Source organism: Pholis gunnellus (assembly GCF_910591455.1).
Source record: "Pholis gunnellus genome assembly, chromosome: 16".
NCBI lineage: Eukaryota > Metazoa > Chordata > Actinopteri > Perciformes > Pholidae > Pholis > Pholis gunnellus.
Genome location: NC_136543.1, coordinates 20,311,401 through 20,455,579, shown reverse-complemented (window position 1 = coordinate 20,455,579; position 144,179 = coordinate 20,311,401). Strand labels below are relative to the sequence as shown.

General features: G+C 42.7%; 5 protein-coding genes and 1 gene segment (V, D, J or C); 5 read left to right on the top strand and 1 right to left on the bottom strand.

Moving 5' to 3' along the window:
* LOC306708309 (Ig kappa-b4 chain C region-like) overlaps positions 1-38,163 on the bottom strand; it is a 142,683-nt gene extending 104,520 nt beyond the window's left edge. Inside the window, exon 1 of the C gene segment in view lies at positions 38,160-38,163.
* LOC306707968 (coiled-coil domain-containing protein 106-like) lies at positions 293-4,442 on the top strand (the record flags this gene model as incomplete). The annotated part of the gene is made up of 7 exons (XM_079175635.1): positions 293-332; positions 1,329-1,481; positions 1,712-1,903; positions 2,485-2,631; positions 2,738-2,947; positions 3,475-3,635; positions 4,287-4,442. The coding sequence occupies 7 exons, from the start codon at positions 293-295 to the stop codon at positions 4,440-4,442; spliced, it is 1,059 nt and encodes a 352-aa protein (XP_079031761.1).
* On the top strand, positions 7,605-27,042 carry LOC306708030 (CCR4-NOT transcription complex subunit 3-like). 2 transcript variants are annotated; one of them, XM_079175714.1, is made up of 20 exons: positions 7,605-7,739; positions 9,660-9,722; positions 13,702-13,769; positions 14,493-14,525; positions 14,905-14,979; positions 15,239-15,328; positions 16,327-16,455; positions 16,874-16,969; positions 18,838-18,960; positions 19,040-19,130; positions 19,455-19,588; positions 20,574-20,630; positions 21,130-22,159; positions 22,238-22,343; positions 22,475-22,622; positions 23,957-24,053; positions 24,387-24,612; positions 26,306-26,438; positions 26,558-26,683; positions 26,904-27,042. In XM_079175714.1, the coding sequence occupies exons 2-20, from the start codon at positions 9,698-9,700 to the stop codon at positions 27,000-27,002; spliced, it is 2,886 nt and encodes a 961-aa protein (XP_079031840.1). In that variant the 5' UTR covers positions 7,605-7,739; positions 9,660-9,697; the 3' UTR covers positions 27,003-27,042. The 2 variants fall into 2 exon arrangements, with proteins under 2 accessions (XP_079031840.1, XP_079031841.1); XM_079175715.1 differs by lacking the exon at positions 14,493-14,525.
* A 15,025-nt stretch (positions 38,164-53,188) lies between the features above and the next one.
* shisa7b (shisa family member 7) lies at positions 53,189-66,721 on the top strand (the record flags this gene model as incomplete). Its single annotated transcript, XM_079176092.1, has 8 exons — positions 53,189-53,556; positions 54,830-55,072; positions 55,212-55,328; positions 56,425-56,570; positions 58,460-58,528; positions 60,973-61,203; positions 65,405-65,780; positions 66,235-66,721. 8 exons carry the CDS (start codon positions 53,189-53,191, stop codon positions 66,719-66,721), a joined length of 2,037 nt encoding a protein of 678 aa, XP_079032218.1.
* Positions 66,722-72,871: 6,150 nt separating this feature from the next.
* Positions 72,872-83,155, top strand: LOC306708289 (uncharacterized protein). Its single transcript, XM_079176091.1, has 3 exons — positions 72,872-73,215; positions 73,611-73,697; positions 77,564-83,155. Exon 3 carries the CDS (start codon positions 77,984-77,986, stop codon positions 82,133-82,135), a length of 4,152 nt encoding a protein of 1,383 aa, XP_079032217.1. The 5' UTR covers positions 72,872-73,215; positions 73,611-73,697; positions 77,564-77,983; the 3' UTR covers positions 82,136-83,155.
* Positions 83,156-88,584: 5,429 nt separating this feature from the next.
* dbpa (D site albumin promoter binding protein a) lies at positions 88,585-115,095 on the top strand. The gene is made up of 6 exons (XM_079176093.1): positions 88,585-88,897; positions 89,331-89,618; positions 94,861-95,135; positions 95,641-95,860; positions 110,313-110,566; positions 112,775-115,095. The coding sequence occupies exons 2-6, from the start codon at positions 89,423-89,425 to the stop codon at positions 112,988-112,990; spliced, it is 1,161 nt and encodes a 386-aa protein (XP_079032219.1). The 5' UTR covers positions 88,585-88,897; positions 89,331-89,422; the 3' UTR covers positions 112,991-115,095.
* Positions 115,096-144,179: the final 29,084 nt, after the last annotated feature.

The following is a 144,179-nucleotide window of genomic DNA, read 5'->3' as shown; positions in this document are numbered from 1 at the left end:
GAGTCAGACAGACAGGTTTAGGAGCTGCTGAGGTGTTTGGACAGAAGTATTAAATGGTGCTTTTTTTTTTTAACACGCATCGTTGTGCGCATGTGCGTCCCTGAGCGTGGTACACCTGTTGAAGCCACTTAATAATCAGGTAATTGCCGCTGAGGGTGAGGTCGCGCGGGCAGCTGTGTGTCGTTTCAGGCTGTATTACAGAAGTATAACTGGAGACTAATAATAACAAGTGTATCACAGTATTTCAGTGTATTACTGATAAGTGCAGCTCATCTGAACGGAACCTTCAGTCATGAACCCTCCAACCAACAGAGACGATGCACACCCGCCGGGTAAGAGCACCTTTTAAATGGCGTATCCAGCTCGTGCTACTAACCCACTGACGGGTGCGTTTAAATGACTTTAAAGTGTTATAATGAGCTAAATACCACGTCTGTTCTTAGACCCGACTGTCTTTGTTTAATGTGTTATTTTTCTCGACATGTTACAAGATTTAAAAGAGTTGTGGAGCAAATCACGTACGGCCTCTAAACGGACTCCAAAAAGTCATTATTATTGATAAGCTAATATATCTTAGTCCACGTTTGTATGACCTAATACATCAATACGTTTTATACACTTTAAACGCTGTTTTTTATGTTATGACTATTTTACTGATGTTTTGTTGATTTAAGCTATTTTTATTTTTGCCATTGTGTATAACATTTTATTTATATTTTGCACTCCTTTTTTAAATATGTATGTATTTGTAAATGTGCATTCTTTCCTACTTTTGTACTGCTGCTGGACAACAGTTTCCCTCCAGATAAATGACATTATATCTTCTTATTTGATCATTTATCATCTAGTTTATGTAAATCACAAGTGAATATCCTAAAAATAGTGTATAACTTTATTAACTTTGTTTTTAGAGTTGAAACAATAAGTCAGTCATTCATCTACAACACATCAGATATTGATTTATTGTTTAACTCATTGATTTTTTTCAAGCTAAAATGCTAAAACATTTTCTGCTTTCAGCTTCTTAAAGATGAGGATTTTCTACTTTAATCTGTTTTACATCATTGCTCTTAGATTTTCATTGACAACATCTTGTCTTTTGATCAATTTAATAATTTCAGCCCAAACATAAGACGGACTCATTATGTGCTCTGTGATGATAGAGGAGGAGATCTTTTAATGCTCTAAAACACTGTGGGAAACCCTGTTTTATAAACTCAAATCAACTACTAAAAGAAGAATCAACAGATGAATTAATAATGAAAATAATCTTTGGTTGTGGTGGACTTAACTTGCTAATGTTCTGTTGTCTTGTGTGTGATTGTCAGAGCACTACATGCCCCAATCAGCATCCTCCTCATCGTCTGGAGGAGGAGGAGGAGGTCTGTATCTGGATGCCTATGAGGTCTCCTTCCCTCTGGAGGAGAGCATCGAGAGGCCACCTGCGTATCACCTGAACCAGGGTCAGCAGATGATGGACGGTACGTCACGTCTACGACACATGACCACCGCTTCATTTACAGCTTTTCACCAGTTTGATGACGTAGCAGCAACAAGCTGGGATAGTTAGTTGATCAGCAGTCAACGGTGTTCATGAGGAGGTCAATAGATGTTGGAAAGTCACCAGCCCCTTCATGTTAGTGGAAGTGAAGGGCCTGCTCTTGAGACTTGTCTCTGACGTTTAAACACTCTCTAATGTGTCGTCCTGCAGAGCCCGCGGTGCAGGAGCCTCCTCACTCTCCGTACAGCCCGTTCATCCTGGTCTCTAACCTGCGAGCTCACCTGTACGTCACTCTGGAGAAGAACGCCTGGCTGCAGAAGCGCATCGAGGAGCTGGAGGAGGAACGCAACTTCCTGCGCTGTCAGCTGGACCGATTCATCGTCAACATGAGGGGTCCCGAGGGTGAGGAGTCAGCGTTTAGTTTAACGAGAAGAAATTAATAAGTCAACAAGTTAACATGAGGGGAACATGCATACAAATTAATCCATGATAAAAAACAATATTCACATTCTGTAATATACTGGATTAATATCAACAACAGATATTTAGGCACAATATACGTATGAAATACCCTCTCGTGTCACTTCTGGTTGCAAAAAAACAAGATGGTGACGGCCAAAACGGCCGAACCTGAGGCTTCAAAACGTCAGTGAACAGACCGATGGGTGGAATGTATATAGTGGATACAAGTGCAATGATTCCTCTGTATTTATGTGGAGCAAAAGTGTAAATTATTTTCAAATAGAAACACTCAAGTAGAGTTCCAGAAGCAGCCTTCGCTGCATTACAGTATCGGTGTCGTTTTTACACCATTTAGTTTGTCTGTAGAAGACACACAATGAAACTTAAATAATATATATAATATAATATATAATGATGTTTTCTGGGTTTCAAGAGCAGTAAAATCCTCTGCCCATCGTGCTGTTCTTTCTTGTTTGGTGTATATTAGAGTTGATTACTGTTATACGTTCATACGGTGACAGAGTGGTGTGGAGACTCCCAGCGGGGTGTGAAGGTCCAGCCTGCCAGCTCTCCCTCCCCTCCCTCCCCCATGACCACGAGGTCTGGGATGACCCTGAAACGGCTGCAGGGATCAGGATCTCGGACCCGTCGCGGCACTGCCATCCCCGGTGAGCAAATCCATGCACCGTATTATGTTCGAAAAATATTTAAGTGTCAAATATTACACAGAAATAACTGTTGCGTTATTTACCGCCTCGCCTTTCACGCCTGCAGTGAAGCAGGAGTTTCATCTGGAGGAGGATAAATACTACACCGAGGACGAGTACGTGGAGGAAGAAGAGGAGGAGGAGGAAGAGGAGGAAGACGAGGACTCCTCGGTGGAGAAGGGGTCGAAGAAGAAGGGCCGAGGGCGAGCCAACGCAGAGCCGAGGATGAAGATGAGGAGGATCTTCAGGATCACCCACGGGAGGGAGAGACAGAGAGGTGGGGGCTAGAATATATACTACACTACATACTATATACAATACTGTATCGCACTAAACTATACTATACTGTACTTGTATACTGTGTACTGTTGTTTAATACACACAGTTCTTTGTCCTGCTGAAGTCCAACCAGCAGATTTAAAGGGCCAGTGTGTAGGATTTTAAAGAGATATATATATTAGCAGAAATGAAATACAATATTCATAACTATGTTGTCATGATCACCTGAAACTGAGAATTGTTGTGTTTTCGTTAAAATGAGCCCTTCATATCTACATTGGGAGCGGGAGGGGGGGTCCGCCATATTGCACCGCCATGTCTCTACAGTAGCCCAGAACGGCGGTGTGGTTGCAGGTTGCACCACCAGATGACACCAAATCCTACACACTGTCCCTTTAAGAAATAAAAACAAGCATAATTCTGTGTTTGAGTCCAAATTACTCCTCATCAACTAAAAGCAGTTTCTTATGTTCAGTATTTCCACCCTCCATTTCATCTCCCCTCTCTCTACCTCCTCCTCTCCAGTTAAAGACCCCGAGGGGGTCATGATCCGCTATAAGAAGATCCTGACGACCTACCAGCGGGTGAGGAGCATGTCCCGAGCCTTCCAGATCCACGGAGTCGACCGAAACACCATGGCCTCCACCTCCCCCATCGCAGAGCTGCTGCTGATGGCTCCAGAGAAGGTCTGACTTTTTATTTTGTTCCTGTTGACGATAGGCGGCATGTGTCTGGACTGTAGTCAGTCACCTTCTATAAGGCCAAAAGCCTACGCTAATAAAAGAAAAGGTATATTTGAATGTGTGTGTAATTCATGCACACTGAAAAATGTGTTAGTGACTTTTGTTTCTAATCGGTAATTTTATCTCTGATTGCTGCTAAACAAATGATCCTAAATACTCAACTGATCCCAATTTCCGTCCTTCAAATGAAATCGACTATAAACAGTCGTTATAACAGTTAGTCTAGTGTAGCATTGGTATGAATAAAAAAGATGTAAAATCATTGCAATACAATTATTTGTCAGCATCTTGTTTCGATACACGTCTGGACTCGGTCTCAACCCCTCAAAGTCTCGGTCCTGTCCAGGTCGCGTTACGCTCTGGTCTTGATCTTGACTCGGTCTCAACCCCTCAAAGTGTTGGTCTGGTCTCGGTCTTGACTTACTCTGGTCTTGGTCCTGTCTTGGTCTCGATGCACCCTGGTCTTGGTCCTGACTTGGTCTCGGTTTAGGTGGTCTTGACTACAACGCTGTTATGTTGTCTGGTTTAAAAAGGTCTGCATCTACCGGATTTAAATGTCCACCAAATCAAAGACCACCTCTGACGTTCCTGCAGGTGGCGGAGGTCGGGGAGTTCGAGGCGTCGAAGGAGAAGCTTTTGGATTACGCCCGGCGGTGCTACAAGACCATGGACGACCAGACCCACGCCAAGGTCCAGACCATGAAGAAGACTCACAAGCTGCTGCCGATCTCCTACAGGTTCAGAAACTGACCAACGGGAGAAAACCAGGCTGGAGGAGACGGGAGGTTCATCTTTATTCTGAACTGTTTCCACTTTACTTTTTCATTGCCTTGAAATAAGAAGAAGATACAATACATGTGAAAATGTTATTAGATGCCAAATAACAGGATTTATTTAGTTTGAAAACATTTAAGGTTTACTGCCAACAAGCTGCTTGATTTATATTTGTGATTTTCCTTTTTATTTATCGAGCAGCTGTTGAGGTGGGAGGGATTCTTTTTTCTGCAGCTCAGTCGTAGTGAAGATTTTTATTCGAGGTTAAAGTTACTTTTTGCTTTTCCTCAGGAATTAACTGGAGTTATACTTTAACGAGAAGACACCAAAGTAATCAGAGTAAATGTGTCATTCTGGACAAAGACTGTTGAATTTGCTCTGGGTGTATTTACAGACCCCAGATGAGTGCGTATTAAGATGCCTGGCCTTTTGTTTGGTATCACAAATAGAGATATTTATTTATTTATTTATTTTTGACAGCATTTTGTAGTGTTTGAATTATTATTTTCTAAAATATTTGCTATTGGTAAAAAACAAGCATTTGTTTTTTCATATATTTGGTGCCTTAGTTTTGCATTTTATTTATGTTGGCCAGATGTGCGCGCTGATGTTGCAGCTTTGTGAACCGTGTGGTATTAGAAGGTTTGAAATGTCTCGTCACCAAAGAAAGTAAATCCCTTTAAATGTCTGATTGTTTTGTTTGTTCTTTACAATCAGGACACGATTCATGAATGATGTAAGTGAAGGTATGAATTCAGTTAGAGTCCAGCATTCAGATGAGTGAATGAGAAATAATAAACCACTAGACTCTAAACTCCATTTATCTACATGCTCTGGTAAAGAAGTTGACTGCAGCGATATGACTTAATTCTACAACTGACAGAGATTCAACTGATTCATTTAAAGTGTCTGAACACAGATTTCACTTCTTGAATATTTAAGAAATGAGACTTGATGAAAAGATCTTATTTATAATAGTATGAAGGCTGCAGCGCCCTCCACTGGAAGGAAGGAGTAATGTCGATGTTCTGATAGTTTGTGATAACCTGTGCTAACGGATGGGTCCTGAGTAGATCAGGGACCTGAAACAGATCCGCCATCAACACCAAGTTCTATACACTGCAGTCAGTTTTAAATAAAGTGGTCATGGCATGTTCATAAATCACTGCAGGAGTCGAGATCCAGAACAGGGGTGGATAACGGTTATTTTTATTGTGATGCCATTTACAAAAGAATATATAGAGCCAACAAAAGTAAATGTGCCGTTTTAAAGCAGTTACACTGCAAGAAAATGACCAGAAAACCCTGTGTGCCATGAAAAAATGTATTTTCTATCAAAATACCACCAAACAGTTTACCGTTTGACATCACAAACATTTATTGAAGTGTCCACAACAAGACTTTCTGCAGCTGATGCTCTAATTTGTTTTGTCAGAGGGGTAAAGGGATGTGATGTCTTGATGTCCTCTGAGCTAGCACACACTCGGGGGGGGGGGGGGGGGGGGGGGGGGGGCACCTGCGAGAACAGATTTAGGGTTTATCTTTACATGTTGGACTCTGTAAGTTAGGAAAGAATATTACCATTTGATAATAAAATAATTTACTTTAATCTGTTTCATTTTATCCAGTAATAAAAAGGGCTGAAGAGTATTAAAAGCTGAACTAAAATCAATGGAAAAGTAAACGTGCATAAGCTTTGCTGTCCTTCAAGGACTAAGTGTACTCACTGCATCATCAGTGCTTCTTTGTTGTCTGTAAGCAAACAGCCGAGGGTCCCGCTCTGAGTTCACCTCAGTTTTCAGTAAAGTCACAATATATTTTTCAAAACATTTCACAACTATGCAACGGGCCTATAATCATTGTTCTAAACAGGGAAAGACTTCTTTGGAACTGGAGTGATTTCATTGAATCCCAAAGAGGGATCCGTAGAGTCCGTAGTGGTAAAAATATTCTTCAATATTGTCCTTTTGTCGTCTCCCGGCCTTTTTTAACAACTGATTAAGTTCCGTTTTTAGCTCCTTATTTCTAAATGCTGCTCTTTTTCCTATAATGCATTCCTCTAGTTCTTCAGTTATAAATGGTTTAATGTTTGGGTACACAATTATGTCCTTTTTTAGTACGTACATTGTCCACACAGAGATTAATGGAGCCTGTAGCCGCGTCCATGTCTGCATCATTAAAGGTTTCCCATTCTGTGCACAACAAACAGCCTTCAAGTTGTTCTGTATCATCTTCTGGCCACACTGTCACCGTTTTAACGTGTGGATTTATTCGTGGGAATCAAGTGGATGGTTCTGTGGTCAGAGTTAGTCAGGGGAGGTTTAGATGTGGCAACATCGGCAAAAGGTCACTCTTTGTTCATCCATTCATTACACATTCAGGAAAGTCTGTTTTCATAATGAAATACAAATACAGAGAAACACATTAGGATCTGATAATAAAATAACAAGGAGCAATAATAAATCAAACACTTTATTTATTGTATATAAATTCAAATTTGTACTTGATTTCATTGTGTTTTTAATTTATTACTTATTTTATTGAATTTAAATTTAAAAAGAAAATGTATTCTATTAAACAATTTTTAATCCCACATTTTTACATTTTATTGTCTCACATGCATGGTCTCACATTTTAAATTTGCTAAATTTCTTTTGTTTTTACTGTTGTTTTTTTGGTCTTTTAGGTAAGAAATAAACAAACTTGATAGGATTTAAAGAAATGAACTTGAAAAAGATAAACCCGTTGGTCTGTCACGATAAAAACACTCTAAACTAGAATACATGTTGACCCCTAAGCGATCAATTTCATGGTAAGAATTGATTTAGACAACGGATTAGTCACCGTTCCTCGATGTTGTTTGTATGTGTTATTATAAATAAAGTTGAGTTTATAAAAAATGTACACGGAGAGGCGTGACACAACTCAGTTTAACCTTTCACCTTTACAAACAGTCCAATCAGAGCAGGCTCTATCCCGGAAGTAGTAAAAAGCAAGCATCTCGTGACCGACAGCAAGCCTCGACGAATAAGAATACGGGAGTGGCCAGCCGTGGACCAATCACAGACGAGCGGGGCGGGACTTTTGTCCAACAGGGCATCGGAAGGAGGAGGTGTTCCTGGCAGCCATCTTGGATGTGCGGAGTGATTGTTTAAGCGAGAAGAATTGACATTATATTTTTTTTAAAGGAAAAAACAGCCTTTGTACTGAATCGTTGAAGATTTGCCGGAGTGTGGCGACCGAGGGAAGACATCGCAGCTCGGTAAAATCCAGGTAAATTAATCGCGGACTCAAAGGTGATGCATTTATGAGCCTTCCCCCCCCCCTTCTTTCCAAATTGTGTCTCCCACATCAGATAGAAGCTGCAGCTCTGCACACTGACAACATATCAACGCGTGTGTTTACCGTTAAAAAGACCAAACAGGTACACACATCTGCGTCCAGATGTGTGCGCCTTTTAGGTAAAGTAAAGCTAAAGCAAAGCTAGACTTTGGGTTTAGTCTGTTTAAAAAACAGTAACGTTAATCCAACCTATAAAAGAACCAGAACATGCACGTGAGCTCGGTGTCAGACTTTAAATTACTCAAATATGTCTTCGTTTCTAAAGCTACGTTTAATTTCTCCAACAAATATAGTTAATCTGACATAATAGATAATTCTGGGTCAGTGGATCAAGTCCCACACGTTTCAGAAATAATCCAAAATAATATTTAAAGTGTGTGAGTGCATTTAGAATGTAGTACAGGTTTTATCTGGGTCAAATATTTAAAAACAACACATTCCTTTATTGTATATTGTTATCAATATACGTTGATGGGGGGTATCACCCAGGGGTGGGTTTTATATGAACGTTTTCTTTATTTAAATATATGTATTTGGGCTTTATGTGAACAGTAGAGAGGTGAAGTACAAGAGAGGGGAGATAACAATGATAATAATACACTTTATTTTAACAAAGTGCTTTACAACAAAGAGAATACATATTAAAAGGCACAAGTACAAATACAACATAATATATATATACATATACATGCATGATAACTCTCATATCGGTCTTTACTAGTAGAACATTCAGTACAATGTTAAACATTTATATAAATATATATTATGTGGTAAACTGCAGTAGAACAATTCACACGGAAAAAAACACAAACGTCAAGATGGAGACCGTCGTCAGTGCTCCATTCTTATTTATTTTAGTATTATTTGAAATGAAGGTGTTTGTCAAGAAATCAAATTTTAAACTACGTCATCTTTCCTAAATGTTACTTCTTCATCCTCGTATTTTTATTTGCTTTATTGTTATTTGCAAAGGCAGCAATCTGTGACGGATGTCCCACGGTGCAAGTTAATTATACGAAACAAACGATAACATCAAATGACTCTTATTTATTACTCTTACGCTCTCTTCATGGACACCCAGACGTGCAGATAAGACACTGAAATTTGATTTAACAAAAAGTATTATCCCCCCCAAAAGTGGTGTTTTTGTCAGGAGATATGACCGTAGTAGTAGTAGTAGTAGTAGTAGTAGTAGTAGTACTACTAGTCTTCTGTCTTAATGCATATAATGAAACTCCTTTAAGGATAGTAGCCAGGCCACAGATACTTTACTCTCTTGTGAAGTTATTTAGACTACAATTGTTGAATTTTATACATCTTTAGTTTCACGCTTTGGTGCCTCATGCTTGAAGCCATGCATCTCAATCAGAAGAGTCCCAATGAAGGCATCTTTCCTGCCTCTTAATTCACATCTCGTGCTAACATAGTCAAACATGCATCATGTTCAAATTTCTCCAGCAGTTTGATTGCAGAATAGGATTCATCAACTGTAAATATCAAGAAATAATCCGTAGGTTTCAGTATCGAATCAGCCGTGGAAATACATACGATCACGACTTAAATGTAACGTGTTCAAACTTGTTCTCCGGTGATGTTGAAAAACATTTTAGTGAGATGTACACATGATCAGCTGATGTGCATTCCTAGAAATGACTCTTTAAACATCACCAGATTAAAGACACGAGTATAAATGTATCCAAGGGAGGATGTTTCTTTTACTCACAGTCAACTCCTGTCGGCACGTTTTGGAGGGTAAAGGTTCCTTCATCAGGTATTAATGTGCACTTTCCCTGTTTTATTTAAACCAACAAACGCACACGTAAACAGTCTTTTGTCTCTCGTTTCCTGCAGTGAAAGACGGCATGAAGACATCATCCTAGTCATCAGTCATGGCCGATAAAAGGAAACTTCAAGGTGAGATCGTGTGTGTGTGTGTGTGTGTGTGTGTGTGTGTGTGTGTGTGTGTGTGTGTGTGTGTGTGTGTGTGTGTGTGTGTGTGTGTGTGTGTGTGTGTGTGTGTGTGTGTGTGTGTGTGTGTGTGTGTGTGTGTGTGTGTGTGTGTCAGTCATCAAAACACCTGAACTCATGCAAAGCAGGACTCGTTGTGGTCTGATCAGGTTCCAGGTGGGTTGAGGTTTACCACAAAGTAAACAAGGTAACACAGGAAGAGCCACAGTTTACATTTCCGTGATCTGAAAGTCCCTCCGACGGCGTCCACACCCATCTGTCGCTGTAAGGAGGTTCAAACACCAGATTCAAACATGTGCAGGGCTTTAGTGAGATCACACCTACTGTTGCTTTGTATTGTTATGTGACCCGAAGTGGAGAAACAAAAATAACTTTTAGTTTTCGCGCCGCTCGGTTGACAAGAGAAGCAGGGACGTAAACAGAAGTCCCCAGCAGCTTGTTCGCCGGGTCGTCCTGCCGGCTTAGAGTCGGGTATTCAAACATGATGGACCTACCTGAGCTCTTTGTCACCTTTTACCTTCTCAAATAAGAACAGAAGAAGAACAAACACTAAACAGGAGCGTCGGTGCGCCGTTTATTTAGTTATTCTCAGATTTCCAGTGTGGGTGTCCGTCTCTCTCTTCTGATGACTGGATCCCAAATTGACTTCATCAAATGTCTCGTATTGTCCGACCAACGGTCCGAAATACTGTCCTGCTCCGTTCACTGTTACGTTAGACACAAGGAAAGAAGATTTAAGAACCTGGAACCATCAAACTTTTTGAGTTTTTGCTTAAAAATAAAGATTAAAAAGCGATTTATTGGCTAATTCACGCAGCTCTGGTTTCAAGATAACTGTAGTAAACGTGCACACCTCACACACACGCGTGTATTTACGTGTGTCCATCGAGTTTTTCAGCAAAGAACCACCTGCAACAGATGTTCTGGTCGACTTTATTTCATGGCGGTAGATTGTGTTTAGTTCTTGAATCTGTGTCACGGTGTCTTTGATATCTCCAGAGTGAGTTCAGACCTCGTGATGCCGACGTTGGTTTGTCTTTGTTGTACATTTAGTGTTTTTATTCCCCCGTTTGAATCTAATTAATCTTCATTATAAATGAAAGAAATAACAGTTTTAAAGTCATTCAGCATTCCATTACACCGTGAGCACAAATTCAATTATACAGAGTTATGAAAAAAACATAATATATTTAATATAACCGTCTTTTTAATTAAAAAGATAATTTTTCTGAACGGCCGACATAGTCTCGACATTCTGTTACAGGTGATTAAAACCCGATGTGGCTACTTTGCATTTCTCTAAACTGATCACAATCGTCTCGGGCGAGTCAGACTAGCATTTACAAAGAACATTAATTAAATACATAAACAATTAGAAACATAAAAAGTGTTTCCATACAGACGACAGCGTTCTTTTTGTTGCTCATCGTCGAGGCGTCGTGTTGCTCCTCTACCGCTTTTTATTCACTTTAACCACAATAGGCTGTAGATTCTCTTACGTCTCGACAAAGTCGTGTCCAGCTGGTGGCTTCTCCTCCTCCTCCTCCTCCTTCTTCTTCTTCTTCTTCTTCTTCTTCTTCTTCTTCAAACCGGCAGCAGACGTCAGCCAAACCGTAAATATCCACTACGACAAATGCGACAAACGCATAACCATCAGCCGTCATTAAGACAAATATCTGTCCGATGAATCGGTGCACACCTAATGCCGAATGTCAGCATTGCTATTTTGAATTTTTACAATTGTGGTATTGACGTAATATGTACATTTATTTTGTCAGATGGAACGGTCAAAGATCCATGAACTGATGCATATATCCAGGAGCTTTGTGTATGAAGACAGTGAACGGAGCTCCGTGTCCACCAGGCGGCTTCCTCTTCTTTAATCTTACTGTCAGCTGACCGTCTGAAACACACTTTTCTGACGGGATTGATTCTTCTCGTCCCTTCGCGTGACGTCTCCCGACTCGACCTCAACAAATATCTCCCTTAAAATCTCCCCTTCATAAAGAAGAAAGGATTAAGCGCCAACTAGTCTCTGTCAAGTCTTAATGTATTATTACCGAGGAGGTGGACTTTCATCTAAAAATAACTCCCCCGCAGCACAATCCTCACATCGAGGCAGTTTAAGTTTGTTCACGCCACTCGTTCTGTTCTCCATCGCACAATCGATTAATTAATAACCAGAGCGACATTAATATAAGAGTAGCCGTGTGAAGAGGCGACAGCTACAGATTGTAATGAGTTAGAAAGCTTTTTTTCTGTGTCTTCAAACAGGAAGTGATTTAGTCTTTAATGGCACGTCTTTTTTAAATAAAACTCTTTAACATTTTAACCTCTGATCCGGTTCTTTGGGCGTTCCTGAACGCAGCACACGGTTTATGCGATCTAGATAGAAAATAGCCATTTCCAGGCCTTCTAAATAAACCCAGAACGTTTAGTAGAAGTCATGGAAAGTCTTGGAAATATATTAGTAAAAATCTTTCATTTTAATCTCCATGTTTCCTAAAAGCCTCTCTGTGTCACAGCTCCCAGTTTCTACCAAACCCTCCTTCAATGTTCCCTCTTCATACCTTAATATTTTAATACCTTAATACCTTAATATCGTCATATTTTTATATCTTAATATTTTGGTATCTTAATTGTCTTTCTCTCCTGTGCTGATTGGAGTTTAGTTAAATAATGAAATCTTCTCACATTGTTGCCAAAGATTCCTGAGAAACCAACACTCGCATCAAAGGCAGCAACAATAAATACAGTAAATGTTTAAAAGTCGATGTAACTTGTAATGAAACCTTTCAAAAGATTACTACTAATACTGTAACATATATTGAGCTTAAATTAGGATAAATATATGAGTTAACCATCATCTAAATATCTCCTGATAGTCAGTATTCTACCGTTTTAATACACGGTTGTTGAGACCAGCTGACAATAGTCTACGTAACAAATTATTCTTTCTTCATGGTAAATATCAGAGTTATGACCTCAGAGAACATGTTGCGTGTTTATTCTTTGCTGTTGTTTTTTTCTCTTTTTTTTTTCATCAAATCTGCACAAATTAATGACGACAGATATTTTCCCCCCAATTTGTTTCATGTTTCCTGCTCAGACTGCAGTCACGTGACCGCGAGTGTCCACTTAGGATCCGATGCAAGAGAACAAATCATTCCAATTAAGAGATAACGTCTCACGTGTGTTTTAGTTTTCCTGAGTGACACACGGAGCAGAGAGGGAGTAAGCCCCCCCCCCCCCCGGGCCTTAAGCCTAGTTCTAGTCTTTCCCGGCGCTGATGCTGGAAGTACCTTAAGTGCTGATCCGTCGCGCTTCCTCCTCGTTACCGTTGAGAGTCGCACGCGCACGCCACCCAACGTGCAATCATGAGGAAAATGGCGGCGGGTAAATTTGCAACAGGCAAGTGGAAAAAAAAAACCCAACAAAACATTAACGTTGAACCCTGAAGCTTAATGTTCCTCTTTTAAGATATGCATATTTCATAAGGACGTCAAACGCAATCTGTAAACGCTCTGCTGGGTGTGTGTGTGTGTGTGTGTGTGTGTGTGTGTGTGGGGTTACCTGCGTTACTTTGCCGCGTAGAACCTCTCAAAGCTGGAACCTGGAATGACTTTTAAAAAATGTGTTTTCTGGTTCTTGCTCCAGATAATCAGTTGAATGTGCTTCTTTGAACTGGCCCAATGTTCTGGTATAAATAAACTGGTCCAATGATGCCTATACTCTCTTTTAACGTGATCAGTTTTGCTTTTGTAATTGTTAATCCTGCTCGTCTCGTCTCCTCTCGTCTTGTCTCCTCTCGTCTTGTCTCCTCTCGTCTTGTCTCCTCTCGTCTCCTCTTGTCTCCTCTCGTCTTCTCTCCTCTCCTCTTGTCTCCTCTCCTCTCTTGTCTCCTCTCCTCTCTCGTCTCTTCCAGGTGAAATAGATCGATGTCTGAAAAAAGTAGCGGAAGGAGTCGAACAGTTTGAAGACATTTGGCAAAAGGTGAGGAAGGATATAAACTATAGTTTGTTTAGATAGCAAGAAAATAGTCCCATCACTATTTCCCAGAGACTTCTTTAAGTCTGATCCACAGTCCAAAATGTAATAATATTACAAATTCTAATTGTTTGAAACTGGAATCTGTAAAATGTCAGAACATTGTGACAAACTACAGAATAACAGAGTAAGAAACCAGCAAAGAGAAGCTGCAACCAGAGAACTGTGGTGTTAGAAATAACTCGTTATTGTTGATTATTGTTCCAGCCTCTTAATTGTCATTATTTGTGTTTTTATTATTAATAAATTCTGACAGAATCCTGTTGAATTCCATCTTTTGGATGTTTTATTTATTGAGATTCAGATTTAGAGAAGTGAAAACATGTCAGTGCTTTTTAAATTGTACCGTTTAATTTTCTGCATTTTTTAAATTGATTTCCATTTTCTGCCTCTTGAGTTTCTGTTGTTAGCTGAGACGAAGGCCTCCGCAGCCACAGCAGTCCTTTAAAGAAGCGAGCGTCCCAGTTCCTTCACTAGACCCCTGATTATTGTGATTATCGTGCTGCTGTGGTTGTCATTGTGGCTTTATGCTGATCGTTCACTGGTCTTGTTCTATCATCATTTTGTATCATGTTTTTTAATAATCCCATCTTGTCTCATGTTTGTCTTTTTTTCCGTGATTAATTGTGACTTTTTGCTTCTGCAACGAACATGAAATTTCCACCACAGAGATCAGTAGAGTTGCACAAAGCTAAAACAAATGTAAGTGTGCATTTAAAAAAAATGATATAACTAATAAACTGTACATTTTATAAAGTGTGTATTTATTTGCATATAGTGTGTATCTTTTTTAACTGCCTTTTGATTTAATATATATATATAAATATATATAAAGCTGATTCTGAGAGTATGTACCTGTACAAATGACAATAAATCTAATGTAATCCACAATACTTTGTTTTCAGGCCGGCAAAACTTGTCACAGATATTGACAAGTATATTAATACGTATACTTATTAATACATATATTCTGTGAAGTATTTTCAGAATATACTTTTAAAAACAAAGTCATGTGTTGTTGTATTATTTTGTGTTTTGACCGGAACTTGTTTGATGCTGTCGTTTTGTTTCTCCTCCTCAGCTTCACAATGCAGCCAACGCCAACCAGAAGGAGAAATATGAAGCAGACCTCAAGAAAGAGATTAAAAAGCTTCAGGTAAACACGGAGAGATCCAGATCAGCTGCTCACACCAGCTGTACACTGTGTGTGTGTGTGTGTGAGTGTGTTGGTGTGTGTGTGTGTGTGTGTGTGTGTGTGTGTGTGTGTTACCATGAGGACCAAACTCCAAGCCAAGCCTGTTTGCTGCGTGTACAACACCAAGTTCACCATCCATGACTGTTGAGGACGAGTCTCTGCATGCTTTCACTGATGTTTCTGAATCTCTCTCTCCCCCCCTGTTGTTCTTCTTCTTCAGCGTCTTCGAGACCAGATCAAGACGTGGGTTGCATCCAACGAGATCAAAGACAAAAGGCAGCTAGTGGAGAACCGCAAACTCATAGAAACGGTGAGTAGGACCCGTCACGGTGGTTTACAGCAGAGACTCTGGAGCATCGCGTTTGTTCTGAACTCTTGGAAAGTCTTGAAACGTCTTTTAAACAAAGTCCGGGTCTTTATAGATGATGATGAATGAATTATGACTCGTGTAGGGAGATTACAAAGCTCTTTAAGTGACACATCAGGTCATGAGTTACCAGTTTACCTTCATTTATCTTCAAACATTGGACTTTCCCTTAAGGTCCCTTTGACAGCTACAGCAGCTACAGTTCAGTCACATGGGACACTGGCTTTGATGAATTTACTTATTATTTAATTATCGGACCACAAATGAGACAAGAAGCAAAATGCTCGCTCGCTAGTTCTTGTCTTTTTATATTTGAATCTCTCTCACGAGATCTCCTTCCGGAGCTGCGTACAGACCAGATTAAACTAAAAACAATGCCCCGAATAGTTTCTCAGATTACCCCTTTAAATGAAGAACTGCACCCAGGAGATCCTGACGGAAGCATCACAAGCTCCCGAGTGTTTACGGCGAGATCCAGATGTAGGACATCACTGTGACAGTTCAGGGCCCGACTACAGGCTGTAACGTCCTAGTCCTGCTCTGCTGAGTGGGCTTTTAATGGCTCCTGTGGTGCCAGACTTCCATTCATTGTTGCCAAGTTCTCTATTTTACAGCTCCGTCATTGTTAAGATTATTTAAGAACAGACGAACTAACAAACTGTGATTTCCTCTGTTTTCTGCGTATATTTGTAGTTTAAAACGATCTGTGGTGTGTTTCCTGCTTATAGAATATAAAAGATTATTTGTAGTATATTGATCAACAATCGAGCTATATTTTAAACATGCTGTGTTTGTCTCTTTGTGTGTGTGTGTGTGTGTGTGTGTGTGTGTGTGTGTGTGTGTGTGTGTGTGTGTGTGTGTGTGTGTGTGTGTGTGTGTGTGTGTGTGTGTGTGTGTGTGTGTGTGTGTGTGTGTGTGTGTGTGTGTGTGTCTGCCTGCAGCAAATGGAGCGGTTCAAAATAGTGGAGAGAGAAACCAAGACGAAGGCGTACTCTAAAGAAGGGCTGGGTCTGGCCCAGAAGGTGGACCCGGCCCAGAAGGAGAAGGAGGAGGTCGGCACGTGGCTGACGGTGAGTAACGTTGTCTCAAAATGTAACTAAATATACAAGTCGACTCTGGTCCACGCTCGGTGTTAATTTGTCCTTTTATATCCTCAAAAAAAAGAAGAAAGCGGTCACTCTGCTGCTGGGAATGTTTGTTATATTTAGTTTTGAACTGAAAGTGGGAATAAAAGTGGAACCAAACGTCTCAACTTTCAGAAAAACCCTCATTAACCAGCAGCCGCTTGCATTAATACATCAGAGAGTGAGAGAGTACTTGTGTTTAGATGATGAAATGTTGGAATATAATGAAAAGTCTTCAAATCACGAACTCTCCAAAACTCTGAGATTTTCGGTTCACATGAGATAAAGAAAAACGATTTTTTTAATGAGAAATCAAACGACTCGTCGTCACACGGTTAACCGCTTGTTCCTCTCTCTCCTCCAGAACACGATCGACACGCTGAACATGCAGGTGGACCAGTTCGAGAGCGAAGTGGAGTCTCTCTCAGTCCAGACGAGGAAAAAGAAAGGAGACAAAGAGGTCGGTCTGTCCTCACCCTCTCATCCAGTCACTCTTTAATCCTCCTTCCTGGGTATTTGCTCTCTTGTTGGTCCTCAGATAGTGATAACCTTCTTTCACTATTCTCTCCTTTAAAGTCCTCTACGGGGCCTTTTTTAGAGAAAAACCTTTGTCTTTGTCCTCCATGAGCGGACGTTTATAAAGAGAGTCTTCATACTTTACTGCCACAAAGAGTTCTGTTTTAGTTTGTTCGGTTCTGGAAGACAAACGCGCTAGAAAATCAATCTACCAAATGTTAAACACACTTTGTGCGTCGCTGAAGCGAAAGGAAGGCACTATATTTACACTCCACCGTCTTCTTTGAGTGTTTCAATGTTTCCATTATCTTGAAAAATACATGAGTATATAAGATTCCATTATTATGTAATGCAGGGAATAATGAAAAGCGTGAATGAGGAAGGGTTTCCTGCTGTTTCCCTCTCAGAATGACGCACGTAACACAAGAATGAGTATATCTGCTGTACGTATATTAGGAGCACAGTTCAGAGAGGAAGTTTATATAATTATAAACTTTTCTTTCTGTTTTCTCCTCCTGGATGTAAAACTTTTTATAATTAATATTATTTTTGATTATGAATGTACAGCTTGAAGACACGAAAGAGACAGAGAGAGAGAGAGAGAGAGAGAGAGAGAGACGGACAGACAGACAGACAGACAGACAGCGGGTTGGTTGGTTGGTTGGTTGGTTGGTTGGTTGGTTGGTTGGTTGGCTGGTTGGTTAGTTGTCCAACTTAATAAAAAATGGCCCAATTGGACAGAAAGCAGCCAAATCAGACGTACTTTGTGGAAATATCGATCGACGAGAACGATGAAGCAAAGTTTGAAATTTCTTCTCCAACTGCTCCCTTAAAAATATTAAAATAAATCGTTCTTTCTGTCTTCCAGAGGAGTTACTGGACTCCTGCTGACGGGGCGTTTTAGTTGGTCAGTTAGAGTCGGTGGATGAAAAATCTTGCAGCTAAAAAACTAAAATAAAAAGTCCGAAAGCAGCGAGAACTAAATCTTTAAAGCTGGAGTTTGTTTTTTGGCTTTAAGTTCTCTCCTCATTCCTCAGCACTTAGAGTTTAAATGTACCCTCATAGATCCTTTATGCACTCAGCATCCCGGACATTAAAATGTATTGTGATGAAACGCATTAGTATGTTCCACTCCGCTGCCTCCACTAGCAGCAGCAGCAGCCTCTAAAGTGGTCCTTCCTGCGTTATAATCACATCACTTCAGCCGGTGACCCACAGTGTTGCTCTGGTTTGTTCTCTTTGTCCAAATATCTCTGAGAAGAACACAGTTGGACCCTCAAATACAGGAAATGCACAGCAGAACACGACACAACATACATGACATATGAAGTGCTTCAGAACATGAATGAAGTATTGAAATACAGAAGTGGTGCTGTGCCTGTTGTATGATGCATAACGCCATGAAGTGCTCGTGTAGCTGCTGCGCCTTTCGCTCCTGCACTGTATGTTTAACTTTAAAACTTTAATACGTTTCTCGTAAACCGGCTTTTTCAATGAATTATTGATTTAAATTAGTTTGTGCTTTGCGTTGGAACAAGGCGGCGTATATATCCCCTCCAGCATGTTAAATATGAACATTTTTATACCAAATAGTACAATAAAAAACGTGTTTGTGCCACAAATATAATAACATCTGAACTCCCATTTAGACCAAAGAGAAACATCACAGCTGTGGTTCTCTTGTAGCTGTTCAGGAGGAACCACGAGGTTGTTTCATCATTTCATCTGCTAAATAATAATAATAATAATAATAATAATAACTCCCACCTCCCCCCTCCCCTCCCACCTTGCCCACTCTTGTGACAAAAACAGGACCGGATTGAGGAGCTGAAGAAGTTCATTGAGAAGCATCGGCACCACATCCGGATGCTGGAGACCATACTGAGGATGCTGGACAACGACTCCATCCAGGTGGACTCCATCAGGAAGATCAAGGTAGGCTCGTGTCTTTAGGAGACTTCTTCCTCGTAGACACAGCTCGTCTTCTATAACATCTGTTCTGTCTGTTCTAAAGGATGACGTGGAGTATTATCTAGACTCGTCGCAGGATCCGGACTTTGAGGAGAACGAGTTTCTGTACGACGACCTGGACCTGGATGACATCCGTAAGTTTAGTTTAGCTTCGTTTGTTTGCACACAGTAGAAATAGAAATTGTGTCAATTTAGGAGCAAGGTTCAGGTTCAGCCACAAGAGAAAGAAACGGTATTAACGACAGATGTGCAGGTAGAGCGAAGAAGATTCAGCTTGAAAACACATTTCAAGAGTTAAATAACTGCAGACGCTGTCATCCACACCGTGGGATCATCTCTGAAACAGATTCAGAAGCACAAGTTGAAGTGCTTGTTGTTGTTTTGAGTGTTTAAAAACAGCGACCGTGTTGATGTGCTGACCCTCACTGAACGCTTCCGTGTCTCTGATGAACCTCCAGCTCAGACGCTGGTCGCCACCTCCCCGCCGGGGAACTCTCAACTGGAGGACGAGATCTTCCAGAACTCGAGCAGCACACCAAACTCCACCACCTCGTCTTCACCCATCCCGCCGTCGCCGGCCACTTGCACTACGGTACGAAAACGATACAATAAAATGAACCCCAGACTATTGTCTATCAGCATGTCCAGTTGACATCCTTGCACAAAGTGTTGGGTTTGCAGTTTTCATGAGATTACATTAAAATAAAATAGTAGTAAACTGATCATCAGGCTGAAACCTTTCCACATATTGACAACTTCTCTTCTCTCTCTTCACTGAAAAGGAGAAATCCTTTAAAGAATTACAAGTTAAGGAAGAAACGACTCTTCACCAAAAACAAACAGCCTGTCAGGATGTTCTTTAGGGCTGTTAACTAGCAATAGTTAACTAGCAATAGCTAACTGTTAATAGTTAGCTTCAAAGCTGCGTTTATAACGTTGACATTGAAATGAAACGACATATTCTGCATCGATCCGTCTTTGTTGGCGTTTAGCGTTTTAAAATAACTTTTATTTCCACCGTGGTCTCCAGCTTGCCGCACACAAAGAGAAGCCCGCTCTGTTTTATTTATTAAGGAAAGTTGAGGTTTTGATGTCATTTGTATCTTCGTTAATAAACCTCCGTACAGCCTTCTTATGCTCTCTGTTCATTGGCCTCTTACAGTCTCACTAACAGTGGTGATATTGGTGGTATCGGAAAACTTAAACCAATTGTTGCGTTCAATATCTGAAATGTAAGCGTGAGATAATTGTAGAGCCCCGTCATCTGCCCTCATTGTCTGCTCTGCTGCCATTATATCCTCCTGCAGTGAGAGCAGCTATTATTATTAAATGCTGCCGGCAGAAGGTTGGCATTAAAAGGGAACATAAAGGATGGGATGTAGAGTTCCTTTCACTTTTTTAAATTAACCACAGAGAGTTTTACTCCGGGGATTTGAACCCACAACCTGCTGGTCACGAGCGCTTTAGAAAAAAAATGGAAATCTGCGTGAATTTGGCTTCTTTAAGTTTTCTTTATTTCTTGTTTTTACACCCACTGACCTTTAACTTTAACGAAATGTTCATTTGTGTTTTTTCAGGAGAACTCAGAAGATGACAAGAAGAGAGGAAGGTCAACGGACAGTGAAGTCGGTCAGGTGAGTCGTGTCAACGTCACAGAAGGCTTCATGAAAACCATGAAACCTAATCATGACGAGGAGTTATGTACTTAACTCTGATAATCCTTTCACTATGAAAACAGGCAATCATTAGCTGGTTCAAGCTTCTAAATTGAGATTTTGTTGCTTTTTCTCAGTTTCAAATTCATATAAATTCAATATTTTTGGGGTTTAGACGGTCGTTGGGACCAAATAAGTGATTTAAAGTCGTCACCTCGGCGCCAGGGAGACGTTTGATTCACATTTATACTATTTTATAACATTTCATAGAGCAATTAATCAATTAATAAAAATGTATTGATCGATACATAATTAAAGGCTCCTAATATACTAATAATGTGCTCTAATATACTCACATTCTTCTTATTGTTATTAGTTATTTTTGAGTAAAACTTTAAGCCCGAGTCGAACATACTGTACATTTGTATGATTACATAATATCACGGCCAGCACTTATACCTTCTTACTTCTTTTCCAGTCACCTGTGAAGAACGGGAACCCCTCTTCCTCGTTATCCTCATCCTCCTCCTCCTCCTCTTCCTCCTCCTCCTCCTCGTCCTCTTCCTCCTCCGTCTCGGGACTGACCGCATCCTCGCTCGTCTCCGTTGCGACCATCGCCGGAGGAGGAGGAGGAGGAGGAGGAGGAGGAGGGGGGCTCGGCGGCTCTGGGTGCAGCAGTCACCTGGGCAGCCTGGGGGGTCTCCTCTCCAACACGTCCGCCGGCAGCTACAGCAACGCCACCCAGCAGCCGCCACACCTGTCGGCTCAGCAGCAGCAGCAGCAGCAGGCCAAGAACTTAGTCGGCGCCTCCTCCTCGGCTCCCATCTCCATCCCCATGGCCTCCACCAACAGCCACCTGGCCTCCTCTTCTCCCCCCAACGCCATCACACAGGGGCTCTTCACCTCCATGTCCCAGACTCAGGCTCTGTCCGGGTCCACGCCGACCTCCAACAGCCTGGGCCTCAGCCTGGGGCTCTCGCTGGGGAAAAGCGGTATCATGTCCGGCTCCATGACCACCAGCCCGATGTCCGGGAGCCTCGGCCTGTCGGGGATGCCGGCGTCCCTGAGCAACATGGCGAGCCTCCTGTCCGGCTCCACCCCGGCGCCTTACGCTCAGGCGGCCGCCTCGGGAGCGATCGGCTCCGGCCTGCCGGGCTCTCTGGGCGGCGTCGGCATCAACCCCACGACGACCAACAGCTCGGCGGGCTCCATTGGCAGCGGGAGCATCACAGTCGGCGGGCCGACGTCCTCGACCGGGGGTCTGCTGGGCCCGGCGCCGGGGCTGAGCAGCGTCGGCGGCTCTGGGATGCTGGGTTTGAGCTCCGGTCAGTCGGGGATGCAGGGCTCCTCCCTGATGTCGCTGAGCCCAGTGGGAGGTCTGGCGCCGGGTAGCGGAGTGGGAGTCATCGGGAGCAACGGCGGTGGAACGGGAGGGAGCGGCGTGCTCGGCGGAGGCCTGTCGCTCTCCGTCAGGCCGTCCAGCCAGCAGAAGCAGAACGGTAGCTCCAGTGAGTATCCGACCGGACGGTCGTCGCTCCGCAAACCGTCTTTGATATTTACCGTGTGTGTGTCTTTCCTGTTAACAGGTTACAGCGCTGTGTTAGCAGACAGCTCAACAGACTCCGCCCTCACCAGTGCCAGCCAATCACAAATCAGCCAATCCATGTCCTTGACCTCCCAAGCCAATCAGCCGTGAGTATAATGGCGGATTACCAGTAAAGTATAGTGACCAAAACATTGTTTTATTTGTATTTGTGTCTCTTTATGTTGCCCCCCCCTCCCTCCCCCCCTTTGTTCATCGTCTCCCATCATTGTCTCCCCAGTAAGGACACTGGTCCCATCCTTCTGGGCTCTATTTGTTTGTCGTCCAGCTCCCCGTCGGCGGCCTTCTACAGCGAGGCCAAGTCGGTGAGCGGCGGCAGCCTGCTGAACGGACCGCTGTCCTACTCGCAGTCCTCCGACAGCATCAAGGTGAGACAAAGACATTTAAAATGTTCTCTAAATCTAAATAAGACCGATTTAGAGTCTGACCATTTAGCAGCCTTACGCCTAAGAATGTGCTTGTTTTCTTTATAAAGATTTAATATCCTAAATCTCCACAGACTGTTAATTTGCACACAAACACTCAAAGCAGTTGTTTTTTTTTGCTTCCACTATGATTCAATTAATTCAGTGAAATCCAAGCGGGGATTGTTATTGTTTTTATTATTATAATTATAATTATTATGGTCTCCTTGTGGTTTGTAGTTCAGCCAAAATCCACTGCCAACGGTTAGTTCTGACAAAAGACAATAACAATAAAACAACATGGAGCTGATTAAGCTAAGCAGACCATCATGTGTTTGTTTAACCATCACAGTGCGAAATAAACTTTTACTGACGATCCATATCGCCCGATAATCAGTGAAAATACACGATCGTGATTTCAGCTTTCTGTTCACCGATCTCTGATCATGTTTATAAACTTTATAAACAACCGAAGCCGTGTTTATATTGACAGGAGGAGAGCTAATAACGTTAGCAGCACCGCTAACGAATCAAGGTTCACTTCAGTTACATTATGATGCGTTCAGGCTCTGCTCAGTGAAAACGAGTACTGCAACGTTATCACGAAGTGTTCACATGTAATCTCGTAGATGTCGAGATGTTTTCACATTAACATAAATAGTTATTTGAGATGAATTATGAGCAGTTTACACTAAGAATACATCATTAAAACTACTAATGACGAGATTTGTTTTAATCAAAATACAATCTTTTAAAGAGATAACACTATAGATCACTATAACAGAGTAAAAGGAAAACATTTAGAGCAGTTTGAGTCTTGTAGACCAGCTGCTATAATCTGATTCATCAATAATCATCAATATGTAGCAAATAAACGTGATCGGGGATCTCTAAAAGCTTTATTTGCTCCCTTTCTTTCCGATCTGTGAGTTTAATGATGTTATCTTTAGAGTTTGCTTCTATAATCTAGAGAAATCTTCAGGATAATCAAAGCAAACAGGATGCACAGTTTAGAGATTAACAGAGAAAAGTCTTAATACTTGTAAACAGGGATGCACACAATGGATCTAATGTAGTTTAAATGACGTGAAAGAGCATCTCTGAGTGGAGGGGACAGGAGCAAACAAAGAAAAAGGGATTTCCATGACAGCGTTATAACTGGTGCGAGATCCTCGGACCGGGCAGGTACGATAACTGTGTACGCACACACACACACACACACACACACACACACACACACACACACAGAGTCCAGTAGAATCTGTTTTCACATGCGTCTCCTTGTTGGTCCTCATCAGCCCCAGGAGCCTCTGAGCAGCCTGAAGTCCATGGCCGAGCGAGCAGCACTCAGCTCAGGGATGGAGGGAGACTTGCCCTCCCTGCACCTCACCCCAGGTAACGCACACACACACACACACACACACACACACACACACACACACACACACACACACACACACACACACCTTGAATAAAAGGAGGTAGAGCGTTGCCACAGAGCAGAAATAGAAAGGCTGTAGTTTAATGGAACAAAATGTCATCTCACCTCCCACTCTCAGCCTCCTCTGAACAAAAAACTGCTGATGATATTATCAGCCCTGACTCAACTTCTCTCTCTTTGTCTCTCGAACTCCAAATCCCTCCCTCCCCCCTTCACCTCCTCTCTCGCTCCCTACATCCTCTACTTCCTCCACCACCACCACCATCTCTCTGTCTTCTTCCCTCAAGTCTCCGTCTCCCGTCTCTCTTCAGACATCTTTCCCAGCAGCGCCGTGGTCCCCTCGGGCCCCCCGTCGGGGCCTCAGCTCTCGCTGTCGGAGGTCAGCATCCCGCCGTCATTGGGGGTCTGCCCGCTGGGGCCGGTCCCCCTGTCCAAAGACCAGCTCTACCAACAGGCCATGGAGGAGGCGGCGTGGACTCACATGCCCCACCCCTCCGACTCCGAGAGGATCAGGTGCGCTGAAATGTTCACTTATAATAATAATAATAATAATAATAATAATACACATATGATACACTTTCATGCTGCGCTCAGTCGTTGTACTTCCTTCAGTACTTCCTGTATTCAGATTCCTAACTTCTTTAATTCTGTAAAAGTACTACCGTTAATTATACAATCGTACTATTTTGAGGTACTTTACTTAAGTGATTACATGTTCTGCTTCTTTATACTTCTACTCCAACACATTACAGGAGGTACTTCAGTTACTTAGCAGAGCATTTGAAGTACAATGCATTTTTATACAGTGAATTAAACCACTAAATAGTACGTTATAATATTCTGATGTGTTGTTATATAATAATGTAATGACGATAATACTTATCATTAAGTACTACTAACTTCAGATGACCTTTCAGTCTGTTAGTTTTATTATTATTTATATTAAAGGATACAAATAAATCTATAACGATGCCTCGTATTTTGTAAGCTGATTGTAAGTAAACAAAGATATTTTAATACTTTTAATCCACTACACTGTTTGCATCAGTACACAATGGAAAAACACTGGTACAAATACCTCAACGATGTACTTCAGTACAGTACTGATCAGTCTGAAGAAGGCTCATTACTTTAATCATTTTTTTTATTTTATAGAGAAAACGTTTACGTCTAATTGTTGAACTTCTTGGTTCAGATTCTGCAGCTTTTTCTTCGTCGTCCGTCTTAAATCAAAGAGCCAAAGCTGTAAACTCGCTTATGTAACACGAGGAATACTGTGGACATGAACTCCACTGTATGTTTTATGTCTGTAGTACTTTTAAACACACACACACACACACACACGCTGTTCCGTTCGTTCTTCCTGATGGTTCGTGGGTCGGTCATTAACTCGGGTACGCTCTGACCTGACTAACGTTGGAACCGAGAGGAAAGAAAAGGACAAACTGTTTGTCGCTGATCTAAAAATACCGTTTGGATGGAAAAGTGAGAATCCACTGAGAGAATTATCCGACGTGTGCGGCCGACTAATGGATCCGTTAATTGGTCCCAAAGCGTTCATCAGACACATTCGATACGCCCGACCGATAAGTAATGAGTGCGTGGCTCTGGATCAGCAGATGAGTGGTTTATTTAATATCTATCTATGGTCTGTAGTCCATTAATATATTAGATTTTATAATCATGATTCACAGATATCGTAAAACTGAAAGATCACTCCTGATTTCTGAAACACGTTTAGCGCTCTACAGTAGTTCATTCACTTTGTTTGCTACAAAATCCGTTCAAATCTTTTTAATGTTTTTCAATGAAAATTATAATAATAATGCATCATTTCCTGTAATACAGAAAATCATATCACAAGTTCAACATCAGTCAAAACAAAAACCCTAAAAACAAATATGTGGGGGAGTTCAGCAGGTTGTAGCTCACTTGGCTGCATCAGCCAAACTGTCGTCAGTTGAGTTGCATCTTGGGAAATGTAGTCACCAGATTTTTTTTGACCGTGAAGAAGAATGCGTGGATTGGAAATCCTCTTTTCATGTTGAACATGGAACTCATTAAAGAGTTACAGAATGAAGCTTTTATTCTGACGATCACTGGTTGGACCCGTTCATTTACATCCTCAGTGGTCGTTTGTTTTCACTGTTATTAGAGTTTCTGGTGGTCCCTCTAACCCCTCCCCTCTTCTGTGTGGACGTTACAGGCAGTACCTGATGAGGAACCCCTGCCCCACCCTGCCTTTCCACAACCAGGTGCCACCGCCTCACTCCGACACTGTAGAGTTCTACCAGAGGCTTTCCACAGAAACCCTCTTCTTCATCTTTTACTACCTGGAGGTATGCAGCCGGTTTATTGTCTGAATCTATAGATAGAAGTTGGATCATGCACCCAGAACCAAAACCGTATTTCCTGCATGCGTGTCCCACCAATGAAACTCTTCCTCTCTTCCCCGCAGGGCACTAAGGCCCAGTATCTGGCAGCCAAAGCCCTGAAGAAGCAGTCATGGAGGTTCCACACCAAGTACATGATGTGGTTTCAGAGGCACGAAGAACCCAAGACCATCACGGACGAGTTTGAGCAGGTCAGCCTCACGGGCGCAAAGATGTGATGAACCACAAATATACTTTAGGAATCTGAACGAAGTCTTTCGTCGACGTATGAATGTATCGCTGCATGTTATCAGGTCCATTTTCACTCCGTATGAAAAGGAAAACAAGTGGCTGCAGATTCTGCACTTCAGACCCTAAAACCTACCCGTCCTCCCGTCTTTAAATAGTGTTTGTTTGTTGTTTGTTCTCCAGGGAACGTACATTTACTTCGACTATGAGAAATGGGGCCAGCGGAAGAAGGAAGGCTTCACGTTTGAGTACCGGTACCTAGAAGACCGAGACCTCCAGTGACCTGCAGCCAGACGGACGGACGAACGAACGGACAGCTGAGGAAGTGAGGGGGGGGGGGGCAAACGGATGAAGACGGCTGCTGACATTCCTGGCTTCGACCTCGCCTCGTTGGTGGGGGGGGGGGGGTGTGAGCGGGTGACCCTTCAACCCTCCCTCGTGTCACCCTCACCCCGGCAGTGATTGCTCCTCCCACCCTGTCATCCTCCTTCCTCTTCCTCTTCCTCCTCTTTCTCCCTCCTCTCCATAATCAGGCCTCTTTTTTTTTTTTTCATCTTTTCCTGAACTGGAACTTTCTTTATATCAAGGCTCTGGTTTGTTTTGGCAGATAAAACACACACACACACACACACACACATATTATAATCAGACTTTCGTGAGCTTTCCCCCCTCGGTGTTATCTTCGTATGTTGTTTATTTAGCCCCTTAAGAACCAAAGATAGTTGGTTAATCACAGCACACACACACACACACACACACTGAGTCTGTGCTGTGTCGGTGCTCCATGTCTGGACTCGCGTGTAGAATTTGGCTTGATTTTTGGTAAATCCAGCGTCAGACGGGATGTGAACTGACTCGAGGTCAGCCGCAGGAACTCAGCGACCCGTAACCTGTAAGAACCGGTAACGTGGAGGCTCTGCCTGGTTTATTCTCTGTATGATACCAGAAGGCTTCAGACGTGCGCTCGGATTATTAGGTACGCGTCGATAAATTCACCGGCAACAGAGAGGCGAACCCTCTTCTGATATATCTCTGGACAAACGTCATTTATATGCATTATATCATTGTTTTCAGACAGACAATAGAGAATGTGCTGATATGAGCTTAATTATTCGGACTCGCTCTGTAACGTCATTTCACTAAATATCTCGCTGCCGGAAACGTTAAAACGATTGGAAATCATTTTTGAAAGTACAAACGCTACCCAGACGTTCAACTGTTACCCCAAAAAAATGCAGAACGAGGCAACGAAAAGACCTGAACTTCCATTAAACCTCCACATTAGTGAACATTCGTTCCCCCCCAAAGAGAAGCTGAGCTTGGTTTCAGCTTGGTTTCAAAGACATCGGCTACGACTTCAGTTACGGGTCGTTAAGTTTCCGCTCCAAACAAATCCAAACCGAAGGAGCGACCTCTCGCTCCGACGCCCCCCTCGTCTGCTGGTTAATGTGAGTATTTTCCCGTGGTGTTCTCCGGTTCTCCCGGTGCTCCTGCAACGAGGGCTCGTTGAGCTCCGTCGCCTCGACACGGAACCGGTAAACCCGACCGCTTTAGGCTTTGGCCCTTCGAGCTTTCACGAGTCGTTTCTTGCCCAGCGAGGTGGACGAGAAGATCGATACAACTCTCGCGTCTGCACGGTCAAATATGAAGCTCCAGCCAGTTAGCTTAGCTTAGCATAAAGACTGGAAACAGCTAGCCTGGCTCTGTCTAAATGTAACAGAATTATCTTCGCTTATCAACACGTTCCACATTGTTTGTTTAATCCAGTGTTAAAAGACAAGTTATTGATGTTCATTTCTTGTAAAGTGTCCCTCGCATAACTCCCAGTAAAGTTGGCGTATCGATCTTCTCGTCTAATTCTCGGAAGGAAGGTAAATAACAGAAGCGTTAGCGAACAGATCAGGACACAATAAACCAGGATTCATCTGCATGAGGAGATAGGACCGGTGAGGAAACGATGCTGTTCAGTAGTGGTGGTTTAAACAAACAGCTCCAGCAGCGATCGTGGGTGTTGGATGCTACCAGCAGCTGGATGGGCAGTTTGTTAGTCTCCCACCAGCCTCCCTCCCTCCCTCACCTCCTCCTCCTCTCTCTGTGCTGAAGAGCACAAACACCAGCACTGCTGCCCACACCTCCTCTGTCCTCCAGCTCTCCGCTTCACGTTTCACACACTGAAGGGTTTTCAACCTGGACTCACGATAAACACACACACACACTCATGATAAACACACACTCTCAGCTCTCACAAACCAACAAGTCATTCCACTTCCTGACCTCTGCTGCCGAAACACACAGCAGCTTATCGTTTTCCTTATTTTGTCTTTTTTTTTTATTTTGAATCACCCAAACATTTTTGGATTTTTCACTCCCTTCCTCCTCCTGTTTCTCTCTCTCTCTCTCTCTCTCTCTCTCCTCTTCCTCCTCCTCTCTTCATGCCAGGTAGATATTTCCTTTATTTCTCAGGAAGTATTTGATAGATCATTTTTTATGAGGAAATGTATCCGCCAGCAGCTCCCCGTCGCCACAGCACAACAACGACTTTAGATAATCTCTCCCGACAGATTCGCAACCAAAATTATAAAAAAAATTTAAATTTGTATCGTTCATTTTTGGGATTCTCGCTCCCTTTAAACCAGTTTCACCGGGTTTTTTTGTGTGTTTTTTAGAACTGCCAATATTATCCTCCAATGTTTGGAGCCGCTCCTGGAAGAGAGACACCATCTTTGTCTTTTTGTGTTTGTTGGATTCACTGTAGTAGAATAATTTTGTCAGAGATGGGGGGGGGGGGGGGGGGGGGGGGGGGTGAGGACCCCTGCTCTTTGTCTAAAGAGCAGAAACTTCTCAAGAGGAGTGTGGGGTGTTTTTTTTTTTTATAGCCAGACGGGACGGACGCACGGACAACTCTACACTTATTCACTCGACTGCTTTTAACTTTTTTTGTTTACTTTTTGTTTTGTTGACAAGCGGACGGGATGAGAGGTCAACGAGGTCAGAGTGAATCTCTCTCTGCCCCTTGACAAACGTGTTGTATAGACTCTCATTCTCCAAACCTCTCCTTTTTGGTTTTTTTTTGTTGTTTTTTGTTGTTGTTGTTGTTGTTGTTGTCGTCAGACAGCATGGAATAATGACACTTGCAAAGTGGCGCTGATAAAGTAAATAATGACATAACCATGAATAAAGGATTGTAAAATATTAATAAAAGAAGTACTTTTCAGAAAACTGCACTCGTGTGATGGTTTGTGATCCGTTTCAGACGCTTTCTCTTTAATCTTCAAAACATTTTTACTTATTGTTGAATTTACTTATTTCACCTCGACAGCAATCGATACGTCAAACGATTTGTCCGTTAACATTTTTCCACTTCGAATTTCCTCGTCTCAAAGTAAATGTTTTTTTATTTTTGGTTGGATGCTTTGAAATGAGGTCCGTTGTTAATCAGACGTTCACCTCCGGTTCTGAAGAGAGAAGCCAATGCTTCATGTGTTAAAGCTGCATTCTCTCTAGTGTCCACCAGGGGGCGACTCCTCTGGTTGTGTAGAAGTCTATGAGAAAATGACTCTACTTCTCTCTTGATTTATTACCTCAGTAAACATTGTAAACATGAGTTTATGGTCTCAATCTCTAGTTTCAAGTCTTCTTCAATACAGCATGATGTTCATTTAGTAAATGATGGTCCATTTAGAGTCACACAGACCATAAAGCAGGGGATGCTTTAGGGCGGGGCTTACTATGATTGACAGGTCTCTACCAGAGACTTATACGTACGTCACTCCTCAGACCAGATATGGTCACTTCCTGTTTACTGGTTGCAAAAAAAACAAGATGGCGACGGCCAAAACGCCAAACTCAAGGCTTCAAAGCGGCAGTCCACTGCTTATATACAGTCTACGTCGTCAACAAAAGCTTTTTAAATATTTAAACGTTTTGTTCTACGATATAAAATGTGCCAGTAAATAACCCTCTTGTGAATTTAGAAGCTTTGTTTAAATAATTCCTGAGTGATTAACAGCATCATCATAATGATAAACCTGTACAACTTTATAAAGAAGTAAAAATAGTGATTCCTCACTATAAGAATACTTCATTGCTTTTGAAATCCTACTTCAGTAAGTACTGGAGTATTATCAGCTAAATGTACTTAAAGTATCAAAAGTAAAAAGTACCCATTATGTGAAAAACGTGTGTTTTGCACCTCAGTGGAGAAATGTACTGGAGTATACAAATAAAGTAAAAATGTTACTTTCCACTACTGTCCAATACATAACCGTCATTATTTAATATTAGCTATTTTCCTCAAGGAATCCCCGTCTTTGGGGAGAAAAATCTTAATTTATGACAAATCAATTATTCCCGTAGCAACACGGAGAGAACTCTCAGCCTCCTCACGTCGTCGACTCTCCTGCTTTGGAAAATAAACGTTAACTGTGCTGCTGCTTGACTTGTGAAACCCTCTGCAGCAGCAGCAGCAGCGCATTACTGCTGCACCTGTCACCTCACCGTTAAACAGGAAGAGAGCGCTTCCCTGCACCTCTTCATGCTGTCAGCGCGGCTGCATTACGAGCCGCCGTATGGAACAATAAAGCTTTAATGAGGCTTTAGTGGCTACGTCTGCCGCTTGTTCTCAGAGAAACACATTAGCAGGAGCTCATTGGCCTCATGTCAGCACTTCATTCATTTAATCTACATTTATTTAAATATTATACAATTTAGAGATTTATTTGTGTGCAATTTTATAATTTTATACAATTTAAGTTGTATTCTTTTTTTATATTTTACGCTTTAGTTTGTTGCCTTTGTTGGATGGATGTAGTTATAACAGATTAAAACATATAATGTCATAAAATATTTACACACGAACGCGACATAAAGTAGTTAAAATTAGCTCTACTTGCACCTGCTACAATATTTACATTTACAGTAAAAGTACTTAAAACGTATGTGGTGAATTATGAATGCTCATTAAAAGCACATTTTGCACACTGAATGCTTTGACTTCCGATAGTTCCTGCACTCGTTTCTATAGATTTATTCTGTGGTTGTATTTAAAGCGCTTTATCTAGAGTTTCAAAATCACATTAAAAGTTTGACACATGCTTTGAAGTTCACCTTTTAGGTATTTATTATTAATAAGTCAAGTGGAACATAGAAAATACACTCAATTAAACATAAGACACAAGAAACATAATGAAATACTTAAGATACAAGACTCCTGACTCCACAAAATAAATAATAATACACTTTAACACCAATATAAGCAGCATATTGATATTTAATAATGGATTTACAACACACTATAATATATATATATATATAATGTGTTTATCAATGTCAACACCTATGAATGGAAACAGCTGTATGAACAGATAATGAATAAAAAGATAGTAAAACAAAAGAAGTAATATGTCTTTATAATTGTTATATTATTTTAAATGTTCTTATATCTGTTTACAACTACATTAAACCATGTAATAAATGTCACACTGCTTATAAACAATACAAATACATCACTCACGCACACCTTTTTTTCCCAGAACCCATTGCAGCTTCCTGTGTCGTCCACTGAGCAGCTCCTTCACAGCTACCAGGAGTGAATGAACTGTGTTGCTAAAGGGCACCTCGGTGCTATGTAGCCCCCCCCCCCCCCCCCCCCCCCCACACACACACACACCACACCTCTGGGCCTCCACCGCCTCACTTATTTACACTCTGGCTGCTTTCATGTGGCTGAGCGACGCTTGTTTACTCCTCACACAGTTTTTAAACCGGGACATACGGCGATGTTTCCGCCATATGGTCGTGTTTTGCAGCAGAGCCTCATGCTCGCCTTCTTCTTCTTGGATGGCTGGCTGCATGTACGCCACATCATAACATGACTTACCCTGGGTCACCGCCTGCAGGGGTTTGCATTTATTTATTTATTTATGATGGGGGGGGGGGGGTCTATAGGGGGTGAACATGTGTGTGTGTGTGTGTACACAGTAGGTGTACTGCTGTCGCAACAACACTGAGATCATGAAGCGACACTCATAGCTTTGAAGTCTGAGTCGTCCACGATTTTAAGCCCAAAAACACTGGATCCTACATTTCCCATCATGCAACATATTTTGTATCAGACCGTCCCTGCCTGCCAAATCTTCCAAACTCCTCACCTAAGAGCAATTTCTTTGCAAAAAAAATCCTGCTGATGATGTCACTCTTACATCATCAGGGTTATACGTCAGAAAGCTCACTCGGGAGGTGGAGTCGTACTTTTTCACGATGCGTAAACTGACCTTAATTTGTAAAACTGATGGAAAGACCCTTTAATCAGCTCAACGGCTCTTTGTTTTTCCTTAAGCGCTGCATAACTTGATTTTAAATCGGAGCTGTTCATTAAAAGCACACTTCCTGAGGCTCCTTGACGGTTTACCATAAATATAATTACACGTTCATGATCCCCAGAGGATGAATCCCTCTGACTGTGACGTTGGCATTTGCTGGTTTTCTCTAGACGACTATTGGACGTTGTGTCGGCACGTTTCTCACGGTGAATTATAATAACGTGATGAGCCTTTTGATCAAATGTTTCATTTGTTTCATTTAGTTTACGACCTGCAAAAAAGCGAACGAGTCCCCATCGCGTTACATTGTTGGTGTTCCAGTGAAGCTAGCAGATATCCGGGCAAAGACGAGGCTCGTTGTTTACGGTCCGATTAGCAGATTAAGATGCATGACTGCGTTGTGAGACATGTAGCCAGTTTAAAAGCACGTGTTTAAACTATTTAAGCCGATGCGTTCCTCCTCTTTTGTTCCACATGCAGTTAGAAAAGTGGCTAAAGCTAAAAGCCTTTTTTGTGAGAAGTGACTTGTCTTCACTTCAATTTAAGTTTTGGGCCGATTTGCTTTTTCTTGAGGGAGATTTAAGACTTATAAAAACCAACAGGATGTAAATATATTGGTTTCCTCACATTTGATATTTTGGAGATACAGAGTTTTCACTTGGCAGCGTTGGTATCTTTGCATACATGGGTTGTGTGTGTGTGTGTGTGTGTGTGTGTGTGTGTGTGTGTGTGTGTGTGTGTGTGTGTGTGTGTGTGTGTGTGTGTGTGTGTGTGTGTTTGCTCATGTGTATGAGTGACGCACTCTCTGCTGGCCAGAGGACACTTTGACTCATCTCTGTCTGTTGACTCTGCTGAGGTCTGGCAGGTCCACCACTGAGAGCAGGGCATGAAACATCCCCACGCACACACACACACACACACACACACACACACACACACACACACTCCTCCATCCTGCCCCGGAGGAAGTGATGTAAAGGCTGAACATAATGAGAAAGAAAGAGGAGAAAACAAGGAAACAAAGACCTCATTTTCTTTCTCCTTCTCTCTCTCCGCTTTACAAAACACAACGTAGAACATATTTTAATAAACGAAACACTCTTCATACCAACACAGGAAGACAGACGTGGTTCAAATGTGCTTCTTCATTTAGTTTTTTTTATCTGAAATATCAAACACACACATCTAAAGGAATCCCTTTACCTCCTCACGTTCCTATATATTCCTCTCGTGCATACCTTATTGCGTGCTTACGGACGCCATCTTTTCCTCTGACCTACATTTTTCCGGCTTGACGCTCATCCGTTCATACATGTTACTATAGAGACGAGCGTTGGAGGTGCTGCTGCTGCTGAAGCAGACGTTTGGAAAATGCCCCGAGAAAGTTTTTCCCTGCCGGAGGCTCAGTGCAGCTGCTTGTACTGCGAGAAAGAAGAAGAAGAAGAAGAAGAAGAAGAAAAGCCCCACAGCTGCAGAAAGGCTCTCAGCAGCCTCTCTGGGAGGTTTAAATGCAGTTTCAGCTTAACTAAACTAAACTACACTGAGACTCAATCACAGGACATCGGAAGGAGCAACACGTCCTCATGAATGTGTTGCATGAAATCTATTGAGTCTGTTGACTAAATGCTCTGACTGATTCCCAGAGTTCCCTCTGGTTAACAGTTACTCAGTGTGTATGTCTAAGCTCTTTTATTGTGAAAGGTAGAGGAAGGAAGGAGTGGATCTGGTCTCGCGCTGCCTTTGTCAAAGTCGAAAGGATTAATAAAGTTTGACATCAAAGGCCTCCCTGGCGTGTTTTTGTCGGCCAACAGGAAGTTAGCGTCGCTCTGGTTCCCTCCATTAAACAGACGATGAGACTTTTTTTTTATTGGCTGATTTCAGAAAATAAACTAAAATGAAAGTTTGTGATACTTTCACGTTTTGTTCGTTAAGATAATCTTCATAAATGAACACCACTTTTATGATTTTTTGAGGCGTGAATACAATCAACGTTAGGCTATAAGGGCCTTTTTTTTAATGAGATGTAAAAGCTATAAAATTCACCAGAGGGGTATTTACTGATTTTTTGTTTGCCAACAGATCTCTCTCTCTCTCTCTCTCTCTCTCTCTCTCTCTCTCTCTCTCTCTCTCTCTCTCTCTCTCTCTCTCTCTCTCTCTCTGTCTCTCTGTCTCTCTCTCTCTCTGTCAATCTCTCGCTCTCTCTCTCTCTCTCTCTCTCTCTCACACACTCATCAACAGCAGCCACATCGAGTGCAGAAATCCTCTGGGGGGGTCTTACTGATTTCCTGTCCAGAGAAGAGAGAGAGAGAGTGTGGGGGGGAGAAAACAGATCAGGTGTCCACTAACACCTTGTTGTCGGTTGGACCTTCCTCTTCTAATCAGAGACGAGTCCCTCCTCATCCTCGGCTGACGGGCGGACTGAATCCACAAGGGGATCATTAAAGGTTCACCTCACATCACGCTGCCCCTCTGAATCATATCTGCTCGGCCATGTCTTCCTCCTCCACATGCTCTAATTCTGCTCTTGTAAAAAAAAAAAAAAATCTCTGTTCAGCTTTTTTCTGTTGTTGCATTTTCATCCACAGAAGCATCTTTTACAAGCACACCTGCTTGATGGTGTATAAACTGAGGCTCACGCTGTGGTTGTATTTTCTACAATATTCTTTGTGAGAAGCCAAACAGACCCCTGCAATCAATGCTGAATAATGTGTGACTCATTACATTACATGCTTGAAAACTAAGACCTGATGCTTATTATTGCATATTTCCTCCAATTGTCACACAAACACCAGATCTTTTGTTTTTGTTTATGGTCAGAGGTGCTATTGTCATTCTCAAGGGGTCTTTATGATGACGATCCTTTTTTAACGTTTTCATTTTTCCACATCTTCAACTTTTATTTAATCAGGGGACTTCACTAAAATTAAGAAAGAGATCAAGAGGCCTGTTCCATAGACTCAGTTAGCTGTCAGGCTAACTGTCAGGCTAACTGTCAGGCTAACTGTCCAGGCTAACTGTCCAGGCTAACTGTCAGGCTAAATGTCCAGGCTAACTGTCAGGCTAACTGTCAGGCTAACTGTCCAGGCTAACTGTCAGGCTAACTGTCAGGCTAACTGTCCAGGCTAACTGTCAGGCTAACTGTCAGGCTAACTGTCCAGGCTAACTGTCAGGCTAACTGTCAGGCTAACTGTCCAGGCTAACTGTCCAGGCTAACTGTCAGGCTAAATGTCCAGGCTAACTGTCAGGCTAACTGTCCAGGCTAACTGTCAGGCTAACTGTCAGGCTAACTGTCCAGGCTAACTGTCAGGCTAACTGTCAGGCTAACTGTCCAGGCTAACTGTCAGGCTAACTGTCAGGCTAACTGTCCAGGCTAACTGTCCAGGCTAACTGTCAGGCTAAATGTCCAGGCTAACTGTCAGGCTAACTGTCCAGGCTAACTGTCAGGCTAACTGTCCAGGCTAACTGTCCAGGCTAACTGTCAGGCTAAATGTCCAGGCTAACTGTCAGGCTAACTGTCAGGCTAACTGTCAGGCTAACTGTCCAGGCTACTTACAACTTACTTTGTGGTTGTTTTGTCTCTCTCTGTTTACTTTGTCTCTCTCTGCACTTACTTCTTTTTGTGGATATTTTTGCTCTTTATCGTTCTTTGGTTTCTTTGTAGTCATTTTGAGTGTCCTCCCGGTTGGTACGTGTCTCTTTGAGTGATATTTTGTAGGTGAAGACCCCTGAGCCTGTGGCCGGTAGCCCCGTTCAGTAATCCATCCAACAATTAACAACAGGCCATCAATATTGAACAGAACCCTGCATGATCTTCAAGTTTCTTTTAATGCACAATGCCAACATTTGTTTGTTTTGTTACTGAGCTCCAACATTAACTGGATGTGAACTCCGGTCTCCAAATGAAATAAATGTTGGATTTAATTGTGTCATCTTGGATCTCATTTTCTAATGTCTACATTTTATCTTTATCTCATTACATTTGACTAAAATCTCAAAAGTACTGTATTTAAATAATGTATTCGACATATGACCACATCCTCCATAATGCTGCTGTAAGTCCGATCATTTAATTATATAAAAATAATTGATTGATTTAGGTAATTATGACAAACAGGTGCCTCAAATTTGGAATGACGCTCTTTCAGGATCAAAAACGTCTGTTTTCTGTAATCTGAGCACCTTTGCACGGATGGATTAACTAATCAACTTCAAGAGTTTTTTTCTGGCATTGGCTTTGTTTTATTCCCTCTGGTAGTAAACTGACACACAAACACTCAATGCTTTGACATCAGCTGACCATAAAGATCTCCAATTGCTTTTAGGTTTCAGGTTTGGCTTTGGTTCAATCATCATTATCATAAATTACTTGTTGGGACAACTGAAACCAAATCTGTCTGTGCTTTATCTTTACGTGACTTTTTAAAATCAAATCTCCTCAAGAGCACTCCATAGTGAGGGCTGAACACACACACACACACACACACACACACACACACACACACACACACACACTGAAACCCCCCTTTTAATTTAGTGTGCTGCACAGAATTGATCTCCTGCTGTGCATCGATTGCAAGTTTAGTGAAGGTATATTGATGTATTGATATTTAAAGCTCTTGTTATGAAAATGCCCTATAGGACAAGCTAAATCACTGCAATAACACCTGCAGGGACCTTCTGACTTCACAGTGAAATGAATGTTGACCTTCCTACTATAACCTGTCATGTGCTCTCGCTGTGAGCGGTGACATGTGCATAACGTTGAGAGATATATATTAAAGGATCACCAGAGTTGTCTTTGGTGAGGGAACAGCTGGCTAACAGTTGGGTAGATGTGTGCCAACTCCTCTGGCTATTTCTGCAGAGACCAACATGTAGCTTCTCCATCTGCGAGTCCTCCGCAGCGTTTCTGCTGAATTCAGGTCAGCGCCGCTCGTTCCACTGAAACCATACAAACCTGGACTAAAATATTCATCTGCATGAAAGTGGACGATAATTTGAAGAATCCAACTGCAGAGGTTAGAAGACGGCAGACCTGCAGAGCACAACGCTGGTCAGAGTTAACCTTTTAAACACTTGAGTTCATCATCAGGGTGGAAATGTATCATTTTACATGCACACATACTGACATGTGTTCAAGATTGCATATTTCAGAAGCTTCATAGTATACTATATTGAAATCTTATGATTGTGAAATGTTCAGAGTGGTTGAAAAAGCCTCAAACAGAGATCACAGGACACAAAGTGCCCACCATGATGACGTTCTTTGGGGCATGATAACAGGCACTCGGGGCAGCAGCAACCACTGAGGTCACGTCCTCAACATTTCGGAGGATGTGAAGGCTTTTTGCAACTTTTTAGGGATAAAATAATGCGTGGAAATACTCTCCATGGATAATAATTAATGACTGACAACTTATAGTTCCAAATCCCCTTTTTTGGTGATTGAAAGGAAATGAATGCCACATTTAATTAATAACATAAAATGAATACATCAACAGAGTATTTTACACTTCAACATTGTCTTTCTTTACATTTCTTTCATGGATATTTGTAACATGTACATTTAAAAATTAAATAACATACTCAAAGGGATATTTTACTATTTGGTTATAATTATTCTCACAGCCAAAAATCACTCCGTCGTATCAGACCAGAGTATTTTAAAATCCTTTCTTCGTCCCTTATTGGACTTATTTAATCATAAGGGAAACTCAGGGACACATTAGGTCGTTATATAAAGACTTACATTTGCATAAATATGAATAAATAAAAAGTTAATCTAATTCCACGTTAGCCAGAGAGGAACCGTTGTCATGTTATTAAAGAGGGCAACGCCAGGGTCACTACTGACTGAAACATCAAAAGAAGCAGAATCAAAGTATCGAAATACGTGAAGAAAACGCATGTTAAATCTTTAGACAGTATGATTAATATAATTCATATTGAAGGTTGTTTTTATCACAAGCAACACTCCAACCTACAAGCTTTGTAAAGGACATATTATTTACTCCCACGTGGCTGAAACGCTGACAGGCGTCAACATGAAACACCTCACTTCCTGCTGAGGTCACTTATTTGATCTGTTATTTTTTCCAGTGACACGCTTGTGTGCACATGATAAATAAATAAAACCGCCGTGCTGCTGCTAAACTGTGAACGCATACACATGCAGCGTTTGTATCTCTCGCGCTGCAGCTGCTTATTTTTTATTTATTTTTTCGTTGCAGGGTTAAGATGGTGCTGCCTGTCGCTTTTTGCATCAGTACCGATTTTATTGCCGAGGAGTCTGAGGACGGGGGCTCGAGGAGGCACGAGCGCCGTAGAGATTTGCATATTATATATTTTCTCTCTCTTGCTGTCGGGAGTCAGCAGAGAGTGATGGAGGCAAAAGGCCTGAGCCACAGAGGCCGGGGGGGGGGGGGGGGGGACAAGAACAAGGGAACAAGGCAACAAGGGAACAAGGGAACAAGCCTCTGCTAATTTCCTGGCAAAAATAAAAAAAATCATAATTAACACGTTAGATGTGCAGGCTGCGGTTGTCAAGGTAACTGATGACACCGCATTATCACTTGGCGCTTCTGCATCCTCCCCCCTCCCTCCTCTTCCTCCCATTCATCAAGCAGGCCATTGAACGGGGAGGAGGGGGGGGGGGGGGGGGGGCAACCCCACCGAAACTCATATTAAACTCACAGAAGAGAGTTCACACACCTTATTAGTCTGGTGTATTAATGGTGGAAAGTCAATTACCATAATAGGATGATTACACATTACAATGGGGAGTGGTGGGCCTGGGAAATCACAAGTTATTGCATAAAGCATACTTTTATGGCTATACTTTATTCTCTTTATAAAGGGCTCAGTTCACCCAAATTATATGAGAAAAAAAAAACACATTTTCTCATTTGCCTCTGCTATCTGGTCACGCAGGTGGTGTGTTTTGACATAAGTTACGTTTGTGCTGTTCAAAGCATTATTAATCCATAGAACAGAGAAAGTAGTTCCAATGAAATCTGGTCCTATCTATGGCAAGACACATTGCTGCTAAATGTTTTAAATGTCATTAAATCCTGCATTTATATCTCTTGTAGCCTATTGTTGTGCCTCACTGTGCGTTTTTTTTTTTTGCCTCAAAATGGTAAATATACCTTCTGTAAGTTTGCTAATCATAAAATGCAAAGTTAGTACAAACGATTGGGCTGTTTCATGCTAACAAAGCAATCAACTCTACAAAAGGATGGACAAGCTTTTATTGAAGGAATACTCTGGCAATTTTTAGAACAACTTAAATAAATAGTAATACATCTATTAGCAAAAGTAAACACAATTATCATAGTAACTAAACATACAAATGTTGGCCTATATGTTGCAAGTGTAATGAAGGCCAAGAGGGTTTAAAATATTTGGGTTCTGGCATATTAATAAAATATGTGAAGTATAAGAAACATAGATTCTTGTAGTTACAGTTTCATTGTTGTTGGTTTATGTTCATATACATACATTTAGATATATATTTATATTGATATTGTACATCTTGTTTATTGTAAACTGTATGTACGTTGAGAGTCAAATTCCTTGTATGCCTACACACACACATGGCCAATAAAGCTGCTTCTGATGACTTTTTCTTCTTCCTGCGCATTAATATTTAGCGGTGGCAGCACTAACGGTGTGCGCATTAATATTTAGCCGCACTAACGGTCTGCGCATTAATATTTAGCCGCACTAACGGTCTGCCCATTAATATTTACAATTAACTGTCAGCCAGTAACAGGTGCGCGCGTGGTACCGGGAAGTCACCACTTCGGGTTTTTCGAACGCGACTCCAGCCAATCAGAGCGGACCCGATTGCAAACTCTCCCCGCTCCGTGATTGGTCGATCATTTCCTCCTCAGTACTTGAGGAATGCAAAGCAGTTGGCTAGTGCCGTATTTGCCCAATCGATGCCTCGGCCACGGAGCACGGCGGACCCCGTGTGAGGAGCAGTGTGTGTCGGAGAGGCGGAGGGAGCAACATCAGCCGCGTACGTGGAGCGTTTGGAGCATCACACACTCTGCACCGCGACGATAACAACTGAAATAACGCGACTGTTTTCTTCTTTTTTTAAACGCGTCCTCTAAACGGTTTTATACGCTTTTCTTTGTGTTGTTGTTTTTTTTTTTATTGTACTGGAGGGGAACGACGAGCGAGGCTTTTCACTGCGGCTAATCAATTTCCCTTTTTCCAGACCTGGGATTTACAATGAAACATGTAGGTGACACGTTCTCCTTCTCAATCCAGGAATCACGATAGCGAAGACGGCGAAGAGGAAAGCAGGTAAAAAAATAAAATAAAGATAAACCCCCAAAAACCCAACCTTTGTGAGCACCGCTTGTTGTGAATTGGAGTGATATCACACCTTTAAACCGTGCGTAACTTCAAAAGATGTCACATTTGTTTAGGAGGAGAAAAAGGGGGGGGGGGGTGTCGTATTAACATCATCACATCCTCAATGCTCTTTTTGTTGTTGTTATACCTGACGGGTGATGGTAACTTAAAGGCGTCATTGATGCCACATTTGCAACTGCTAGGGCGCATGTGTGGCACTGCAACGTTTGCGCTTTATTGTTGAGCCTCCATTGATTTATTAAAGGGGGGGAAACATTTAGTCAAAGTCATACGAGGCACTATTATTTCTTCTCGGTTTTCTTCACCCCCCCCCCCCCCCCCCCCTTAAAAAAAGGAGGGGGGGGGGGGGGCATGGTGACTGGTGCCGCATCTATAGGATCAGCATCCTCTCCGTGGAGCCCCTGCGTAAAACACAAAACGGGTATTTGTATTTTGAATTTTCTGCTGCCGTTTGGTCGGTGTTGTGGTGCTGCAGCAGTGTGTTTAAAGACGGGCGAACAGGTTTCATCATGAGGCTGTTGTCTCATCTGCTGCTATACATAACGTGCAGTACAGTAACGCCTCGGCATAATGCAACAAAACCCTCCCATTTTGTGGCTCACTGTGGAGCACTGAATGCAGCAGCAGCAGCGTCCATACATGCAGCTTCCAACAATGCATCTGTGTGTTTGTATGCGTGTGTGTGTGTGTTGCCACAAAGAAGTCATTAAGTAAAAGACAGCTCGTGCACACACACACACACACACACACGACTGGCTCCAGTGTGAGCATAATTGCCTCATGAATGCTAATGCATCATGCTAATGCAGAGAAACTAACTGCTCCCCCCTCTGCACTGCTGCCTTGCAGGGCTCACAGGTGCTCAGGTTAGCCTAACTTACTGTGTTTGTGCATGCATGAGTGTGGGAGTGTGTGTAGGTGCGTGTCTGTGGATGATATCATGGTGCATATGGTTGCAGGGCCATGTGTGGTTGAGGATGTGTTTTTTTTTTTGCACCCAGGTTTTTTTGGAGCTGCTGCACACCTACAGCCACACCGGTTTTGCTAAAGTGAGGCTACGTTAGAGAAGTGCTTCACATCCTCCATCATTGACACAGGTGGAATCGACCCTGTCGGCCACATAATGAAATTCTGATGTGTTGCTTTACAAAGTGACTAATTAAATTTCAAATACAGCCGAAAAAAAACACTTCAAATCTGTGGAAAGAGCCCTGGGTGATGTCAGTCCACAACTCAAAAGATATTAAGATTAAACATAGTGCAGATGCAAGTAATGATTATTATTGGTTCATCTCATAATTGTGTTTTTTAATGAATGTGTAAGTTGTTTTAGTCTTTAAGATGTCAGAAAAATCAGAACACATGATTTTAAATGGCTTTGAAGACGTGAGCTCTCTGTGATCGGTTCCTCAAAATCACAGAGCAGAAGCTTCTACCGAGAGCAGCTCTCGCAACGCCAACGTTTAACATGAACGCGAGGGTAGAGAGAGAGAGAGAGAGACAGTAGCCCAGAATGCACTGCAGCCACAGGACACGTTTGAGTGAGGGGCACCGCTGTGAATACAGATACAGCTCAGTGATCGCACTTTCAGGCTGTTTGCATCTCTGCGTACGGCCCACCTTTTCTTTTGAGTAAAATCAACACGTTCACGCCCACTCTCTTGGGAGGGGGCTGTTGAAAGGCATTCTGGGAAAACGCAGGGGAACCACTGACTGAAGTGGAAGCGGACGGGGGAAAAAGTATCGGCACCAAGTTAATGACAAACGCATTGCACATCACACAGATGGATGATGTAAGAGGGTTGTTCCGTGAAACCTCAGCAGAGTATCCTCGCACTCGGGTGTGTTTTCGGGTGATGCCTCAGTTCAAGTTGCCGTTTCTTTGTTGTGCAATGATTTGACTTCTCTGATGGTTCCGGGGGCTCCGGTGAGCTGGAGGAGGCGGGTCGTCTGCAGCTCTTCACCATCCATCACGGTTGTTTTATGAGTCAGCGGTGATTAATCCGATAGGTAGCGGTCAGGCTTTCCAGTGCACCTCACAGAAGGAGCTGGAAATGGGCTGCGTACGTAGACAAATGGCCTTGACTGAACCCCCCACCCCCTCTGCCCCACACACACACACACACACACACACTTCCCCCGGATGTAGAAGGATTTTCAAGTCTCAGGTCTTCAGGTCTTCGAGTCATCACCGGGGGCGTGGGTACAAACGGCTGACGGTATTCTCAGCACACATTCAACCTTCAGGAACAAACATAATGTGTTTGTACTGTAGTGACTCCTCTTCCTGGAACTACACACACACACACACACACACGCACACGCACACGCACACGCACACTGTGACGTGTGCACTGTGAGTTATTCTAACTGTAAATGCCCTTTTTGTCTAATTGCCACAGATGGGTTTTTTTTAATTAAAAGTGTGACCGGTGACCTGGTTGGCTGTTCCCAGGTCAGCTGGGACCGTTTATGCTGGAGCACAATTCAGAGCCTGCATGGCTGAACTGGGAGCTATAGAGTCGATCACATGCTTTATGCAAAGATGGAGTAGAAACATTAGCCGTGGTTGAACTCTCAAAAGACGGGACGCGTTAAACCGGCGAGTCCGTTCCGCTGAGAGATCTGGTTCGTGGCAACGCATCGGGATCCGGTCGGCCAGACCACATGCCGAGGTGACCCGGCTCACTTTGGGGTTTTGGTCTCTTTGGAGTCCTAGAAACCCAACATTTTCAGATTTTTGCTGCTTCAGAATGAAAAGCTTTTAAATAACAAACTAACGGGGGACTTTTATTGTGAGGAAGTGAGTTTAACCACCGTTTCACCGCCTTTAAACCAAGAAATACACCCGATCACTGTCCCATCAGTCAGGTCGCTTTGTCTCTGTTGCTAGATGTAATAACTTCTCCAATCCCATATTATTTGTAATAATAGTTTATTTAAACCAAAACTCGTCACACACACTCGTAATGTTCTCCCTGTTCTGGCTTTATCTGGTATCTTCCCACGACCGCTTTGTCTTTTCCCGGTAAAGCGATGTTTTTTTTGTTGCCAGTGTTCCTCTGTTCAAACCCAAAGTATTTACCGAGCTGGTTGCTCATCACTCTCGGGCCCTGGAGGGCGCGATGAGAGGCTGAAAAATGCTCCTCGCCGGACTGACACCTTCCCATTGGCTGTGAGGGAGGTGCAGCCCCCCCCCCCCCCCATCCGTCATATTAACCTCCTTCCACAGATGGGACGACACCCCACTACTGCACACGCATAACAGCCAAACATTATGTTTAATTCACGCCTCCTGACGCTGTCACCAAGAAACAAACTACACCAGCGTTTCCACGGGACGGGAATAATTATCGCCCGGATCAGATTGACTAATTATACAGTTTATAATTTCTTTTTTTTTCTTCTTTTTTTTTAAGAAATATTCAGAGCGGTTTCGCAGGCCGATGAGCAGCAAACACATCCGTGTGATGTCTCGCGTCGTCACTCACAGTCTGTCATTCACTCTCTGCTTCACAGTTATGATGAGAGCGTATGGTGCAATAAACTGAGGGTGGGTGATGCGATCAATAACCTTTACGTATCACACGTTCAGTATATGGATTAGACCTAGTTACTTTATGCGAGATATTGTTTTATTTGCTGTCTTTGCACATTTGTGTTTGGGTCATCTGCTGAACTTGACTTTATCGCAGTGTTACTTTGTGCTTTTGTCACTGCATGACCGAGGACGGACGGGAGTACTTCAGGTCCAAGACTCCCGCAACCTCATCGTTAGCACGTTAGCTCTTTAGCGCGCATGTAATTCACACACACTCTCTTGTACTGTGTATGGTCAATGTGCTAAATTCAACATGGACAGTCGGTGGTCTCTATAATGTAAATCCCTGGATATTAAATGCTCTTCTGGATATTGGTTCCTAAAGTGCACTGAAGTAGTGAATCACATGACAAGAGACAATATGACCACAAATATACTAAATATCAATCCTATAGATCTCAAGCATTTAAAAATGTTAAAGTATAATTGTATTTTAAGTAAACCCCTCACACACTTTTATAAGACATCCTTTATTTTTTTGTATAGTGTAATTTTAATGCTTTTCTTTCAAATGATTTGCTTTTATTAAGCCTATTTGTTTCATGTTCTCAGATGTCTGTATTTGATAGTGTGAGCAAAGTGTTTTTAAATATATAAAAAATTAAACCATTTCAGCTGGCGATATAAACCATATTTGGACTGTGGAGAAGTGACCTGTCAATCACAGTAAGCCCCGCCCTAAAGCATCCCCTGCTTTATGGTCTGTTTGACTCTAAATGGACCATCATTTACTAAATGAACATCATGCTGTATTGAAGAAGACTTGAAACTAGAGATTGAGACCATAAACTCATGTTTACAATGTTTACTGAGGTAATAAATCAAGAGAGAAGTAGAGTCATTTTCTCATAGACTTCTATACAACCAGAGGAGTCGCCCCCTGGTGGACACTAGAGAGAATGCAGCTTTAAGACGCTTCAGCATCGGCTTCACTCGGCAGAGCCGGAGGTTGCCGTCTGGGTACAGACAACAACAGACGGCTCTTATGTTCCTCTTTGTCTGTTACAAATGTCAGAAATCCACCAAGTGCAACGTTTGTTAGAAAATAGTGTTTTTCATGAAGACACCCGCCAGAGTTTTGTTGAGAGGTGGGAAGAAATGAATACGTCTATATGAAGGAAAAACACTGCGAACTTAAGAGTATCAAGTTTAGAAAACATGAGCATTAACCAGACAGGAAGCGTTTAACAACCGTTGCATCATGGGAAATGTAAATTGGGATCCAGGGATTGAATTCTGGATATCTCTCCCTCTGCTGCATTGACTTTGTTTATTTTAAAATCCGTCTCTAGTGTTGGTGTTAGTCTGTGTTTAGAGTGATATCTGCGAGGTGCGGTGTGTAAGAAAGGTAAATAATCTGTATCACGTTTAATATTGCAATTTACTTAACACTGTAGTACCGTAATAGTACGATTCTGAATCCAGAAGTGATGTAAATGAACCCTTTTATTACATAACAACAGAGGCGTTGTGACCGGATCAAACTGCAACAAACATCGTTTGCAGCCTGGATTACATAATGACCCCGATACTTTGTGGGTAATAAAAAAAAGTGAAACCTTTTAGCGCAGGTGCTCTCAGGGTTAAACCTCACACCGCCTTAAATACTGAGAGCACGTCCCTCGATGTTCGATAATGGCTTCCTGGTGCGTGTGTGGCAGCATGTTGTGCAGAGAGAGAGACTGTAAAAGTAGGCCAGTCGGACCAGAGCTCCTGGAAAACAGAGCAGCTGCACCGGTGAGACGGACTGAACGCTCACACCTGTGGCAGGCTGCTGGAGTTCAAACGCTGCAGGTTCCATGAAGGGAGGAGAACAATCGTTACCGTGATGTAGCGACTAAATATTCACCGTTTCTGTTTTTTTCGTGTCCATACGCAGGTTATAATAAAATCGGCGGTTTGATCCCCGGCTCCGCTGGTCCATGTGTCCTTCTGTGTGTGTGTGTGTGTGAATGGCATGTTAAAGTGCTTTGAGTGGTCCATCTAATATGTGCAGCTGCTTTAACAACAGTGCGTGTTTGAGAACTTCAGCCTCTTTGTTGAATAAAACACGGTTTAAAGACTCAACACTTCTGTACGTGTGAACCTATTGTTTTGGTATAAACGTGGCTTCTGTACCAAATCGTATCTTAAGTGGTTCATGTGTTTATCGGCAGGAATTTAATCTGCAATTATTATGATAATCGACTAATTGTTGAGTTTTTAAGAAAAGATGCCAAAATAGATTTAACGCGTTATAGAAATCTGAACATTGTTTGGTTTTGGGTTGTTGGTCAGAAAGACGAAAGAAGACATTTTGAGAAAGTCACTTCAGCATCTTCGATTTTGTGTTGAGCCTCATTTTCCTGTTTTTTTAGTTTTTTTTTTGTGTTTTAAAAAGAGAAACTGAGTATTTGCGGAAGTCATTTATCAGGAAAAAACTGGCAAAGATTTACAATTCATGAAATGTGAGGATTTTCTGTCCTTTTGTTTTTATATCAACAATTGTGATTCAATGTCGTTCCTTTTCTCACGTCGCTCATTATTGCTGAACTTTTACTTGCATGTTACTCAGAAATCGGATAGTTGTTTTATTTTTATTTGGCCTTAAATCTGAGTGTTCTTTAAATGTGAGGCATTACCAGAGTTCATCAAACACCGGTACTTTTCCTCGTGTGTATTTGTTAATGCGTGCTATGTTTAGCGGAGCTCTGCAGCGACGCTTCAGCCCACCAAACACCAGATTACTCCGGCAGAAACAGGTCGTTGGGACATTATGTAGTGTCGTTCTGATGAGAGTTAATGGAAGCTCGGGCCTCCTCTAATACTCCTCGCTCCACACGATCGTCCGAAAACTAGGCTGCATTAATGGATTTTTATTTATTTTTTTATTCCGCCACCACATGCTTCACTGTGTCAGGACCAAGGGCAGTGCATTGACCTTTATGGGCCGAGTTCACAGCAGCTTCGCCTCAGTCCACATTAGAAAGCAGAGCCACGCTGCTGCTGCTGCTGCTGCTGCTGCATGCCCTTATGCACTGGCACATTTCCCAGCATGCTTCAGAGAGGGAGGGAGGAAGGGAGGGAGGGAGGGAGGGAGATGAGAGGAAGGAGACGAGGGTTGAGAATGGGGTTGAAGAAGAAGAAGATCTGCTGCACTGACTCTGGTCGGGCAGTATGTACAGCATACAGCTGCTATGTGGTCGGAATCAATACTAATAATATTTAGTCTGTATCAATACATCACACCTAATGGAACATATACATAATACTGCATAAAATAATCAATTTCTCTTAGAGCTGCAAGTAACTAATTATTTCATTATTGATTAACCCGTCAGTTACTCTTATTTTTAATTCTTCTGACCAAAAGTACAAATACATAAAACACTGAATGTTGCTAGTTGGCTATAACCGAAAACAACATTAATCACAATATGCTTGGAATTAATAAAAAGACAACATAGCTTTGTAAAATGATAGTAAACATGATATGATAATGTTATCACTATACCATCCCACAATATTACAAAAGAACATTTCAAACATCACCTCGAGTTAATATATTCTGTAGACTCGGGCCATCAGACGTTTTAAATTCCACAGTTCTAGATTGCAAATATGATACCGAGTTAAAACCAAAAGAATAATCACTTACAGCTCATAATTCATCTATAATATCGACTTTATATTGTTGTGAAAACAGCTCCTTCAAACAACTGGATTAATAAGATTTAAACACATTATGATGTTTTAATTTAACTCCATGCAACTCCTGTTAGCGTTAGCCGTTAGCTCTGCCAGACTGTGCTTAACCTGAGTTCTTGTGACATCCCGACTCTTAATGTACCGTTTCCTGCATCACTAATACGAGTCGATGAATGAACACAATAGCTCGTGTTTGTTGTACCACAGAGAGGTTTAATGTGTCTACAGTCACTCTGTAAGCCGGAGGTTCTCTGCTCCATATGTGCTCCTGAACTATAGGCGGAGAGGTTCCTCGTAAATGAAGCACAATATGGCATCACGTCTTCGTGTGTTTGAATCACTCAGGGACGCATTACTCATGCTTTCAGGGTTTGTAACACACGGTGCTCAAAATAGCTGATTCTCTTTTGGTTCGTATGAATTACTGGAGATCAGATCAGCATATGCAGAGTGTGCCGTCAGCGGACCGTCCCACTAATCACTGCTCACACCTGCAGCCGTATATCACGACAAGTTCATTTAGCCGGAGCACAGTAGTGGAAGAAGTACCCGGAATCTAAATCTGCAAAGTAACTACAGTAGAAATTCATATTGTCAAATAACTGTAGTGCAGTAAAAAAGTACTTATTTCCATCTCTTAGATGAAGTGGAGTGATGCGTCTATCATCTGGTGATGTTTTGGAATCTCCTTGTAAACCAACAGGAAACTTCATGTAAGGAATGTTTGGTCAGGAGGCGTAAACAGTATTTCCAGTATCATATTTACTTTGAATATCCTTTTAATAACACGCGGTCCTAATTCAATTAAAATCACATTACTCTGACTTCCTGCATGACAGTGTTGTCTTTAGTGTTCCTCCATCAGTATGAAAACAAAAAAACAGCCAATTAAACTGTCACAGACTTCCTGTTTCGAGATAACATCAGACTGAGGAAGAAAAATGTGCTCGGAACGCCACGTTAAGTCTTAGATTTGAGCTGCGTTTTAAACAGCCAGCATGTATCAGACGTGACTGGACTCAAAGGTGTATTTGTGTGCACATGTTGGTGTGTGTGTGTGTGTGTGTGCACACACACACATATACGTATAGTATAAATATGCTATATATGTGTATACAGTTGGATAAGAGTAGGAAAACATTAATACTTAGGTTGTGAGATTTTCCCTGACAGCGGTGTGACGCTGGTCTGCTCCCATTCCTGACGCTGCAGGCCTCATTCTGTACACACACACACACACACACACACACACACACACACACACACACACACACACACACACACACACACGGTCTCCCTTTCCTCTGTCCTTCTGTCAGATGAGTCCATATGGCAGCTGTCATGTCTCCCGCACTCTCTTTTTATCAAAGTCAAATCCCAGCTGCTCCCATCTCCTCTGTCAGCTGATGTTTTTTATATATATATACTGTATGTGTGTGTGTGTGTGTGTGTATGTGTATATATATACACATAAGTGTGTCGTAAGAACTCGTATATGTGCTGTACGTCCTTCAGCTACAGCAGAGTTTCAGGTTTAATGAAGCATTAAAGAAGCCGTACTGAAAGCCGCTCAAGGCAAAAATATTATATAAAAGTCCACCTCACCTCATCAGACTTCCTGTACCAATTTCCTTAAATTCTGGTGGTGTGTGTGCGTGTGTGCATGTGTGTGTGTGTGCGTACTTCTCGACACAGGAAGTAATCCAGCTAAACGTCTGAGAAATATTCAAATCCACCGGTTTGGTTTTCTGTGGAGTAAAAGCGTCACCGAGCAGCTTCAGTTGTAAACGGGAACGAGTGTGCAGGTTTAATAACATCACATTGCAGGACTTCTGGGTATTGTAGTCAAACATTCCCAGGCAGTTGTCTCTTGTTGCTGTTTTCAGGTAGAAGTAAACTAGAGTCACAGCATTTCATATGACGGTTTGAGTCTCTGGTGGTTCAGCTCAGGTAACACGACAACAACAAAGATGCGGAAATCCGGAGAAAATCTGTATGTTGAATGAAACGGGGTGAAACAAAAGAAAACAAAGTTATTTCTACATCTGCTGGACTAAATGCATCCTTAACCTTGTGTTCTTGTCTTTCAGTGTGGGAACAAAGTGGATGTGAACCGGTGAGAGAAAAAGAAGTCACTTTGGATCTCAACAGGACCGACCCTGAACCTCATGGAGGTCTTCTGGAGGCTTTCCTCGGCTGCGTTGAGAGCCGAGGCTCCTCACTAACGGCTCCACTGTTTCTACTTTCTTTCTTGTTGTTGTTGTTGTCGTCGTGGGAGCTCAAGGCCGCAGACCTCTTCCCTTCTCGTCCTCTGTTTTTGTTCAAAGCCAGACCAAAAACCAGGTGCCAAACTGACTGTGTCGAGAGAAGAAGCAAACCAGATCTCACCGAATCATCAGAAACATTTAGTCATCTAGCTTTGAAACACGCTGATCTCTAGTAGCTAGAGCACAGCTTTACTTTCTCTCCCCCTCGCCTCACAAACGCATCACCCCATCCCATTAAAAATCCCATTTTAATCTCAAAACCGAGAGACGACGATCAGTGCATTATTGGTTCAAAGTGCTTTAAAAAACGCAGCTTGTAGTTGTGCGTCGCAGGAGGAGCTACGCGGCGATAACGCGAGCCTGATGAATCCCGTCTCCGCTGCTGCTGCTGCTGCTGCCGTCTGAAAGGTTTGGAGAAACATCGCTGACACTTTGTTTATCTCCTTCTTCCAGTCGCTTCTACGAGAGCGGCCTCTCGCTCTTTGTCGTCTTCTGTTTCTTCCACGCTCGATTACACTCCACGACCCCAAAAGGTCCTTGTCCCCCCCCCCCCCCCCCCCCAAAAAATACATGCAATTTAAAACCTTTCACTGTACTAACATTTATCGTGGAAGTTTGTAAGAACACGACCTGAAGCCATACTGAACACCAGCCATACGAACTCCCTTTTTTATTTGATCATTTACAAAAACACCTCACGATGTTTTAGGATCTTCAGGGAGTCAATGAGGAACCCGCCGGTGAGGAGAACCCTAAGTTCCACACGTGCGTCTCTTTTTTCCGCCCTTGTCGTGACTTGATAGCTCGCCGCTGAGCGCACGCCGCCCCCCCCCGCGGCGTCGAGCGCGGCAGCGATCGCGACCTTTCCCGTCGTCGCCTCCGACCCCCCCCCCCCCCCCCCGCGCGCTCCCTCTTGTGTTTGACGGATGAATCCGGACATTTTCATGTCTGTTCTGTGGGCAGAACCTCGCTGCCCTGCTAGAACCGGGCCCAAGCCCTCCTTCGTTCTCTTCTGTTGGGCCAAGTTAAATTCAGAGCAAAGACACTCACACAAGGGTATCGAACGCACATAGACACGTCCGTTTTTCCGTCTGTCGTTTTTTTTGTCACCAGTTTCCTCGCTTTCGATCACTCTTTTGTGAATGCCTTGACATTATTGAACTTGACTTTTTCTTTTTTCTTCTTCACCACTGAACGCTGCTTAACGTGCATTGAGCAGCCGTGTTAGTCAAACTTCTAAATTCACTGTTTTTAAAAACCAAAATTTCAAGCATATTGACCTTTACTGATTCTCTTCCGCTGAATCTTTTGAGAGGAAGCGTTTGTTTCACGGCACATTGTGAGCATGATGTAAAAAAAAACTAAAAACTAAATACACATTTAAGTCACAGCTTGTGCCAAATTCAGACCGGCTTCCTCTGAGATCTCTGAAGCTGTCAGCTGTTTACAGACTCCAGACACACACACACACACACACAGCTCCAATATTAGATTTTTCATGTATCATTTTAACATAAGTCGTCCACGCAGGACAACAGAAGTGCCAAACTCACACAAGAATACGTCCAACGTCTGTTAAAAATCCATCAAACGTGTTTACATACAACGCTAAATGTTTACAGATCACACTTTCATCCATCGCAGTTTCTTACGTAACTTTCGTGCCATAAACGTCTCCTAGAAAACGCTTCGGTAGGAGACATTAGACCGTCGAAGGAGTTTACAGTTTCCTCATCGTGTTTACAGAAAATGTAAAAAACAACTGCCTGTTTTTTGAAGATTTTGGCCTACAGACTGTAAAAACAGACCAAAACTAAGTATCCGACACCTGCTGCCATAAAACAAAACCACATTAATCTATATTTATAATCGCTAAGTTTTCATTTATACTGATAAGTTCAGAACTACAGCCATTTCACGGGCAGTTCCTATCGGGCCTAAAAGCCCAACGAAAGACCTCAATGTTTACAAAAGCTGCTTAAAGTGAAGGATTTGTTACGCGGAGAGAATTGTTTACATTAAGCTGAACGAGAGAAACGCCTTCATGAAACATCGCTGAACTGTAAGAGACCCGTTGCTGCTGTGCACCGCGTCCAGAGAGAGGAGGACTTTTCATACCAACGCTTTTTATAAGTCAGGAGGCCGCCATCTTGGATTAGGACTTTTCTTTTTTTACAAAGGCTCAAAAAAACCTGAAAAAAAACAATGAAATCTTTCACTGCAAGAGGGATGTTTTGCTCGTCCCTCGTTCTGCTTTTCTCCTGCCTCGCCGCTGTTGACGGCGACGCCAGGACTGACGATGCTGCTGCTGCCGGCGGCGGCGGCAAAAGGAGCAACGCCTTGTTCCTCCTGACCGGCTACAAGCCGCCGCCCGCCGGGCCCAGAGTGGCGCCAAAAGCAGCCGAGGTCGTGGAGGACGTCGACGACCCGCCGGCGGTGGCCGAGCTCCCTCCGAAGCCCCTCCCCCAGACCATGTTGCCGAGGAACATGACGGCCGACGCCCTGAAGCCTCCGCTCGGCGCCGCCCAGGTGGCTCCGCCTCCCAGACAGCTGGTGGACGTGGACGTGTGCAGGTACGACTGAGCGGCCACTTCCTGTTGTGTGTGTGTGTGCTGCGCGGTGCGAATCTCTTGTCTGCTTTTGAGTATTTAAAAAGGCCGATTTACACATCACCTCTTAAGAGGGACTCGAGCGTTCACTCAGCAGAAATGGCAACAACTTTCCAATCTGCTCCCCGAAGGAAACCTGTGAAAACGTGCAGAACGCAGCAGCGAGCGCCGTGGGGGAGCCGTGTGATATAAGCCGAAGGCTCCCAGCGTCTCCTTTGTAGCCCGAATGCATCTCCGTGTGTTGATCACACTGGATGCCATAAAACAACGAGGCGCATGATGATTCTCTCTCTTTTTTTTTTTTATTATTTATTTATTTCCTCCCGCAGCAGCTCTGATCTCCATCTCACCGGAGCTTATATATTTCTGCACTGAGAGGCGTCTGGCTGTTGCTAGGCAACATGTAATCAGCTCTAAATCTTGTGTGCTGGCACACACACACACACACACACACACACACACACAGACAACATGTTCAGGAGAAGCAGCACCAACAGTAATAACAGACCCAGATTTGAGCTCGTCTCTTGCGTCTCGTTTTTAAACTTGATGTTTTTATTTTAACGTGGTCTCAGATTACATCACAGCTCTTCTGGCTATTAGCGTTTTCCTTCCTGGTTTGACCTTTCACCCCGCACTCCTCCAGGTGGAAAGAAACAGCAAAGATGTCGTGTGATGTGAGCAAGATGTAGAAAGAAGAAAAAGTATCTATTTAACCAAATTCAAAGCCTTCTTGCTCTGAGCTCGTTCACTGAACAAAGAAGAGATCTCTGAAGCTGTCTGCACCAGAACACACACACACACACACACACACACACACACACACACACACACACACACACACACACAGAGCTCCGATATTTGATTTGATTTAAAGAAAAACAAGAACATCCTCTAACATCTGTTGAAGCCCTTTTTAAAATGTGAAAGATATAGTTTGCATCCAGCGCAGTTACGTGAGTCGTAACTTCTTTTTGCAACAAAGACTCAGGAGGAGAGAGACGGCGCGTCGTCATAAAGAGTTTACAGAATAAACATTCCTTCATTTTGAAGATTTGATGACGAGGATGTTCACACAAAAGTAACTAGAGTGCAAAAAAGCAAAAAGTTTCATCGGACTCAAATCAATGAGGCTTAAATGTCACGTTTTACCATGTTAGTCATGATTGGAGATGTCCAGTAACCCAGGAGAGACTTTCCTTGTTTAAACCCTCCCCCGTCTGCGCCCCCCCCACAGGGGTTACTACGACGTGATGGGGCAATTCGACACCACGTTCAACTGCTCCAAGGGCAGCTACATCTACTGCTGCGGCACCTGCCACTACCGGTTCTGCTGCGAGCACCAGAGGAGCCGGCTGGACCAGGAGTCCTGCAACAACTACATCTCCCCCGTGTGGGCCGAGACGCAGGGGCCCTTCACCGTCAGCGCCGGGAACAAGCCCGACCCGGACTTTGAGACGCTGCAGCAGCAGAACAGCAGGTCAGCAGCGTGATTCAGGAGAAAGTGCAGAGAAACGGAAACAAAAAATCAAAGAAGTACACTAGAAAACATGACAATAGAAGCATTAATAACGTGTTTTGTCTCCACGGTTGCTGATGTTGTTTGTCTTTATTTACAGCACGGCCTACGTGATCGGAGGCGTGATCTCCTTCACGCTGGTGGTGGCTGTGGGCGTCCGGATCGCCTTCAGCAAGGTGGCGCGTCGACCCCGCAACAGAGACATCAACATGCCCAGGTGAGACCACGGGGACAGCTGCGATGTGTTCACTGACTGTTCGTAACGATGTAGACCCAAGTACAGGTGTTTTAAATAGAGCCGTAACACTCTATTATACTTACGTGTGTATGTTCATTTGATGCTCCGCTACATTTCAGTGTTAAATATTGTCCTTTGTACATTTATCTGACAGCTAAAGCTACTTTTCAGACTGAGAATTTACAAACAAAGTATATAAAGTGTTTAAAACAAGCTCCACCTCAACCAGCTACAACACAGGTTACATGTAAATGCATCAGTTCTGACAAACAGATGAAATGACTTCTACTCGTAATTATTTCTTATAATGTGGTATCTATAGATGTAGAATTCAACAGTTCAAAATAAAATGGCGCTCAGCACTGTGAGTTAGCCCGCTACGTTAGCAGTTAATACTTCTTCTACCAGAGTTCAGGCATGAAACACATGACAACATGAAGTTACCGGTTCGATTAGTGAACGAGAGGTAAAGAAAGGACTTTGTTTGACATGAAAGGAAATGTTTGTAGCATTAAGGGGGATCTACTGTAAGACAGAATGTACCTTTAATGAGGGTGTTTTCATCAGTTTATAACCACCTGAAAATACATGCGGAGCCGGCTGCCATGTTTCTACGGTAGCCCGGAACGGACAAAAACCAAACAACCTTTCGTAGTTCTCCTACACACTGGGCACATGGATGGAACCTCACAGCTAGATGCCGTCAAATCCTGCACACTGCACCTTTAAAGAAGCAGCTACACCGACAGGCCGTCTTACTTTGTCTGAACTTTAGTTGGAAAGTTTATTTAGCCACATTTTTGTCGAGCAGGTAAACTAAAAGTCCCTCACAATAAATACATAAGTCGTCAAATACATCTAACTTTAAGTCTTTCAAGCGTCTGATGAGCACGATGAGGGAATCTGTTTTGTACATAGAGTACAAGCATCAGCTCAGTTTGTTTGATTAAACTCTGCAGAGTCTCAAATATGCAGACGAAAGGCGACTCTTACAGAATAAAGGACGTGATAATATACGAGGCTTTGCATATTTACATGCTGATTTACATTTGTCTTCGTCCTCTCTGTCCATCAGGTCGCTGGTGGACATCTTGCGTCACCAGTCGAGCCCGGTGCAGCAGGGCGAGAGGAACAACTCTGCGCTGCTGACCGCCACCACCGCGGACGGACGGCCGTCCAAAAACCACTACACCCCCATCCTGCAGAGCAAAGACAACCGCAGTAAGTCGCACAAGCTCCCCGTGTCAAAACAGCAGAGTTTAGGGGGAAAATGGATCGTATTAATTATGCAAATGAATAGTGTCGCATCCCCACTGAGGTGGAGGGGAACTGTTTAATTAAGATCTCAGTTTCAGCTTCAGCTGGAAGACGTTTGCTGTGACTGAGGAGTCATCAGACGCTGCTGTTCAGAGACGTAAACGATGAAGTCAGATTTGTTCATCCATTCGAGGGAATGATGCCCAATGATACTTTGAATTGTTGTTTGTGGTAAATAATCTGGTTAGTGTTTATTTGCATGAATAATGAAACAGATCAGTTCTTTCACTTATGCAATATCTGTCTTAAAAAATGTTGTAAACTTGATATAATATATTATAATATATAATTCTGTCCCAGATGACTGCAATAATGAACTGTTTCTTTTTTTTTTTCTTTAAAGTTTTACTTTACCCACAAAATGTACCTTTTCTACATCAATTGCTCACCCCGGGTTACCTGTCATTCCTGAAGAATACGTTGTTTTTCTCTCGTGCCTCTACGGTGAACGGAGAATTAAACAACGGAGAGAATTCCTGATGAATTTACTTCAATTCATCATCGAATTTTCTTTGTATTTGAGGCTCGAGGGATTTCACAGATTCCAGATGACTCGGGGTGAATAATGGTGATTTTCTCCGCTAAACTCAAATGATGTGCACTTTAAAAAACGTTTTCAAGTCTTTGTTTAAATTGACTCGTCCTTATGCACCTCAGGCTGCCCGTCAGCTTTGTGTTGAGACAAATATAAGTGGTGGATAATCAGAGTGTTGCTTTGTTTTCTTGTATTGTAACAGTTTACACACACACACACACACACACACACACACACACACACACACACACACACACACACACACACACACACACACACACACACACACACACTTCTCTCTCTGCTGCTCTGTCTCTGTCTCTGCTGCCACCGTCTCTCACTGAACAAGCTCTCTTCTTTCAGTCTCTCCAGGATTTTGCTGAGTTTATTGTTTCAACAATAACAAAATCAACCTCAAGGAAAATGTGGTACTTTAGTGCAAATCAAGATGTCCCAGAGACGGGGCTGGGGATGCCAGGTTGCCAGGTTGCCAGGTTTGCCAGGTTGCCAACCAGAGCAACAGCTTTTGGTTGCTGAAACTGAAAATGCGGTTGCCGTTTTCACTCCTCTTATATCTTGAGTCATTTGGATACTACGCAGTTATTGTCAGCTTAATAATGACAATGTGGCATAACAGAATAAAAGCTTTTGTTACAGTAACCAAAGTAATTATTAACTGTAACAGCAACATTTAAATAACACTGAAGCAACAAATCTTTAAGAAATATTCATTTCGGGATGCACGTTTGCTGTTTGCTTACTGTCCATCCCTGCAGAAAGTTAGATTTTCTTTTGGTCTCTAACTACTCTTATCACCCGGACACACAGTTAAAAACATAAACTACATTTTATCATTATATATTCTATGGATTGGCTTCAACATCAGCACATTAAAAACACATGAAAACGGACTTTTTGCACTTAAATCTTGAGTTCCATCTTGTTGTTTAACATATTGTAATCTCCTCCCTCTCTGGAGTTGCTGAAGACATTAAAGCTGCTTTCATGTCAATCAGCAGCTTGATTGAGCTCATCGTGGAAAACGTGTGTCAGTAAAAGCAAAATCACAGAAAGTAAAAGCCGAATTCCTGGAGGGACCGTCTGTCTCCCTCCCGTCTCTGTCTTTCTGTCCCTCTCTGTCCTCTCTGTTGACACATATGCTGACTCGACACACACACACACACACACACACACACACACACGGCTCTGTGCCTCTGGAGTGGTTGTCCATCAGTTTGTCGGCTCTCTCTCTTCGCAGCTGGGAACTTGCACCACCACTTTAACCAGCAGGGGTCTGCCTCCAGCCCCAAACACTCTGCTACCATCGGTAAGCCTCGTGGTCAGCAGCGCGGCGCAACACCAGGAAACCCACGGCCTCACTGTCTACCACGCTGTCTTGTCTGTCTTGTTGTCCGTATGACGGCCTGCTAGTCCTGCACTCTTAGAACAGCTGTGCCGTCGTCAACGCGCCCGCCGTTTGAAGCTTTAAAAACCACGGCCGTGTTGAACGAGGCACGTCTTTCATAAGAGTGCGAGCTGAACGTTGTCTGGCCTGCCCCTCTGCTTACCGCACCACCCTTCTTACCACCACCACCAGCCTGCTTCCTCTTCCTCTTCTTCTTTCTGTGGAGCAGTGATGTGCAACTGTGCGCCTTACAGCTGACACTACACATTACCGGAGCTCTTGGCTTCAGCGAGGTCACTGCACCTTTATCCAAGTCTGTGTTCCCAGGCTTTGCACCAAGAAAACAAGAAAGCAATGCTAGCACGAGTGGGTTTTTTTTTGTTGTACTCGGGGAAAAAATAAAGTAGAAATCATCAATTCTGGTGCGTCCAACGCGGCTGCCACACAGAGAACTGGATAGAGCTGTGTGGAAATATCACGAGTGTGAAGGGAAGTACGTTTTTTAAGTAGTTTCAGTGCCAATTATTCCGAACCATTACACCTACATGTGTCCCTCAGGGGATGGATTACACAAGAAGGCAACGGTTTAGAATAAAAACCAAGTCAGAGTACAGATTTAAAGTAAAGAAAGTTCAGTTTGAATCTGGCTTTTCATGTGCTGTAAGCAAAGATTGTCCATTGTCCTCACATCCTCCCTCTTCTGTAATGACATCATCTCATAAAGCCTACACAAACAAATGATTATTTCTTACGTACGTTATTGCTGGAAATTAGATTTGTAACTGTTAAATATTTTGGAGGCATAGGTTTATCTTAGTACTTTTAGTTAACACCTATTTTGTAGTTCTGTTTACACCAAAGGGTTTGCTTTTGATATGAAGCAAAGGAGGAAAAACAAATGGCAAGGATGTTGTTCTCTGAGGTTTTCTAAAAAAAATATGTCGGTTCACCGGTGCCGTTCTCGTCCACTCGTTCTCCAATTCATTCTGAAAAGCTTCAGCGATGGAGGCGAGGTCTGACGACTTTAATGTGCTCCTCGTCCTCGGCTATCTTTAGTGTTGTCCTCACTCTTTCCTGTGTTAGATAATGTTGATGGGAGGATACAAGAGCAGAACACTTCAGCCCTCTGAGTCAGATGCTGTGCAACACTCTGGAACAGAGTTCACTGTTTCTCATGACACCCCGAACAAACCTTTCTGTCAGCTGTCGTAGGTGTTCCATTAAAAATAAAAAAAAATAAAAAAATCTATTACGGTGCACTCTCTTGGAAATGACCGGGCTAATTCTGCATCATGACACTGGAAAAAAAAACAATATTTGATGCTTTTATTTTCTCCCTCGTGCTTTATAAACCATGATCTCACAGCTAGCATTGCTTTTATTCCCCCCCACCGTGTGTGTGTGTGTGTGTGTGAGACATGCTCGGTACAGAAGTAGTGTGTGTGTGTGTGTGTGTGTGTGTGTGTGTGTGTGTGTGTGTGTGTGTGTGTGTTCCCTGGGTGACGCTTAACAGAGACATTATTGGCCATTATTGCCCATTACTGTCAATGGTGAATGACCAGTATATGTCCAGCAGTAATCTTAACAAGATCGCAGCTCATAACCATTCCCGCCCTGAATGGACTCCACATCGATTGTGTCTCAAAGACGGGAAACAACAGCAAATGGCCAATCATTTCTTTTTTTTCCCAGAGTTGCGTAATCTTTAATCGCTGCTTTTATATTCTCACTTTTTTTTTTCAGTTGTTAGGGCAGCATGTCGAAGCTCTTTAAGCTCGTTGTCCCGTCACACGTCGGCTCGTTCAAAGTGCCGTCTGTTTGTGAAACTGTGAACGCACTCGTTCGGCGTGTGATGTAACTGATATACATGTTGCAGAGCAGAACCGTCCTGCCCCTCCCCCACACTGCTAATCTTACATAAGACAAATCATTTTTTTATGTGTATCGATCGATGTGCTGCTTTTGCACTTTGCATAAATGTGAATGTGTGTTTGTAGACCCCCCCCCCCCCACACACACACACACCTCCACTCTCCTCGATGCTGTCAGTGTATTTCTATGTATTTACATGTGGCTGATATGTTTGTGTTGGAGCCTCAGATGAACAGTACAGAGTTGTATTTATAGATGGTCGCCATGGAGCTCGGAGACACTTCCCGTGTTTACTGATCATTAACCAGCTTCTTCTTCTCTTGTTCCATCATCCTCCTTTCTTCTTTTTACTTCCCTTTTATTTTCTCTCCTCCCTTCCTCATCTCTTCTCTCCCTTTTTCATGCTCCATCTTTCTTTTTTCTTTCCTTTCTCTTCTTCTCTTTTTGTTTATTTGTGTTCCTGTTTTGATTTTCCTTCTTCTTCCTCCCTCTAGAGCGAGGCGCCCGTATGAACAACACCTCCCAGCTCTCCTCTGGACCCACCCTACTTTCAGGTAGCGGTAAAGGTGGCGGCGGCGGCGGCGGCATCATCGGTGGAGGAATGAGACACAACAGCAGCCACCCGTCCTTCTCCCACTCCTTCCACAACCTCGCCCAGCTGCCGCCCTCCTACGAGACGGCCATGAAACCGGAGATCAACCGCTACAGCTCGCTGAAGAGGCTGGGTGAGCCGGGGAGGGATGGAGGGATGGAGGGTTGAAAGATGGAGGGATAATCTTTAGAGAGAGTGATGGAGGGGGACTTATTGATTGTTCAGGACCACAGGAAGTCTGTCAGGTGATGCAACACACCAGGTGGCGGCCATATTGGAAGTGTTCTTGTGCTTCAGTGGCTGAACTCAGTCGCTGATTTATTCTCACCAGGTGTGATTTACACTCACAGTTCATTTAGATCATTTTACCTCCAACACTTCACATCATCACTTTGAAATGTGGCTCTTAACGTCCCAGTGAAACGGATTTAAATCAAATATGTTGGTGGTTGAAAAGGCTTTTTTTCATTTCATCTCTAATTTAAGAAATGTGTGCTTCGATGACGGTAGCTGGAGTCAGCTTGGAATCACAACGGCTACAATGGACTCCAATGGAGACCCAGAGTCCATCCATCCATGTGTCTTTCACCGCTCATCCTGTTCAGGGTCGGGGTCCCACAGCTGACGTTGGGACGTCGGCCACGTTGACACGGATAACCGTCCACGCTCACATTCACCGTTTAGATCAGTCAGCCTGAAGCTGCGTGTCTTGAACGTGGGAGGAAGCCGGAGAACCCGTAGAGAACCACCGCTGACATGGAGAGAACATGCAAACGCCACACAGGATCCAGCTTCTTGCTGTGAGGGGACAGTGCCAACCACTCCACCATATTATATAGTCATATTATGAAACTATATATATATATGTATCGCAAAGCTTCATGTCAAAAACTTCTGTTCTTTGCTTTTGCTTTGGAGCAATGAGCGGGTGATGTAAGTCGTGTATTCAAAACTCAATTTAGTCTTTGGAAAATACTAAACATATGATTCTACGCCAGCGAAATGTATTATAATCAAGAAAACGTTCCTCTTCTCGGTTTGAATCCATTGTGTGACTGTGAGGATTTGATAATTAAGTGTTTTCATTTGAAAAGTGGACTACAGGGAGTTTTGGTGTTGCACCTCTATGAGACAGATTTTCAAGCCCTCAAAAAACACTGGATCCTACACTTCCCATAATGCAACTGCCCTAGCTGCCTGGAAGCCAACTAAACTAAGAGCCAGTTATTCTCTACAAGCTGCACTATCTTCCTCTCCAGGTGTCTCTCTCTCTCTTATTTTGTGGCCGGCTTAGTTAAACTCAAACATCCATTACGGCAGCAGGCAGGCATGGCCGCCAGGAGATTTGTGACTCAGCTGCCACACAAAAAAAACAACCAAATATTCATCTGAATGTGTAAACTGTTTCTGCTGAACAGTCATAACAGGAAGCTAGACAAACATAAATAAGGGGGGAATTAATGGAGGGATTGGAGCAGACTGAGAGAATTAAGAGCGAAAAGGAATGGAGGAAAGACGAAGAAATGAAGGGGAAGGTTGTGAAAGACAAGGAGGGACAAGAGAGATGGAGTTAGGGAGGGGAAGAGGAGGAACATGAATACAAATGTGGAGAAAGAGTTGACCAGAAGAAAAGGATCAGGGAGGCGGCGAAAGAGCCGACTGGCCAAATAAGGATACGGCAGGAAGAGAGAGAAAGGGAAAAAAAGATACCCATGAAGATAAGGAGGAGAAATGAAGGGAGAGGCGGTGAAAGGAAGGAAGGAAGGAAGGAAGGAAGGATTGGAGGGAGATGTGGAGATAGGGGGAGGGGCGTTGCCTCCTGCTGGTCTGCAGGGGCCCGGCTGCCTTCAACGGGGAAGAAAAGACGTTTGAGAGGCAGCGTCTGGCAACCTCTTTCTCTCTCTCTCTCTCTGTTTCTGTCTCTGTCTCTGTCTCTGTCCTTACCTCTTTCTCTCTGTCTCTCTGTCTCTGTGTCTCTCTCTGTCTCTGTGTCTCTCTCTTTCTCTCTGTCTCTGTCTCTCTCTCTCTCTCTGTCGTTACCTCTCTCGCCCTGATATTGCTGAAGACTGCAGGGGGAGGGGAGTCGTCTCTGCAGGCTGAGTGATGGATGGTTACTACATGGGGGATCGTGTGTGTGTGTGTGTGTGTGTGTGTGTGTGTGTGTGTGTGGAAGCAATAATGAGGTAAAAGTCCAGATGAGTCTCTTATTATTTCCATTCAATCAAAAAGGAGAAAAAACACTTTGACGAATAATCGACGCGGTGCTGCGATTGGACCTATCAGAGGTCGTCCCCTCTTCCTCTTCCTCTTCCTCTTCTCATTTATAAAACAGCATCTCTGTCGCATTCATCGCAGCCGTCCTGCAGCTGTTTTTTTTTTTTGTTAATGGACGTCACAGTTTACATTTTAGTTTTTGCAGAAGAAGAGAAGAGCATCTGCTTCAATCACTTAACCGTCTCCTTCACATAATTGCACTACTTCAGATGATTGAAGACACATTTTTATAGACTATGTTTCTGCACGTCTGTTGGAGAAACAACCATTTAAAACATGTTTGAACAGGTACAGCATCATGAAGATGAGAAAACAATCAGTTCTACGTCGTCCTGTGTTTCAGCACTGCGCTTCTCAGTCTGATCGAGGATTCAAAGAGCGTCGTCTGGACTCTAACGACTTCGTCCAGGATTTTCTGTTTGAGAGTTTTTGCACGTGGCACAATTCTTTTTTTTTTTTATCCTCCCTCTGCTCCGTCATCGGGGGGGGGGGCGAGAAAGTCCACAGTTCATCCAAGTCCACAAGAAGCCCTCAAGTGCTCTTTGTACAGACTTTGTGCAGACATCCAGAGAACCTCACAAAGTTACACAACTCTCCATATTATTATTATTATTAATAATAATAGTGATAATGATCCGCACGCAGCGACGGAATGTGGTGATGAGAAATCAGCACGTTGATGTCTCGCTCAAGCTCTTATTTTTCTTTTTTTTATTCCCTACACTGTCACTTTTCATGTGTACAAACATTTGGAATATTTAAATTGTTGATGTGTAAGTGCTGTTGTAAAGTCTCTTTGCATAACACACGTGTTTTAAATCTCTGACACCGCTTCACCTCATGACGGTGAGCACTTGTGTCGTAGTACGTGTGATGACAGGAGTTCAGGGGGAGGAATTTGGATTTAACCATATTTACCCAGCTCCTCCTTCTCGTTCTGTTAGAACCAATCAAAACGCTTCAAAAACATCACTTCCTTTGCACCAGAGGACGTTGTCTCTCAGAGTAGAGCCCACCAGTCCCTTGAATGCTTCAGAGGGAAAATGTGGAAAACCTGTAAAAACTGCATCATTCAGTCACACTTCTGATTTTAAGAAAAAAACATCCTGAATGTCAGATTTGGTGGAACACCTCCTCAAAAAGAGGAAACACTCAAACGTCATCATTGCGACACTAAAGAGAGCACGGCCTCTCTCCAGCTGGTGAGTCCTTTTTTGATGAAGTTCCCCTCACGGAGCTGCAGAAAGGACACCGATGAAGTGAAGGGCTTCTTTGTCTGCGGTCGGCAGCCAGGGATGAAAAAAAACCTCCAGATAATTTGGCCTTACAGGTGGTGGTGGTGGAGTAAACACAGAGAGGGGAGAGGACATGAGGCAAACAGAGAGAGAGTAGATGGAGGTGAAAAAGAGACGAGAGATAACCTTAAGAGGGAAAGAGACAAAGGAACAAACAGAAGGAGAGGGGGAGAGACCTGGGGGAGAGAAAAGAGGGGAGGAAGAGGAAGAGAGGTGGCCGGTTAAAGGTCATGTTTAAATTGGCTCTTGGGGAGCTGCTTCCTTTAGGAAATGCTTTGAAGAAGAAAGTGGACTCCAGCTATAGAGCAGAAGGCATAGAAACAATGCATTTCACTATTAATGAACCTCAGAAACTCTTCAATCCGCTCCGTCTTTGTCTTCTCCCTTTTTTTACTTTGTGTCTCTGCTTCTTTGTTTTCTCTTAAAGGGGCCTCGTCTCATTCTTCTCACATCAAACCCTTTAGCTCTGCTCTCTCCTCCTCTATTCTGTTATGGCTCATGCAATATACATTGTTTGTCTTTTGTCTCATCATCTCCGTCTTCCTGTCCTCTGACGAGATCGGCTCCATTCTCTCTCTCTCTCTCTCTCTCTCTCTCTCTCTCTCTCTCTCTCTCTCTCTCTCTCTCTCTCTCTCTCTCTCTCAAAAATATCACAAATGGGGCAAATTTCCTCTTTTATCTCAACATTTTATAGACCGCAGGATAAATAAATCGAATAACTAACATATGAATCAATAATACTCTTTCTCTCTTTTGGTGAACCAGAGAAAGAACTTGACGAGTACTCAAACTACTACAACTCCAAGCGTCGCTCCAACAACGCGCCGCCCTCCTTCTACTCGTCGCAGCACTACCTGCCGTGGGGGGGCGACTACACGCTGGGGTCCAGAGGCACGCTGCCCCTCCACGGCTCCCGGCCCCGCCTCCACATCCCCGCCTCCACCCCCAACCCGTACCCGCTGCCCGCCCAGACGCAGTACACCAGCTCCTCCTTCGACAGGCCGCCGCGCCGCGTCCGCTCCCAGGACCAGCTGCTCGGGGAGGGCAACACGCTGTCCCGCCTGTCCAAGAACCAGCAGCACCAGTACTACAAAGCCATGATGAGCACCAGCAGGAGCTCCAACCAGCAGACGCTCCGCAGGTAAGACACGGGATGGGAGGGCAGAGGAAACGCTGGAGGGAAGAAGAAGAAGAAGAACAAGATGAGAAATAAGAGATCGTAGTTTAATGTTTCATTTAGTTCTTAAAGGGTCTGACTAAACCTTTTTCCTCATTTCACTCCTGAGCTCCTCCGGTTGTTCTTGACTAAATTGTCTCAACTCAAGGTTCACTTACTTGCATGTTCTGGAGCTTTCAACCAGCCGGCAATCCAGATCACTGATAAACAGGTTTCACAGGCAGGGTTTTATAATATATAAATATACATATATATATATATTTAGAGGTCTCAACCCAGGTTGCATCAGAAGGTACAACATAAAGATTCTTGAACATATTTTGTTAAGTGATAATGTGATTTGCTAATATAATAATGATATATAATTAATAAAAGCATAATTTAATAGTATAGAGGATAAACGGATGTCTGGTTCCAGGTCCCACGAGAGGCTCCTGGTCTCCCCTGACCGTCTGGAGGACCGGCTGATGATGGGCCTGATAATCGGAGGAGGTGGTGAGAGAGGTGACAGAGGCGGGATGGTGCCCACCATGGGCCGGCTCAGCCACCACCAGAAGGCCCAGTCGCAGCAGAACATCTGCGTCACGCCGTCGATGGAACGCCACCACATGATCAAGATGAACTCCCACCCGACGCCGGGCCACGACCACGACCGCGAGCGCAGCTCCGGCGCGATGCCCGGCATGGGCATGCACGGCGGCTGGGACCCCCACGGGGGCGGCGGCCACGGCGGAGGAGGAGGAGGAGGTGGCGGCGGCGGAGGAGGAGGAGGAGGCCACCCCAACGCCCGACGGATGGCGTTCGCCAGCAAGAGGCAGAACACCATCGAACAGCTGCACTTCATCCCCGGAGGCGGAGGAGTGCAGGGACTGCGGACTGGGAGTAAGAACGAGGTGACAGTGTGAGAGGACGAGGGAGGGTGAAGAGAGAGAGGAAGAGGAAGAGAGAGTAGAGAGGTGAAGGCTGTAAAGAAGTTGAAGAGGCATTTAGTGGGAAGATGAAGTGGAGAGATGAGCAGGGAGAAAAAAAAAGGGAGGTTTGAGCTCTGGCTGCCTCCCCCCCCCTCCCCCTCCTCTTCATAACACAAAAAGTGGTGGAGGACGACATTAATCTCATCGTGAGCAAAGCCAACTGATTTCCTCCGTGTCACCTGTGTGTTGAAAACAAAAGAGAATATTCAGCCATTCTTTGAAAAAGGGAAGACAGAAATGTCCACTTAAAAAGAGCAAAAAAGATAAATCTCCTCGTACGAGTTGCAGTTTAAAGGCTGCCGGGTATCCGCTGTGACTTTTATTGAAGGAAATTTGTCGAATTTGTCCTTGAGTTTTATTGCACTGTCCTCCGAGTCCTCGAGAGCTCCGACAGAGTTCGTCTGTCTTTGGATCCGCTGTGGATGACGGAGAGCGCCGGGGCGGAGACAGACGGGTTTGCTTGTCTTTGTATTTATGAAAAAAAAAGTATTTAAAACCAAACGAGTTGCTTTTGTATGAAACTAACCTGACGATGAAGATGATGATGATGATGATGATGATGATAATAATAGTATGAACATTACTGAGCCCTGTAAGACGTTGTGTATACTTGGTTTAAAAACATATTTATCCTTCAGCCGGCCAGCTTGTAACTAGGTTGATCTTCTTTCTAGTAGTGATTGGACTCTCATAAAAGTATAACATCCTCTGCAAAAAAATATCCTTACTCGATCGCCTTTATGGCTCAATTTACTCTAGATAGAAATTATTATTATGAACCATTTTGGAGGTAAAAACGAGACCTACATCGACACAGGCTGCTGTCATAAAGGCCCAGTCACACCAGCATTTGAAAAGGCAATATGTTGTGGCAAAATCGGTTCTTTTCAATGAAATTGCTGCAATTAATTGAATGAATTGTTCGAAACCCCCCGAGTTGCTTCTCGGGATGCTTTTCTATATGCTTATGATGGGTTAAATGCAGAAGTCAAATATTTTGAATGTGGTGATCAAAACTCTAATTAAAGCTACAGACGGATCAACGTCGCTGTGCCACTTTCTGGAGTGACCGGGCCTTCAAAGTAAAATCCACTCTGCGGTATGATTTTAGCTTAACTTTGTACAGTGAACTCTAGTGGGTGTATATCTATGAAACATTGTGCTGTGACCCATTGAGTAACAAAAAAAAACCTGAATTAGACCGCTCACGGAGAAGAACTAACCTCATGCAGACTCTGACCGACCAAAACGTCCCTCAAACACTCAACTTTTTGCATTGTGACTTTTGCAGAGAGTCGAGGGTTTCTTTGTGCCACCGATTTGGCGCTCAACGAACCCTTCTAGTGCTTCTACGATTTCCACGTGTTTACCTGCACGTCGAGCTGCTCACCTCGTATGAAGGGACAGAGGGGGGGGGGGGGGGGGGGGGGGCAATGGACACTTCACACCAAGGGCTATATACCGAATTATGTTTGTGTGTCTCTGTACAGCGTCTGCTTCTCATTTTCATTTCCTCTGCGTGTCGGTGTCGGGAGGCATGCTCGTGCATATGTTTGTCCTTTCTTTTTTTTCTTGTGTAGAGAGAAAATAAAAACATGCAAGAAGATGCAAAGCAAAAGACCTTTTTGTGTAAAAACACACGATGATTACTTTTTAAAGCTTAAAGGCGGCCATGATGCAACCCTGTCTACAACAACATATGTTCCCGTAAAACTAAACTGAACTCGTGTTTCCTCCAATATATGTTTGAAACGCATGGTGAACCACAGACTGAGTATAACAAGTAGACAAAGGCATCATGACGTCACACCCATTGGTTTGTGGACGTTTTGAAGCCTAGAGTTCGGCATTTTGCCCGTCGCCATCTAGTTTTTTGCAACCAGTGACCGGAAGTGACCATATTTGGACTGAGGAGGAGTGACCTGTCAATCACAGTAAGCCCCGCCCTAAAGCATACCCTGCTTTATGGTCTGTGTGACTCTAAATGGACCATCATTTACTAAATGAACATCATGCTGTATTGAAGAAGACTTGAAACTAAAGATTGAGACCATAAACTCATGTTTACAATGTTTACTGAGGTAATAAATCAAGAGAGAAGTAGAGTCATTTTCTCATAGACTTCTATACAACCAGAGGAGTCGCCCCCTGGTGGTCAGTAGAGAGAATGCAGCTTTAACACATGAAGCTTTGGCTTCACTCTTCCCGCCTGCGTTGAACGTTGATAGAAACAAAACAAAACACGCTACATAACGACTTGATCAGGTTTAGTAAAAAACTCAACATGGTTTAGCTTAAAATTACTACAAAGTTGATTGTTCATCAACAAAAGTACTACTTGGTTATGTTTGGGAGACAAAAACAGTCTCTTGTGTTTCCACGACAAAAAGACATTTCCTTTGAAATGTAATTCACAACACAGTTTTGTTGCATGGGAACTTTGTTTTTAGGAGAGGGAGCTGCCATGATGATGTCATATTTTGTACCTTTTATTATTTTTTTTTTCTGGCTGTGAGATGGACCTTCTAGCCTTTTCAGGCTGGATCTCTCCTTAATGTGGTTTTAAGGGACTTGTGAGGCCTTGTTTGAGGTTTTCAGCTTCCCCTTGATAAAGACAGACGTGATTGATGACTGAGCGAAGCTTCCTGGCGGCCATTTTCAGTCTTTAACTACGATACATGTGCTCATGGTAATGCTTTATGATCATACATGTAAAGATGCCCCCCTTTGATCAGACGCTTGAACGCTCTTATCACGATTTTATTTATTTTCATTTTTCATCAAACGTGTATTCATTTTTTAAAATCTCTGTGAATTTTAATGTGTAATCCTGGATTTTTCAATATTCAAACTTTCTAGTGGAATCTAAAAAATGAAAAGAAGAAAAACCAACATTTGTATTCTCTAAACAAACAGAGCTGATGCAATGAAAGAGGAAACCGCATGTCAGAAGGCGATGATGTCATAGTGCTGACTTGTGATGTCACGCCGCGTATGTGTGTAAATGTACATGCGTCTGTTTTAATTTGTGTGCGTAACTCTTTCAGTGTCTTCTTCTTCTTAGGAATGCTGAAACCTCATTTTTGACCAAACTTCGGGTCACGAAGACGATTTAAAAGACCCGAGTCGCCCGTCGTTACGTGTGCATATCAACTTGTGATGAAATTTAAAAAAAAAGGCCTGTCATCGTTTAAGAGAAAAAAAGGGACAATGATCAATCACAGTTTCTTGTCGAGCTACCTTCATCAAAGCGAGGACTTTTGAAACCTTTTGAAAGTGTAAATTATCGAAGGCTTGTTACATTGTGTCGAGTTTTGTTGGTATTGGAATAGAAGTGAAACAGCCGAGTGGCTCGTTTGTGACGTCACAAATCACTCGGTTGACGAGTTTGTGTCGCTGCTGAATATGTATCTGCAAAAAGAGGCGATTTTGAACAACCAGAACTTTTAAGGAGGCACAAAAAGGTAAACACACAGTATTGACGGCGTCTTCACAGTTGCATCGCAGTGTCTTGTTGTTGTTGTTGTTTTGTTGCTGCTGAAGAGTGTCGTGGAGGAGAAGGTATCGTGACTGGCCTTTGGCTGACAGGACTGGACAGGCTCCGTGGTTTTTACAATGAAAACATCTTTAAACTTTTAAAAGAGAGAAGGGGGAGGGGGGGGGGCTGACATGTAAGTGATGTGAAAATTCAGTTGTATTTTTAATGTCTCATCTCTCCTCATAGCTCCAAAGGTCTGATACAGATGTTGTAATCCACATTCAGTTAATTGCCCCCCTGATACAACTGTGTGTGTGTTTGTGTGTGTGTGTGTGTGTTAACCACGTTAACCACTGGGGGGGGGGGGGGGGGGGGGGGGGGGGGGGGGGGGGGGGGGGGGGGGCACATGGGCATAGGCATATTTGTATTCTCAAAGCTACTCTGCATACCTCAAATTGTATGATACATTTATTTATTACATCTCCCTTAGACGTCTATTTCCAAGAATATCCAAACAAAGGTCTCACAGATGTGCAACCCTTTTTGTTATCGGTGATCGGTTCTTGCGTTTGTAGAAACCATACTGTTTAATTGATAATAACAATTAAAAGAAATCCCACTAAACCTTTGTTGTGTCTTTTGTGATGAAATTTGTCTCTTTTTTTTCAGAAAAGTGTCAAATGTATCTTTTTGCTGTTTTACAACATTGTAAACTGCACATCTTTGGGTTTGGGAGTGTTGATTAGACAAATTAACTATTTTCAACACTTTTTGGGGACATTTTAGACAAAGTAAATTGTTTTATCAAAGAAAACAAGAGCTAAATGAATTAATAATGAAATGCTCACTATTCATGGTGTAGCTTCATGGCTCAGGGCAGCAGTTCACTATTATTTCATAGATTTTTACTCTAAATTGTCACAGAAAAGCGAGAACTAGCTTTCAAACATTCCCAAAGCGAAATAAGTTAAATTACCGGTTTTGTCCGACAAAACATGTCCGACACCAAAAGATTTTTAAGTCACAAGCCTATCAAAGCTGCAAATTCTCCCATTTGATGAAAAACGGGAACAAGAGAATCTTTAGCATTTAGTGACAAATAATAAATCGACTGTCTATATGATGAAGAGGCCGCTGCTGATCGACTGATTGATTTATCGTTTCATCACTAAAAGCTTTAATATCTTCTCATTCCCTCAAACTGCTCTAAAACCACAAAATACTGTCATGTTTGGTACTGTGTGCCAACATGAGAATTGTATATTTTCTTCATAACCAGCAACATTTAATTGAACACATTTTTAAAGGTATTTTCCTGAAGTTAAATATAGTTTTCCAGAGAATACAACAGATCTGCACTCTGGTTTGAATGGGAGTCAATGAGTGGAAGAAAAGTAAGCTTGTGTGTGTGTGTCGATGGCAACTATTGTGTTTCTGGTGTTTTTACACCCGAGGGAGCAATTTGAGGCTCTGCACAGGGGAGCAACACTTGTTCACCCAAATTATTAAATTCATTAGGGCCCTTAAATTAAGAAAGTGAGGAGAATCCCAGGAGAGAGAGAGAGAGAGAGACCATCGTTATTAAGGCGGGCCCAGATTCACTGCTGTCTACTCGACACCTGTGTGCCCTTTAAACTGGGTTTGATGCCACACTTTAAATGTAAAATATTTATGTAAGAAGTGGAGAAACGATCGATACGGTTATGGATGTAAGAGCTCAACAGACATTTGGCAAAAGATGAATTAATAGATTTAGTTTGATTTGTCCCTTTAATGGTCCTCTTGAGCTTTTATGTATTCATTTAATATACAGAATATTATTATAGGAATAAAAAGAAAACCCATCAGGTGTATTACTTGGTACCCAAATATTTTGTCTCTACCACACACGCACGCACACAAAGTAAACAGCCATATGCACACATTAAAAACACACGCCAGCGACAGTCAGAGAGACTGTAATAATAACTTTAATTGAATGCAAATTAGGCAGTAGGCAAACACACGCGCACACACACACACACACACACACACACACACACACTCACACCTTGTAATGTTATGCAGCATGCGCCGTAATGATATCCCTTAATTGACTCATTAACATTTCACACATTTGGTGCGAAAACACACACACACACACACACACACACACACACACACACACACACACACACACACACTTCAGTGTCAGAATGCACTGTGCTATCTTTTTTTTTAGAATGGAATGAAAACAAACACACACACACACGCGCGCACACACACACACACACACACACACACACACACACACACACACACACACACACAACACACACACACACATGGTTTATTTATTCATGAGCATCATGCAGGATTGAATCCATATTTTTGCGAGTAGGAAAGAGGTGCAATAGGTGGTTTAGTTTTTGTGGTCGCGGCCGGACAGACCGACCCGTTCCCGGCTTACCCGGAACCATTATGCAGACAGGGAAACTACCATTTTAACGCTAGCAGCAGCAGCAGCAGCAGCATCGGAGGAGCCACCGTCGTCTCCACAGAGGAGGAGGAGGAGGAGGAGTGGTGGTGCTGGAGGGGGGGGACACCTAAATCTGACACGGGGCGGAAAACAGAGAGGAGGAGAAAAGAGGGAAAAACACGACGGAAACAAAACAAAGAAGCTGTTTTTTTTTTTTTTTCTCTCTCGGTGAAGCGGAGGCGTTGAGCCGGCGGAGCAGTGGACACCAGAGGCGGAAAGACAATGGACGTATCGGGGGGGGAACTAGTTTTTGTTAGCGGGTGAAAAAAAGCAGCCCGATGGAGAACCAGAGGCCTTTCACGGTGTTTTTCCATGGATGAAGAAAAAGGCCCCGCTGACACACTCCGTGCTCGATGTTTTCACACTTTTACTCCCGTGTCTCTGAGCTTGTTCTTGTGTGTGTGTGTGCACCTAGCCGTCGTATGCTACAAGGTAAAAAAACAAAACAAAAAACAACAAAAACAAAAGCCGTTTAGAGTTGGCTAATTTGCTAGCTAGCCGAGCTAGCCGAGCTAGCTAAGCTAAGCGCTCGAGCTAAGCTAGATAGCGTTATGCCATGCAACCGGGATGCCTTCCTTTATGGCAGTTTAGTGATGCTTATCAGTATTATTATTATTAGTACACACATTATAGCTTAATTTAAAAAAAACAACTCTTTGTGTGTCGGTGTTTTTATTTAAATTAGGCACAAATCATGACCGTTAAAGTGCAACATTTTGTCAGTTGGTTGAACGTTAAGCTAGCTGGGTTGATCGATGGATGCTAAGCAGGCGCTGGTGAGTTTGTACCCGTTTTAACCTTCTCGTTCGTCGGCACATCTGTTTCAGTCTGTCGGCCTAAAGTCACCGGTTGTCCGCGGACCGTTTCACCCCCACGAACAGCTGCGTGGGAGCTTCAGACCTGTGGATCAGCCGGTAAGATGTGGGGGGGGGGGGTAAAAAAATAAACAACATGCAATCACGCTCCTCCTTGTGTCGACCTAACTGTTCAAGTTAGTTTAATTAGCTCCGGTGTGTCACTCATGCTCTCCTCCCGGCAGAGTAAGTGTGGGCTTCATGGAGATCCAGCTAATAAACATGCACCTCATCACTCAGTGGAGGCTTGTTTTTTTTGCAAACACTGATTGTGTTAAAAAGTTTTCAAAGATTTATTTTTTTCCTCTAATCTGAAAAGTCGCATTCTACTTTTTACAAGTTTTAAATGAAAGACACGTGACTTTCTAGTTTAATAAAGAAGCTGCTCTGATATTGTGTCACGACTGTAGGAGCATCACTAGTGTACTGATCCAAGTACTTATACATAGTTAAAGTAATTGTAGATATGTGTGGATGTCTGTGACACTATAATAAAGTAAATTAATTGGAAATATATTATTATTATTGCACTAGTATCCCCTTTGAGCTCCTCTGCAGTATGTCATACGTCACATGACGACAAAATGTTTGCTGTTGTCAGATTTCTGGGACCTGGAAATGTAGTAATAACTTGAGAAACCTGCTGTACTCAGTGATGCTGTGATTGTTCTGCTTTTTTTGTATGTTGGATACGAGTTAGACACGTTTCCTCACAGGAAAAATTGTTTTATCAGCAGGTGTTTTTAAAACTAATGCCGACTGTTAGGAAGCTGTGCTGCTAAGATCATTTTTTCCTAAATGTTTTCCCCATAGTGCTTCTAATGCACTCGTCATCGCTGATACATTAACTCTTTTTTTATTTACTTTGTGAGATTATACGTTTGTCATCACGTAGTAGAGAAAGTGTCATTAGCGGATACAGATTGGTGACAAATAAATGTTAAAGACGATGTAAAGTTTCTTCAGCGTCAGACTTTACGCAAACATTGCTTTCCTAACTTTGTTAAACACAATGGAACCATTAAATACGAATATATATTGTTTTACTTTTTTATTATGATAATACATCAGACACCAGCAATTTTGTACAAAATCTTTAAATATTTTTTGTGTGGTTAAAACCTTAAAATTCCAGTAAATAATTTGTATAAACATATAATTTAATTCCATTTTCATCGATACCCAATCCAGCTGTTTATAGTCGGTATCAGACAGATGTCTATCGGTGCATTTACTATTTGTAATTTCACAAGATCAATGAGAGAATATTATAAATGACTTCCCTCTTAATGTTTTCGGTCACAAACGTAATTTAAATTCTAGGTTGTAGTTACAGGTACAATATCCCTCACACCTGTTGTACTTAAACATCAGATAACAAAACCTAATGGAAATATAATCTCTTTATTTCTACTCGCTGTCAAACATTCATTCATTCATTTATTTGTTCGTTTTTTTGAAGGTATTTTTTTCACCAACCAAACCACACCAAGCAGACTTGAAAGGCGATCGCTAAGAATCGCACGCCGTTAGGAGGAAACAATCAGTCAACAACTAAAATGTTGCAACAAAGTTTTTCCATCGAACACGTCGGTCGGTTGGCCGGTTGACGGAAGTCTTCGTGCAACGCTGGACGGAGTCAGATTTTTTTTAAATGCAACTTTTTCCCGTCGTCTGGTTGAAAGAGAACTAATCGGTTTAATAAAACCTGCAGACTCTCGGCCCTGCTGGTTTTCTGTCTGACCTGAGTTACCTGCACTCACCTGGTGTAAGAGGTGTGAACTAGTTCGTCTGGTAGAGAGCAAGAAGGGAACTCCAGACCGGTGTGACGGCTTCATGCTGCGTACTGAGAAAGGAAGTGATATCAAAATCTGTAAAAGTGACTTTTTTATCCTTTTCTTGTAGTTTCTTAGGTTGTTTTTGTGTTTTACTTCGTTGAATTACAAAACCACAACATGGTTGATTTGGTTTTAAACCTGGAAGCCCTTTATATGAATATTCTCCATATACAGGAACCGCCTGCTCTCTGTACGTAGATGTGATGGCACATACACAGACGGATGTTTGGCTTCTCTGGTTTCTGTCTCGGGGGAGAGGAAGGTCAGAGTTAACCTCAGTCTGTAAAAAAGAAAGACGCTAGACAGACACTAGAACAGAAGTCTGGAGCCGCTATTGTTTTGATCGGGGAGGAAAAAGCAGCAGGTTGTTGTCGCTTACAGTAAACGACAGAAGCGTTTATCATCTTAGAGATGATGTCTTTGTGTGTTTGTCTTTGCAAAATAATTAACCGTATTCAGACGCTTTGAATCAAACGTATAAAGCTGAAAAAAACGGTGTTGATTGCTCCAAATATAAAGTCTTGTTTGATCGTTGGTTCTGAGCAAACTGGGCATGTTATGTGACATCACACTTGTATGAATTTTGGATATAGACCACATAAAAGAAGTTACTGGATTGAGTTTTTATATATAGCTCTGATGAGTGGTCGGCCACGAAACGTATTGAGGATTCCTGGTTCAAAGTATGAATAAATGACTGAAGGTGTCTTCAGTGATGCCGTTTGTACTCTCAAGTCATGTTCATGTCGTGTTGCATATATAGTTTTTAAATCTAGTTTTGTCTTAAAATTGCGGTCGCAGAAGCTCACTTGGTGTAATATTAGCAGAATATTACTCTTTCGGTTAACGGTATCACGCTATACTTCTCCATGCTTCATCCACGTTTTCTTTAGATCAAATTAGGAAAATAATCAGTGAAGTTAATTGAAAATGTCAATCTCTAAATATCAGATTACTTCTCCGACTGAAGGAATTCACTGTTTTGCTCTCGCACACAAAGACGCTGTCCAGCAGACCACCTTCTTTATAGCTGGCGTGTGTGTGTGTGTGTGTGTGTGTGTGTGTGTGTGTGTTGGAGGCGGCCATGTTGTCCAGCCAGAGCTGGACAGGAGTCGTGTGGCATTTTGAGCCACCGCTCTCATTCCTTTCCCCTCTGTCGGCTCTGTCTGCCGCTCTGCTGGTGTCTATATAGTGTGAAGCTACAAATACCATTGTACCCATCAACCAGCATAATGGTTACATTTTCTGATTATTGCAACAGAATTGCAGTTCAATAATTGGAAACCAGTGGATGAATGTTGATTTTTCACATCTTCTTTTTTGTCTCCGGTACATTTTCTTGATTATTTGTCAGCTTTGTCTCTATAAACTTGACACTAATGTGATTAAAGCTGCTCTCTCCCATGAAAACAGTAACAGAAAGAGACACGTTGTGCAACCACACTGTGTTTAGTATCTTTATCAGAACTAAAGAAAACACCTTTTGCACACAGTGGAGTTATGAGTTCACAGCAGCGGTTGGTTCGTTGGGTTCAGGCGGCCGATATTAGAAAGCCGGCTGAAGAATAACATTTTATCAGTTTGAACAAACAAACCAAAAGGCCCGAGCACTTTACAAGATTTCAACACAAAAATATTTTCTCTCATCGGGCCTCTGAGCGGATGTTCAGTACGAAGAGGGAACGCAATTTCCTCTGAGCCTGAGATGTATTTTTAGCCAAAAGGTTTACAGTTACACTTTATTTTGAAAATGAGATGTATAACACTTACCACCCTTTTGGAATAAAACCTTCAAATTGGCAATATGCAGTCATACGTCAGCCAAAACTCCAGGCACCAGGAGCACCTGAGGGTCTCAACAGGAAGTGAACATTAGAGTTACTGGCAAATGTTAAATAATATTAAAAACGGTGTTTATCTACAGCTAAATCAATGTGTTGTAAACAGACTTGTTATCTCGGTTCCCTTTGAGACGTTCAGCATCCGGAATGAGCAACGCGGTGTTGTTGAACTGTGTTTTGTTCATCTGCTCCGTATGAAGTCGCCGAATCACTAACTGACATTATTGTTTCTCTTCTCGTTCTTCAGGCTGTTCCAATGACTCCATGAGGGGACGGACGGGCAGTGAAGCAGCGGTTCATTCTCCACTGAAGTAACGGACACAAAAACAAAATCAGCGTACGGTTATGGAACACTTTAAAGAAACACTACAGACTCTTTTTTAAATTTTTTTAGTATGATTTAGTTTTTCGCCTATTTATGATCCTTTTTTATATAACATCCCACAGAAGCACTTGAAGGCTTCACTTCAAAAAACGTTTGATACATTTATGTGAGAAAATCAAAGCATCGGCTTCTGTTGGATTATAGCGGTTTGTTGGACCTTTTGGGGTCCGGACTACCTCTGAAAATCCCGGACACGGGGTCACCGCTGGTTCCAGCAATCACAGGCTCGGTGCACGTGGCAGTTGTGGCCACGTGGCACTTTGCCCCAAGCTGTATTGGAAGATGTTCCAGTTCAGCAAGTACCCCATGGACATCTTAGAGATGCTGAGTGGACACCAGGCCCACCAGTTCAAGGGCCTCGGGTTGGATCGACAACTGAGCCACCAGCAGCAGGTCCAGCTGCAGCATCAACAGCAGCTCCAGCAGCAGCACCAGCCCTCCGTCGACGGCTCGGGGAGCCTCCTGTCCGGCCTCGGCCTCGGACCCCTCCAGAGCTCTCGGAGCAATGCCTTCGCCGACTCGTCGTCGTTGTTCGCCAAGATGAGCGCCCCTCCCCCATCCATCTCCCACCAGAGCCAGTCGTCCTCGTCTCACAGCTCCCGGAAGTCCAGCAAGATGAGCAGCAGTAGCAGCGGGAGCTCGGGGTACCCCCAGTTCCTGCGGCCCTTTCACCCGGCCGAGGCCGCGCTGGCTCAGGAGCAGCTCCACTCGGGGATGGGCCGGTTTGACTTTGGCGGGAGCAGCAGCGGTGGCGGCCCGGGGGTCATCGGCGGGGTCGTCACTCCCGCACCCCCGCCCCCGCCGCTGCATCCGGGTCTCTCTGTCCCCCAGCCCACCCCTGGTCCCCCCACTTCCTCCCCCTCCCCCTCGTCGGCCTCCAACAACCCCTCCGGCAGCACTGCGGTCCCCTTAGTCGGCCAGTCGGATCCCCGCAGCCTCCACCAGCAGTTCAGCTGCATGCTCGCCGCCAACCAGTACTTCCTGTCAGGCGTCCCCACCAACAGCAGCCTCGAGCAGTTCCTCGTCCAGCAAGGCACTCACAACCACTTGGGCTTGGGTCTGGGCCAGGGGTCCGAGTCAAACTCAGCCCTGGCCCCTCCCCCGGCCCTCCACTCCTCGCACAGCCACAGCCACGCAGGTCCACCGCCTCAGCAGCAACAGCAGCAGCTCACCCCCCACGCCTTATCTCATCCACACAGCCACGCTCACCACCCGCACCCACTCCACCCGGCTCCCCAGCCCGCCCCGCTGGGTGGCTTTGATTTCCAAGGCATTCCGGTCCTTTCCTCGAACCAGATCGCGTCACTAATGCAGCAGGAGGCCGGCCTTCCCCTTCCACTGCCTTTACACCTGTCCCTCTCTAAGGACGACGCGAAGACGGGGGACAGCTCGTCGTCGTCGGCCTCGAGCGGCGGGAGCAGGAGAAAGAAAGCGATGGCGGGCTACCTGCCGCAGAGGAAATCGGAAACCAGCAGTCAAAGCAGCAGCAGTGTTGGTAACTGCTCGAGTGGGCACAGTCAGAGCTCCTCGTCGGGCCTCGTGGGAGGAGGATCTGGGGGTGTCGGGATAAGCGATGAGCCGCCGCATTCCTCGCTCCTCTCCTCGTCCTCGCAGCAGTCGTCCTCCACCGTCTCCTCCTCTTCGTCTGCCCCTCCCTCCTCCAACTCCACCTCGGTGCTTGTAGCCAATGGTAATCCCATGTCGAAATCCCAGGACAGCCACACTAATAGTTCGTCCGGCCAGCCCGAACCAGAACCCCTTTACCACTGTGGTGAATGTGGCAAAACCTTCACCCACCTCTCCAGCCTTCGACGGCATCTCCGCAGCCACGGCTTGACGCCAGAAAGCCAAAGCAGGAAGTCGGACTGTAACTCCCCGAGTCCAGAGAGGATATTCTGCTGTGGCGAGTGTGGGAAGAGATTTAAAAAGAGGGGTCACCTCATCCAGCACAGCGTCACCCACTCGGAAAACCGGCCTTTTGTCTGCACCATCTGCCAAAAGTCCTTCAACCGGCGAGAGTCGCTCACTCGACACGAGAAGATTCACGACGAGAAGCCTTTCCGCTGCCCGGCTTGCGGGCGCTGCTTCCGCGAGAGCACCTCTCTTCTGAACCACGCCGCGTCAGGCGCCTGCGGCAAACCTCCCCGGAGTTCAAAAAACCGGGCCAACAGCGGAGGGAGCGGCTCGTCCTCCAACCCGAGCAGCAGCAAAATGGGAAGCAGCGGGGACAGAGTGGGAGTCCCAAACGATGGGGCAGCAATGACTAATGACAAGTATGCAACGGATTATTCCAGAAATCGCTACCAGAGCCAGTCGTCCTACAACAGCGGGGTCGACGACTACAGGCGATCGCAATCTTCGTCTCTGTACTCCTCTGAGAGTACGCTAGCCAGTGAAATGAGCAGCCAGACTCTGCGTAAGGCCCCTTTAGCTCCAACTCTTCACCCCCACCCACAGAGCCAGCAGCAGCAGCAGCAACAACAGCAGCAGCACCACCACCATCACCATCACCACCACCAACCGCCGCCGCCACCGCCACAGCAGCCACACCTCCCCCTCTCCTCCCTATTGGATGATTCGGAGGACGAGGTCACCAGCAGCGCGATGTCGGCCATCGCCGCCGCTGCTGCAGCCTCCTGTGATATAAACTCAGAAGGCCGGGAAGGAGAGAGGAGGGATATCATCGGAGGCCTGCTGGGGGGGTTGGGGTTTGGTAACATGGGTGGACCGTCATCCACGTCGAGCCTCAACGGGTCCACCATGCCTTTGACCCACCCGAGCCAGCCCCACGCGAAGCCCAGGAGGCCGAGGAAGCCCCGAGAGAAGAGGGACCCGAGTAACCTCGTCAGGAGGCGGAGGAGCCCCGCGCCCCCAGGGGACGGGACGGAGAGGCCGTACAGCTGCCAGATCTGTTGCAAGCGCTTCAGACGGGCGGAGACCCTGCGGCGCCACAACCGCGTCCACACGGGGGAGAAGCCTCACGCCTGCGACGTGTGCGGCAAAATGTTCCGCGAGCCTTTCCACCTCACCAAGCATCTGACCGTGCACTCGGGTCAAAAGAACTACAAATGCAATCTATGCGGTAAGATGTTTGCCTACGCACAGAGCCTGGTGAGACACGGCAAGCTGCACAGAAAAGGTGAGATCGACAGCCAGGGGAGGAGAGTTAAAGGTGCTGCCGCCGCCGCCGCTGCCGCCGCCATCAGCCAAGTGGCCACCTCGGGAAACCCCGACTACTTCTCATCCTGCTCCCAAGGAGAAAAGTCTCCGACGTCCGGCACCCCCTCTCAGAGGCTTTATACCTGCACCGTGTGCTGGAAGTCATTCCGGCACTATTTCCACCTCACGGCACACCAGCAGACGATCCACGGTGGCGGGGTCGGCCTGGAGAAGTCCTTTCGCTGCGACGTGTGCGGTAAAGCCTTCGCCTACTCCAACAGCTTGGTGCGCCACAAGCTGTCTCAGCACGGCATCGACCGCAGCGGCCAGCGCGTCAACCAGCCCCAACCCACCGGGTACTCGCCACTCTTCTATGATTCTGGATCAGGCTCAAACTACGCCGGGTCATCTCACATGCAGCAAGGGAACTCTGGGCCGCAGCAGCAACAACAACAACAGCAGCAGCAGCAGCAGCATCAACAACAGCAACCGCAGCAGCAACCACAACAACAACCGCAACAACAACAACCGCATCAGCAGCTGCAGCACCCTTTTCACTACCGCTCAAAAAACTACCAAAAGCGGCATGGACAAACAAGAAAGCAAAGGAAAAAAAAAAGGCGCGTGCTGATCCACAGCATCATGAGAGATGGAAAGCTGGTGGGTGTCCCCCTGAGTAAAGACACCCGCAAGAAGCTGCTAGTCCTGAGGAAGAGGAGGGGCCGACTGCAGGCGCAGCTCAAGAAAAAGAAGATCCTGGCCCAGCTGAGGGTGAAGGGCGGCCTGATGAGGGTCAAGTGGTGGAGCGGCGGCGCCGTCAGAGTCACGGGGCTCACCTCGATGGACGTCCCCATCAAGCGCTTCCCCTGCCCCATCTGCCCCAGCGCCACGTACGCCAAGCAGGGCTCCCTGCTGATCCACCACGCCGTCCGGCACCCGCCGAGGAGCTCGGGCCGCCACGCCCGTCTGCGCTGCCAGGTGTGCGGGAGGCGCACCAGCTCGTTACACAAAGCCTTGAAACACAGGGGCCAGCACCTCAAACAAGCTGCGTTCCAATGCCGCCGGTGCCGACACCGCTTCTGGAACCCCGGCCTCCTGGACCGCCACAAGTTCTGCTGCCGGGGGGTGACCTCCGCGGGCAGCTGGGCGCTGATGAAGCCGAAATCCCCCCCGCCACTCGACCAGGCGGAAAGTGACAATTCACCAGTCCAGCTGGCGGTCCCGGTTCTGGTCCAGCCGGAGAGATCAACAGTTCTGACTGAGTACAGTCAGTAGAAACAAAAAAAAAAAAAAAAAAAAAAAACAGTTTTCTAGACTAGATTGTTTTGATGTTTTATTTTTTTTAAATAATCCAAGAAGCGAGCAAGAAGTTTTTAACAGAACAAGGAGGGAGAACGGAGGGTTTAGTGTAACTACGTAACACCCCCACACATCTGTATCCTTCAATCAGAACCACCCTCATCTGTCTCCGTTTTTCCTGAGGTGGAGGAACTTTTACTTTCCCCCGTTAGCAGTGTTTTTGCGCATAATTATGGATTTTGGAAGGCGGCCGTAGAAGTGAGGTACCTTTGTAGTACCGGTGTATTGTTTCCACATTATTCACAGTTAAACGTATAGTCCGTGTCTCTTGCTCTGAATGTGTTTTATTTGTTACCCCAGTGGAGAATCTCTCACTTTTTATTTTTCATACCGAGATGACATCTGCCCTCCAAGATAAATAGATCTTTTTAAGAGAAAACTAGAAATCCTCATGAAAAGTAAAAAGGTGTGATCTGTCCATCAAAAGGCAGTCGATGAAACAGAACAGTGTTGACCTTGTTTTTAATGTACACTACTTTTGTCATTTTTTTAACGAGGCGTGGACGGAGAAAACCAACGCGACTCAAACTGTTAATGTGTTGAGGATTTGAAAAAGGACAACAGAAATAACCGGAGTGTACTGTACAATTCGTATTATATTTTATTATATATTGATTATTGGCTGTTTTTTACTCCAGGTATCATTTCTTTTATCATCGTTGGTATTGTGTGGGTGGGAGGGGACTATCTTTGTAAAACAGCGGGACGAGTATATGTATCGATGTGATATTGTTTCCCTTTTATCTGCTCCCTCATTGCCACAGTTATGCCCAATTTCTGTAACATAAGCGTGTACACATAGTTCATTACTTAGGTCCTGTCCAGACGTGTTCTTTCTTTTCCTCCCTGTAAAACTAAAACATGTAATATTATTACTAAATTACTATCCTTTTCTTTGCCTAAAAGTGAGTTGTTGAAAACCCTCGAATCAAATAAAAAAACAAAAAATCTGAAATGCTGCTGTTGGTTTAAGTTCATGTTAAGAGCAGAGCGCTCCCTTTCTAGTGGCGATGAAGAAGAAGTTATTTCACTCTGGTGCTTTGGAATTTGGGTTTAAAAATGTTTTTATTTTATGAATCCTAAATTTCCTTTGGAATTGTCAAAGTTAAAACTTTATAGTTTATTACTACATTTATGGAAAATAGGATTTCCTTAATGTAATACTTTCTGAAATATATATCTTTTTGCCTAAATTGCCTTTTTATTGACAGATTTCAAACGTTTTCTTTAGAAGGTTACCAAAGAAGTATTATCTCTATTTACGACCAAACGTGTCTTTTTCAGGAGACTTATTGGACATTATTATAAAAAAATATGCAGAATTTACAGCCTCTTAAAACTTAACAAAAATATAATAAATCAAATAATGTGCCAGTCGGCCTTAATTCAAGCTGCTCCTAGATTCATTTTGACCATTTTAATTCCTTCTCCTCCTTACTTCCGTACCTACATGTATTATAATCATATAATCGTATCCTCACACTTGTTATGAGTGAAACAGACGAGTCGTAGCAGACGTGTTGTTCGTTGCACCGATCGGATCATTTAGAAGAAGAACGGAGGTTTTCCTTCTCGAGGCTGAACCGCAGCAGTGAGTTTAAACCCAAACCACTAAAATAATGTTTTACTTCCTGCTGGTTGTATCTCACCACACAGATGTGGTTTTATTTTGTGTGTGTTTCAGCCCACAGCCCAACACGACGTGACTCAATGAGGTTTCACTCATGGTGGATTCAAAACAAAACATCGTCCCAGATGTTCAGGGTACAAGAAATAGTCCCTGAATCCAAACTACTGATGACATTTATTTCATTTAGTTGTACTTTTGATTCAGTTTAAAGTATTATCCTTAAAAGAAATACATTTTCTTCAGTCATACATGTTAGTTTCTTATATCCAATCCAATAATTCAGTTGATTAAAACAGCTTGAGTTTCAGACGGACAAGAATATTTAGAAGTTAAAAGCTGTGTAAGGAAGTCTTAAGAAACAGTTCTACTTGGACGGGACTTTTGGTTTACGATGGTTTCTGTTGTGATGGTAGAAAACATGGATTATAGTTGTTTGGATCTAAGGAACATTAAACTCTTTCTTCATTAATAACCTTTGAACCCCGTGAGGACCCAGCACCACCGGCTCCTCCTCCAGTAGAACTCTCAGAACGACACGAACACAGCAGCTCGTTTCTGATCATTAATTCACTCTGTGTATTTTTATCCACTCTTTTCCTCCTACAGGGATGCTGAAGTGGCTTCCCTCTCTGACACGCTGCCTGTCCCTCCTCCCTCCTTTCCTCCCTCCCTCCCTCCTTTCCTCACTCCCCTCACAGAGCTGCAGCTCCAGATACATCGGTGATCAGAGCTCAGGTGTTGTGCACCTGGAGCTTCATGAGCATCCGCCTGAGGAGACGCGTGTCTCATGAAACACTGTGGAGAAGAGGATGCTCTAGTTATAAAAGCTGTTATTTACGGTCCTTTAACTGAAGGAAAGTACTGTGAAAATACTCCATTACAAGTAGAAGTCCTGCATTCAAAACCTTTACCTACAGATGCAAGAACAATGTACTTAAACTACTTATTGTGCAGTAAAATAATGATTCATGGTTATTACTTCTGCATTGTGTATATTGAATTTAACCTACACTCATACATTTAACTCCTTTATATACTGTTTGCTCGTTTAAGCTACAGCGATGCATCATATCTATGAGATCATGGTGCGTTGGTCCTGTGAGAACCTCAGGCCTCTAAAAAGACTTCTCCTGTTTTCAGCTCTGTCGATGTGTTTTAATCTGATGCAAGAGGCTTTTTAATACAGTTAACACAGCACACAAAGCAACGCCTCCTCCACTTTATTACAATCAAAATCAATATGAAAATTGTAATCTTAAACTATTATTACTATTATGATAAAAATGACTACAACAAATATTGTCATAATAGCTTAAACAAGTCTAAATATACAGTTTTTAGGGTTAGTTTGCTATTTGATTTTGTGTTATTGAACTCAATGTTGTAGAAGTACTCGGTCACGTTCCACTGCTGGTGATGTAATGTTTCGGTGCATTGCTGTCAAACGGCCACTAGATGGCGCCATTTAAACACTTTAAACTGATGGCTGGAGGAACGAGGGGGCAAATAATGTGATTTGGAAATGGCTCGTGAAACTCAGATCACACATTAGTGGAGTCAAGCTGTTGTTCCTCACTTTCACTAATGCATGCCAGCGTGTACGCGCACACACACACACACACACACACACACACACACACACACACGGATAATTTTGGACTCTTACTACTAGCACATTCCTGTCACGTATATATGACGGCGCTCTGTCACCAGATAGGACTTGCAGGCTTTTTCAGGTCCTTTCCAAGAACTGTTGTTCCCACAGTGCAGCTGCTGCGTCTGATTTATGAATCAGTCAAATTAGTATCAACAAGAAATGCATGATGTGGCGTGTTCAAGAGTGATTTACACCTTTATTTCCGTTGTAGGCGGTTATTATTAGGCTGTTATTGAAGTTATGGATTTGCCATTGCAGCTTTCACTCTGATCTGCACAAAATACACATGACAGGACTTGATTAACGAGACCAAACAGGCCATTATGTACATACCTGTGTGCACAACCAAAGAACACTAATGAAACCACACCAAGATGTTTTTATCTATTTATTCAGCAGGGACGGTGCACATTAATGTGCACATTAATAAACATTGCTGTAAATGTCCTAAAGTTACCCACAAGTGCATTTTTTATCTTTATTCAAAACATTTTAATTAGATTTTTCAGCTGTAGTTTCTGGACAAAGTCATCCTGAGAAAAGACTATAAAATGAAATAAAATGCTTTGACATTGTTTGTATGCATGCAGTGTAGACAGTTATTAATATTATAAGGGAATTAAGCTATTTTACGATACAACAGAGAAGTCAAAACATGCAACACACCAACAAGCAAATACACAGGATACCGAAATGAAACAAATAATATATATATATTATTATTATATATATATATATATACTGTTTAACACTATATAATAGGTAAATAAAACATGCAGCCTAGGAAGTACTACATTAAAAAATATTAATTATATTTTCATTTCTTATTTTTATCCTTTTTTTATTTAATTGTATTTTTTTCATGTTCATTTTTTTTGGCACTTTTCTTTTATTACTCTAAATATATTTTATATTTTTTATTTTTATTTTTATATTTTTTTGGTGAATTTGATACAAAGAAACAAATAAATGTGATTTTCTTTTTTTTTAAACACTAATCCACAATCACTCCCCCCCCCCCTCCCCCTCCCCCCTCCCTCGTTCCAGACGGGCCGTCACGCGGCAGTTGCATAGGGAAACCTGTGGGCGGAGACTGTGACCTAATTCTGACCAATGGGAGTGCGGTGGAGGCAGCGACTGACCTACATTCAGCCAATCGTGACGCGGCAGGGTCGCCGGTAGGCAACAGTCAGCGCGTGCCGAAGCCATGTGCTTCTTTGGTGTTCCGAGCGCGAGAGGCAGATAGGGACATTTAAACAAGGAGAAAAACAGACGAACGTGACCGTGTTCATTACATGGGATTAGATACAACGAACCACTTTAAACCTAATGTGAACCACTCAATGTATTAAAAGACACATTATATACACAATGTATCAGTTTATGTTTCTGACAAATCGCAACATAGGAAATGTAGCAAACTGTTACATATTTGATACAAAACGTTACAGATATAACACATCCGCCCACAAACATCAAAGCTTTGTTTGAGCTGATTATTCTGACTCTTCAAATCATGTCACGTTTTGGGGAAAAAAAACCAAAAAAAACCAATCAGATGTCCCACATTTCTCAGATGAAACCGAGAAGGGGAAAACATCATGAAGGAAGCAAACCGCATCCTGACGTCTCGAGACTTTTTTTTTTTTTTTAGGGGTTTACTACTCAGTGGTCATTGCTGTTGTTTTTTGGGCCTCCCTGTTTAAAGATGACAGCGTGAGAGAAGAAGAGAGGGGCGGGGTGCGTTCACGGTCCATCCAGGAAGGAGCTCAGATCAGGGTGGGCGTGGCTTAGTCCGCAGCGGTCCCAGCCGCTGTCAGCCATTGGCTGGAATTGCTGGGAGGTGTTGTGCTTTATGCAAATCTGTGTTGCGTTCATGTACAACCGGAGGAATCACAAATACGGGCACACTATTAAATCCCACTATTAAAAAGCACACCAACATTTTGGGTTCACTTTTGTGTTTTAACCACTACACTGCTACTTAAGTGAACTGAAAATGAGACTTTATAGTATATTAAATAATGATAATATATCAAATATATTACAAATATTGTTATAATAGCTTCAAAATTCTGCTCAATGTACAATTTTGAGGCTATTTGATCGCATTTCATTCCAAGATGACTGTTTTTACTGATTCCCACTTTTGTCTTATTTGTGATTTATATTGACGGTGAAGCCAAAGACACTTTTCCACATTGTGTCCAATAAAGTTTCTAACAAACTAACTTGTATAATAAGTTAAACACCATTTTTAATAATCTAAACTTAGAATTTAATCTTCTACTTACATTTATATTGTTATTGCTTTTATTGTTTCTGTCTTTGCCATGTAAAGTGCCTCTAAGTACCTTTTTAAAGCGCTAACAAATAACATTTATTATTATTATTATACCTTAAAGGTGCAATAGACAGGGTTTGGGATATTAATAATTTATATTGACTCTCAGGGGCTCTCAACATGCCGATGACGGAGCCGGTGGCTCGCTGCTAACGGAACAAAATACACCAACAGAGCTGACAGTGTTTCCCTTACCCGGAGGTCTGGCTTCTGAGCGAGTGGTACCAGATCAGAGTGACAGTTTCCAGCCCAATCAATACTTTAAAACCCACCAAATGCAATAAAAAAACAACGCAAATCATAACGACTTTCTCTCCACCATAGGTCCAACATGATGAAGAAAGATATATTTTTAATTCCTGGGTGAACTTTCCCTTTAATGCTCTGACTCCTGTACGTTTCACTTTTTTAATAAATTTAATTAAGCCGGTATCGCATTTGTCCACAAGTGGGAAAAGTTCAGATTGTCCAGCTTTCCCATGCACCCGTGAACGCAGAGCGCGTTGCCGAGGACAGTGGGGGCGTGGCCTCTTTATGCAAAGGTTCCACGCCCCCAGTCGCCTTTCCCCCGTGAGCGCTGACGTCACACGAGCGGCCCGTGTTGGTTCCAGCTGACTTGGGGGGAGAGAGGGAGAGAGAGAGGGAGAGAGAGAGAATCAGAAAGAACGAGGAAATTAGAGAGAGGTGTGTGAGAGAGAGAGAGAGAGAGAGAGGAAAAGAGAGAGAGAGCGAGGGAGCGAAAGGGAGGGAGAGAGAGGGAGGAAAATAAGAGCCATCAGTCTCATCTATCTGACTCTCATACTACTGGATATTATTATTTTTTGGGGGGCTTCTCTTTATTTCCTTCATCTTATATTTTCTCGCTCATATTTAATCACAAGTTATTTTTTTCTACTGTTTCTACTCCTCTGTCTCTACTCACTGCATGGGACTCTACCGCCGCTTCAATCTGCTTCCAGTCGTCATTTTTTTTTTGCTTTTCCACCTCCGGACTAAAGACTCTCCGATCGATCGATCGATCGATCAATCAATCAGCAGGACCCGAGGGTGAGTTTGTGAGTGTTCTTTTTTTTTTTTAATCTCCAACAAACTCGAAGGAGTTGGAGAGGGGGGTGGGGGGGGGGGGGGGTGGACCACTTCTCTCGCTGCAGAGCTCCAGGATTCAGTCCGTCTTCCTGTGGTGCGTTTATTAGTGCGGAGCTGAGTTAGTTAAATAAGAAAAGAAGAGAAAGAGGTGACAGCAGCTCGTGAGCGCTCGGCCAGTCTGAGAGGATGCATTAGACTCGGCGGACATGGTGCCATTTTGGAGATAAGTGCCACCTTTCTTTTTTTTTTAGTGTTGTTTTTAGTACACGTTTTTTTCTTCATGGGACGGGCGGAAAAGCGGGGTATCAGGTGGAGATCTTGAGCGCGCGCACTTTTTGACGTCGCGCCTGTCAATTAGTGTCGCTAATTGGATTATTTTGATCTTGAACTTAAGGTCTGCAGGTTCTGTTCCTCCTCGCCGCCTCCTCCTCCTCCTCCACCTCCTCCTCCCCCCTTTAAACTCCCACCTCCTCCTCCATTGAAGTTATGTCAAGGCCTCTCACTCAGCTCCTACCTCCGGATCTCCCTGCCGGGGCCACCAGCCCCCAGTTTGGGGCCAGCAGCCCGCCTGGAAGTGGCCCCCAAGGCGGAAACCTGACCTCTATGACCAACCTGAAGTCCCTGCTCCAGCTGCCAATCAAAGCCGACCAGAGAGGCACCAAGGACTGCTGCGAGATGAAAGGTGAGTGTGTGCACGTGTTCGTGTGTGAACGTGTGTGTGTAGGTGTGTGTCTGTTTGAGATAGTGAGAGAGGGTTCCTACTGGCGAGAAACTTCTTAAAGAGACAGTGAGGAATATGCTAAAGCCAACAAGTCACTTCAGGATTGTACAAGAGAAATGTCCCTTTAATGTACAAGTGCCTTACAACATACTACAATACACGTTAATGTACTACAAGTGCCTTACAATATACTACAATACCCTTTAATGTTCTACAAGTGCATTCAAATATACTACAATACACGTTAATTCACTACAATATACTACAATACATGTTAGTGTACTACAAGTGCATTACGATATACTACAATACCCTTAATGTACTATAAGTGCATTACAATCTACTACAATACATGTTAGTGTACTACAAGTGCATTACGATATACTACAATACCCTTAATGTACTATAAGTGCATTACAATCTACTACAATACATGTTAGTGTACTACAAGTGCATTACGATATACTATAATACACTTTAATGTACTACAAGTGCAATGCTGGCCTCTGTTAGGAATTTGTGTGAATTGTATTATTGTAAGTGCAAAGTACATAATCCTGAACTATAAATGCACCTTAGAGACATGTGAAGCTCCTGCAGAAATATTATTCCAATATTTTAGTGATACAATATGAAATAGAGCTAAAACTACAGTCAGGAATTCCTTGTGTCAAGGCTCAAATGTGATGATTTTGCTGCTTTTCTTTGTCAAATCCGCCACTGAACTGCATTTATTTGGGTTTCTGGTTGTTGGTCGGATAAAACAAGAAATGTGAACATGTCAGCTGTTCCTTTGAGATGTTATATTCTGCATCTTCTTCATTATTTCTTTGACATTTTAATCAAGAAAGTAAATGGTATATTAATTGATAACCAACATAATATATTAATGTTCTAATACGAACAACAAACAAACAATAAGCATTCATTTCAGAGCCTCTATCTATCAATGTAGGTCTTTGCAGAAATACCACAGGAATATTACAGTGATTATTCATTGCTGTGTGTGTGTGTGTGTGTGTGTGTGTGTGTGTGTGTGTGACTGTGTGGGTAGGTGTGATTGTAAAATACAGAGGCCCTGCTTGTTCAACACACTCTCACACACTCAGTTTTCACTTCAGCTCTCCTCCTGCTGGATTTTCATATTAAACGCTTCCTTTTTGCATTTGGTGGAGGAATGAAAATGATCATGAGGAGGAGGAGGAGGAGGAGGAGGAAGAGGAGGAGGAGGAGGGAGGAAGAGGGTTTAAAAAAAGAATTGCAATCTGGAGTGGATGCCGTCAAAATGCAGCAGCAGCAGTCGTTTGCGTTCTGATCCTCTGCTCTGTTTAAATAAAGGTTAGTGAGTGGGATTGAATTGTTTCCCATCCACCAGCTGCCATGACAAATATTAACCAGGCTGCCTCTCCTTCCTCTCTCTCTCGCTGTCATCTCCCAGTCACACACTGGTTCATGGTGGGCTTGTGAGGACACTTTTTTATAAAGGACAATTGAAACCTCTGTTGTTTTGTCTCGGTGAGGACGCAGAATGGACCGTCGAGAGTCTGTCCTCACAAGTACCTTAAACCTGAACACACACAGAGAAAGAGAGAGGGAGAAAAACAAAGCCTCTCCAAATGCTCCCTGCGGGTGTTTTCTGGCGGCCCCTGGTGGCCTCTTGGTGCTACTGCAGCTCCGTTCTGTTCTGTTGCATGATGAGGAGGAGGAGGAGGAGGTGATGGTGAGCGCGGCTGACAGGCTCTCCATGGAGCCAGAAAGCAACTCAGAGGCCCCGGCTACAGCCTCATTGTCAGCTCCCATAGAGTGCACACTCTCCTAATGATAGGTGATGCGTTCAGGGGTGTGTTGGGAAAAAAAGAAGATGTTGCTGTGTGATGTTTTTTGGTGCCGTTCTCTTTCCAGAGACAATGTTTCGCTGCTTCGCTTTGTTTGACGCCTTCACAGACACCCACTCCGTCGAGCTCATCGCTTCCTCCTGTCTGTCTCTCACATGTCTTTTTTATTATTTTTTTCCTGTCTCGCTCTCCTCTTCTTCTTCTTCATATCTCCTCCTCCGTCCCTCTGCTGATTTACATATTTTTTTGTTGTTCTTCTTCTCCCTCATCTTTAACAGTACGCTCTCATTTCTCTGGGTTTTCTGTTTCCCCTCCTGCTCCTCTTTTCATTCTCTCCTCCTGCTGCTGCTCTCAAAGGGATTTCCTCATTTCTCTTGAAGTCACATTTTATATTGTTATTTTTTCTTTCCCTTATATGGAGCCTGCTGGTGCAGGTATGTTTTTAATTTGTGTGCAAAGATTCAGTCATTTGAATGAATCACTTGTGTGCACACACGTCACGTAACGTGTCGCTGAGGAACTTGAGTTACAGGTTGTTGTGGCCACACTGTCAGACCATCAGCTGTGTTTTGGTGCGATTCCCATATTTATACAGTTGATACCGCTATCTGTTCTTGAAGCACTTGGTAGCCTCATGCAGTGCACAATAAGCAGTGGACTCTCAATAAGTTGTGTGTTTGATGCAGTTTTGTTTGGAGATGAATGGAAATGCTTCGTTGTTGTTGTTGTTGTTGTTGTTGTTTATTGCCTGTGCAATGGTGTCCCTTAAACAAAGATTTTGATGTGTCATATTCATTTGTTCTTGTAAGTGTTCGCCTAAAACATGCAGAAAAAAATGCAGACAATTTGAAAAAAAAGAAAGAAAGATCGCAATAAGAGTTTTTTGACACTCGGCTGAGGTGGAAAAGTTTGTGTATCAACAAAAGCAAAGATGCGACAGAGTGCAGTGAAAGCAGACTTCGAGAATAAATCACGACGTGAAGGATGTGACTTCAACTTTGAAGTTGACGCTGCCGAAATACAGACTACAGATCAATGCGACGTATTTCCACCATGCTTTCTACATCGTTTTGAAGAGTTAGCGGTTTGACTGTCGCTGTTTCATTCACGTCGTCTGGTTTTGTTCCTGCGATGGTTTTAAAGGCACCGAACTGAAGAATTAGCGCCACCAGCTGTTTGTATGGAGGAACTAGCTCCTAATATTCGTATAACAGGTGTGGACGGGAACAAGCATTTATTAAAATGTTCTTTTACTGGTATTCTGGATTAATATGTGACATACATTTAGACTCCTCTTTTATGGGCCTCAACCAACCAGCAGTGACGAACTATCACCGACATCTTTAGTCGACACAGACGCTGTTAGCTGTAAACGGGTACATGCAGCGCTGCAGGGATGAGGTATTTTTTGAGAGCATCACTGGTTCCCTCCACAAAAAGCTAATGGAGATGTTTGCGTTGGATTTCAGATTATTGCAGAAAATATTCTCTGTGGCAAACACAAGTTTATATTTACAGATAAATATTCACAAATGAACACGAATGTAATCATTTTCAAAAGGTAAAATGCTAACGTAAAGCTAATGGACGACACAAAGAGACTGTGAAGGCAAACTAGTCACGTTTTTTTAGTTTCACTTTCTTAGCAACCGTCTTTTTTTAACGTAACACGTAAAAATATATTTACTGCTAAACTATATATATCGTAGAACAAAACATTAAAATGTCTTAATCTTGTGTGAACCATAGACCCGTTTAAATACCCGTTGACTTTGAGACGAGGGGAACAGGAAGTGCAAAGATGCTGACTCATCTTTAGGACTCATTCCTGCATGTCAATGCAGAACATTCAGATGTAACAGTTGTTACTTATGTAGATATTGCAACAACTGTGTACAACATGTGACGACGGCGATGATGACGGTAGCAGAGAGATGATGATGGTCTCCACTCTGCCCTCTTTCCTCCTTCCTTCCTCTGCTGTTTCCACGTTGTAATCTCTCGCGTCTCAATGTTCTTTAATCCCTTTGAATTTAAATTTCCGGGCTTCCTGACGTTCTCCCCCCGGTCTCCCTCTCCCTCTGTCTCATTACACTGTCATCCCAGCCCAGTTAAATATGCTCTTTTATTACTATTTCATTGGGTTTTATTATTCAGTGTGCTATTTATTAAATATGCACTTTTTGGAGGCGTAATTCTGTAGAATGATATTATCAAAGGATCAGAACACAAATCGCTCCACTTCTCTCCGTGTGTTGCCATGAAGTTCGGTTGTCGCTTTGCTTGCGGCATATATTTTTTTCTGGCGATGCTTTATTGATGTCTTCATCTATCTTTCCATCATCCCCCCCCCCCCCCCCCCCCCCCCCCCCCCTCTGCGGGAGGTCAGAGTGCAGGGTCAGTCAAGTCAACTTTATTTATAGATGCCTTTTAATGATCGCGACTAAGTGCTTTGCAGAAAGCAAAGGACGGCGGCCTAAACCTCAGCCGCTGTTCGCCAAACAAACAATGCAGAACCCCCCGGAGCTGTTTGTTGATCGGTGTTTGTCCTTTGAAGTGAATCTTCTTGTAAATAAATGCAAGATCTGGATTATACATCTGAAACAAAGCGATCCGAAAGCTGTCTAGCCGTCAGAAATGACCCAGACTTTGTCACTTGTCTTTTAAAAAATAAATAAACAAATGACCAGAAGTCTCTCGGTCACGAGACGTTTCTGCAAAAGTCACGAACAAATCCGAAAACATAGCAGCAGCATTAGAGACGCATGAAGTCATCAAACTGACTCGGTGACATCTAAAGTTAGCATTAGCTACCGTAAGCTAATGGTCCCACCAGACCGAGTAAGGCTGCATTTAGCAGAACCCATCGGAGTGTCGTCACACATTAACGTCGGGGCTTTGATGTGCATCATGTGCATGTGTGTGTGTGTGTGTGTGTGTGTGTGATACCCTTAGGGGCTCAAACCTGTGACCATCTGTCAACCAGACTCTTTCTTTAAGAGTGTGTGATGGAATATTTCGATTTCATCATTCTGTTTCTGCAGCTGTGTCTGATTTTTGATGTTTTTTGGGTAATTAGGGATTGAAAAGCGGATGAACGAATGGATAACCTGCTGTCTTTATTTCATTGTACATCTAAGAACCATTTTTAGAGATAAAAAATGAAATGATAAGACGCTGTTTCCAAAGTGGACACAGTGGGTTGGAACAAAAGACTGCTTTAGTTTGAGTCAATAGATCACTGCCCCGTTAAGCTGAAGAGCGTTTGATCACAGTAAACACATTACGAGGGACGAGGGAGACGTTTCATTGCCGTCTTTGGGTATCGAGATGAACTAATCCTAACACGCTTCTGGTTCTCTATCCAGACAAAGACAAGCCCTCGGACTCCGACGAAGAATCGCAGAGTAACAACGCCGGGGCCGGAGGGGCCCCCGGGTCCGGAGGGGCTCCTGGGTCCGGCGCGTTGCGGCCCAACTCCCAGTCAGCGTTCCTGGGCCCGCTGCTGTGGGAGAGGACCCTGCCGTGTGACGGAGGCCTGTTCCAGCTGCAGTACATGGACCTGGAGGAGTTCCTGACCGAGAACGGCATGGGGATGCACGGCAACGGGCCCAGCTCCACCAGCGCCCAGATCCCCTCCCAGGTAAACGCCGATGGAGACCAAAAACCCACAGCTTTAAAAAAAAAAACGCCACTTTAACCTCGCCAAGCTGCAAGAAAATAAAATGAAATCCAGACGGTTTAGATCAGGGGTATTCAATTACAATTCCATAAATCTCCTCGTGCAAAAGTCCGGAACATTACAATAATCTATAACTTGCGCTATTTAGTGCTATAAACTGTTAGCGCCACCTTTCTTCTTAATAAAGTAGAACTGGAAGATATTGTGTCGTGGAAATTCTTTTGGGGAATCGTTATTAAACGAGCTGATGTCTTAGAATGAAGATCCATTTTCATTTGAAAACAAAAAAAACATTAATTTGGCATGAGGTCATTTCAAAATGTCGGTCAGAGGCACCGCTGCTCAGGACAAAGTTATATTTTGGTAAATTGGACGAATCTACAGGAAGTTAACGGGACAGGATTCAATGCTGTTCTCTTTGTTGATGCCGTGATTTAGACTGACGGTACGTTTCCTCTCCTCCCAGAGCTCCCAGTCAGCGGTGCCCAACCAGAGCTCCCAGTGCCCTCCCAGCTCTCCTCCGCCCTGCTCCTCCTCTTCCTCCTCCATGTCCTCTTCATCCTCCTCTTCCTCGCTGCTGGGACTGGAGACCGTCCAGCCACAACCGCCACCGCCGCCGCCACTGCCGCCTCCACAGCAGCAGCAGCAGCAGCAAGGCATGATGGGAGGACCTGAGTGTCATCATGGTGAGTGAATGAGGGATTTCTTTTTTTGGGGGGGGGGGGGCTATCGGATGTTTTTTTACATTTTGAGATGGAAATATGATAAAAGTTATTTCATTTTCAAAGAAAGGCTCTAAAGCAGCTGCAGAGCTGGGTAACGTACACTATATTACGACTATTGAAGCAAACTACAAATACCACAAGCACACAGTGAAAAATGACAAACTGCTTGAGGGAGAAGTGGCGGCGTGTTGTTGATTATCAGCCAAACCACAGTTACAGTAACAGCTGCCGAGATCTGAAACTCTCTGAACAAGCAATGGGTTCGTCCTCTGTCTGTGCTAATTGTTGTGTGTCTTTGTGTTTGCGTGTTTCAACGGTTCATTGAGGTTCACTTTACACACACAGGCTGTTTTAATACGTCACAATTTAAGAAGTGCATTTTTCTTTATGTCGGGCCTGCAGCAGGCCGCTCCTCCCGCTTTGTTGTTTCCATATTGTTTTGAAAATCTAACCCGACCGTCTCACTGTATACTGCATACTTTGAATACAGTGTTTAGTGCGATGAGTTTGTGCGCAGCAGCAGACAAGAGAAGTAAAAGAGAGGAGCAGGAGCCGATTCTCAGAAATCTGACTGGAACACTGGGAGCGTTGTCTTTTCATTCTGAGTCATAAACAATAAGAGACGAGATGTTTCTCTGTGAGAACGAAGCTGCAGAGAAGCTTGAAGTAAAAAAAAAAATGAGACACAGACAGAAGAGAGACGCATGAAAGGAAGCAGCAGAAGAGCGAATACCACTGGATACTGCTGCAAGGCTCTGTATGTGTGTGTGTGTGTGTACTGAGTGCTTCTGTGAGTATCTATGAATAAGCCATCTGTGTGTGTTTGCATGCATGCATGTCCTTTTGTGTGTGTGTGTCTGTGCAGTTCGCTGAACTTCTGATGTGCATATCAGAGTGTCCTCTTTGTTTTGCCATTTGCATGCAACTGTTTAATGTGAACATGCTCTCATGTGTGTGTGTGTGTGTGTGTGTGTGCGTGCGCTCTTTATTCTGAATTATAAACACGTGACTGGGCTGAGCATGATGCATCCAGCCAGAAATCCCTCCGGTCCCTGTGGAGCTGAAGTGTTACTACAGAGCTGCACACAGAGAGAGAAGTAGATGGAAAATAGACCGGTTATAATAATCTCAACCACATGCACATGTTTGGTTTGAATTTAATTAATTCTGTGCTACTGGCAGAAGAGTTCAGAGGGAGCGGAGAACACAAAGAACGGGTGCAGCTTGTTTATTGTTCAGCTATTTACTAAAGTAAATGCTAAATATTAACATCTGTGAGGATCCAAACGCGTCCTTCAGTTGAAAGCGAACAAAAAAAGGAGACTAGTGGACGAACTCTGCATAGATGAAACAGCTGTGGTGGAGCTGGACACATATTTCATGGAATAATGTTGGTTTTCCTCTTATTGCTGCTTTTCCTTTACGTCACAAAACCCGACCAAAACTGGCAAGCTCCATTTTTTGCGACAAGATTTTGTCAAAACAGTGATTTGATGTCATTCATTCTGCTTCAAAACTCCCAAACATTAGAGATAAAACTCATCATTATCAGTTTGACCTGATTTTAAGCAAAAACATTTTTTTTAATATATTATATTTTTACCTTTTTTGTTGTCCGCAAATCTAAAGTTGTGTTTTGGTAAATCATCTAATAAACAGAAAACAGTGTCCGTAGTGCAAAATGTATTAAAATGTATCAAACTAAGAGCCGCGGCAGCTTTACTTTTGTCTAATCTGATGTGTGCAGCGTCCATGTTGACGCTTCAGTCAGTAAAGGAGAGAATTTGTCAGGTTGAAGCCCGATTCAATCATCTTGAATGTCATTTTGCTCAACACTCCACTAATGATGCTCTTTAAGCAAAGCAAACGCCCACCGAGCTACAGCCGGTTAAATCACTTTGTCTATTTTTTTTATTTATTTTTTTGCTTGAGCAGTTTTCTTTTCCCTCCTGAAGAACAAGTCCTTACTTAGGCAAAGGAAACATGAATCAACCTTAAATCAAGCCGTTATCAGGCTGCAGCTTCCAGGTCAGTTCACTCAGTCACAAGCCTTCCTAATCAAACACAGATCTTTAAACATCAGGTTTCCGTGAGCTCGCTGCACGAACTCAATGAACTGCGATGGGTTTTTGGAAGGAAGCATCTGCTGCAGGAATCTATCTCCACTGTTACAAAGGCCGTCCCTTTAATTAATAGCGATCACTTATCAAACTGAAGAACACAAAGAAATGAAGAGCGAGGGCACCTGCAGAGAGAAACCCCAAATCTGAATAGCCGTTGTTGCTTTGCCTTGGGCTTGATCCGGCCACCAAAGTTCATGGGAATACGTGACGTTTTTAAAATCCTGCTGACGGACTGACGGGGAAAGCAGACGTGCTGAAGCTTCAGTGGGAAGAATACGGGCTCTAAACCTAAACAGGCACACCAGAGTTTATACACAAGAGCTAAATTGGGAACTTGACATTTACATTTTACTTATTTATATACTAGATTTCAGGGCTCATGTTTTAAACATTTTCAGTTTCATCTTAAGTTGCATCTTCAGAGGGAACGAGCTGATCCTCAGCTGACTGATATCTCTTTGCCCACAAGTTGTTCAAGGCTTTGAACAACCACACATGTATCTGGACTTTAATACCCAGAAGTTAAGCAGAATATGGCGATAGTGCTGATAATAGTAGCTCTCCTTCACAAATGTTTAGTTTTATAATACAACTCTAGCATTACTTATATTTCCTTCAAGTTTTCTCTATCAGCACCGTGACACATTTATGGTTTTTACTGAAATATCTCAAACTTGCTACAAAGATATTTCCCAAGAGAATAATTTCTCTGATCCTCTGAATTTTCCTCTAGCAGGTCAAAGTTCTTATATCTTAACATCCACTCGATTGATTCATTGTTCCCAGAGGATGTACAGTAATGAGTTTAGTGATCCCCTGACTTTTCCTCTCGCGGTAACATGAAGTTGACGTTTGTGGTTTTTTGTGTGTGAAATATTTCAACAAAAATTGGATGGATTGCTGTGAAACTCTTAGCACGCAGTAATGTTCCCCAGAGGATGAACAGTAACGATTTTGCCATCATCAGATCAAGACTATAGACACAGTTTCTGTTTAGTGCTAATTAGCAGATGTTAGCATGCTAACACGCTAAGCTAGCATGATAAACATACCCGCTTAAACATCAAGTGCAGCGTCACAGAGCCGTTGGCGGTCGACTCTTAAAGGTGCAGTGTGCAGGATTTGGTGCCATCTCGTTATTAAGGGTTGGACGTTTGCAGATTCTCCCGTGTGCCCGATCTAGAGCCAGTGTTTGGTTTGTCCGTTCTGGGCTACCGTAGAAACATGGCGGCCAGCTCCGTGAAGAGAACCCGCTCCGTGTGTAGATATAAATGACTTATTCTGCTGAAAACACAATGATTCACATTTTCAGGTTTTTATACATGAAATATAACTTAATAATATTACATTTAATTTCTGCCAACAGATCCTAAACGCTGCACTCCTTTAATACTAATAATACTAATAATATGGGCCCATGAGAGCTGCCGGTTTACATTATTCAAAATAAATATAAATACGCTTGATCTTTTACATTTCTTTGTTTTTACTGCTGAGAGGAAAACATATCAAAACAAAGTACATAGAAAAGGTCAGCGGTCCAATCAGTGCAGCTCATATCACTGCAGTCACTTTCTCTTGCAGAGAAACAGTCTGAGCACCGATCAGACCGTCGTTGGCTGCAGGAACAACACGCTGTGTTTGACTTCCGCAGCTTTAAACCAGAGACCACAGTGACCACCGGGCGTCTAGCCTGGAATAATCCCAGACAAACCCTTTAGGAACCGTCAGTCAGCGAGATGACATATGCATTAAAAGTTCAATTCAGGTGTTTAAAGAGCTCCGGCTGTGCATTGTTTAAAGGGAATTAAAGGGACTCGCTGTCTCTTTAAAAGAGGAGAGTGCAGGATAGCGTCGCGCGGTGATTTAACATTCAGGGCTGTGATTAATCCTGGCAGCGGAAGGGTTAAACAAGACACTGACTCTGCACTCTATAACACTGCACAGAGAGAGAGCGAGAGAGAGAGAGAGAGAGAGAGAGAGAGAGAGAGAGCAATGCTGGAGGGGAGAGCGAGTCAAGAGTGTTCGCTGTGCATGTTTTCAAATCTGTCTCTCTCTCTCTGTCTCTCTCTCTCCCTCTCCCTCTCTCTCTGTCTCTCTCTCGCTCTCTCTCCCTCTCTCTCTCTCTCTCTCTCTCTCTCTCTCTCTCTCTCTCTCTGTCTCTCACACGATCGGGCCATGTGCAGCCGCCACGTCACGTGCCGCTGCAGAAATCATCGGAGCGAGAGAGCCAGCATGCAAGAGAAAGAGAGAGGGGGGGGGGAGGGGCTGGGGGAGGAAAGTGAGGGAGAGCGAGGCAGGAGGAAAGGAGAGGGAGAGAGGAAACAGTAGAGATTACAGAGAGAATAAACACTGAGGCAGAAAAAAAATCTTTAGGATGGCAGAGCAAACAGTGAGCTAGGAGGAGAATTTTAATTGAATTGTAAAGCAGATCTTTGTGCAGCAGGATATGTAGGCTATTGAGAGAAGACATAACACGGCTAATTATTCCCTAATAACTGTACAAATTCACATATTATCTGCCTCAGCAGCATGTCCAATAATAAACTTGATTTACAAGAAGCCATTTGGCACCAAACAAACCGACAAAATGAATAGTTTAACATGGCCTCCTCATATGATCATTCGTCAGTTGACCTTTCAAAGAATATGACCGTTTCTTGTTGACGTGCTACGTCTGCGGTTAAAAGCAGAATTACACCGACGTGTACCAACTTGCACACCACCGCCATCCTTTTTCTCAGCAACGACGTTGCATCGTTTTGGGGTTTATTTTAAATCATATTCGCTTTCCCGACGTGCCAGATCCCAGCTACTGTATTATGCATCGAGTGCGTGCTACGGGCGATGCTAATGCGTGTTTCACTTTAAGGTCACGTCCACACTGACAATAGCACTGCAATGGAAAAAAAAAACAAGCACAAGTTAGGTTGCAGCAATGCGTCTCTGTACTGCAAAGCACTAGATTACTTTGAAATGTTGGACAGAGATTTAAAAGCTTGTCTCTGCATTTGATAAATCGCTGTGCAGTGTTTTGGCTTCTGATAAGCCTTCAGACTCATTGAGCTGAAACTGGCCCGACTGGATTGCATGTCATCCGCTCGCTGGTACCTGATAATATCAGCCCACTGCTGCAGTCCGTCACAGGACGTGAAGGCAGCTCGAACTACCTGGTTAAGGTTGCAGGGAGATTATGATGGTGGCTAAAAGAAACCAACATCAGTCAGAAGCTTTGGCGTTACTCTAAGAGGTTTGCCGCTGTTGTTACGTCACTCGACTTAAGACTTACGGCGTTTGAACAAACAATATTAATACTGTTGTTCTTCAGGTGAGGACAGGATGTTCTGTTTGAATGGATTACCATTTTTTGTTGGAAAGTCAAACTTGTTTCCCCTCATAACACAGCTGGACAGTGCATGTTTCATTTTTTTTTATTAAATTAAATATATTTAAATTAAATATATCTAATTAAATTAAATTAAATTATGTATATATTATATATATTTATTTTATTTTATTAGCCTAAACAAAAGACTTCATAAAATCCAGATAATGATAATTTAGAAAAATCCAATGAAAACAAATAAATCCACGGAAGACAAAACAGTGTTTCTACCGAGTAAAGTGTTTTAAAGCAGTCGAAGCTTTGCTGCGTGCTAGTAGTACTTTGTATAGTATTTGTGGAGAGCCGTGGAGACGAGTTTTTAATCTCCAGCATGAACAAAATGCTGAACTCCTGATGCAGAGTTAAGTTACGGGTAAACCTGCAAAATCTGCTCCTGCGTGGGGGTCCGGTCACATCGTGTTCCAGTGTCTCATAATCTGGCCCCACTATTGGCTGAGCCTGAGCAGTGACTTAACAACACGTGGTGACATAACTCCCAGTCAGTGTGTTGACATGAGGAACGAGACTCCTGGGGTGTGTCACCTGGACTGAATTGTTTCTTGTACGTGTGTGTGTGTGTGTGTGTGTGTGTGTGTGCGTGTGTGTGTGTGTGTGTGTGGTGTTTTTTTGTTTGTCCACTGGTGTTCTTGCACACTCATGTGCACGTGCACGTGCCTGGCTGGGTGTTTGTTTGTGTGTGCAGCGGCGAGTCCAAGCCTGCTGCTTGCTTGCTTGTGTGTGTGTGTGTGTGTGTGTGTGTGTGTGTGTGTGTGTGTGTGTGTGTGTGTGCGTACACGGACGTCCACGTGTGTCTGACAGTGAAACCGTGAACCGAGACGAAAACCAGATGTTTAAGATGTAAACTGAGATAAGAAAATAATAATAGAATGATCACGGAGCTCGTACAAACATGACTAGAAGGCTTTTCTTTTGCATTGAGACTAATGAAACGATAGTGGAATTTAATTTGGAAATAATGTTTGTTTGTGCATCTTTAGTACATCTTTTGAAATATACAAGTCACTTTATACGAACTACATTAAAACACAATCAATAGTTTAAAAAAGAACATACTAAAGTAGTAAAACTAAACTCAATTTGTAATAGAAAACAATGTATAAAATCAAAACTATTAAGAAATCCCAAACCACGATGCAGAATCTGTGAATATGTTTCCTTTCTCTGTTCTTTATACCATTGTACATTCAAGATTTGAGGATTTTCGCCATCTAAAAAAGTATATGGACCAAAACAATGAATAGAAAGAAAACATAATCAGAAACATAATCGGCAGATCAATAATCGTGGTTCAGCCCTGAGGGAGCGAGTCCCCGTTGATCCCACCGCTGCTGCTGTGAAGGCTCTGATGTGTTTGAGAAGTAGTGGAAGAGGCCAAACATGGTGTGTTTACACTACTGGGAGGGGACTCCTCCTCAGTAACACACTTCCTACATCACATTCCACGTGCGGATTCAATCTCCAGCGCGTGTTTCTGTGTTTGGCACAAACAGCTGCTGGCAGAGCTCACGGTTCCCTCTGCATGTCCTCGACTCAGAGCGGACTGAGCAGGTAAATTAAGCTCTGATCTTTATCTGATTACTACTGCCGATGGTAAAGCCTGCTAATACTGCTGCTTATATAGTGTCGGTGCTAGGATTGCTGATGTTGGTGCTGCTGGTTGGGCTGCTGAGCTACTGCTGCTAAGACGACTCCCATTACTGCTACAAATACTCTGCTGCTGAAAGTACAACTATTTAAACTTCTTCTACTACTGAGGTCACTACTTCAAGGACTGGTAGTAATTATTTTAGTACTACTGCAACTGGTGTCTGTACCACAGCCAAGGGCATAGCTAGCTAGCTAGTGTGCTGATTCCACCATGCTTTAGTGCTGCACTGGTCACAGAACAAAGTTCTCACTCCTCTGGCGATTAACTTTAAATGAAATTAAATTTTTCCTCATTAACTCTCTCGGCTTCGTAACGTTACTGCTGCACAGATCGCCTCAGTGAGTCAGCAGCTAGCTGTGAGTTGGTTTATTTTATTGAGAAGTTCGGGCGCTACAACGGTCGCAATGGCAAATGTAGACATATAAATGGCCGCCGCTCCGTCCGTCCTGTTGTGTTGATTTGAATGTGATGAGAGATGAGACCAAAGCAATCACATGGCAAACACCTTAGACCGCTAAAGTACCGAGACACCCAACAGAAAGTACTTAGTAGATCATCCTTCCCATAAAAAGCTAAATGTTCCAACTTTTCTCTCACAAAATTACATTTATTGTGAGTTTAAATTCAGTAAAGAACTTACCTTTCATGAAAACTTCCCAAAACGGACTTTTAACACCGCTGATAAAGTACGAGTCTCACGTACAGTAAACAGCAGTAAATTGTTACCTCCAGCTTGTATAATTGGCATAATTGCCGTTGTCCCAGTAATTGCATTGGTTTCTCTTTATTGCATTAGAAGTTACTGAAACCGAGAAACGGCTCAAACAGATTTAAAGGGAAACGCTCTGCCCTGCTTTACGATGAAGATGATGATGATGACAACGAGGATGAGCCTGTGAAGTTCAGTTTAGTGCTTTTATTACGTTAGTTTCACCAGTTTCGCTCACTTCCGCTTCATTTTTTTGGGGGGGCTCCTACATTTCCCCCCGACCCCCAGAGAGCAGCGGTGAGTGTGTTGGATTCAGCCGTTGGTTCCATGTGGCCTGTAGGTGGATCAAGTGAAAGTATAGTTAGATGAGGCGATTAGTCAGGAGGAAGAGTTGCTCACCTGACTCTCAAAACCTCAACCTCTCTATTTTCTGCCTCTGTGGGCGTCTCTGCCCACGGCGGATGATTCCTCCCGCTTTGCTCGGTGAACACTGGAGCAAAATGGCGGCTGGATTCTTCATTTGTCTTCTTCTCTGTTAGAAACACACCGATCGAATCAGCGCTTCACATCCTGAGGCGGAGATTTTTAGATCAGCCATTTCTTTTTTTTTTTAATAAGAAACGAAAGTTTGAACTCTGAACAGCAGAGCGAGACCTTTAAAGACTTTACAAGTTAATGCAGCAACGTTCGTGTTGCTCTTTTGGTGGAAACACTGTTTTTGGAAATGGAAAATGGTCCATTTTGAATGAAAAAAATGGAGTATTAGTTGCTTTTTAAATGCAAAAACATGAATATCTGCAAGGCTTTCAGTCAGCGATGGACAGGGAGAAGCAGAGATTGACAGGCGCAGAGAGAGAACACCTCATAATCTCAGATAAATTAATGAAAGCAGAGAATCTGAGAGTCGAGCGGCCCGCTTCGCCCAAACGGCTCCAGCTCACAGACAGGAAATGAAACCAGGCGAAGCCGCGCTTGGCCGGCTGTTTACCCAGCAGCAGCAGTGAGCCGTGTTCTTGGATCAGTTTCAACTTTTTGCCCAAAATGGTTGTTATTAGGACGCAGCTTTGGGCAGACTTATCCAGGATCAGCCACGTTCATCTGATGAAAGTTGCTGCTTCACGTAGAAAACAGACGGACCAGAGGACGTATAGACGGATAGAGAGGACCATGTGTGCTGCATTGCATTGTGGGCTGTAAAAGGTTCTTGATGATGATTTTATGAAATAGGATAATCTATAATCAGTATTTGATCCAACGATCAGTCCAAAAATCCAAAGATACTTAATGAATGATTATATGACAGAGATAACAGTAACAGGCTGGTTTTTTTGGCCACTTGCAAAATATTGACATTTCATCGCCTTATTAAGTTGAGCAAACAGTTGCTTATTTACACATTCAGCAGACACTCGGCAACATTATCTTTCATCTGAGTCCACCGGGTGAATTTGAGTCCAGTGTTTTCTCTCTTTCTGCTCTGCTTTTGTTCTCAAACCGGCTCCAGAGGGAACGATCCGTCTCTTTAGCTGCTAAATGCGCTACTTTCTCCTCCAGCTGGTGTCTGACTGAGTCTTCTGCTGCTGAACGAAGCTGCTGCTATATATGTGCGTAAAGCTGCGTTCCCTAAAACCAAAACAATGAGCTGAAAGATGCTCCGATGAAGATCAGATCAATGTGGAATGATGTTTTACAGGATAAGCTGTGCTTATTGTGCAAATGCTCTTAATAAGTTCACTGTAACAAAAAAGTGTTCCACAACACAAACAAACAATTTAAAAAAACTTTAAAATGATCAACCTTTGCTCCGTTTGTCACTAGTTTCCTCCATATTGTGACCAGTTAGTAAACATAAAATGGATGTACGAAACACGGATTTCCAGTTATTTATAAGCGGTGTACCAACATTTATAAAGTATTGATAACGCACTATAATGCAGCTGTAAGCAGACACTAGAGTTTATTTATGTACAATATCTATCAACAATTATACAGACATTTTATATTATTAACTATTATTAATCATTAAGACATATTATTAAATGAAATGATTCCTATCAGTTATAGTTACAATAATACATAAAGAAACACTTATATCTGCTTAGAACTCCATATAGTGTGTTATAAACCATGCTCTGTGCACGTAGTGTTTGGTTAAGAGAGGATATTCATGATTTATCCCCTAATTGTGTCGGTAAGTCGACTGTTTGGAGTAATTTATTTGCGGGTTGCAAAGTTCAGTCCTTTAAGTCAAACAGAGCAGACAGCAGCAGATAGCGACACCGAGACGCTCCGAGAGTCAAAGAGTAATCAGGTTCGGACTCTTCTGCCAAAATGTCAAAGCTCTGCAGGACGGCAGGTTGCCAAGACTCTAAGAGGCTAATCAACCCGCTCCTGTATTTGGGAGTCCATGTGACCTTTGTTTACGAGCCACTGGGTTGATTGCAAACCGGGCACTGGGAGCCCAAAATAACTAAATACCCCCAAAAAATGTTTTCCACTCTTCGGCTCGGACCAAAGAGAAACCAACTTCAGAGGATTATAACTGCAGAGCAGCACGATGCATTCACGGCACACCGGAGGTCACGTAAATCCGAGCTGTAAACGGGGACATTCAGATGTGTGTAGTCATGCAAGTAGTACATTCTCACAGAATGTACAGATTGTGTACAGAATGTACAGAATGTGTAGTCGCTTTTCATAAGAAGACTTACTGGAGAGAAATGTGGAGCTCCCCCCCCCCACGTCTTGGATGTATGATTGGATATATTCAATCATAAGAACATTTTATATCTCAGAGTCTGACACCAGTTTGAACTCGGAACACAACCGCTCACAACGTCTGTACACCCAGAATGCCCCGCTCCTGCCTTTGCACTGCTCTGCTCATTGTGCATCAAAGTGGTTTTTTTAGTTGGATTTGTGAGGAAGGTAACCCCCCCCCTCCGTCTGCCATGCAGCATCGGCCCGGTTCCTCTGGTTGTGGTATTGTAGTTGATGGGCGTAATAAAATGACTGACGGCTCAAAACAGAAGCAAATCAGTGTCAGTCGTTCTGCTCTGACTGACATTTCCTGGCTCACGAAACGAGTCTGTGTCGGCTGAGGACATGCTTCTGTGTGTGTGTGTGTGTGTGTGTCACAGTGAAACAAAATCAAGATACATGATGCTGAATCTTTATTAAAATCCATGGTTAATGATCAGGGCTTTTGGATGTAGCCCTGCTCCTCTGCTGGTAAAGCGTTAGGTACTGTAGACACGTCTCTTCTCTGTTTCATTTTTTGCTCAAGTATCCAAAATCTTTCCACTACTGTTTCAGTTGATATTGGTCACCAGCAGCTCTGCAGTTATTTATAATCTGTGGCTCGAAGCCTGGAGCTCCACGAAAAAAAGAAAAGCATCTTACAAACGGTGCCACAAAACTGTTCTGGCCGGTGCCGGATGATTGCTCAACTAACACTTGTATTCCAGAGAGGAAAAGTAAAAAATGTTATTTTTCTCCCATTTATCAGAAATGGAAGATAAATGTCTGATAAGCAGCTGGTGTGGAGATAGACTCACTGTTCTTGTGCTGCATTGAGAAAAGGAAAGAATGCAGAATAGCTGCAGGATAAAAGCACCGAGGACCCGACTCAACAACATCATGTTCTTTTTACATTCCTGGTATTATACCGTTTGATTCATTTTGATTTTATTTAATTCCACATTGATTTACATCACACATGTGATATGTCCTATGGCTTTAAAGCATGCTAGAATCCAATTGGGGGGGGGGGGGGGGGATATCGACCGCCACACCAGCGAGCAACCACCATCATCTGTAGTCTTTCACCAGATCTTTATTAAATACCAAACAGGCACACGATGTCTGATTTCTGACCGGATTTTATTTAATTTCCTTGTTTTGGTTCAGATATGATCGTGATAAAGGCTGAATCCTTTTCTCACATGAAGCGCCACAAAGGGTTAAACTAAAATCCTGATCTTCCCCGCTTGTTGTACTGTAAATCCGGCACGATGTGAACTCGCTGCCCTGCTCAGCCGTTTTCTGGCTCGATACCGTCACCTGGTGGTGAGTCGGCGTCACTGCGGCGGCTGTTGGAGGAAGCAAGCAGAGCGAGGACGCCGTCTGTTTGGGGAGATTTTTAAGGGAGAATATGAAGAGTCACAGCGTCCACGCGTTATTGAACGTGCAAGAAGCGATTTGGGAAACGAGCGCTGGAAAAACAAACGTTGTCACTCTCCCCTCTCTGCTCGCCCATTTTGAATGAAACATATTGTTCTGTGTCTGGAGGGTGATCCTCTTCATGGGCCTCATTCTTGGCTCGCTGCTCTCTGGGTGAAGCAGGAGAGAGAGGCCGAGCGTGCAGGACATCTCACTCCGACGCTAAACACTCGGGACACTAAAAACAACAACAATGAAGTCGTCCGTTATGTGGCCAGTGGCGTAATCGGGGTGATTTCGGGCCCCGGTGCACGCTGTCGTGACGGGGCCCCCTAGTTACTTTCTGACGCTTTTATTCTTGAACAGGCGTGACCGCTCGCTGGCCTTGCAGACGTGCATCAGCTTCTCATTCCTGAACTAACCGCCACGTATCGACTCGTCAGGCGATCAAACGTTGACATCAACACGCATCTCTTCCAGCAACATCGTTGCATTTCTGTATATGACAAGAAATACCAAAGGAAATATTCATTTAACTGACTTAAAATGTATTTATTGTTTGTATAGACTATAAACTATGATGGATGCCTTTTTTTTAGGGTGTATCTATAGCAAATGGCACCATTGCTGATTTAATGTTTTTATGTGACGTTATAGAACAGATCAAAATCCTATCATGCCGTAAAATGATGACAATCATTACTGCTCTCACTACTTCTAACAATAACCTCTACTGTATTTCTAAAACCCTTTTTTTTACAAACAATCAGTCACAAAGATCGTTTTTATTTGAAAGTCAATAAACAGGATTGTGAACATGTTGAAAGATGGAGTGAACGCCTCCAAAACATCATTTAGAACATCGTCTGACACCAAACTGCCAAACAAGACGATGAAGAATCCAAAAAAAGCAAATCTATAAAAATGTTGTAGTGTAAAACAAACTACTGTGGCCTGGTGTGTAGGTGGGCTGGTGCTCTCCACATTGCAAAAAAATAAATATAAATATGGCAAAGTGTATACACTGATGTTAAAATATTTGAAAAGTCTGATTTTAAAATGGCTGAAATCAAGAAATATTTGATGTTTTTTTGTGTTTGCTCTATAGACATTACAGACACGTTGGTAGTCAACGTTGTCCTCGTGTTTTGCTCCACATTCAGTGTTTTTAAGTTAAATGAGATCGAGCCTCCGTTGAGGATTGTCTCATCATCGTTAGCATGTTAGCCTTTAGCTCGGCGGCTGCTCTCTGACGCGTGACCGTCCTCGGAGGGCAGATGGGCTCTAATCTCTCAGATAAAACCAGATGATGATGATTGAACGGCTCAATGAGTAATGAAACCCGTCCTGCTGACTGCAGATTATACTCTTTTCTTGTAAATCATGTGACGTTTTATTCACGTGACCATCGCAACTTGCCGCTTTTAACAAAAGTAGCCTGAATATAACAATCTGAATACTCAGCAGACTGAAGAGATTGTTTCAAGTTTAAACCAAACTCGACTAAAATGCGCACCAGCAATACTTTACACTTCCACCGAGCTTCTTTTGACTATTAATAGCTTTTTGCAGTTGTGTCGTTCGTCTCTGCGTCCACATCTGGCACCACGGAGAAGATCTCTGTGAGCATAAATCTAACCTACGGCTTTAGAAATATTTGACTTTGGCAGCTTCCTGGTGACTCTTAAATAAGACTCTGCTGTAAAAAATAGACAGCAGTTTAAAGCAGCAGTCCTCAAATGAGCTCCTTCTGTCGTAAATGATGTTCACTTTAAAGTGCTGGCTTCTACTGGGTATATATATTTAACACGGTGTCTGCAAGTGTATATATATATATATATATACTCACAGACACTGTGTAAAAGCATCAACACTCTTGACATCATTTCTGAAGAGACTTCATAACGTTTGGAGTGAGTTGAAGTCTTCGGGGCTTCGATCTTTGCCAACCACAGCAGCAAGAAAGTAAAAGTTTGGGCAACAACATATTTACGGGCAAGAAGGAGCCAGCGTCATTTACTCTGAGACGCTGTAGAAGGACCGAGCTGCTGATGACGGGTTCAGGGATCCTTCCCTCCTACACTATGAAGCGTTTTCTTGGCCATTAGAGGAATTTAAGTTCAACCACTCATATTAGACATGTTGGTATTATTTTAAAGAGATAAATGATATGAAGTCATTGGGGAATTGTTTTACAAAGTCATAAATAAAGCACCCGTGACAGGTTGTTGGTAGGGTGAGGGTTAAATACAGAATCGGATCAGATTATTTCTTGGGAAAAGTTCAATGTGCTGTGGGCGGGGCATCCCAGAAATAGTTTGGAATAACAGCCTGAGTCCTCCGCTCTCTCCCTCTCTTCCTCCCAGGTGGTCGGGCGGATCCTCAGGACCAGTCGCCCACTTCTACCTGCCCTCCGGGACCCCCCGGGCCCCCGGCGGCCGCCAACGGCAACAGCGACATAACGGTGAACTTTGACCCCGACCCGGCGGACCTGGCGCTGTCCAGCGTGCCGGGCCAGGAGGCGTTCGACCCGCGGCGGCACCGCTTCTCCGACGAGGAGCTGAAGCCTCAGCCGATGATCAAGAAGGCCCGCAAGATGCTGGTCCCCAACGAGCAGAAGGTACTACATCTCCCACAGTCCTTTGCTGTTGGATATTATAATGATCCTGACAGGCTAACAAACAAATACATCTTTAATTTGATGACTGATTTTTGATGGCCAATGAGCAGATACGTGTTTTATTTAGTTTTCACCCTCTCACTTGTTTCAAACTTTGAAACAGTCAAGATGAATGACTTTTGTGCCAAAACTGCAAAAACGTCCTTATTATCATTTGAGTTAAACCTTGTTTTCTTAAAATAGTAGAAAATATATATATTTTATATTATATTACATCGGGTATTTTATGAAATCCTGTTTCATTTGTTATGATTGGAGCACAGCGACCTGCCTTATTATTTACAGAATGTTTTGAAATAGATTGAAATATTCTTACAGCGTTTTTTGGACACAAATCAGTCACAAATAAAGTCCGAAATCACTGAAAAATACAACATTAAAATGACATAAGAGGTAAACTAGGCATTTAAAATGTCAACCTACTGCAACACTTGAGTGTTCTGCAGAAACACTTCCTCGCGTGTGAAAGGAGGTCAGGTCTTTTCTGCAGGATGCGGTTCAGAACGCCCAGCAGCCGTGTCTGAACTTCATCACGACGAAGGCCACGGCTCTTTTGACAGCTCCTGTGTCGATGTTGAAGAAGAACTTATGGCGCATGATGCCCGCTAGTATTTCCCTCTCCACGACCAGAGTCCTGCAATATTTCGTCCTCGGCTCATTGCGCAATAAGAGGAGCTCTGATCAATGGCTCGTGCGTTCACAGCTCAGTGCAGAGCAGCTGCAGCTCCTGAGGCCGTTGTGATTTACGGAGGGCTGAAGGCGCTCACCTTGTGCTCTGTCTTAGAAGGTTTTATAAATCATTTGTGCGCAGGTTGTTTGGAAAAAAAGATGATCTCTGAGCAAAGTTAAAGAGGAAGCTGATTGCTCTCCAGCTCCTCATGAATTACGTTTTAGATTCATCTCTTTGGCTGCGATCCAAGATCACAACATTAAGGAGAGTTTGATTATTTTCATCAACAAATAATTTAAAAAATACTCACAAAGTCCCTGAACCGCTTTTTTTTTTTTTATGTTGCAAAAAGATAATGATTTAAAGTTGGAATGATGTTAACTTTGCCAGACGTAAACAGATCCTCTCCGAGGAAACGCTGCAGCGATTCCACCGACATCAATCTTTGCAGATCGAGATCACTACTTTCAATCTGGAGTCCAACGGTTTCACACAACAAACTCTGTGGTTTCCAATCGTCCTCTCATGAGACCCTCGTCGGCCGTCAAGTTTCAGCTCAGCATAATATCTATTTTCACTTAACATCTTTATTATTCTCCATCTCCTCTTTACCATCCTAGAAGTTCCAAATGATTTGACATCGTCGGTCTTTTATTTACGTGCATGCAGACCGTTCGTGTCTCTTTAATGTGTCTGGTGACAGACAATATGTCTGTCTCTTATTCAAGCAATAAAACACTGGGAGGTGTTCCAATATAGGAAAGTAACGGATGACGCAGAGTCCGTTATTTTCCAGACGAGAACATCTTGGAGTGTATTGTTGTTCTTATACCACGGCCACCTACTAAAGCAATACAATACATTCTAGTAATTAAGTCGTCAAAACATCCAAAGAAACGTCTGAAACCATCACAGCAGTGGAGTCCACTTCTCGGCTCTCCGTCCAATGTTGTAAAATCACAGTATTGTAGCCACTATGTGGCAGAAACAGCTTCTGTTTGTCGCTAACGTAGTTAGCTGTTTAAATATCACACATGGCTACATTTGGTGATTGTGGACGACATAAGCAGCATAAACTGTGCGACTGATTTGGCCTCTTTAGTTAAAAAGAAGCAACTGTTTCTGCCAATGCATCTAAACTAAATCCTTTTTTAACAGCGAACCTAATTGAAACAAGCTGTGCACTTTATGTTACTGCAGCTATAACATGAGAGGATTGGAAAGAGATCATTTTGGCTACATTTCCATTTATTTAGTGTGCCCGCCGCGCTCTTCTCGCTGTCCAGTAGGCCTATTTGTCATGTTTCTTGTGTTCTATAGTTGCAACTATTCAACTGTTGCCTCCTTTCCTCCTTCACTTCTTCCTTTCCTCTCATCACATATCTGACCCTCTTCTTCTTCTTTTTTCTCTCTCTCTCTCTCTCTCTCTCTCTCCTCCCGCCCCTTCCACCATACCAAACGGCTGCCGCCGATGACAGGACGACAAGTACTGGTGCCGGCGCGTGAAGAACAACGAGGCGGCGAAGCGCTCGCGGGACGCCCGGCGGCTGAAGGAGAACCAGATCTCTGTGCGCGCCGCCTTCCTGGAGCGGGAGAACAACGCCCTCCGCCAGGAGGTGGCCGACATGAGGAAAGAGCTGGGCCGCTGCAGGAACATCATCAACAAGTACGAGAGTCGGCACGGAGACTTGTGAGGGCGGAGGATGAGGAGGAAGAGGAAGAAGAAGAAGATGACAACGACGAAGCAGGAAGGGGCGGGAGGGGGAGGTGGAAATGAGGAAAAAAGGGTACAAGGCAAACCCAACAACAGCAGCACTTTAGTTGAAGTGGCGCGGGGGAGAAGGCCGGCGTAGATCTGCAGTAAGCGCTGTGAGACACCGGGGCGCAAACACCAAAAAAAGACCCCGTGCACGCTGTGCTTTAGTGATGTCACAACAGGAAAGCACATGCGACGCCAATCTTTTTTTTTTTTCCCCAGTTTGACTCTCTTTGTACATGCTGCTTCGCTGTATCCACTCAATGTACTGTTTCACCGTTTGTGTCACCTCGGCAGCTCACACGTCACCCTTCGGTGCTGTGCTTACGCCCGGTGTCGCACAGCGTTTTTTCGCAGGTAGTGCGTCCCCGGCCGCCGCTCCGGCCAGTTCAAACAGGGTGTTGAATTTCACATTATGCCAGTGAAGTCTCACTTTTTAAACTCAAGGCACGGATTCAAGCCAGGAGAGGTCAGATGTGTAATTCTTTTCTATAAATAGGACAAAAAAAAAAAACATGTATATTTTTGAAGTGGGAAGAAAGGCAAGACTAGTCCAGCAAAGAGGAGGAGGAGGAGGAGGAGGAGGTGGAGGTGCAGGGTTTTCGTCCATAACGCAAAGAGATTTTGACAAAGGATTATTGTATATTTTTCTATTAGCAGAGATAGTCAGGAGGAGGATTTTGGAGATAATCTTTTGTATATTTTATATATGGGGCGGGGAGGGGCTGTTTAGCTGGACAGTCACGGGGCCACACAAAATGCTTTTCCTCCCAGCTGTTTATCGCAAAACAACAGATAATCTATTTTCGATTTCACCGAGCTGGTTAGCCGCGTTAGGCCGGAGGCGTAACTGAGAATGTATCACGGTTGAATCAGGTATTTCACACGATGCGAGACGAGGCGGGGCATCTTAGTAACGATTGTTTTTGGGTCGAGGGGGAGAGGGCGTCGGAAGGAAGACGGTGAAACTAAAAAAAATTGTATAGTTTTAAGACATATTTTGTGTTTTCGTTTTGTTTTCTTTTGTGGGCTCGTTCAAGCACTTGATTTCTTATCTTCTATTTGATTCCGTGTCTGGTTTTGAAATAATCGCAGGGCTTTTTTTTTTTTTTTTTTTTTTAAGGTAAAGGAGAAAAAAGAGAGAGGAAAACAGGAAGCAAATAGCCATCAGAACAGCTGGATGTGAGCAGATGTTTGAAAATATACGAGGGGGAGAATTACGCTGGCAGGTTTGCTTTTATATTGAACGTGTCTCGCTCACACACACACACGCACACACACACACTCACATTGACGGACACTTTGTTAACAATAACACAACGTGGTTGCGGTCTTTCTCTCTCTATTTACTCCACGATTTGTCCAGGAAGTGCAAAAATGAAATGCTAACTGGTTTAGGGTTGATTTGCCCTGATCGAACGGTGACTGAAACCTTCAGCATGCAGACACACAACAAACACACACACACACAGTCCTGACCCAGGTTTTAACCCTTATTGTTGTTGTTGATGTTGTTATGGACTTCTATGGTGCTGATCGGATCTGATCCTTCACCTGATGCACGCACACACACACACACACACACACGCAAACTGACAAAAATCACACATGCAAACACTTCCACCATCTCAAACACAGTACTGAACTGCCTAAACCCTTTCTTTGTCTTTTATTCCTTCTTTTTAGTTTATGTTTTCTTTCTTTTGTTGCATATTGTATCGATAAATCGTATATAGATTTACACACAAACACTTGTCTATACCTCTCCTTCAAACTTTACCCAATGAGAAACGAGAAATGCACCCTACTGCTACTGTACCATACAACTGTACTATTGAATATTAAACTATTCTCTCACTAGATATATATATATATATGTATATGATATATGCTTGAATTATTGTGATAATAGTTGTAATATACATAATTGAATATATTACAGAAACTCCCATTGGAATCATTTTGTCAGTTTTTTCTCAGGTGTTTTTGTCTGAGTTATTAAATACACATTAAAAAAAAAAAGTATTTGATTGGATCACAGAATTTGTGTTTTTTTTGTTTTCTGGGGGAGATTCATATTTGTCGTCTTGTTGCTGAGCTGATGTGTTTTCATGTTTATTTCTAACTCACTGTGGGACAAAAAACATTTGGCTATAAAAGAACTACACCACGGTCGCGTTACTTCAACGTCACTACCGCTAGTTCCAATTTGTTGTTCCAATTACAGACGGTGTCCTCCTGAGCACAGGTATGAACCACACGCTGTATTTAAGGTGTGACCACGACACGGCTGGAAAGTACGGCGGACTAGTGAGGAGAAGAGTTTCCGTGTTCGGCGTGATGACGTTTGATATCCTCGACAAAAAACAAACGAAATACCAATTGTCTTTCCAGGTTTTTGGACTACGCCACTCACACTAAATAGTTTACTCTAAATAGTGAGCAGTAAATTCAGATGTTGGACACTTCATTTTTTAAACAATGGGTCCTTGATTTTAGTCAAACGAGGACTAAAGCAGCCTCTAACGTTTTATTGCCGAACTGTTGATTTCAACGGCTGAAACGGCCGTCGCTAGCAGATTATATTAGCTGTAGCTTGCTAGCTAACGTACATTAAGTCTGTGCAAATCATGTATGGCATGTGCAAAAAGGGTCTTAAATATACATTTGATGGCCACATACATTACATCATGTTTGCTGTGTCATGATGTAGAGAAGACGAGGGTCGCTGGCAGATTTTATTAGCTGTGGCTAGCTAGCTAATTAAGCCAACGTAATCCTGGGAAAACACATTTTACTGTCTCCAACAACTACTTTCATTTGATTTCCCATGAGCCACTTTGCTGTTGGCACCATCCACCCAGGTCTATTATAGGAGCTGGGGTTCTATCCTTGATATTTATCTAAAACATATATATATATATATATTTTATTTTTATTTTTGGGAATAAATATGTTTAAAACCTGAAACATAAACACAAACTTTAAATCCCTGGAAGACAATTCTTAGAGCTTCTTATGCAAGAAAAACATGTTTTATTTTATATCTGGGACATCTTCACAGATGTTTCAGACATTTTTTGTCAGTGCTACTTTTCTATGTAACTGTGTTCTTGAGCGTGTTATAACTTGTTCTGGTGGACGTCTGAGGCTCACTCTTTACGTGGTGGCAGTGACAGTTATCTGCTGTAGGATGAAACGGCATTGCGGGTAATAATAATGATAACAGTAATGAACACATCCTTGTTATTTCTCCTTCAACTTTGTGCATTCTCAGCTAACTTCTCCATGTTCTTACTTGTATGAACTGCAAGTCCCATGAGCGCTGCTCTATCCCCTCAGTATTGTGTGCTGTCCACAGCGGTGATGTGTTCTGGCTTTTTCCCCCCTCCAAACACCAATAAAGGCTTATCCTTACTCGCCGACAGAGCTTTTGTGGTGTCTTGCTGTAAAGTCTGAAAGTGTGTACAAACCAGACGGCATCCACCACACTGCAGAAGCTAATGTGGTAAGTGCTAAGTACCTGCAGTTCTTTTAATGGCCACTAGAGGCTAAATAGAATATTGAAGTTAGTAAAAAAATGCTCCCAAGAGTACAGAAAGGTTCAGACAAAAAGTACCAAATAATACAAATCAAATAAAAAAGTAATATTCTGATTAGCTGAAATATGCTGGTTTAAATTGGGAAGTTAACACAAAATGCTGGTGGTAATTGTCAACAAATCCAACGCAAACAACCCCAATCCACAAAGACCTGATCCTACTTACAACTGTGCTGCAGGATGTCATATTGTTGTTGGCCAACCCAGAAGTTAGCGTCACACCGGTTCCCTTGACAAAAAGCAAACGGGATTTTTGATTGTTACAGAAAATAAGCTCTGTGGCAAACAAACAATTTTTAGTACGTGGTTTTATTCAGCAAAAAAATATTTTTTTTTATAATTTCTTTCTTAAATAAAATCACCAGAAGTAAAAAGCTAACGTTGGGCTATAAATGAACGACACCTCGGTCACATGACTTCACGTCACCGCCACAAAGCTAAAGTAAAAATGTTCTATGTGAAGATGTTTAGTCGTCCCGTCTCTTATAAAACACGTAAAAAGCTTCAAAATTCCCGGGTGGAAGAAGAAACAAAAATATTTGAATCTTGTGTTAACCACAGACCTTATTTTGGGATTCAAATCAAAAACCCATCAATTTCGAGACGGGGGAACCTGAACCTCCAGGTCGACTCATTCCTGCAGCTCTCTACTGTCTCTGTATCGTATTCCTCCGTGCCATGAAGCCCAAATGTGTTGACATGTTCCTTCATTGTGGAAACACACACTGAAGATTATTTTTGACTGAATCCTACATTCTCCATCCTGCTGCCCCAAATACTCGCTAGAGCATGAAATGTGGATTAATCCACCGCTGAAAATAGTCCCAAAAATCCTCTTATTTGAGTTACGTTTGCTAAAAACTGCAGTGACCATCTGTTTTAAAATGACTGAGCCTTTTTTAAAGATTTAGACTTTATATTTGTGAACTGCTTTTTTTTTTACAGACGTATAAGGAAATCAGAAAGCTCTGAGAGACGGATTAACATATTTTTGGTGATTTGTTGTTAATATAGAATAAGGTCAGCCTCATCCTTTCAGAACAAAAGCTAAATCAACAATCCGTCCGGACTTCATTTTATTCTGCTCGGTTTTACAAGTCTTTGAAATCAGGTGTCAATAATGTCTTAAGTATTCATATGCAGACGAACACATAGATGGTTTTGGTCTTTTCGTGGATTCTTTTTGACAATAAGCTAAATATATAGAGCCTTGATTGGCATCACAATCACATCTATTGTCATGGTTTCCTGTTTGTCCCTCCTCCGCTCCATCCAGGCTTCACTCTGTTTCCAAAATCTGGATCCAAACAGACAACGGTGCAGAAACCAGAAAACAGGTGACAGCACTCAAATCAGGTACAATTTACACACATTATTAATATTTCCTTACTTTCATAATTTCTCTCATGTTGTTAGTTTGCCCCCTTGTCACTGTAGGTGTGAGATATTGAATAATAAATTAAACCTTTTACACGGAAAGTGCAACAGCAGACCATTGGGAGGCACTCAGACCCTTCTGACAGCTTTTCTGTTGAGACGTCAGATCCACGAATGTGTGTGTGTGTGTGTGTGTGTGTGTGTGTGTGTGTGTGTGTGTGCAGTGTTGTGTACGTTCACACTTCTCGCCAGCTCAGTTTAAGTGAAGCGGCCAGCTGTGGTCAACCTGGTGATGAATGTATCTTCTCCCATGCCATGCACATTATGCACTGAACACAGACTTCTATTCGCCAAACCTGTAAGGTAGTGTACTGTACTGTTTATATGTTGGTTGAAATTAAAGATATGTGTAGTTTTGGTTTTCCAAATGTGCAAGGTGTTGTAATTAATGCAGTGCTTACTCTGAATCAACACTACAGGGATACGGAATAAGAGATTTTCAAATAGAAATAAAGTAACTAAAAAAGTAACTTTAAAAGTAAAATAACTTTAAAAGTAAAGTAACTAAAAATGTAACTTTAAAAGTAAAGTAACTAAAAAAGTAACTTTAAAAGTAAAGTAACTAAAAAAGTAACTAAAAAAGTAAAGTAACTTTAAAAGTAACTAAAAAAGTAAAGTAACTAAAAAAGTAACTTTAAAAGTAAAGTAACTAAAAAAGTAACTAAAAAAGTAAAGTAACTAAAAAAGTAACTTTAAAAGTAAAGTAACTTTAAAAGTAACTAAAAAAGTAAAGTAACTAAAAAAGTAACTTTAAAAGTAAAGTAACTAAAAAAGTAACTTTAAAAGTAAAGTAACTTTAAAAGTAACTAAAAAAGTAAAGTAACTAAAAAAGTAACTTTAAAAGTAAAGTAACTAAAAAAGTAACTAAAAAAGTAAAGTAACTTTAAAAGTAACTAAAAAGTAAAGTAACTAAAAAAGTAACTTTAAAAGTAAAGTAACTAAAAAAGTAACTTTAAAAGTAAAGTAACTAAAAAAGTAACTAAAAAAGTAAAGTAACTTTAAAAGTAACTAAAAAAGTAAAGTAACTAAAAAAGTAACTTTAAAAGTAAAGTAACTTTAAAAGTAACTAAAAAGTAAAGTAACTAAAAAAGTAACTTTAAAAATAAAGTAACTAAAAAAGCAACTTTAAAAATAAAGTAACTTAAGTAAAGTTATGACTTTTCGACATGGTACACTGACTTTTTCATGACTTTTTTCGACATCCTATACTATGCTGTTTATAACTCCGCAGCAACTCCCTTCATCAACATCGATTGTCTTCCTTCAGGATGGAGTCCAATCGCCAAAGACGTTGCACTATTCACATTTGTACAATGTGTAATAAATTATTGTGAAATTCTAATGAAGTCTCTCCTGATTGAATGACTTTTTTGACTGTTTTTCGACTTTAACCCCAGTAGAACAAACTGAAAAAACACAATTGGGTTTCATCATTAAATTCTTTTCTTTACTGCATTTGCACATAATTCACTGAACACACGGAAGTCCAGAAGCATCCAATACATAAACTGACCGATGAAAACAAGGTAAAAACAATACGTCTGTAATAAAATACACTTTCATGTTCTTATATGCATAATATAAAAACAATAAAGGAAAATATTTAAATTGCAGTAATTACTATTTACAAAAGGCATTTTCTTTTAAAAGGAACTTTTACAACTTCAGTACCTATAAATAAATCAAACTATATGCAGGTCAGGTGCAGTAGTACAAAAAGGCTTTGATATCAGGAGAGTAAGGTGACAGTTTTACAGGAGGACAGAAAGGCGGGATAAGGCCTGATGAACATTAGGTAGCCTGGAGGAGTTCACCAATGAGGAGCGAGTGCTTTTCCTCCGTTTCGTCTCTGGCCGGTCCAGGTTGCCTTCCAACCCAGCTGATATCACGCAGAAGTTCCAAACCATCAAGGTTGATAGGGTGAGGTCATCGCTAACGGAAATAACGAGCCTGTTGACGAGGGCAAACATATCAATAGTACAAACTACTAAACTTTTTCCCCCTATCATGTCCTACAGCCCGTCAACGGCCTCCCTACTGCACAGACCTGCTTCTTCCTGTTTCGCCTGCCCCCTTACACGAGCCAGGCCATCCTCGCTGAGCGTCTGCGTTACTCCATCCACAACTGCCCCTCCATCGACAACTACATGCTGACCCACAACACCGACGCAGCAGACAGCTCCGACACAGAGGAGTGAAGCGGCCAGCTGTGGTCAACCTGGTGATGAATGTATCTTCTCCCATGCCATGCACATTATGCACTGAACACAGACTTCTATTCGCCAAACCTGTAAGGTAGTGTACTGTACTGTTTATATGTTGGTTGAAATTAAAGATATGTGTAGTTTTGGTTTTCCAAATGTGCAAGGTGTTGTAATTAATGCAGTGCTTACTCTGAATCAACACTACAGGGATACGGAATAAGAGTTTTTCAAATAAAAATAAAGTAACTAAAAAAGTAACTTTAAAAGTAAAGTAACTAAAAAAGTAACTAAAAAAGTAAAGTAACTAAAAAAGTAACTTTAAAAGTAAAGTAACTTTAAAAGTAACTAAAAAAGTAAAGTAACTAAAAAAGTAACTTTAAAAGTAAAGTAACTAAAAAAGTAACTTTAAAAGTAAAGTAACTAAAAAAGTAAAGTAACTAAAAAAGTAACTTTAAAAGTAAAGTAACTAAAAAAGTAACTTTAAAAGTAAAGTAACTTTAAAAGTAACTAAAAAAGTAAAGTAACTAAAAAAGTAACTTTAAAAGTAAGGTAACTAAAAAAGTAACTTTAAAAGTAAAGTAACTAAAAAAGTAACTTTAAAAGTAAAGTAACTAAAAAAGTAACTAAAAAAGTAAAGTAACTTTAAAAGTAACTAAAAAAGTAAAGTAACTAAAAAAGTAACTTTAAAAGTAAAGTAACTTTAAAAGTAACTAAAAAAGTAAAGTAACTAAAAAAGTAACTTTAAAAATAAAGTAACTAAAAAAGCAACTTTAAAAATAAAGTAACTTAAGTAAAGTTATGACTTTTCGACATGGTACACTGACTTTTTCATGACTTTTTTCGACATCCTATACTATGCTGTTTATAACTCCGCAGCAACTCCCTTCATCAACATCGATTGTCTTCCTTCAGGATGGAGTCCAATCGCCAAAGACGTTGCACTATTCACATTTGTACAATGTGTAATAAATTATTGTGAAATTCCAATGAAGTCTTTCCTGATTGAATGACTTTTTTGACTGTTTTTCGACTTTAACCCCAGTAGAACAAACTGAAAAAACACAATTGGGTTTCATCATTAAATTCTTTTCTTTACTGCATTTGCACATAATTCACTGAACACACGGAAGTCCAGAAGCATCCAATACATAAACTGACCGATGAAAACAAGGTAAAAACAATACGTCTGTAATAAAATACACTTTCATGTTCTTATATGCATAATATAAAAACAATAAAGGAAAATATTTAAATTGCAGTAATTACTATATACAAAAGGCATTTTCTTTTAAAAGGAACTTTTACAACTTCAGTACCTATAAATAAATCAAACTATATGCAGGTCAGGTGCAGTAGTACAAAAAGGCTTTGATATCAGGAGAGTAAGGTGACAGTTTTACAGGAGGACAGAAAGGCGGGATAAGGCCTGATGAACATTAGGTAGCCTGGAGGAGTTCACCAATGAGGAGCGAGTGCTTTTCCTCCGTTTCGTCTCTGGCCGGTCCAGGTTGCCTTCCAACCCAGCTGATATCACGCAGAAGTTCCAAACCATCAAGGTTGATAGGGTGAGGTCATCGCTAACGGAAATAACGAGCCTGTTGACGAGGGCAAACATATCAATAGTACAAACTACTAAACTTTTTCCCCCTATCATGTCCTACAGCCCGTCAACGGCCTCCCTACTGCACAGACCTGCTTCTTCCTGTTTCGCCTGCCCCCTTACACGAGCCAGGCCATCCTCGCTGAGCGTCTGCGTTACTCCATCCACAACTGCCCCTCCATCGACAACTACATGCTGACCCACAACACCGACGCAGCAGACAGCTCCGACACAGAGGAGTGAAGCGGCCAGCTGTGGTCAACCTGGTGATGAATGTATCTTCTCCCATGCCATGCACATTATGCACTGAACACAGACTTCTATTCGCCAAATCTGTAAGGTAGTGTACTGTACTGTTTATATGTTGGTTGAAATTAAAGATGTGTGTAGTTTTGGTTTTCCAAATGTGCAAGGTGTTGTAATTAATGCAGTGCTTACTCTGAATCAACACTACAGGGATACGGAATAAGAGTTTTTCAAATAAAAATAAAGTAACTAAAACAGTAACTTTAAAAATAAAATAACTTTAAAAGTAAAGTAACTAAAAAAGTAACTTTAAAAGTAAAGTAACTAAAAAAGTAACTAAAAAAGTAAAGTAACTTTAAAAATAACTAAAAAAGTAAAGTAACTAAAAAAGTAACTAAAAAAGTAAAGTAACTTTAAAAGTAACTAAAAAAGTAAAGTAACTAAAAAAGTAACTTTAAAAGTAAAGTAACTAAAAAAGTAACTAAAAAAGTAAAGTAACTAAAAAAGTAACTTTAAAAGTAAAGTAACTTTAAAAGTAACTAAAAAAGTAAAGTAACTAAAAAAGTAACTTTAAAAGTAAAGTAACTAAAAAAGTAACTTTAAAAGTAAAGTAACTAAAAAAGTAAAGTAACTAAAAAAGTAACTTTAAAAGTAAAGTAACTAAAAAAGTAACTTTAAAAGTAAAGTAACTTTAAAAGTAACTAAAAAAGTAAAGTAACTAAAAAAGTAACTTTAAAAGTAAAGTAACTAAAAAAGCAACTTTAAAAATAAAGTAACTTAAGTAAAGTTATGACTTTTCGACATGGTACACTGACTTTTTCATGACTTTTTTCGACATCCTATACTATGCTGTTTATAACTCCGCAGCAACTCCCTTCATCAACATCGATTGTCTTCCTTCAGGATGGAGTCCAATCGCCAAAGACGTTGCACTATTCACATTTGTACAATGTGTAATAAATTATTGTGAAATTCTAATGAAGTCTCTCCTGATTGAATGACTTTTTTGACTGTTTTTCGACTTTAACCCCAGTAGAACAAACTGAAAAAACACAATTGGGTTTCATCATTAAATTCTTTTCTTTACTGCATTTGCACATAATTCACTGAACACACGGAAGTCCAGAAGCATCCAATACATAAACTGACCGATGAAAACAAGGTAAAAACAATACGTCTGTAATAAAATACACTTTCATGTTCTTATATGCATAATATAAAAACAATAAAGGAAAATATTTAAATTGCAGTAATTACTATTTACAAAAGGCATTTTCTTTTAAAAGGAACTTTTACAACTTCAGTACCTAAAATAAATCAAACTATATGCAGGTCAGGTGCAGTAGTACAAAAAGGCTTTGATATCAGGAGAGTAAGGTGACAGTTTTACAGCAGGACAGAAAGGCGGGATAAGGCCTGATGAACATTAGGTAGCCTGGAGGAGTTCACCAATGAGGAGCGAGTGCTTTTCCTCCGTTTCGTCTCTGGCCGGTCCAGGTTGCCTTCCAACCCAACTGATATCACGCAGAAGTTCCAAATCATCAAGGTTGATAGGGTGAGGTCATCGCTAACGGAAATAACGAGCCTGTTGACGAGGGCAAACATATCAATAGTACAAACTACTAAACTTTTTCCCCCTATCATGTCCTACAGCCCGTCAACGGCCTCCCTACCCACACTCAAATGAACACTTTCTGTTTATCCATTTCAAATACCGTCTTCCACATATTTATATTACATTCAACCGGCAACCTTTCACGTCTTAGATTCTCACTTTGCTTTTATTTGCATGATTTTGGTTTATAAATATGAATACATGTTTATAATGAGCAGCGTTGAAGGGTGCCTGAGACTCGAGATTTTCATTGCCAACGACTGCACTTGCTGTAATTGTTGTGCATATACTGTATATGTAGATGAAGAACTTAAAACGTGTCTAAAAACCTGCAAACATAAAAATTAGGTCCGTGCATGTGATACGTGCACACAACAACAGGAAAGCATCCTCACGGGGGGGGGGACACACACAAACTCAACGCTCTTTATGCGCTCGCAACCACTCGCCTGATCGTTAAGTTGACTTTTAAATGTTTGGAGACGGGGGATGGATTACAGTGCTGCCGGAATGAGTCCTAAACTCCAGGAATGAGTCAGCATTCTCATACTTCTCGGTTCCCTTGTCTCTAAGTTTTGGGCTTTTGTTTAGACGCCTGCAAATAACAAACGTTAAGAGATTTGAACGATATAAAATACGTCAGAAAATACCCCTCTTGTGAATTTTTAAGCTTTAATGCATCTTAAAAAGTTGGTTGCTAGTGAACATTGTCACGCGGACTAGTCCTCCTTTAGCTCAGCGGTGGGGACATGAAGTTGTGTGACTGTGGTGTAGTTCCTAATGTTAGCTTTTTACTTCTGATTTAAAATCTTAAAAGTGGTGTTCATGTGTTACAGATTATCTTGATGAAGTATCATAAACGTCTGTTTGCCACAAAGTTTATTCTCTGCATTAATCCACAATCCAATGTAAACATCCCTTTGGCTCTTTGTGGACTTGACCCACAGGATTACGTCATCCCTGCAGCCTCCCACCAGTGGCTGGTGTCTCCTTTAAACCACCGGTCACACAATGCATGAGCGTCAATAACCGTCCTGAGAGTCGACAACGCTCAGTATCCCCCAATGTCATGCACAACACTGTGTGTGTGTGTGTGTGTGTGTGTGTGTGTGTGTGTGTGTAGCCTACACGTGTGCGTTTGTACATCCCTACATGTGCATCGGCACGGATGCATGCCCAATATGTGTGTTTCCATGGCCACTGCTATTAGTTGTTGATCCCCTGGACAGATTAGACAGCGAAGCCCCTCAACCTCAGTTATGTAACACAACACCATGCCGGTCTCTGTGTGTGTGTGTGTGTGTGTGTGTGTGTGTGTGTGTGTGTGTGTGTGTGTGTGTGGGAGTGGATGGTCTCACCACCTGTATCTGGTGGGTTGTTTCAGCTGTTCGCCGACGTCTGCGTCACCGGCTCCCCCTCGTCACGCCGCAGACCATCTGCCCAAGCTGGTGCCGACGGTCCGAGCCAAAGTGCGCCGTGCCGCTCCGTGCCGATCCGTGCCGAGCTGCATCCAGGTGGTAGCCAGGCCCCTGTTCCCGTGCTGCTGCAAGTTATCTACAGTCAGACCGGGGCAGTCCCAGAAAACAAAGGGTTTGAAGTCTTTTTTCATTACATGCAGATACATCTTTTAGGTAAATTCACACAAATCACCGGCAAGACATGAGAAACATAAACATACTTTAAAATGAGAAATCCACAAGATATTAAGAACTGAAAGAACCTTTGACAAGAGCTGTGTTGGAAAGTTTGCGCGCTTTTCAATAAAATACGCAAAAAACATCTTGTCTGAGACTTTAAGGGAATTAACCTTTCAGATTATTCTTTCTTTTATCAAATCATTTAATCCCCCATAATATTCACACATTAATAGTTAGTGTGCTTTCATGTGATAAAACACTACTTTTTCAGTCCCTTAATTGGGCCACAGTGGTTGTAAAGAAACGCGTTGCATTGCTTAATGTTTAACTGACATCATGTGATCAATCGAATAGATTTCTTTGTTCAGGTTTCAGTGTTTTAGAACAGCAACATCATTCGCAGGTTTTTATTTTTCATTGTCACCAAATAGATAATATTCTCTGAACCGTTGAAGAACTTGAGAGGTGAGTGAGTGCACGATGAAGGTGAATCCATCAATGACATCTGTGTCTTAAGTTGTCACGATGACATGAAGTTGATGAGAAAAAGATACGGTGTCAGAATATTAGAAACACTCTGCAGGTTGGAGAATTCAACACTCGCCACGAACGCGTGTCCTCCAGGAGAATTGGGTGAAAGGTGAGTTCAATGTTCCACCTCCAGCCTCAATGGGAACCAGATGGCCGACCTCCAAACTCTCGTGGAGTTCAGGCATTTTCACCTCTGTGTGCATTTCTTCCACTTTGCCTACTTAGTCCAATGCAAGAACCTTTAATCCCACTTCACACGTTCATTAGAATCCCTCAAATCAATTAAGGGGAGAACCAAGCACAAGATTTAATTACAAGTTTGGACAATGAAATCGAAATAAAAGTCACTAATTAACTCATTTCAATCAGTTGGTTATTCGGATATTGTCAACACTTCTCTTTCTCTTCTTCCTTTTCCATCCGGCTGGTATCGCTTTAGTCTCACCGGCTGCCTTGACAACACATGCGTGTGTGTGTGCGTGTGTGTGTGTGTGTGTGTGTGTGTGTGTGTGTGTGTGTGCGTGTGTGTGTGCGTGTGTGTGTGTGTGTGTGTTTTTTCAGCCTCCCTCCAGTTCTAAGAAATCTCGGGCTGGATGTGCATTGAAGTCATAGCAGATGGAAGCTGCAGCGCCTCCTAGTGGTCAGCGGTGACGAGAAAACTCACAATTCTGTTTGATGAGATGAGACGTGGAGAAATGAATTAAAGCCCAATCAACATAAACTACAGGTATTTTTACACATAAAAGTGAACATTATCAGAAACATAATAGTTGTTAAGATTGTTCTTTATCCATGTCAATCAATTCAGGAGTCATAACGGCGATCTCATTGCCTGTGTGTGTGTTTGTAAACCCTTAAATTTAGGCCACGAATTGGATGTTTAAGAGCTCAACTATTAGACTATCATTACTATGAACTTGCACCAAAGTAATATCCCAGTAATCCAGTTGAAATTGAAGGCAGGCTCACTTTCAGGAGCTGTTTGTGCCGTTTTACAGCAGTAATTAATTAACTGAAATGGATTAAAGCCCACTCCAAGCTGTTAGTGTTAGTTCTTAACTGGAGTCTAATTGATGGTGCTCTTAGTTTACCACCTAAAAACTACTTTTCAACCAAAGACGTGACTTTGGATGTGTTCTATCTCATACTAATACAGTGATTGTGGTCCAGAGTTAATATTCTTCAACAGTCTTCATAATAAAAGCAGATTTATTAGATTTCTGGACGCTCGTGGGCAGCGGATCAACCTGTGATCACAACACTGACAGATTAGCACCAGTCAACATGGCGAACGTGTCGGTAAATATTTGCATTTTACACATCGAGCAACGTTAGCATTCGGTTGGAGTCGTGTTTCTGGCCACCTGCCAAATTTAGGTCTAACATTCACTCTCCGCGTAGCTCCGTTCTTTTGGTCTCAACCAACTCCGGAGGGAAATGTCTGTTTCTCTAGCTGCTAAATGCTCCATTATGCTCCACGGTTTGGTGCCGGGCAGTCGGTGTACAGGTTAATCAGAGCTCTTTCACTGAGAACAACGAGCTTCACGATGCTACATCGATCAGTAGAACTTGAGTCTGGTGGTGATTCCCCGTGGGTTTGTCACTACGAGTCGTTAGACCCGGTGGGTGGTGTAAGAATATAAATGTAACTCTAACTGTGGCATTAACTGACTTTACACAAGTTCTCTCTGCTTTCTTATGGTATTGAGGCGATTGATAATTCCTCCCAGAACAAACACTAAAGGGAGCACTGCTGAGGATAATGTGCCGACACAGAATGGAAGTAAAGAGTAAAATATAATTAGATTTTTGTCAAAGTATACATTATAGTGAGTTCTAACTAGTTTATATAAGTTATTAGATGTTCAGGGTCTGACTGAGCCGGTGTGCTTCATTGTTGTTGTCTTCTCGTTTGTTCATGGCAAGAAACCCGGGCGAGGCACTTTTAAAGTGATATTCGAGGCCGTCTTTTTGATTACAAAAATGGTTATTGGCCGCATTTTATTTTTTCTCAAGCACTTTGAAAAAGGCTGCTGTCTGGGGCAAACTTCAACCTTTGGCAAACGTTTGTGTGTTTTTTCTTTCTAACACAGGGAGCAAGGGAAAAAGAGACTCTTGAATCATTAATGGGTTTTATCAAAAATACCTATAATACTATCTGTTTGTGTGTGTGTGTGTGTGTGAGAGAGAGCAGACAGCAGGTCAGATCGGGGGTTTAACTGTCGCATCTGTTGCAGCGCTGCTCTCCGTCTCGCCGTGAGGACATCAGTCTAAATGTCTCTCTGAGGCTCCGTTTGCCCTCAAAAACCTTCAGCAGCAGCTCCACCTGATCCCAAACAGCTGTCAATCACAAGCAGCCTCCTCTGGCCCTGTGAGGTCCGCAGATAGACAGGCGCATGTGTGTGTGTGTGTGTGTGTGGACACAAACAAAACAAACAGTGTATTCAGTGTATTCGTACCTCACAAACATTAGGGATTAGGGATAATAAAACCCCACGAATTTTGAATTGACCTCCACTTCAGTCAGTTTTTTATTTATTCATGTTTTCAAAAATTGAAGTCTCATATTAAAGTCTCATGTTGAAGTCTCATGTTGAAGTCTCATGTTGAAGTCTCATGTTGAAGTCTCATATTGAAGTCTCATGTTGAAGTCTCATATTGAAGTCTCATATTGAAGTCTCATGTTGAAGTCTCATATTGAAGTCTCATATTGAAGTCTCATATTGAAGTCTCATATTGAAGTCTCATGTTAAAGTCTCATGTTAAAGTCTCATATTAAAGTCTCATATTGAAGTCTCATGTTAAAGTCTCATGTTAAAGTCTCATATTGAAGTCTCATATTAAAGTCTCATATTGAAGTCTCATATTAAAGTCTCATGTTAAAGTCTCATGTTGAAGTCTCATATTGAAGTCTCATGTTGAAGTCTCATATTGAAGTCTCATATTGAAGTCTCATATTGAAGTCTCATGTTGAAGTCTCATATTAAAGTCTCATATTAAAGTCTCATATTAAAGTCTCATATTGAAGTCTCATATTAAAGTCTCATATTGAAGTCTCATATTAAAGTCTCATATTGAAGTCTCATATTGAACTCTCATATTGAAGTCTCATGTTAAAGTCTCATATTAAAGTCTCATAATAAAGTCTCATGTTGAAGTCTCATATTGAAGTCTCATATTGAAGTCTCATATTAAAGTCTCATATTGAAGTCTCATATTAAAGTCTCATATTGAAGTCTCATATTAAAGTCTCATATTGAAGTCTCATATTGAACTCTCATATTGAAGTCTCATGTTAAAGTCTCATATTAAAGTCTCATATTAAAGTCTCATATTAAAGTCTCATATTAAAGTCTCATGTTAAAGTCTCATATTAAAGTCTCATATTGAAGTCTCATATTAAAGTCTCATATTAAAGTCTCATGTTGAAGTCTCATATTGAAGTCTCATATTGAAGTCTCATATTAAAGTCTCATATTAAAGTCTCATGTTGAAGTCTCATATTAAAGTCTCATATTGAAGTCTCATATTAAAGTCTCATATTAAAGTCTCATATTGAAGTCTCATATTAAAGTCTCATATTAAAGTCTCATATTAAAGTCTCATATTAAAGTCTCATATTGAAGTCTCATATTAAAGTCTCATATTGCACATTGTGTCAAATTCTAGCTTTTTGATGGTCAAGATTGAAATGTGAATGTGGTTTTCTTTTGATCATTTTATATCAAAGATGACAGACTTGTTTGTTTTTTAGACATGTTATACTGTGACTTTAAAACACTTAGTATGCTATTGCTATGTTTTTGTAATTTAGAATTGGTTAAAAATCAAATTCCCAAATATTCCCGCCTCTACTAAGTACCTCCAGCTTCTGATGAACGTAGGTGCTCGTGGTGTAGCTCGTAGCTCGTGGTGTAGCTCGTGGTGTAGCTCGTAGCTCATGGTGTAGCTCGTGGTGCAGCTCGTGGTGTAGCTCGTAGCTCATGGTGTAGCTCGTGGTGCAGCTCGTGGTGTAGCTCGTAGCTCATGGTGTAGCTCGTGGTGCAGCTCGTGGTGTAGCTCGTAGCTCATGGTGTAGCTCGTAGCTCGTGGTGCAGCTCGTGGTGTAGCTCGTGGTGTAGCTCGTGGTGCAGCTCGTGGTGTAGCTCGTGGTGCAGCTCGTGGTGTAGCTCGTAGCTCGTGGTGTAGCTCGTGGTGCAGCTCGTGGTGTAGCTGTAGACCAGGATGGGGTCGGTCGGTGTCTCTGTGCCTCCTCGTATTGTCTGATTTAAGCCTTTTGTGATAACTCGTGCACGTTCATTTCTGTGTTATCTTTTACAAATTAGCTAATTAAAAAAGTCCTGTTTACGATTCGCACAACCAAATGCTGCACTTGCACGTTGTGTGATCTTTTCATTTTGATCTGAGCGCACATCTGATCCCCCGAACCGAATGAGCCGGTTGCCATGGTGATTTAAACTGGGTCAGAAGCTTTTCAAGAGCGAGAGAATCAGAAGGTTGAGCTGAAAGTTACCTTCCTCACCCTGCTAATCTCACATATGTGTTAAGGGCCACGTCAAGCTTTAGCTATCGATCAAAACCTAAATATCAGAAGCGTTTTGTGCTTGAGTGCAGATTAAACTTTCATGTCGTGGCTTTAGATGGAAGACATTCTTCCCCTCATCCACAGCTCATTAGGACTACAGTGAATCAAACTCACCCATAAATACATTCAGTAGTCCCTATACCCCATAAATACATGCAGCAGTCCCTATACCGTCCCTCCATGTGACCGCAGATAAATCAATTGTCTGTCTCTCTAACTTCTGCCCCTGAGCCGTCTAACAGCGCTGACTGGGTTTGACTCCGAGGCTGCTAACGATGTGACGCAGCGCTCACTTGTGTGTTGCTGCGACTGTGGGAGGCCTCGTTGTGCTCGAGTTATCCTCATTAGGTGCACCGCAGCGGCTGAAAATGTTCCAAATGTACGGTGAATATTGACAATATTGGTTGTCAACGAGATTTACACAGAAAAATGAGTAAATCAAGTGAAGCGAAGTACATGTGTGCAACTAACCGGCAGATAGCGAGTTCTTTAATTAGTTTCAGTTTCAGTTTTCTCTATTAGAGTGCATTAAATTAAGGCCAATTTATTCAGTGTAATTGAATGTAATATAGAGTGGGTGCTGTGGATATTCCACCCTAACACAAAATGATAAGAATTCTGTTACCACAATATAAAAGCTTTATTTAATCACTAATATGGCCGACCTCTAACGACCAAAGTCAGCTTGTGTGACTTTCAGCTCTTGATTTTTAAATATTAAGACTAGAATTGAGATTCAAGGAGGCATGTTGATTCCCTTCCCGTATGTGGGAGGGTTGTATTATCGGCAGCCACAGGCTCAAATTGAAGGAAAATAAGTTGTTTTTGTGGACTGGAAGCTCCAAACACCTGTTTAGTAGCCTGACTGTGAGGTGTTCAGCACGCAAAGCACGAAGAGTCAGTCCAGTGAAGCCACCATGTGTAAAGAACATGTACAGACAAATGAAAGCTTTTGCAATACTCAGTTATAAAAAAAATAAAAAGCGGTACAGTACAGATCACCCATTTCTCGGTGTATCCCTAAACCTAACTAAGTAGTTTAGTAGTTTCCTGTGAAGACGGCAGCTTATTTTGAAAAGACCGTTTGCATGAAACAAGCGGAATGTGACGCGCGTCGCTGGCTTTTGCTGAAAAACACTCGAAAAATAAGTAACTAGTCGTGAGATATCATCCGAACCTATGAGGATACGTCGTTGAGCTAGTTGGGGAAACAGCATTGGCATAATATCACTTACTGTACATAGTGAGCATGTTAGCAGCTTTAGCTCGGAGTTGTGTATTGATCGATGCAACTCCATTATTCCCTCTCTTGCTAATAAGAAATTGTACAGAGATTGTTTGCAGGAAACAGCTTTCTAATGCGACTGGAAACAACACAGATGAGAGCGTTGAGACAGAACCAACACATTACAGCAAGAGAATGAGCTCAAGAATGTAAAACTAGAGCTGAGGGAAACTGCAAAGTTGGGTGGAAATGTAGAATATGTTGTCATCTGCATAGAGGGGAGCAGTGTAAAATCAGTCGATGTATATTTAAAAGATGGTTCAATATGGTTCAAAACTCGCCCTGCCGGTGGCTATGAACTCTGCTAGTGGAACAAATGAAGACTTCCTGCTGCTCTTAAGGATTCAAACACATCAATATTGTTCTATTTACCACATCTGTAGACTTTCTGTTTAAGCTGACCGGTTTTGTAGCACCGCTCCCTGAGAAACAATTTAGCACCAAGTGGATTATCCGCGTTAAATAAAGTGGAAGTAGATGGGGCTAGAGGGATCGCTCTGAGCAGAGTGAGCATACTCCCCAAGTTAGAGGCTAATTGGTCCGCAGGGAGCAACCAAGGGTGCTTGATGTGGGAAAAAGAGACCTTTTAAACCAGCTTTAGGAAACAGAGGAGCTTCTCACGTCATTTAAAACACTCACCTGCATTACCGCCGCTCAAAGGGGCTTCCTGAGCCGGTCTTGAGGCGAGGGCAGCGCGACACCGTTTGAACTGGGCTTCAGTCTGAGAACAGTGAAGGATTCTTTCCTTGACTGTCAGTTACCAGACTGAAGGTGTTGTGAAGTAAAAGGTTTCAAAATGCCTGTTAACAGTGCATTAGGGTCATTGTAGGTAATATTTGGAGAAAACCTTCAGGATTTAGATTAAAGTCCTGAATTTACGAGACAAATAGAACTGTTCTCTGAGATTGAAGTCTTTTATTTCAGAAGTATTTTCTGTAAATATTAACCTCCTCCTTAATTATTATTTATTTTGATGCTACGCTGTCGTGGTTATCTTGAAGTATGTGATTGCACCCCAACAGAAGCTTCATTCGATCACCACCAAAATCTTTTTTTTGCCTCCTTTAGTCCTCTTCTTACGGCACATGCTACCTCTCACAACACATCTTTTGCTGATTCATAATCACTGTCAGTGAATTTGTGGTGTTTTATATATCAAGGCTGGATTACTTCCTGTTGAAGTTGCCACGGGGCCTTGAATGCTTCTGAATGGTTGTTTTTCTGCAAATTAATTTAACTAATCACAAACTTAAAAAATGGTAAATACCTTAAGGTATCTGTGCAGAGTAAGGGCAGAAGAAGTCAATTTACCACCAAAAATACTAAAAAATGTGATCGTCAGTCGACCTCTGAGAAAAGTACTTTTGGAGTTTGACTGAATGTAATCCAGACCATCTGCAGGAAATGACCCAAATCCCAAGAGTTTATTGGAAGAAAGAGAGTTATTGACTCCTGATTCCTTATGTTTAGAGACCTCAGCGGGCTAAAATGAAGTGATGCTTATTCATTCATCAGTGTATGAATGTGTGTGTGTGTGACTGTGAATGGGTACATGTTGACAGGTTGACTTGCAGCGTACAGCATGTTGAGGGGTCAGAAGACCGTATTCATAGCTTCATATGATAACTGGATACAAAACACCAGAGAAGAAGAGACCGATCGCTCACACGGTCGCTAGATTGAGTCACGAAAATCAAATCTGACAAGACGAGAGATTTACCAAAACTCTGTTTACAAGCCCGGATTCACTTTAAATTAAGCAGCAATTAGGCTAACGAGCCAAAAAAAACACAGAAATGCAACAAAATGAATGTTTCCCCTCCGGGAAACAAAGCAAACAAACTGTGTGATTGCACCACGAGATGTCTCTATCCAGTGGCGCTCAGCGTGAAGAAACAAAGTTTGCAAACTGGAGCTCCTACCACAGACTGAAAGTATTCATTTCATACAGCGTTTGATAGATTTTCAAATTAAAGCGGTGACTTAGGAATAAGGCGGTGATGTGGAGTGTGAAGAGGCTCAGTGATCCGTCGGTACAGTGAGTGTTCCTCCTCTAATGGCTGTTTATGGAAGGCTGCCTGTGTGAATGAATGTTAATGACTTTCTGGGAAAAGGTTTTCTGAAGAAGCTGTTGCCTCCCTCACGAAGACAGGAGCTCTCTCACCGGGGCCCAGCTTGCACGCCCACACACACACACACACACTCACACACACCCACACACATATATTGAGAGCATATGTGTATATACTGTAGTACACATATATATATATATATAACCCTTTCACTAATTTACATTTGCACAGATCATGAGTTACATATGGATGATGCATGTAAATGTGCCTTCCTCCTGCACACACACACACACACCATTACAAACGCGCATAAACACACACACACACACACACACACACACACACACACACACACACACACACACACACACACACACACGCGTGCAGATGCTGCGTATTCTTCATCCAGTGTGGTATGGCCCATTCGCTGTCTCATTTGCCCACTGAACCACATCTCTGTGTGTGTTGTGTTGTGACTCTAATTAAGGTTGTGTTGCCTCTGAGCGAGTCGTTTGCCTCGACATCACCGCTGCGCGCTCTGCGGCTAATTACAGCCGCTCTCGTGGCACAAGGGTGTAAATGAGAGGCGATGCGGGTCAAGACTTTGCTGTTTGAAAAAAATATCTCAGAATTTAATAAGCTTGTTGTCGTTGTTGCGGCGTGAAGACTTTGTGATTTGTTTAATGTTGTTTTTCTTTAAAGGGTTTTATAAACTGAGGAGATTGGACAAAAGCAAGCAAATCTTTTAGGCAATAATTGAAATTACCAAAATTGGAGTTGACAGAAATGTGTTTTTGATTACAAAGAATGTAATAATATGAGTTCTAACCATCTCTAAACATTATCTGTGAATGTTTTACTGTGGAGGGAAATCTTAAAGCTCGTTATAAAGTAACGATGACACAAAACTCTTTAGACTCTCGGATTCTCTTCACTCTGTTCATGTTGATTCAATTCCGGGAACAATCAACTGTGTTAAAAACCTAGAAATATGAAAGATTTTGGCTCTTTTCTTTTCTTTTTCTTTGTCAGTCGAGTAGCGCAGAGTTTTGTACGATTCATGTTCATCACAGACGATGTTACGTGACTGACAGCTGAGGCTCTTCAGGCCTTGGGTTTGGATTTAACTCTCCGGTTAAATCATCAGAACAAAATATGAACAACTGTGTTGAAAATGATCGGCTTCTTTGGTGCTCAAAGAAAAGTCAAAGGTTCAAGTCTGTAGACATAAAAACAGGTTTTCTGTTTATTTTGTTAAAGCTTCAGGTGAGCGTTAACACCAAACACTATGTGTAGATACGTGAGAGACTTTTAGCTTTTTAAATCCGTTGACTTCCTGATTCTGGGTCAATTTTGAAAGAATCGAAAAGTCTTCTAAGTGCAGCTTCATGTTTACAAACCTGTGAACAACTTTCTTGGAAATAAAAACAACAACTCTTCCTGTTCTAATATGTATGCCGTGAGTATCGCCACGATCTGTTTCTTTCATGCTTCCATAAACTCGCGTCTGTGACCCAACAGTGTGAAACTGGGTTTAAAGACGTGCTTGTCTTTCAGGTGAAAACACTCCGCTGGTGGGAGGCCCGTTTCCTGAAAATCCTTTTTCCAGGAGCTCAGAAGGCAAAAAGGCTTTCTAGGAAAAAAGGGACCCCTGTAAATGTTCTGTGTTACATCACACACACACACACACACACACACACACACACACACACACACACACACACACACACACACACACACACACACACACACACACACACACACAAGGCCCCTTGTGTTCTTACCGGTCATGCGTTACTCAGTTACATCACAGGTTTAACCCCTTTATTATATTATCCCCACCTCTTCATCTAAGTACCTCTCTCTCCCTCTTCATCGCTCTCTCTCTGCCTCACCTTTGACCCGACATTCCTTCTCTCTTTGCTCATTCTCTCACTCCCTTTCCTGGTTTCTGTCTCACCCTTTCTGCCTTCATCCACCCAGATTCTTTGCATTTTCTTCCTTCCTTTCCACCCTTCCCTTGTTTGCTTTTTCCTTTCCCTCACTTCCTTAATTCTCTAGACTTCCTTTCTTCCTTACGTTCTTTCTTTCTTTTGTTCCGATTTGTCCTCATCGTTCCCTTCACATCCTTGTCTACTTTCTTTCTTCCTTTCCAGATTTGTAGTTCCTTCCCTTCTTTCTAAGCTCCCTTTGATGTCCTCATTACTTTTCTGTCCCGTCCACTTCATCTGTTAGAAATCTTACAAACACACTTTTATTACTTTGGAGTAAAACTGAATATGTAGCGTGTGAGCTCACTGGACACACTCAACCGCCCCACAATGCATTGCAGCTCTTCAGGCTGTCCAAAGTGGAACTGTGAGGCAAACATTTAAAATACTTAATTGGCTAAAATCATAATGAATGATGGCGAGTGAGTTTGAGGTACAGTTAAGAGGACAAAGCGTGAGAACTCGAACTGAAGAAAACATATCGAACACTAAAATATTGAACCATTTTAATTTGGTTTAAATAATACTGAGGTCATGTTGAGATACATTTGTTATTAACATGTTTCACTCAGCTTCAGCTCAAACCTTCAGAGTGAACAGTCTGCTGATGACGGCAGACTTAATCAATAATTAGTAAGCATATGATTGAGTATGATGTGCAGCTCTAATCTCCTTTTACTTCGTCCTAGACTTCCTGACTTCCCTCTCTTGATCTTTTCCTCCTGTTTCCTTCCTCTTTCCCCAATTTCCTTCTCATTTACTTTCAACCATTATTTCCAATACCTGTCCTTCCTTTCCTTTCTTCCTTTCCTTCTTCCCTCATTCTCTTCCTCACTTTCTTCCAGTCCCTCCTTCCCACTTTGCACCCTTCTTTCTCTCCCTCTTTTCTTCCTTTCTTCCTCCCCCCCACCTTTTCTACTTCCTACTTTCCTCTGTTTCCTCTCATCTCCCCTGCACGTCCTTCCTTCTCTTCCCACCTGATTTCATTTTCATCTCCTCTTCACCTTTCCACACTTCCTTCCCTTTTCCCCCTTTCTCACATCCTTCCTGATTTGTCATATCCGTCTTCCCCACTCTCCTCCCGTCCGGTCCTGTCCCCTCCTCTACCCTTCCTAACCTCCCTCCCTCGCTCCCTCCCTCCATTGGAATTCATCAGCCGCGCTCCCGCTCTGAAAGGATGACTGGCTGTTTTCTCTTTTCTAGCTCGCCAATTGGATGTTGTCATGGAAACGGCCGCTGGAGGGTGGCTGTTTGGGGGCAACTCTCGTCCTGCAGAGGTGGAAGAGGTGATGCTCTGTCATGCGTGCAGGGCATGAGTGTGTGTGTGTGTGTGTGTTTAATGGACTAAGTGCTCAGGCGTGTTTGTACTTGATGAGCGTGTTAAACTTTGTAATGTACTTGACATGCATGTGCGTGTGTGCGCATGCAATGATGCATGTGAAATTGATTTATCGCCACTGGTGTGTGTGTGTGTGTGTGTGTGTGTGTGTGAGAGGGAGAGATAACGAGAGAGAGGATATTGCCCTTTCAACACCTCTGGATGCTCAGCTGTGTGTGTGTTTATCCGTCACGTTTGACAGCCGTATCCCTTTACATCAGTATTCTCTTCCACTGCGAGCGCGTACATGCTGCAGAGCTGTTTTTGACCATGTGTGTGTGTGTGTGTGTGTGTGTGTGTGACAGCAGCCCACCCGTTCGAGAATCAATATTCATACATGTCAATGACGGTGCAGCACGATGTTGACTTCCCACCTTAACATACTTTCTGCATATGAATGTATGAGTTTGTTTGTCCTTCTATGTGTGGGTGACTAGGTAGGATAAGCTTAAACACACACACACACACACACACACACACACACACACACACACACACACACACACACACACACACACACACACACACACACACACACACACACACACATCAAGGAGCCTCTCAGCTTGAGCTGTGTGTGTGTGTGTGTGTGTGTGTGTGTTTGTAACCGTGGCCTTAGCTGCCGAAGACGTGCCCAGAAGAAAAAAACAAGGATTGATAGAAAATGCAAATCTGGCTCAGACTGGACGGTAAAGAATTGAAGAGAGCGTGACCGCGCTATTCTTGCCTTCCACCGGATTAAAAGCAACATTTAAGAGAAAACAACAACAAAAACATCCTTAATCCTTAAAGTGTGAAACCATCTAAGCAGAACAAATAGAATGAAACACACCAAAAAAAACTCATTTGTGCAGTTTTTTTCCAAACGCATTTGGAGAACACGTTGCATTATTAATAATCCCAAAACTCAATAAAGTGGAGCACCCATCTTTTTTTAAGAATAAAGAAGGATGGCCTGGAGGTGAAGGAGTGAAGTCAATGTGTGATATATTTAGATGAACTTTATTGTTTCCCTGAGGGGAGCAGCAGTTAAAGCATGAATAGGATTTAAAGTTGTAATCCTTTAGATCCCTGTGTTTCTGTCTCCATCTGTGTTGCTTGTGACTGACTCCTCTGACAGCAGCTGTGACTGAAGCCACATGGGAGTAGTGAGGCAAAGGTTATCTGTTCAGCTCATTTGAACAACAGGGAGTCAGAAAGGCATTAGAACGTATTATGTATAAAAGACACACAGGGTAGAAAGACACACTGAGGAATATTAAAATCAATCTCAGGTATTTTAGTTTAGCATAAAAACTGGTTGCCTGGCTCTGTTCAAAGTTCACAACAATTCTTCATCACCTCTAAAGCTAACTCATTTACATGTTGTATTGTTCATCTCACACAATATTGTAGGAATGAGATTTAGTCTGTGATTTAGTTGAAGTTAGTTTTGGAACTATTTCTTGAATTCTGGCGAACTGATCCGAGACAGTCGGCATTTAGATTGTAACTCTCGACATGACGACGGCGAGCTGGCGGCTGGAAGCTAACGGTGCTAACAGAGCTAACAGTGCAAGCGTTGAAAGTGCTCGAAAGAGCTAATAGTGTTCACCTGAGGGGGGAAACCGGAGGGGAGGGCGCCACGCTTCCCAAGACGACACCGTCGGGACGGCGTTATCAGGTGAAATGAGAGCAGTGAAGAGTGGCGGCCATGAGCTAGCACGGTGGGGTCACACTCACATGCACATTCACCAAAAGCAGCAATGTCAAGAAACTGAAACGACTTCCCAAAGCTCCTGGCAGAGTATATTCTCGCCTCGGATTCGGAGGTTTGCGGTCAACGGACTGGACGCTCTCCGTCCCTTGAGAATCTCTCCGGGAAAAATCCCAGACAGAATAGGTGATGAGGCGCAGCGCCGGGGGAGTCCGCTTCAGGGAAAGTGTTTGACTCATAGCCGAGAACACAACACAGCTCTAACTCAGGTTATACAAGCACTGTGGTGGCACAGAGCAATAGCGCTGGCATTCCATACTTCATCCCCACAGAGAACGCCCGCGGGACACGGAATGTAAGCCTCCTCCTTTGGTCTATAAAGCTCAAGACTGGTGGGGTGTAACTCCCGTGAACCATCCCGTATTCTAAGAGTGTTCCTCGACCGCTAAACCCTCACTGCTCCTCTGGGATCTGAGGTTTTGCCGGGCCGGAGCCTCCTCTGAAGGATGTATTCAAGGATTTTTAAATGTATTCAGAGATTATACACACACTTTAAAATTCTTGGATAATTGCGACCCCGAACGTTCAGTCAATGAAACACGCCAAAGGCCAGCTAATAACAGTGTCACACAGTAGGGAGCTGTTGGGGGGGTTTGTACGCTTCATTAACTTGTGTTAAGTGCCACGCAGCTCTGTGAGCGTCTACATTTAGTTAATGGAAAGAAAAAAATAAAGTAAAACTCAGCAAACAATGTGGGGAATATTGAGAATGTTTGTTTGGGTTTTTGTATTTTAAAATAATCTACGAGAGATGAACTTTATCATTCAATCAAGTCACCATCTACATGCGTCAACAATATTTAAATTTGACCCTGAATTGTGAAGCACTTGGTGAAGTATGTTTCAGTATGAGCTGTATAAATGAATCACTGATCATCTTTCTGACGTTTAATAGCGGTGGTTGAGATTTTACCGTTACAGCTCACAGCTACACGTGATGAATTAGTGCAACAGCAACAACATACTGACGGCTGTTCTGGGGCTGCTGTGGACATTTTGGGACTTATTGGTAAAAGTTGGACAGAGGCTGTGACTGACTTGTCAACCGGATGACTGACTGACTGACTGACTGACTGTATGTGTGTGTGTGTGTGTGTGTGTGTGTGTTCTTGTTGTGTTTCCCTTCAGAGCCGATTATGGTAATAAAACCATCGTGGGATTTGGAATATGGAGAGAGGATACAGAGGCTGTGAGCTGAGCTGCATTGCTGCTGGCTTCAGAGGGGATTTACGGGTCTGTACACTTTCAGGGAGAAGGCAGGAGGTGTGTGTGTGTGTGTGTGTGTGTGTGTGTGTGTGGACTCTGTCTCTGCTATCACTCTGTCTTACTACCATTTTCCTCCTGTTGTGATCCTCAAAGTGCCTCTCCTCGTTGGAGTGTTTCTACGTCCTTGCAGCTCCCTTCATGGTTTTTGCCATTTCCCTTCATTCTCTTTCCACCAGCGATAACTCATCGCTCTTTCCATCTCCTCTCACCATGCTGCCTCATTAGCCTTCATTTGACCCTCCCCCCTTTCCTCTTCCTCCTCCTCTTCCTCCTCCATAAAACTCCCTCATATCACCTTCTCTCTTCAGCGTTTCCCTCCTGCCTGTCTCTCGCTCTCTCCATCGTCCCTCATGGCTCCATCTCTCCCTCTCTGCTTCCGTCTTTTGAATGCGAGGGATTTAAGACGTGGACTTCAGTGACGAGGAGGAGGAGAGGGGAGGAATGCCAGGAGAGAGGAAGAGGAAGGGTTGGTAGAGTGGAGAGGAGAGGATTCATGGGTGAAGCCCGGTGCCAGATGAGAGGAGGAGGACGGGGGAAGTTGCCCATTGTTGCCAGATGTCAAACACATGTTTCTGATGCTCATTACCCATGGATAGACAGGGTTTTTTACTCTCTATTCCACACACACACACACACACACACACAGTATACAAATACACACACACACAAACCGTATATACACACATATGCTCAAACATCTGCGTTACTATTGCTCCCAGTCCCCTCTTGCATACTCTCATTATGCCTGGATGCAGCGTTGGAAACAGTCCGTTCTTTTCAAATTAACGATATTGTTTAATGATGCTGGATTCCCCAGAAGTCAGAAATCCCTGCTCTTTCCTGAGTGACTGTGAAAGAGAAGCGAGACAATGCTGACATCACACAGGCCGCGAAGGGCAAAGCAATACTTCAGCACCGTCCCCGTGCTGTTGTACTTGGTGGTAAACCAAAGTATTCGACAATTTAAAGTTTTGACCTGAGGATGAAATGAAAAGTGAAGAGATCACAAAAATGATCACTATTCATTCCTTAAAACCCACAAATGGAAAAGACACACAGCATGTTGATCAGTGAGGTTTGCTATCGTTGGACAGCTGCTTTATCACCGACCGTTTCAGCTGCATTCAGCTCAGACGAATGAACGGAGTTATATCTCAGTCGGAATGTCGTTCACGTAGTTAATGTGGACATAATGGCCGAGCGATGTGTGGGTCAGATTGGGATCGATTGGCAGATTGGGTGCATTGTTCCTGTTTTGCCAAAACAGATAGCTGACAAGTGAGTTAGAGAGATTCTCATTGTTCGCACGCACGTCGTAATAATACAATCATTAACACTGTTCATGCTAAGCTAAGATAGCTGAATGCAAATAAGCTGATTTTTCCCAAAATGTTGAACGTTGACTTCACTTTGTATTTAAATCATTATTTTCATCAAATTCTATTCTTTATCTCCAAAGTGTACAATTCATATATTGCCTTGAAATAAGGTTCAAATAAAAGCCGTATGTGTAAATTTTCCGCTTTCTGTGCTTCTGCTTTACTTGCTGCCGTCTCATCTTTTTACCGCAAGTTTTGTTATTAGCACAATTAAACCATCTTCTTTCCACGGCACATTATTTTGAAGAGCCTTTATAATTGGATTGTGATGAAAGTGATTTGATTGGGCTGCAGGGTCCTCCGCATCCACGTCCCTCTCTCCCTCTGACATACAGTCAACACAATCTAAACTCTGTCTTTCTTCTGCAGCAACCATCATGACTTCCCAGACCCCTCTTTGCATAAATTCAGTCTCTCCCATTTGCTCGCTAATGCACAGCACCATCATGCGCATAATTGTGCTCATTTAGGCTTTTCAGAAGCTAAGCTGCCTTCCATCACCGGAGTGCCTCTGTCTTCAGAGATTTCATATTTCAGAGTGGTGAAGTATTCCACATGTCAACAATTGGGAATATTATATTATGTAAATGATCTCCGCCTTGTTATTGTCTGTCTCACGACCTCTCTTATTTGCATCGCTAACAGCGGCTGAACGACTGTGTGATGAGTGTGTCGGTGAGGTTGTCATTTCAAAGCCATTAGCCAGCCGCTAACGCAGTGATTGAAAGGGAGATGAAGGGGCTTCAGCCTCCCTCCTGTCCTCCGGTGAACTGTCCTCCCGTCCCTCTATCTGTCCCTGGATCTGTCCCTATACCCGTCCACATGTTGTAGCATCAACATCGAAATACACAAGGTGCTTTCCAGTGGAGTTAAGTCTGCCTAAACAGAGAAGGAAGTGCCCCTCCCCCTGCAATGTGTTTCCATACAGAGGTTCGTATATGATCTTAGAAAAAGTCACTCTTTGTCTTCAACCAAAGTTTAGGAATATATTGTTATTTGGGTTAAAATAACGACAGAAGTGCCGTTACTGACGTACTACCTACACGACAAATAAATCAACGTTGACTTCTCGTTCCACTCGGGGAGCGAACATCGGTCTCCTGGCTAGAAGATCGTGTTTTATACGACCCATTCACCTCCTCCTCCGTCAGCCCCGTGTGTGCTTTTGCTGTCTTTTTACTGCCTTGTTCATGATTGCGTGGATTAACATACAAAATGATGTCGTAGGATATGAACTATTTTTCGAAGGTAAACTTACGAATGCTGGATGAGAGCAGTATGATAACGTCGCAGGGTGACCCTGTGGTGTCACCCTCAGGTAAACACCGTTAGCTCTGTCAGCACCGTTAGCTGCGAGCCGCTGGCTCAGCTGTCACCATGTTGAGAGCCATGTGGAGGCAATGTGTTCTGAATGTTGAATACAGCGCAGTGCAGTAGCAGTGCACACCACAAGAGCCACAACGATAAGTAATGACAAGTTCATTTGTGTTGAACTTTAGGGATGGAAATTTCTTTAAAAATGTGCAGTTAACGAAAACACAAAAACAAGGAAGACAGACTCAACATGAGACTATTTTGAGGCCCCTGCAAAGGCACCAGGACTCTCTGTCCTCTGCTCTCTCCACTCTGTTAACAGTTCTTCTCCCATGTGGTCGCTCCTCCCCTCTGTCTGTCCTCTGTCTCCTCTCTGTACTTTTTCATCATCTCTATAATGTGTCCGGGGCCTTCTGGACCCTCAGCACCAGCAGCAAACATCAAACAACGCCCGGTGTCTCAATCCTCCTCTCTTTGTGTCTGCTATACCTCCTCTCTTCATCTCCCCTTCTCCACCACCCTTTCCTCTACAGCAGCATCCCGTCAAACTGTGGCTCCAGCAGCAAAGATTTGTCCATTCTAAACTAATTGAGACCCTGTAGATTTGCTCAATTTGCCCAAATTAAATTATGAAGTTGAGTGTGAACACTGGTGGGAAATGATGTCCTCCAACAGGAAGTGAAAGATGTAAAGTTAAGAATTGTGTTAAACTCTGGAATAAGTAGAAAAACACTCCCAGAGTCACCTTCAGTCATCACGAGGTGGTTGGTGAACATCAACAGTGAGCAGTTTACTGACGATATGAAGGACAAATAAGTTTCAATGTTAGCTAAATGCAATCAGTCACCTCTCTCTGCCGTCTGGAGTCGACTCACTCTTTCTCACTCTCTCTATTTCCATGGGGACAGCTTTGCACATCCCAAACTAGACGGACTCCACAGAAATGAACGTTGTGATGACTGGAGTGATGGATGGCGTGCAGCATGCTGCATTTCTAAACTGCCAGACATTGGAGTTCATGCCGATGTCAGGACAAGAATAATAGATTAAAGCATTTTTTAATCCGTGACCAGATATGTTTCTCATGTTAACAAGGCGTTTTAATTGCCTTAAGGCCCGGCAGCACGAGAAAGTCTATAACCAATAACCCAGCTTGTTAGCCCGGCCGCTAACGGGACAATAATACCTATTTGTAACATTGATTCCTATCTCGCAAGTGTCTGAACAGTT

Excerpts from the sequence above, each read along its gene's own strand:
- LOC306708030 (XM_079175714.1), top strand. The coding sequence starts at position 9,698 with ATGGCCGATAAAAGGAAACTTCAAG. Across the intron at positions 14,980-15,238 it reads AAGAGATTAAAAAGCTTCAG|CGTCTTCGAGACCAGATCAA; the intron begins GTAAACACGGAG and ends CTTCTTCTTCAG. Across the intron at positions 26,684-26,903 it reads TCACGGACGAGTTTGAGCAG|GGAACGTACATTTACTTCGA; the intron begins GTCAGCCTCACG and ends TTTGTTCTCCAG.
- LOC306708289 (XM_079176091.1), top strand. The coding sequence starts at position 77,984 with ATGTTCCAGTTCAGCAAGTACCCCATGGACATCTTAGAGATGCTGAGT.
- dbpa (XM_079176093.1), top strand. The coding sequence starts at position 89,423 with ATGTCAAGGCCTCTCACTCAGCTCCTACCTCCGGATCTCCCTGCCGGG. Across the intron at positions 89,619-94,860 it reads GGACTGCTGCGAGATGAAAG|ACAAAGACAAGCCCTCGGAC; the intron begins GTGAGTGTGTGC and ends TTCTCTATCCAG. Across the intron at positions 110,567-112,774 it reads TGGTCCCCAACGAGCAGAAG|GACGACAAGTACTGGTGCCG; the intron begins GTACTACATCTC and ends CGCCGATGACAG.